The sequence below is a fragment of the Meleagris gallopavo genome, chromosome 1 (assembly GCF_905368555.1).
Source record: "Meleagris gallopavo chromosome 1, MGAL_WU_HG_1.1, whole genome shotgun sequence".
Lineage (NCBI taxonomy): Eukaryota > Metazoa > Chordata > Aves > Galliformes > Phasianidae > Meleagris > Meleagris gallopavo.
In genome coordinates this window covers 107,406,779-107,509,957 of record NC_139404.1, presented here as the reverse complement: position 1 = coordinate 107,509,957, position 103,179 = coordinate 107,406,779, and the positions used below count along the sequence as shown (strand labels likewise).

Sequence of the window (103,179 nt, the reverse complement as noted above, 5' to 3'; positions counted from 1 at the left end):
AAAAAAAAAATAATGCCAAATTACTCACTAAAAACAAACAATAGAAAAACTAATCAAACAACAAGAAGAGACAAATATCACTCACAGCAAAATCCAGGTGAAGATGCCTTGAGAGATGTGGACGGAATAAAATTTGAGAGAGAAGAAGATTCCAAAGATGCCGTAAACAGAGATGATGACATGATGGGGCTCACTGAAACAAAGCCAACACTGCCACTCGCTGTGGCAATGCTAGTGGAACCGGTGTCAGGCTGCAGTGTTGTGGAAGCGGCACTGGTGGCCTGGCTAGCGCCAGACAGCCCTGGTGAGCTCAGCGTCCCAGACAGCGTCACCGGGGGGTTGTGCTCCGTCGGCGCTCCTCTGCCGTCCGTCGTGGCCACGGACGCAGCCGTCAACGATGTTGTGAAGAGGAAACTGGATGTCTGGTCGAGCAGCTCAGCCGTCGTGCCACTCAGGTGGGTTGCAGTCGGAACTGCACCGGTGCTAGCATGAGTGGTGCCTCTGCTCAGAGCGGACGTCGGAGCTGGGGAAGACGACGGGCTCTCTGTCAACCGCGATGTGGACGTGATCTGAGCCGTGGCCTGCCCCTGTGACTGCGCTGTTGTGGGCTGCACAGTGCCAGCACCCGGAATCCCAGCAGAGGACGCTGGACCAGAGGATGTTTCTGGCCTTGAAGGCTGCGATGTCTTGGTCAACCCAGCTTCCGTGTTTTCACTGCTGCTGCTCGGCGTGCTGCTGGATGGCAGAGGTGGGGAGCCAGCAGGCGAAGAAGAGGCACTGGCAGCTGCCGAGCTGGGCACTGGAGATCCAGAGCCAACACTGCCACTCGCTGTGGCAATGCTAGTGGAACCGGTGTCAGGCTGCAGTGTTGTGGAAGCGGCACTGGTGGCCTGGCTAGCGCCAGACAGCCCTGGTGAGCTCAGCGTCCCAGACAGCGTCGCCGGGGGGTTGTGCTCCGTCGGCGCTCCTTTGCCGTCCGTCGTGGCCACGGACGCAGCCGTCAACGATGTTGTGAAGAGGAAACTGGATGTCTGGTCCTGCAGCTCAGCCGTCGTGCTACTCAGGTGGGTTGCAGTCGGAACTGCACCGGTGCTAGCATGAGTGGTGCCTCTGCTCAGAGCGGACGTCGGAGCTGGGGAAGACGACGGGCTCTCTGTCAACCGCGATGTGGACGTGATCTGAGCCGTGGCCTGCCCCTGTGACTGCGCTGTTGTGGGCTGCACAGTGCCAGCACCCGGAATCCCACAAGAGGACGCTGGACCAGAGGATGTTTCTGGCATTGAAGGCTGCGATGTCTTGTCCAGCCCAGCTTCCGTGTTTTCACTGCTGCTGCTCGGCGTGCTGCTGAATGGCAGAGGTGGGGAGCCAGCAGGCGAAGAAGAGGCACTGGCAGCTGCCGAGCTGGGCACTGGAGACCCAGAGCCAACACTGCCACTCGCTGTGGCAATGCTAGTGGAACCGGTGTCAGGCTGCAGTGTTGTGGAAGCGGCACTGGTGGCCTGGCTAGCGCCAGACAGCCCTGGTGAGCTCAGCGTCCCAGACAGCGTCGCCGGGGGGTTGTGCTCCGTCGGCGCTCCTCTGCCGTCCGTCGTGGCCACGGACGCAGCCGTCAACGATGTTGTGAAGAGGAAACTGGATGTCTGGTCCTGCAGCTCAGCCGTCGTGCCACTCAGGTGGGTTGCAGTCGGAACTGCACCGGTGCTAGCATGAGTGGTGCCTCTGCTCAGAGCGGACGTCGGAGCTGGGGAAGACGACGGGCTCTCTGTCAACCGCGATGTGGACGTGATCTGAGCCGTGGCCTGCCCCTGTGACTGCGCTGTTGTGGGCTGCACAGTGCCAGCACCCGGAATCCCAGCAGAGGACGCTGGACCAGAGGATGTTTCTGGCATTGAAGGCTGCGATGTCTTGGCCAGCCCAGCTTCCGTGTTTTCACTGCTGCTGCTCGGCGTGCTGCTGGATGGCAGAGGTGGGGAGCCAGCAGGCGAAGAAGAGGCACTGGCAGCTGCCGAGCTGGGCACTGGAGACCCAGAGCCAACGCTGCCACTCGCTGTGGCAATGCTAGTGGAACCGGTGTCAGGCTGCAGTGTTGTGGAAGCGGCACTGGTGGCCTGGCTAGCGCCAGACAGCCCTGGTGAGCTCAGCGTCCCAGACAGCGTCGCCGGGGGGTTGTGCTCCGTCGGCGCTCCTCTGCCGTCCGTCGTGGCCACGGACGCAGCCGTCAACGATGTTGTGAAGAGGAAACTGGATGTCTGGTCCTGCAGCTCAGCCGTCGTGCCACTCAGGTGGGTTGCAGTCGGAACTGCACCGGTGCTAGCATGAGTGGTGCCTCTGCTCAGAGCGGACGTCGGAGCTGGGGAAGACGACGGGCTCTCTGTCAACCGCGATGTGGACGTGATCTGAGCCGTGGCCTGCCCCTGTGACTGCGCTGTTGTGGGCTGCACAGTGCCAGCACCCGGAATCCCAGCAGAGGACGCTGGACCAGAGGATGTTTCTGGCCTTGAAGGCTGCGATGTCTTGGCCAGCCCAGCTTCCGTGTTTTCACTGCTGCTGCTCGGCGTGCTGCTGGATGGCAGAGGTGGGGAGCCAGCAGGCGAAGAAGAGGCACTGGCAGCTGCCGAGCTGGGCACTGGAGACCCAGAGCCAACGCTGCCACTCGCTGTGGCAATGCTAGTGGAACCGGTGTCAGGCTGCAGTGTTGTGGAAGCGGCACTGGTGGCCTGGCTAGCGCCAGACAGCCCTGGTGAGCTCAGCGTCCCAGACAGCGTCGCCGGGGGTTGTGCTCCGTCGGCGCTCCTCTGCCGTCCGTCGTGGCCACGGACGCAGCCGTCAACGATGTTGTGAAGAGGAAACTGGATGTGGTCCTGCAGCTCAGCCGTCCTGCAGCTCAGCCGTCTGCGCTCAGTGTTCAGTGGAAACCGGATGTCTGGTGGTGCAGCTCAGCCGTCGTGCCACTCAGGTGGGTTGCAGTCGGAACTGCACCGGTGCTAGCATGAGTGGTGCCTCTGCTCAGAGCGTACGTCGGAGCTGGGGAAGACGACGGGCTCTCTGCGCACCGCGATGAGGACGTGATCTGAGCCGTGGCCTGCCCCTGTGACTGCGCTGTTGTCGGCTGCACAGTGCTAGCACCCGGAATCCCAGCAGAGGACGCTGGACCAGAGGATGTTTCCGGCCTTGAAGGCTGCGATGTCTTGGCCACCCCAGCTTCCGTGTTTTCACTGCTGCTGCTCGGCGTGCTGCTGGATGGCAGAGGTGGGGAGCCAGCAGGCGAAGACTGGGCACTGGCAGCTGCCGAGCTGGGCACTGGAGTCCCAGAGCCAACGCTGCCACTCGCTGTGGCAATGCTAGTGGAACCGGTGTCAGGCTGCAGTGTTGTGGAAGCGGCACTGGTGGCCTGGCTAGCGCGGTACAGCACTGGTGAGCTCAGCGTCGCAGACAGCGTCGCCGGGGGGTTGGGCTGCGACGGGGCTCCTCTGCCGCCTGTCGTGGTCACGGACGCAGCCGTCAACGATGTTGTGAAGAGGAAACTGGATGTCTGGCCATGCAGCACAGCCGTCGTGCCACTCAGGTGGGTTGCAGTCGAGACTGCACCGGTGCTAGCATGAGTGGTGCCTCTGCTCAGAGCGTACGTCGGAGCTGGGGAAGACGACGGGCTGTCTGTCAACGGGGATGCGCACGTGAACTGAGACGTGGCCTGCCCCTGTGACTGCGCTGTTGTGGGCTGCACAGTGCCAGCACCCGGAATCCCAGCAGAGGACGCTGGACCAGAGGATGTTTGAGGCCTTGCAGGCTGCCATGTCTTGGCCTGCCTTACTTCCGTGTTCCAACTGCTGCTGCTCGGCGTCCTGCTGGATGGCAGAGGTGGGGAGCCAGCAGGCGAAGAAGAGGCACTGGCAGCTGCCGAGCTGGGCACTGGAGACCCAGAGCCAACGCTGCCACTCGCTGTGGCAATGCTAGTGGAACCGGTGTCAGGCTGCAGTGTTGTGGAAGCGGCACTGGTGGCCTGGCTAGCGCCAGACAGCCCTGGTGAGCTCAGCGTCCCAGACAGCGTCGCCGGGGTGTTGTGCTCCGTCGGCGCTCCTCTGCCGTCCGTCGTGGCCACGGACGCAGCCGTCAACGATGTTGTGAAGAGGAAACTGGATGTCTGGTCCTGCAGCTCAGCCGTCGTGCCACTCAGGTGGGTTGCAGTCGGAACTGCAACCGTGCTAGCATGAGTGGTGCCTCTGCTCAGAGCGGACGTCGGAGCTGGGGAAGACGACGGGCTCTCTGTCAACCGCGATGTGGACGTGATCTGAGCCGTGGCCTGCCCCTGTGACTGCGCTGTTGTGGGCTGCACAGTGCCAGCACCCGGAATCCCAGCAGAGGACGCTGGACCAGAGGATGTTTCTGGCCTTGAAGGCTGCGATGTCTTGGCCAGCCCAGCTTCCGTGTTTTCACTGCTGCTGCTCGGCGTGCTGCTGGATGGCAGAGGTGGGGAGCCAGCAGGCGAAGAAGAGGCACTGGCAGCTGCCGAGCTGGGCACTGGAGACCCAGAGCCAACGCTGCCACTCGCTGTGGCAATGCTAGTGGAACCGGTGTCAGGCTGCAGTGTTGTGGAAGCGGCACTGGTGGCCTGGCTAGCGCCAGACAGCCCTGGTGAGCTCAGCGTCCCAGACAGCGTCGCCGGGGGGTTGTGCTCCGTCGGCGCTCCTCGGCCGTCCGTCGTGGCCACGGACGCAGCCGTCAACGATGTTGTGAAGAGGAAACTGGATGTCTGGTCCTGCAGCTCAGCCGTCGTGCCACTCAGGTGGGTTGCAGTCGGAACTGCACCGGTGCTAGCATGAGTGGTGCCTCTGCTCAGAGCGACCGTCGGAGCTGGGGAAGACGACGGGCTCTCTGTCAACCGCGATGTGGACGTGATCTGAGCCGTGGCCTGCCCCTGTGACTGCGCTGTTGTGGGCTGCACAGTGCCAGCACCCGGAATCCCAGACGAGGACGCTGGACCAGAGGATGTTTCTGGCCTTGAAGGCTGCGATGTCTTGGCCAGCCCAGCTTCCGTGTTTTCACTGCTGCTGCTCGGCGTGCTGCTGGATGGCAGAGGTGGGGAGCCAGCAGGCGAAGAAGAGGCACTGGCAGCTGCCGAGCTGGGCACTGGAGACCCAGAGCCAACGCTGCCACTCGCTGTGGCAATGCTAGTGGAACCGGTGTCAGGCTGCAGTGTTGTGGAAGCGGCACTGGTGGCCTGGCTAGCGCCAGACAGCCCTGGTGAGCTCAGCGTCCCAGACAGCGTCGCCGGGGGGTTGTGCTCCGTCGGCGCTCCTCTGCCGTCCGTCGTGGCCACGGACGCAGCCGTCAACGATGTTGTGAAGAGGAAACTGGATGTCTGGTCGTGCAGCTCAGCCGTCGTGCCACTCAGGTGGGTTGCAGTCGGAACTGCACCGGTGCTAGCATGAGTGGTGCCTCTGCTCAGAGCGGACGTCGGAGCTGGGGAAGACGACGGGCTCTCTGTCAACCGCGATGTGGACGTGATCTGAGCCGTGGCCTGCCCCTGTGACTGCGCTGTTGTGGGCTGCACAGTGCCAGCACCCGGAATCCCAGCAGAGGACGCTGGACCAGAGGATGTTTCTGGCCTTGAAGGCTGCGATGTCTTGGCCAGCCCAGCTTCCGTGTTTTCACTGCTGCTGCTCGGCGTGCTGCTGGATGGCAGAGGTGGGGAGCCAGCAGGCGAAGAAGAGGCACTGGCAGCTGCCGAGCTGGGCACTGGAGACCCAGAGCCAACGCTGCCACTCGCTGTGGCAATGCTAGTGGAACCGGTGTCAGGCTGCAGTGTTGTGGAAGCGGCACTGGTGGCCTGGCTAGCGCCAGACAGCCCTGGTGAGCTCAGCGTCCCAGACAGCGTCGCCGGGGGGTTGTGCTCCGTCGGCGCTCCTCTGCCGTCCGTCGTGGCCACGGACGCAGCCGTCAACGATGTTGTGAAGAGGAAACTGGATGTCTGGTCCTGCAGCTCAGCCGTCGTGCCACTCAGGTGGGTTGCAGTCGGAACTGCACCGGTGCTAGCATGAGTGGTGCCTCTGCTCAGAGCGGACGTCGGAGCTGGGGAAGACGACGGGCTCTCTGTCAACCGCGATGTGGACGTGATCTGAGCCGTGGCCTGCCCCTGTGACTGCGCTGTTGTGGGCTGCACAGTGCCAGCACCCGGAATCCCAGCAGAGGACGCTGGACCAGAGGATGTTTCTGGCCTTGAAGGCTGCGATGTCTTGGCCAGCCCAGCTTCCGTGTTTTCACTGCTGCTGCTCGGCGTGCTGCTGGATGGCAGAGGTGGGGAGCCAGCAGGCGAAGAAGAGGCACTGGCAGCTGCCGAGCTGGGCACTGGAGACCCAGAGCCAACGCTGCCACTCGCTGTGGCAATGCTAGTGGAACCGGTGTCAGGCTGCAGTGTTGTGGAAGCGGCACTGGTGGCCTGGCTAGCGCCAGACAGCCCTGGTGAGCTCAGCGTCCCAGACAGCGTCGCCGGGGGGTTGTGCTCCGTCGGCGCTCCTCTGCCGTCCGTCGTGGCCACGGACGCAGCCGTCAACGATGTTGTGAAGAGGAAACTGGATGTCTGGTCCTGCAGCTCAGCCGTCGTGCCACTCAGGTGGGTTGCAGTCGGAACTGCACCGGTGCTAGCATGAGTGGTGCCTCTGCTCAGAGCGGACGTCGGAGCTGGGGAAGACGACGGGCTCTCTGTCAACCGCGATGTGGACGTGATCTGAGCCGTGGCCTGCCCCTGTGACTGCGCTGTTGTGGGCTGCACAGTGCCAGCACCCGGAATCCCAGCAGAGGACGCTGGACCAGAGGATGTTTCTGGCCTTGAAGGCTGCGATGTCTTGGCCAGCCCAGCTTCCGTGTTTTCACTGCTGCTGCTCGGCGTGCTGCTGGATGGCAGAGGTGGGGAGCCAGCAGGCGAAGAAGAGGCACTGGCAGCTGCCGAGCTGGGCACTGGAGACCCAGAGCCAACACTGCCACTCGCTGTGGCAATGCTAGTGGAACCGGTGTCAGGCTGCAGTGTTGTGGAAGCGGCACTGGTGGCCTGGCTAGCGCCAGACAGCCCTGGTGAGCTCACCGTCCCAGACAGCGTCGCCGGGGGGTTGTGCTCCGTCGGCGCTCCTCTGCCGTCCGTCGTGGCCACGGACGCAGCCGTCAACGATGTTGTGAAGAGGAAACTGGATGTCTGGTCCTGCAGCTCAGCCGTCGTGCCACTCAGGTGGGTTGCAGTCGGAACTGCACCGGTGCTAGCATGAGTGGTGCCTCTGCTCAGAGCGGACGTCGGAGCTGGGGAAGACGACGGGCTCTCTGTCAACCGCGATGTGGACGTGATCTGAGCCGTGGCCTGCCCCTGTGACTGCGCTGTTGTGGGCTGCACAGTGCCAGCACCCGGAATCCCAGCAGAGGACGCTGGACCAGAGGATGTTTCTGGCCTTGAAGGCTGCGATGTCTTGGCCAGCCCAGCTTCCGTGTTTTCACTGCTGCTGCTCGGCGTGCTGCTGGATGGCAGAGGTGGGGAGCCAGCAGGCGAAGAAGAGGCACTGGCAGCTGCCGAGCTGGGCACTGGAGACCCAGAGCCAACGCTGCCACTCGCTGTGGCAATGCTAGTGGAACCGGTGTCAGGCTGCAGTGTTGTGGAAGCGGCACTGGTGGCCTGGCTAGCGCCAGACAGCCCTGGTGAGCTCAGCGTCCCAGACAGCGTCGCCGGGGGGTTGTGCTCCGTCGGCGCTCCTCTGCCGTCCGTCGTGGCCACGGACGCAGCCGTCAACGATGTTGTGAAGAGGAAACTGGATGTCTGGTCGTGCAGCTCAGCCGTCGTGCCACTCAGGTGGGTTGCAGTCGGAACTGCACCGGTGCTAGCATGAGTGGTGCCTCTGCTCAGAGCGGACGTCGGAGCTGGGGAAGACGACGGGCTCTCTGTCAACCGCGATGTGGACGTGATCTGAGCCGTGGCCTGCCCCTGTGACTGCGCTGTTGTGGGCTGCACAGTGCCAGCACCCGGAATCCCAGCAGAGGACGCTGGACCAGAGGATGTTTCTGGCCTTGAAGGCTGCGATGTCTTGGTCAGCCCAGCTTCCGTGTTTTCACTGCTGCTGCTCGGCGTGCTGCTGGATGGCAGAGGTGGGGAGCCAGCAGGCGAAGAAGAGGCACTGGCAGCTGCCGAGCTGGGCACTGGAGACCCAGAGCCAACACTGCCACTCGCTGTGGCAATGCTAGTGGAACCGGTGTCAGGCTGCAGTGTTGTGGAAGCGGCACTGGTGGCCTGGCTAGCGCCAGACAGCCCTGGTGAGCTCACCGTCCCAGACAGCGTCGCCGGGGGGTTGTGCTCCGTCGGCGCTCCTCTGCCGTCCGTCGTGGCCACGGACGCAGCCGTCAACGATGTTGTGAAGAGGAAACTGGATGTCTGGTCCTGCAGCTCAGCCGTCGTGCCACTCAGGTGGGTTGCAGTCGGAACTGCACCGGTGCTAGCATGAGTGGTGCCTCTGCTCAGAGCGGACGTCGGAGCTGGGGAAGACGACGGGCTCTCTGTCAACCGCGATGTGGACGTGATCTGAGCCGTGGCCTGCCCCTGTGACTGCGCTGTTGTGGGCTGCACAGTGCCAGCACCCGGAATCCCAGCAGAGGACGCTGGACCAGAGGATGTTTCTGGCGTTGAAGGCTGCGATGTCTTGGTCAGCCCAGCTTCCGTGTTTTCACTGCTGCTGCTCGGCGTGCTGCTGGATGGCAGAGGTGGGGAGCCAGCAGGCGAAGAAGAGGCACTGGCAGCTGCCGAGCTGGGCACTGGAGACCCAGAGCCAACACTGCCACTCGCTGTGGCAATGCTAGTGGAACCGGTGTCAGGCTGCAGTGTTGTGGAAGCGGCACTGGTGGCCTGGCTAGCGCCAGACAGCCCTGGTGAGCTCAGCGTCCCAGACAGCGTCGCCGGGGGGTTGTGCTCCGTCGGCGCTCCTCTGCCGTCCGTCGTGGCCACGGACGCAGCCGTCAACGATGTTGTGAAGAGGAAACTGGATGTCTGGTCCTGCAGCTCAGCCGTCGTGCCACTCAGGTGGGTTGCAGTCGGAACTGCACCGGTGCTAGCATGAGTGGTGCCTCTGCTCAGAGCGGACGTCGGAGCTGGGGAAGACGACGGGCTCTCTGTCAACCGCGATGTGGACGTGATCTGAGCCGTGGCCTGCCCCTGTGACTGCGCTGTTGTGGGCTGCACAGTGCCAGCACCCGGAATCCCAGCAGAGGACGCTGGACCAGAGGATGTTTCTGGCCTTGAAGGCTGCGATGTCTTGGCCAGCCCAGCTTCCGTGTTTTCACTGCTGCTGCTCGGCGTGCTGCTGGATGGCAGAGGTGGGGAGCCAGCAGGCGAAGAAGAGGCACTGGCAGCTGCCGAGCTGGGCACTGGAGACCCAGAGCCAACGCTGCCACTCGCTGTGGCAATGCTAGTGGAACCGGTGTCAGGCTGCAGTGTTGTGGAAGCGGCACTGGTGGCCTGGCTAGCGCCAGACAGCCCTGGTGAGCTCAGCGTCCCAGACAGCGTCGCCGGGGGGTTGTGCTCCGTCGGCGCTCCTCTGCCGTCCGTCGTGGCCACGGACGCAGCCGTAAACGATGTTGTGAAGAGGAAACTGGATGTCTGGTCCTGCAGCTCAGCCGTCGTGCCACTCAGGTGGGTTGCAGTCGGAACTGCACCGGTGCTAGCATGAGTGGTGCCTCTGCTCAGAGCGGACGTCGGAGCTGGGGAAGACGACGGGCTCTCTGTCAACCGCGATGTGGACGTGATCTGAGCCGTGGCCTGCCCCTGTGACTGCGCTGTTGTGGGCTGCACAGTGCCAGCACCCGGAATCCCAGCAGAGGACGCTGGACCAGAGGATGTTTCTGGCCTTGAAGGCTGCGATGTCTTGGCCAGCCCAGCTTCCGTGTTTTCACTGCTGCTGCTCGGCGTGCTGCTGGATGGCAGAGGTGGGGAGCCAGCAGGCGAAGAAGAGGCACTGGCAGCTGCCGAGCTGGGCACTGGAGACCCAGAGCCAACGCTGCCACTCGCTGTGGCAATGCTAGTGGAACCGGTGTCAGGCTGCAGTGTTGTGGAAGCGGCACTGGTGGCCTGGCTAGCGCCAGACAGCCCTGGTGAGCTCAGCGTCCCAGACAGCGTCGCCGGGGGTTGTGCTCCGTCGGCGCTCCTCTGCCGTCCGTCGTGGCCACGGACGCAGCCGTCAACGATGTTGTGAAGAGGAAACTGGATGTCTGGTCCTGCAGCTCAGCCGTCGTGCCACTCAGGTGGGTTGCAGTCGGAACTGCACCGGTGCTAGCATGAGTGGTGCCTCTGCTCAGAGCGGACGTCGGAGCTGGGGAAGACGACGGGCTCTCTGTCAACCGCGATGTGGACGTGATCTGAGCCGTGGCCTGCCCCTGTGACTGCGCTGTTGTGGGCTGCACAGTGCCAGCACCCGGAATCCCAGCAGAGGACGCTGGACCAGAGGATGTTTCTGGCCTTGAAGGCTGCGATGTCTTGGCCAGCCCAGCTTCCGTGTTTTCACTGCTGCTGCTCGGCGTGCTGCTGGATGGCAGAGGTGGGGAGCCAGCAGGCGAAGAAGAGGCACTGGCAGCTGCCGAGCTGGGCACTGGAGACCCAGAGCCAACGCTGCCACTCGCTGTGGCAATGCTAGTGGAACCGGTGTCAGGCTGCAGTGTTGTGGAAGCGGCACTGGTGGCCTGGCTAGCGCCAGACAGCCCTGGTGAGCTCAGCGTCCCAGACAGCGTCGCCGGGGGGTTGTGCTCCGTCGGCGCTCCTCTGCCGTCCGTCGTGGCCACGGACGCAGCCGTCAACGATGTTGTGAAGAGGAAACTGGATGTCTGGTCCTGCAGCTCAGCCGTCGTGCCACTCAGGTGGGTTGCAGTCGGAACTGCACCGGTGCTAGCATGAGTGGTGCCTCTGCTCAGAGCGGACGTCGGAGCTGGGGAAGACGACGGGCTCTCTGTCAACCGCGATGTGGACGTGATCTGAGCCGTGGCCTGCCCCTGTGACTGCGCTGTTGTGGGCTGCACAGTGCCAGCACCCGGAATCCCAGCAGAGGACGCTGGACCAGAGGATGTTTCTGGCCTTGAAGGCTGCGATGTCTTGGCAGCCCAGCTTCCGTGTTTTCACTGCTGCTGCTCGGCGTGCTGCTGGATGGCAGAGGTGGGGAGCCAGCAGGCGAAGAAGAGGCACTGGCAGCTGCCGAGCTGGGCACTGGAGACCCAGAGCCAACGCTGCCACTCGCTGTGGCAATGCTAGTGGAACCGGTGTCAGGCTGCAGTGTTGTGGAAGCGGCACTGGTGGCCTGGCTAGCGCCAGACAGCCCTGGTGAGCTCAGCGTCCCAGACAGCGTCGCCGGGGGGTTGTGCTCCGTCGGCGCTCCTCTGCCGTCCGTCGTGGCCACGGACGCAGCCGTCAACGATGTTGTGAAGAGGAAACTGGATGTCTGGTCCTGCAGCTCAGCCGTCGTGCCACTCAGGTGGGTTGCAGTCGGAACTGCACCGGTGCTAGCATGAGTGGTGCCTCTGCTCAGAGCGGACGTCGGAGCTGGGGAAGACGACGGGCTCTCTGTCAACCGCGATGTGGACGTGATCTGAGCCGTGGCCTGCCCCTGTGACTGCGCTGTTGTGGGCTGCACAGTGCCAGCACCCGGAATCCCAGCAGAGGACGCTGGACCAGAGGATGTTTCTGGCCTTGAAGGCTGCGATGTCTTGGCCAGCCCAGCTTCCGTGTTTTCACTGCTGCTGCTCGGCGTGCTGCTGGATGGCAGAGGTGGGGAGCCAGCAGGCGAAGAAGAGGCACTGGCAGCTGCCGAGCTGGGCACTGGAGACCCAGAGCCAACGCTGCCACTCGCTGTGGCAATGCTAGTGGAACCGGTGTCAGGCTGCAGTGTTGTGGAAGCGGCACTGGTGGCCTGGCTAGCGCCAGACAGCCCTGGTGAGCTCAGCGTCCCAGACAGCGTCGCCGGGGGTTGTGCTCCGTCGGCGCTCCTCTGCCGTCCGTCGTGGCCACGGACGCAGCCGTCAACGATGTTGTGAAGAGGAAACTGGATGTCTGGTCCTGCAGCTCAGCCGTCGTGCCACTCAGGTGGGTTGCAGTCGGAACTGCACCGGTGCTAGCATGAGTGGTGCCTCTGCTCAGAGCGGACGTCGGAGCTGGGGAAGACGACGGGCTCTCTGTCAACCGCGATGTGGACGTGATCTGAGCCGTGGCCTGCCCCTGTGACTGCGCTGTTGTGGGCTGCACAGTGCCAGCACCCGGAATCCCAGCAGAGGACGCTGGACCAGAGGATGTTTCTGGCCTTGAAGGCTGCGATGTCTTGGCCAGCCCAGCTTCCGTGTTTTCACTGCTGCTGCTCGGCGTGCTGCTGGATGGCAGAGGTGGGGAGCCAGCAGGCGAAGAAGAGGCACTGGCAGCTGCCGAGCTGGGCACTGGAGACCCAGAGCCAACGCTGCCACTCGCTGTGGCAATGCTAGTGGAACCGGTGTCAGGCTGCAGTGTTGTGGAAGCGGCACTGGTGGCCTGGCTAGCGCCAGACAGCCCTGGTGAGCTCAGCGTCCCAGACAGCGTCGCCGGGGGGTTGTGCTCCGTCGGCGCTCCTCTGCCGTCCGTCGTGGCCACGGACGCAGCCGTCAACGATGTTGTGAAGAGGAAACTGGATGTCTGGTCCTGCAGCTCAGCCGTCGTGCCACTCAGGTGGGTTGCAGTCGGAACTGCACCGGTGCTAGCATGAGTGGTGCCTCTGCTCAGAGCGGACGTCGGAGCTGGGGAAGACGACGGGCTCTCTGTCAACCGCGATGTGGACGTGATCTGAGCCGTGGCCTGCCCCTGTGACTGCGCTGTTGTGGGCTGCACAGTGCCAGCACCCGGAATCCCAGCAGAGGACGCTGGACCAGAGGATGTTTCTGGCCTTGAAGGCTGCGATGTCTTGGCCAGCCCAGCTTCCGTGTTTTCACTGCTGCTGCTCGGCGTGCTGCTGGATGGCAGAGGTGGGGAGCCAGCAGGCGAAGAAGAGGCACTGGCAGCTGCCGAGCTGGGCACTGGAGACCCAGAGCCAACACTGCCACTCGCTGTGGCAATGCTAGTGGAACCGGTGTCAGGCTGCAGTGTTGTGGAAGCGGCACTGGTGGCCTGGCTAGCGCCAGACAGCCCTGGTGAGCTCACCGTCCCAGACAGCGTCGCCGGGGGGTTGTGCTCCGTCGGCGCTCCTCTGCCGTCCGTCGTGGCCACGGACGCAGCCGTCAACGATGTTGTGAAGAGGAAACTGGATGTCTGGTCCTGCAGCTCAGCCGTCGTGCCTCTCAGGTGGGTTGCAGTCGGAACTGCACCGGTGCTAGCATGAGTGGTGCCTCTGCTCAGAGCGGACGTCGGAGCTGGGGAAGACGACGGGCTCTCTGTCAACCGCGATGTGGACGTGATCTGAGCCGTGGCCTGCCCCTGTGACTGCGCTGTTGTGGGCTGCACAGTGCCAGCACCCGGAATCCCAGCAGAGGACGCTGGACCAGAGGATGTTTCTGGCGTTGAAGGCTGCGATGTCTTGGTCAGCCCAGCTTCCGTGTTTTCACTGCTGCTGCTCGGCGTGCTGCTGGATGGCAGAGGTGGGGAGCCAGCAGGCGAAGAAGAGGCACTGGCAGCTGCCGAGCTGGGCACTGGAGACCCAGAGCCAACACTGCCACTCGCTGTGGCAATGCTAGTGGAACCGGTGTCAGGCTGCAGTGTTGTGGAAGCGGCACTGGTGGCCTGGCTAGCGCCAGACAGCCCTGGTGAGCTCACCGTCCCAGACAGCGTCGCCGGGGGGTTGTGCTCCGTCGGCGCTCCTCTGCCGTCCGTCGTGGCCACGGACGCAGCCGTCAACGATGTTGTGAAGAGGAAACTGGATGTCTGGTCCTGCAGCTCAGCCGTCGTGCCTCTCAGGTGGGTTGCAGTCGGAACTGCACCGGTGCTAGCATGAGTGGTGCCTCTGCTCAGAGCGGACGTCGGAGCTGGGGAAGACGACGGGCTCTCTGTCAACCGCGATGTGGACGTGATCTGAGCCGTGGCCTGCCCCTGTGACTGCGCTGTTGTGGGCTGCACAGTGCCAGCACCCGGAATCCCAGCAGAGGACGCTGGACCAGAGGATGTTTCTGGCGTTGAAGGCTGCGATGTCTTGGTCAGCCCAGCTTCCGTGTTTTCACTGCTGCTGCTCGGCGTGCTGCTGGATGGCAGAGGTGGGGAGCCAGCAGGCGAAGAAGAGGCACTGGCAGCTGCCGAGCTGGGCACTGGAGACCCAGAGCCAACACTGCCACTCGCTGTGGCAATGCTAGTGGAACCGGTGTCAGGCTGCAGTGTTGTGGAAGCGGCACTGGTGGCCTGGCTAGCGCCAGACAGCCCTGGTGAGCTCACCGTCCCAGACAGCGTCGCCGGGGGGTTGTGCTCCGTCGGCGCTCCTCTGCCGTCCGTCGTGGCCACGGACGCAGCCGTCAACGATGTTGTGAAGAGGAAACTGGATGTCTGGTCCTGCAGCTCAGCCGTCGTGCCTCTCAGGTGGGTTGCAGTCGGAACTGCACCGGTGCTAGCATGAGTGGTGCCTCTGCTCAGAGCGGACGTCGGAGCTGGGGAAGACGACGGGCTCTCTGTCAACCGCGATGTGGACGTGATCTGAGCCGTGGCCTGCCCCTGTGACTGCGCTGTTGTGGGCTGCACAGTGCCAGCACCCGGAATCCCAGCAGAGGACGCTGGACCAGAGGATGTTTCTGGCGTTGAAGGCTGCGATGTCTTGGTCAGCCCAGCTTCCGTGTTTTCACTGCTGCTGCTCGGCGTGCTGCTGGATGGCAGAGGTGGGGAGCCAGCAGGCGAAGAAGAGGCACTGGCAGCTGCCGAGCTGGGCACTGGAGACCCAGAGCCAACACTGCCACTCGCTGTGGCAATGCTAGTGGAACCGGTGTCAGGCTGCAGTGTTGTGGAAGCGGCACTGGTGGCCTGGCTAGCGCCAGACAGCCCTGGTGAGCTCACCGTCCCAGACAGCGTCGCCGGGGGGTTGTGCTCCGTCGGCGCTCCTCTGCCGTCCGTCGTGGCCACGGACGCAGCCGTCAACGATGTTGTGAAGAGGAAACTGGATGTCTGGTCCTGCAGCTCAGCCGTCGTGCCTCTCAGGTGGGTTGCAGTCGGAACTGCACCGGTGCTAGCATGAGTGGTGCCTCTGCTCAGAGCGGACGTCGGAGCTGGGGAAGACGACGGGCTCTCTGTCAACCGCGATGTGGACGTGATCTGAGCCGTGGCCTGCCCCTGTGACTGCGCTGTTGTGGGCTGCACAGTGCCAGCACCCGGAATCCCAGCAGAGGACGCTGGACCAGAGGATGTTTCTGGCGTTGAAGGCTGCGATGTCTTGGTCAGCCCAGCTTCCGTGTTTTCACTGCTGCTGCTCGGCGTGCTGCTGGATGGCAGAGGTGGGGAGCCAGCAGGCGAAGAAGAGGCACTGGCAGCTGCCGAGCTGGGCACTGGAGACCCAGAGCCAACACTGCCACTCGCTGTGGCAATGCTAGTGGAACCGGTGTCAGGCTGCAGTGTTGTGGAAGCGGCACTGGTGGCCTGGCTAGCGCCAGACAGCCCTGGTGAGCTCACCGTCCCAGACAGCGTCGCCGGGGGGTTGTGCTCCGTCGGCGCTCCTCTGCCGTCCGTCGTGGCCACGGACGCAGCCGTCAACGATGTTGTGAAGAGGAAACTGGATGTCTGGTCCTGCAGCTCAGCCGTCGTGCCACTCAGGTGGGTTGCAGTCGGAACTGCACCGGTGCTAGCATGAGTGGTGCCTCTGCTCAGAGCGGACGTCGGAGCTGGGGAAGACGACGGGCTCTCTGTCAACCGCGATGTGGACGTGATCTGAGCCGTGGCCTGCCCCTGTGACTGCGCTGTTGTGGGCTGCACAGTGCCAGCACCCGGAATCCCAGCAGAGGACGCTGGACCAGAGGATGTTTCTGGCGTTGAAGGCTGCGATGTCTTGGTCAGCCCAGCTTCCGTGTTTTCACTGCTGCTGCTCGGCGTGCTGCTGGATGGCAGAGGTGGGGAGCCAGCAGGCGAAGAAGAGGCACTGGCAGCTGCCGAGCTGGGCACTGGAGACCCAGAGCCAACACTGCCACTCGCTGTGGCAATGCTAGTGGAAACGGTGTCAGGCTGCAGTGTTGTGGAAGCGGCACTGGTGGCCTGGCTAGCGCCAGACAGCCCTGGTGAGCTCACCGTCCCAGACAGCGTCGCGGGGGGTTGTGCTCCGTCGGCGCTCCTCTGCCGTCCGTCGTGGCCACGGACGCAGCCGTCAACGATGTTGTGAAGAGGAAACTGGATGTCTGGTCCTGCAGCTCAGCCGTCGTGCCACTCAGGTGGGTTGCAGTCGGAACTGCACCGGTGCTAGCATGAGTGGTGCCTCTGCTCAGAGCGGACGTCGGAGCTGGGGAAGACGACGGGCTCTCTGTCAACCGCGATGTGGACGTGATCTGAGCCGTGGCCTGCCCCTGTGACTGCGCTGTTGTGGGCTGCACAGTGCCAGCACCCGGAATCCCAGCAGAGGACGCTGGACCAGAGGATGTTTCTGGCGTTGAAGGCTGCGATGTCTTGGTCAGCCCAGCTTCCGTGTTTTCACTGCTGCTGCTCGGCGTGCTGCTGGATGGCAGAGGTGGGGAGCCAGCAGGCGAAGAAGAGGCACTGGCAGCTGCCGAGCTGGGCACTGGAGACCCAGAGCCAACACTGCCACTCGCTGTGGCAATGCTAGTGGAACCGGTGTCAGGCTGCAGTGTTGTGGAAGCGGCACTGGTGGCCTGGCTAGCGCCAGACAGCCCTGGTGAGCTCACCGTCCCAGACAGCGTCGCCGGGGGGTTGTGCTCCGTCGGCGCTCCTCTGCCGTCCGTCGTGGCCACGGACGCAGCCGTCAACGATGTTGTGAAGAGGAAACTGGATGTCTGGTCCTGCAGCTCAGCCGTCGTGCCACTCAGGTGGGTTGCAGTCGGAACTGCACCGGTGCTAGCATGAGTGGTGCCTCTGCTCAGAGCGGACGTCGGAGCTGGGGAAGACGACGGGCTCTCTGTCAACCGCGATGTGGACGTGATCTGAGCCGTGGCCTGCCCCTGTGACTGCGCTGTTGTGGGCTGCACAGTGCCAGCACCCGGAATCCCAGCAGAGGACGCTGGACCAGAGGATGTTTCTGGCGTTGAAGGCTGCGATGTCTGGTCAGCCCAGCTTCCGTGTTTTCACTGCTGCTGCTCGGCGTGCTGCTGGATGGCAGAGGTGGGGAGCCAGCAGGCGAAGAAGAGGCACTGGCAGCTGCCGAGCTGGGCACTGGAGATCCAGAGCCAACACTGCCACTCGCTGTGGCAATGCTAGTGGAACCGGTGTCAGGCTGCAGTGTTGTGGAAGCGGCACTGGTGGCCTGGCTAGCGCCAGACAGCCCTGGTGAGCTCACCGTCCCAGACAGCGTCGCCGGGGGGTTGTGCTCCGTCGGCGCTCCTCTGCCGTCCGTCGTGGCCACGGACGCAGCCGTCAACGATGTTGTGAAGAGGAAACTGGATGTCTGGTCGAGCAGCTCAGCCGTCGTGCCTCTCAGGTGGGTTGCAGTCGGAACTGCACCGGTGCTAGCATGAGTGGTGCCTCTGCTCAGAGCGGACGTCGGAGCTGGGGAAGACGACGGGCTCTCTGTCAACCGCGATGTGGACGTGATCTGAGCCGTGGCCTGCCCCTGTGACTGCGCTGTTGTGGGCTGCACAGTGCCAGCACCCGGAATCCCAGCAGAGGACGCTGGACCAGAGGATGTTTCTGGCGTTGAAGGCTGCGATGTCTTGGTCAGCCCAGCTTCCGTGTTTTCACTGCTGCTGCTCGGCGTGCTGCTGGATGGCAGAGGTGGGGAGCCAGCAGGCGAAGAAGAGGCACTGGCAGCTGCCGAGCTGGGCACTGGAGACCCAGAGCCAACACTGCCACTCGCTGTGGCAATGCTAGTGGAACCGGTGTCAGGCTGCAGTGTTGTGGAAGCGGCACTGGTGGCCTGGCTAGCGCCAGACAGCCCTGGTGAGCTCACCGTCCCAGACAGCGTCGCCGGGGGGTTGTGCTCCGTCGGCGCTCCTCTGCCGTCCGTCGTGGCCACGGACGCAGCCGTCAACGATGTTGTGAAGAGGAAACTGGATGTCTGGTCCTGCAGCTCAGCCGTCGTGCCACTCAGGTGGGTTGCAGTCGGAACTGCACCGGTGCTAGCATGAGTGGTGCCTCTGCTCAGAGCGGACGTCGGAGCTGGGGAAGACGACGGGCTCTCTGTCAACCGCGATGTGGACGTGATCTGAGCCGTGGCCTGCCCCTGTGACTGCGCTGTTGTGGGCTGCACAGTGCCAGCACCCGGAATCCCAGCAGAGGACGCTGGACCAGAGGATGTTTCTGGCGTTGAAGGCTGCGATGTCTTGGTCAGCCCAGCTTCCGTGTTTTCACTGCTGCTGCTCGGCGTGCTGCTGGATGGCAGAGGTGGGGAGCCAGCAGGCGAAGAAGAGGCACTGGCAGCTGCCGAGCTGGGCACTGGAGACCCAGAGCCAACACTGCCACTCGCTGTGGCAATGCTAGTGGAACCGGTGTCAGGCTGCAGTGTTGTGGAAGCGGCACTGGTGGCCTGGCTAGCGCCAGACAGCCCTGGTGAGCTCACCGTCCCAGACAGCGTCGCCGGGGGGTTGTGCTCCGTCGGCGCTCCTCTGCCGTCCGTCGTGGCCACGGACGCAGCCGTCAACGATGTTGTGAAGAGGAAACTGGATGTCTGGTCCTGCAGCTCAGCCGTCGTGCCACTCAGGTGGGTTGCAGTCGGAACTGCACCGGTGCTAGCATGAGTGGTGCCTCTGCTCAGAGCGGACGTCGGAGCTGGGGAAGACGACGGGCTCTCTGTCAACCGCGATGTGGACGTGATCTGAGCCGTGGCCTGCCCCTGTGACTGCGCTGTTGTGGGCTGCACAGTGCCAGCACCCGGAATCCCAGCAGAGGACGCTGGACCAGAGGATGTTTCTGGCGTTGAAGGCTGCGATGTCTTGGTCAGCCCAGCTTCCGTGTTTTCACTGCTGCTGCTCGGCGTGCTGCTGGATGGCAGAGGTGGGGAGCCAGCAGGCGAAGAAGAGGCACTGGCAGCTGCCGAGCTGGGCACTGGAGACCCAGAGCCAACACTGCCACTCGCTGTGGCAATGCTAGTGGAACCGGTGTCAGGCTGCAGTGTTGTGGAAGCGGCACTGGTGGCCTGGCTAGCGCCAGACAGCCCTGGTGAGCTCACCGTCCCAGACAGCGTCGCCGGGGGGTTGTGCTCCGTCGGCGCTCCTCTGCCGTCCGTCGTGGCCACGGACGCAGCCGTCAACGATGTTGTGAAGAGGAAACTGGATGTCTGGTCGTGCAGCTCAGCCGTCGTGCCACTCAGGTGGGTTGCAGTCGGAACTGCACCGGTGCTAGCATGAGTGGTGCCTCTGCTCAGAGCGGACGTCGGAGCTGGGGAAGACGACGGGCTCTCTGTCAACCGCGATGTGGACGTGATCTGAGCCGTGGCCTGCCCCTGTGACTGCGCTGTTGTGGGCTGCACAGTGCCAGCACCCGGAATCCCAGCAGAGGACGCTGGACCAGAGGATGTTTCTGGCGTTGAAGGCTGCGATGTCTTGGTCAGCCCAGCTTCCGTGTTTTCACTGCTGCTGCTCGGCGTGCTGCTGGATGGCAGAGGTGGGGAGCCAGCAGGCGAAGAAGAGGCACTGGCAGCTGCCGAGCTGGGCACTGGAGACCCAGAGCCAACACTGCCACTCGCTGTGGCAATGCTAGTGGAACCGGTGTCAGGCTGCAGTGTTGTGGAAGCGGCACTGGTGGCCTGGCTAGCGCCAGACAGCCCTGGTGAGCTCACCGTCCCAGACAGCGTCGCCGGGGGGTTGTGCTCCGTCGGCGCTCCTCTGCCGTCCGTCGTGGCCACGGACGCAGCCGTCAACGATGGTGTGAAGAGGAAACTGGATGTCTGGTCCTGCAGCTCAGCCGTCGTGCCACTCAGGTGGGTTGCAGTCGGAACTGCACCGGTGCTAGCATGAGTGGTGCCTCTGCTCAGAGCGGACGTCGGAGCTGGGGAAGACGACGGGCTCTCTGTCAACCGCGATGTGGACGTGATCTGAGCCGTGGCCTGCCCCTGTGACTGCGCTGTTGTGGGCTGCACAGTGCCAGCACCCGGAATCCCAGCAGAGGACGCTGGACCAGAGAGTGTTTCTGGCGTTGAAGGCTGCGATGTCTTGGTCAGCCCAGCTTCCGTGTTTTCACTGCTGCTGCTCGGCGTGCTGCTGGATGGCAGAGGTGGGGAGCCAGCAGGCGAAGAAGAGGCACTGGCAGCTGCCGAGCTGGGCACTGGAGACCCAGAGCCAACACTGCCACTCGCTGTGGCAATGCTAGTGGAACCGGTGTCAGGCTGCAGTGTTGTGGAAGCGGCACTGGTGGCCTGGCTAGCGCCAGACAGCCCTGGTGAGCTCACCGTCCCAGACAGCGTCGCCGGGGGGTTGTGCTCCGTCGGCGCTCCTCTGCCGTCCGTCGTGGCCACGGACGCAGCCGTCAACGATGTTGTGAAGAGGAAACTGGATGTCTGGTCGAGCAGCTCAGCCGTCGTGCCTCTCAGGTGGGTTGCAGTCGGAACTGCACCGGTGCTAGCATGAGTGGTGCCTCTGCTCAGAGCGGACGTCGGAGCTGGGGAAGACGACGGGCTCTCTGTCAACCGCGATGTGGACGTGATCTGAGCCGTGGCCTGCCCCTGTGACTGCGCTGTTGTGGGCTGCACAGTGCCAGCACCCGGAATCCCAGCAGAGGACGCTGGACCAGAGGATGTTTCTGGCGTTGAAGGCTGCGATGTCTTGGTCAGCCCAGCTTCCGTGTTTTCACTGCTGCTGCTCGGCGTGCTGCTGGATGGCAGAGGTGGGGAGCCAGCAGGCGAAGAAGAGGCACTGGCAGCTGCCGAGCTGGGCACTGGAGACCCAGAGCCAACACTGCCACTCGCTGTGGCAATGCTAGTGGAACCGGTGTCAGGCTGCAGTGTTGTGGAAGCGGCACTGGTGGCCTGGCTAGCGCCAGACAGCCCTGGTGAGCTCACCGTCCCAGACAGCGTCGCCGGGGGGTTGTGCTCCGTCGGCGCTCCTCTGCCGTCCGTCGTGGCCACGGACGCAGCCGTCAACGATGTTGTGAAGAGGAAACTGGATGTCTGGTCCTGCAGCTCAGCCGTCGTGCCACTCAGGTGGGTTGCAGTCGGAACTGCACCGGTGCTAGCATGAGTGGTGCCTCTGCTCAGAGCGGACGTCGGAGCTGGGGAAGACGACGGGCTCTCTGTCAACCGCGATGTGGACGTGATCTGAGCCGTGGCCTGCCCCTGTGACTGCGCTGTTGTGGGCTGCACAGTGCCAGCACCCGGAATCCCAGCAGAGGACGCTGGACCAGAGGATGTTTCTGGCGTTGAAGGCTGCGATGTCTTGGTCAGCCCAGCTTCCGTGTTTTCACTGCTGCTGCTCGGCGTGCTGCTGGATGGCAGAGGTGGGGAGCCAGCAGGCGAAGAAGAGGCACTGGCAGCTGCCGAGCTGGGCACTGGAGACCCAGAGCCAACACTGCCACTCGCTGTGGCAATGCTAGTGGAACCGGTGTCAGGCTGCAGTGTTGTGGAAGCGGCACTGGTGGCCTGGCTAGCGCCAGACAGCCCTGGTGAGCTCACCGTCCCAGACAGCGTCGCCGGGGGGTTGTGCTCCGTCGGCGCTCCTCTGCCGTCCGTCGTGGCCACGGACGCAGCCGTCAACGATGTTGTGAAGAGGAAACTGGATGTCTGGTCCTGCAGCTCAGCCGTCGTGCCTCTCAGGTGGGTTGCAGTCGGAACTGCACCGGTGCTAGCATGAGTGGTGCCTCTGCTCAGAGCGGACGTCGGAGCTGGGGAAGACGACGGGCTCTCTGTCAACCGCGATGTGGACGTGATCTGAGCCGTGGCCTGCCCCTGTGACTGCGCTGTTGTGGGCTGCACAGTGCCAGCACCCGGAATCCCAGCAGAGGACGCTGGACCAGAGGATGTTTCTGGCGTTGAAGGCTGCGATGTCTTGGTCAGCCCAGCTTCCGTGTTTTCACTGCTGCTGCTCGGCGTGCTGCTGGATGGCAGAGGTGGGGAGCCAGCAGGCGAAGAAGAGGCACTGGCAGCTGCCGAGCTGGGCACTGGAGACCCAGAGCCAACACTGCCACTCGCTGTGGCAATGCTAGTGGAACCGGTGTCAGGCTGCAGTGTTGTGGAAGCGGCACTGGTGGCCTGGCTAGCGCCAGACAGCCCTGGTGAGCTCACCGTCCCAGACAGCGTCGCCGGGGGGTTGTGCTCCGTCGGCGCTCCTCTGCCGTCCGTCGTGGCCACGGACGCAGCCGTCAACGATGTTGTGAAGAGGAAACTGGATGTCTGGTCCTGCAGCTCAGCCGTCGTGCCACTCAGGTGGGTTGCAGTCGGAACTGCACCGGTGCTAGCATGAGTGGTGCCTCTGCTCAGAGCGGACGTCGGAGCTGGGGAAGACGACGGGCTCTCTGTCAACCGCGATGTGGACGTGATCTGAGCCGTGGCCTGCCCCTGTGACTGCGCTGTTGTGGGCTGCACAGTGCCAGCACCCGGAATCCCAGCAGAGGACGCTGGACCAGAGGATGTTTCTGGCGTTGAAGGCTGCGATGTCTTGGTCAGCCCAGCTTCCGTGTTTTCACTGCTGCTGCTCGGCGTGCTGCTGGATGGCAGAGGTGGGGAGCCAGCAGGCGAAGAAGAGGCACTGGCAGCTGCCGAGCTGGGCACTGGAGACCCAGAGCCAACACTGCCACTCGCTGTGGCAATGCTAGTGGAACCGGTGTCAGGCTGCAGTGTTGTGGAAGCGGCACTGGTGGCCTGGCTAGCGCCAGACAGCCCTGGTGAGCTCACCGTCCCAGACAGCGTCGCCGGGGGGTTGTGCTCCGTCGGCGCTCCTCTGCCGTCCGTCGTGGCCACGGACGCAGCCGTCAACGATGTTGTGAAGAGGAAACTGGATGTCTGGTCCTGCAGCTCAGCCGTCGTGCCACTCAGGTGGGTTGCAGTCGGAACTGCACCGGTGCTAGCATGAGTGGTGCCTCTGCTCAGAGCGGACGTCGGAGCTGGGGAAGACGACGGGCTCTCTGTCAACCGCGATGTGGACGTGATCTGAGCCGTGGCCTGCCCCTGTGACTGCGCTGTTGTGGGCTGCACAGTGCCAGCACCCGGAATCCCAGCAGAGGACGCTGGACCAGAGGATGTTTCTGGCGTTGAAGGCTGCGATGTCTTGGTCAGCCCAGCTTCCGTGTTTTCACTGCTGCTGCTCGGCGTGCTGCTGGATGGCAGAGGTGGGAAGCCAGCAGGCGAAGAAGAGGCACTGGCAGCTGCCGAGCTGGGCACTGGAGACCCAGAGCCAACACTGCCACTCGCTGTGGCAATGCTAGTGGAACCGGTGTCAGGCTGCAGTGTTGTGGAAGCGGCACTGGTGGCCTGGCTAGCGCCAGACAGCCCTGGTGAGCTCACCGTCCCAGACAGCATCGCCGGGGGGTTGTGCTCCGTCGGCGCTCCTCTGCCGTCCGTCGTGGCCACGGACGCAGCCGTCAACGATGTTGTGAAGAGGAAACTGGATGTCTGGTCCTGCAGCTCAGCCGTCGTCCTCCTCAGGTGGGTTGCAGTCGGAACTGCACCGGTGCTAGCATGAGTGGTGCCTCTGCTCAGAGCGGACGTCGGAGCTGGGGAAGACGACGGGCTCTCTGTCAACCGCGATGTGGACATGATCTGAGCCGTGGCCTGCCCCTGTGACTGCGCTGTTGTGGGCTGCACAGTGCCAGCACCCGGAATCCCAGCAGAGGACGCTGGACCAGAGGATGTTTCTGGCGTTGAAGGCTGCGATGTCTTGGTCAGCCCAGCTTCCGTGTTTTCACTGCTGCTGCTCGGCGTGCTGCTGGATGGCAGAGGTGGGGAGCCAGCAGGCGAAGAAGAGGCACTGGCAGCTGCCGAGCTGGGCACTGGAGACCCAGAGCCAACACTGCCACTCGCTGTGGCAATGCTAGTGGAACCGGTGTCAGGCTGCAGTGTTGTGGAAGCGGCACTGGTGGCCTGGCTAGCGCCAGACAGCCCTGGTGAGCTCACCGTCCCAGACAGCGTCGCCGGGGGGTTGTGCTCCGTCGGCGCTCCTCTGCCGTCCGTCGTGGCCACGGACGCAGCCGTCAACGATGTTGTGAAGAGGAAACTGGATGTCTGGTCCTGCAGCTCAGCCGTCGTGCCACTCAGGTGGGTTGCAGTCGGAACTGCACCGGTGCTAGCATGAGTGGTGCCTCTGCTCAGAGCGGACGTCGGAGCTGGGGAATTGTCTCTTTCCGTGTTTATACTTTTGCTTGTTGCTTTTTTTATACCATCTGTTTTTGCTACTGACACTGGTGACAAAAATATTTGAATTAGAAAACAGTTCTTGCTTTTTTTTTTTTTTCGTTCCTTTGATTTCTTGTTTGTTTTATTCCTTTTATATTTGTAAAAATCCCTTTGTTCTCTTTATTTTTCATCTTAGATTACCATTTTTTCTTTATTTTTATTATAATCTGTTTCACTTCTTAAGCATTCTATATAAAGTCATTTTTTTGTTTTTCTTTTCGGTTCATGTGTCCCACCCAATTTCCACAGGCTACATGAGTCCCAGCACAGCCCATTGTGAAGCCATCTCGTGTCTCATGCCACTACAGCAGTGGCTCTTTGTCACTGTGTGTCTCAGACTCTGGCACCTGCTTGTCACTTAGCAGCAACTAACACCGTGTTGCTATGTTTTTTTAACACTCTCTGAGCTGAAATCCATAAAAGATCTTCTCATAGTGCCATTATAACTCAACTTTTCGCTAATAATTTTTTGCATTTTGGTTTCTTGGCTAAAAGCTTTCCTATGAACAGTGCAATATATTAAGTTTTTCTGTCCATTTTGATAAAGTATTTTGAGAATAGTTTTCAATATTTTCAAAAATATCTTCCATTTTATGGTAATCAGTGATTCCATTTTCTGTCAACATTCAGTATACATCAGCCTTGAATTTTCAATTTGAATACACAGAATTGTAATCGGATATTCAACTCAAAAATTTTCTCATGCCTTACTATTGGGCTTCTGAAAGCCCTATCTTACCAGGGAAAAATATCCCTTTCTTGATAATCATGCCTTATTCAAATCATATATTTTTCTTTGTATATACATTTGTGAACAATTATTTTCAGTGTTCAAGCACATAATGTGTAAAATTTCGTCAAAAATTTCTGAGAAGCACCTGAGGAATTTGCCAAGAATTACAACTACTTCCATCAAACCAGTCTGATGCATTAGTTTCACCAAAAAAATGTCAAATACCCCACAAGTTTCCAATTCTGGTTGCTTCCTTTTTTTTTTTTTTTCTTCATTTTTTAATACGTTTTTTATGTTAAAAGTAAAAGGGTTGTTACTTAGATACATCAACTATTTTATATATTTTATATGCAGCCCAGGACAGCTCCTCTTCACTCAATGCAGTGCTGGCAAACCAAAAGTTTGGACACTCATGTTTTAAGGTAATTTTTTTCTCCAGTTTTGTTCTATCTTTCTCCTTCATTTTCTTTTTTTTTTTCTTTAAACTCTATTAATTCTTCCTCAGTGACCTGGATTTCTCTTTTATTTCCCCTTGTATGTATCTAGTTTTGTTGTCTTTTAGCCTTCTACATATTTTTTCTTACATTCATACTGACACTTTATATTGATCTGCTTCCTGTTGTTTTTTTGTTTTAATTTCTTTAATCTCTCTAACTACAATTTTTGCATATGTCTTTTCACTGCAATTTTATAGCATTTTTATAGTTGTTTTCCAAATTATATTTGCAATTTTATTTGCAAAATTTTCTTTTCTTTAGTCTTCCGTAGTCTTTATCTAAATTCCCCTATTTTGTGAGATATATATATCTTCATTGCACACTTACTTTCAGGCAGGGCAGATGAGTATTTTTTTATAACCTAAATCATTGATTGTCTTGAGAGAAAATTCATTTATTTCCTGTGTTTTCTTGTATCTCTAATTATAAAACAATAATGACTGCTACTGATTGCAATCTGAAACATATTATATTTTTATACTCCTTAAAAAAAAAAATCCTGTTTCAGTTTTGATTGTGTTTAGACTAATTCAAATCCATTTCATTTACTTGCCCCACTAATTTTATTTTTGTTTTAAGTGTTGTTTGTGTTCCTTCTGGAAACACATCATCTGCTGTCTTGTTTTAATTCTGTTCTTTACAACACTGCGTTGTTATCCTAGCTCTTTATTTTCAGCTGTGTAAAGCTTGAGTATCCTCACACAGGTGTACTGTGTAGCTCTACCAAAAAGTTAAGTTGTTTTGGCTCTATGTATCTCTAAAACCAAGGTTGCATTCATCATATAATTTGGCATAGTCATAACAGCACATAATATATACACATTCTGCAAAAGTCCTCCTACAAATCCCTGCATCCCAACACAGCTCAAATTGTATGATTCTCTATATGTATCCTTTGGACTCTCAAGAGAAAATAGGAAAGAAAAAAAAAACCTGAAGGAATGTATACTCATCTGCACTGAATGTCACAGAACTAGACAGTAAGAATAAATAAGAGAACCCTTTGAATTTCTAGATATTATTTCAAGCTTCTTTTGCAGTAGAGTGGGAAAACAGCATAATTAATATAACCCAGACCATATTTTCTTATCTTTCTCTTTCTACAGAGTCTCTCAGGAGAGAATAATTGGCAAAATAGAGCATTCATTGATCTCATAGCTACAGAATACAAGATTCAAGGCCAAGAAACATCATAAAATCTGTTCATACACCACACATTCCATTTTTAGATCCACATATTTTTCTCTCACTCATGTATTCATTTGCAGCTTTATGTGCTACTAAAATGCCTACTGAAATATACACATTTAAGAGAAATAAATTTTAACTATAAACAGTGTATATTTATTTTATATTGTTTTTTAGCCAGCGCTCTCCCAAATTATTGTTTCAAATCTATCTCCAGGACATCCTCTAAAAAATATTGCAAATGCAAATAGTCAAGTAGATTTTCACTTACACAGAAAAAGAGAGAAAATGAAATGCCAGAGGTAATTCCAAATCTCCATGATGAGTTTTCACCTCCTTACAGTACTCTCCCCATTTGCGAAACTGACATTTTGGATTGAAGGCGTCAGTAATTCAAAGAGGGTGAGGCTTCATTGTTACGTCTCAGCCACAGTTAATCCTTCACACAGGCGGGATCACAGCCAATGTAATGAAATTCTCACACCTGACTTCTAGTATCATAAATTCCAAAGTTTTCAGTTGAAGTATACTTGTGTTTCTATAGTAGAACACAGTCAGAATGTGATTCAAAGTCCAGTGCATCTAAAGCAAAGACTTAAGGAATTCATGGGCATCACACCCAAACACTGTTCGATATTTGATTTGCAGGACACTTTAACAACCTTGGGCATGGGTCATGCATGACAAGATGACTCAGTTCTGTGTTGCCTTGAGCCCAAAAACCTAATTCTAATCTAGAGATACCCTCTACAAATATTTTCCATATTTTGAAATATTGTAGAAGTAGTTATTGAGGTAATAACTTGGATTTTTATTGGATACCAAATTACTACAAATGCACCAGCCTTTTGTTCTTCAACACTCTAGACAGGCTGGAGCAGCTGTGCATCTCTGCTAGTTCACGTCTTTGAGCTTGGTGGAAAATGCCAAGTAGCCTACCCATTCTTTCTTACCTGCATTTGTCCAAATTTTCCTCCTAATGATACACAGGTGCTACTGCTGGTCACCTGCCCTGAGCTCCGTCGTCATCCTGCTGAGACTGTACCCATCTCCCTTCACTTCAGTGACTATTAGTGATAGAAACCCCCCACTTTTCCATACCCAGAGACTCATCAAAGACTTAAACATTTATATTATCCAGTATTTTTAATACCTTTTCCTGGCTCATATTTGTTTTCAGCCTCAAAGTGCTTAGAGGAATGCTGCTAAACACTCAGAGCACTTGTGGCTCTTCGCAGTGTGGAAGGGTTCCCTCTTACTCTGCAGCTCAGAGGGAGTTAATACCTGTGTCTCTGGGGGATGCTGCCACTTTCACAGCCAGAGCTGTGAAACTGAAGTTCTGCTCTATCTGCCTAATACATGTATTACATGTATTCACATTAGTTGGCCTTTAATCTGCAATCTCCTCTGCCTCAATTGTAAACAGTATTATTCTGTGTTTTCCTTTTCTCCTACATCTCCCTGGGTGGTTTTCATTCTGTTTCTTTCTTTTGCTTCTTTAAAACTAAATAGGTCCTGTTTTCCTAGTCACACAAGTTAAGACACTAATTCTCCAACATATTCACCTATTTTTATATATATATATTTTTTTTTAAATATATATATATATATATATATATTTAAGGAAAGAATGAGGAAATGAAGGATATAATTGACAGAAGAATCTGTTTCACTGTTATCGGGACAGTCGCTCCAGCTTTCCGTCAAGAATACCCTATGTTATATAGTTAGTCACAGAACTGATGAAACGGGACCATTACCTATTTGAGGACTTCTCAAGTTTTCAAGTCCTAACACATCTGTAACAACATAAGTCTTAGATTTTTAGATTTTACTAAGCCTGTGTGTTTTCTTAACTTCATTTTGTTTTGATTTTCCTTTAACAAGGAAGTGAGACCAAGGCAAACAGTCCTTGAAATGAACCAAATAAATGGTACTGTTGTTCTTTCATGTGAGGTAGAGTAGCAGATTTCTGCTTCACGCTTTGTTTGTTGTAGGAACTCCTGACACAGTAAGATGTTTTCGAAGCAATCTCTAATTTAGAGCTAATCTTCTCCCACGGCATATGGGAGAAGACCGACATATGCAGGTCCTACTGATCTACTAACAATGTTTGAGCGTCAATTCCCTTGCCAACTAGAGTCCTCTGTCCCTATTGAAGGAAAAGCAAAATATACCCCTCATTAACTTGTTTGCCCAGTTATCATCTTCAGTGATATGAAACATATTTTCTACTGCTTACAAAAGCTATTTATGAGTTCTCAGGCCAGATTACGTCAAACTATGCTACCATTTCTGAAATGCTCAGAAGAAGGAAACACAGTGGGCCTTATGCAAAAGTGTATTTCTGGCTCCTGACTGTAAAATCACAACAAAAAACCCAGAAAAACCCTAATTCAGAGAAACAGTTCTCAAGAGTCCTGAATTCTTTTGACTTCCATCTTTCCATACCCAGCTATCCAAAATGCAGCACCATCAGGCTAAGAAAAATCATGGTCTTGGCTTGAAAGAAAAAAATCAAGATAGAAACAAAAAGGTAACAAACAAAGGCATGATACTTATTTTATTTGCTCCTGGATTTGCAAAACTGATGTTCGTGTGAAGATACTTTTTACTGTCATTCTAGTGATCAGAAATATAAAACGGAAGAAATATGAATACTGAAGACTTTCGTTTCTGTGGGATTTTGAGGCTTTAAAAAGCAGAACACTTGATAGTAGCTATATCAAAGGATATAATGTAGCTGTAACACGGTACTGCATAATGCTGTGTAGAAAAATTGTCTTTCAGTTTGACCAGGAAAAGGAAGAAAAGAAAATGATTCTAAGCAGGAAAGTCCAGTTCTCCACCATGCAGCATCACTCACACAGCATCTGCGTCAGAAATATATCCAATAGCCTACTGCCAGAGAACAAATATCCGTGTTAATCATAAACCACAGATGAGAATTAAGAAATTAGCTGTGGTTTCCAGAGTTGAATTCAAAAGACGTTGCTTAGCCAGGGATTATTGCCAATAATAACAATGTAAGTTCATTACAGAGAGCTGGCATGCAAAACTAAAACACCAACTTTCCAAGGAGGATCATACTGCCTTTGAGGCTTTCAGCAGGATATCTAGTTCTGTTCTCACAAACTAACAGGATTGTTAGACAGAGAGAGCAGGCTGCTGTCAACATGACTACTGATACTCAACATTTTGATGACCATTTCCCTCTACATATTTCAGGATTAGGAGAATGAGATATTTTCTTTTATTTATTTATTTATTTATTATAAATAGAACATCCTAGCAACACCAAGAATTTCCCTATGTGTAGGAAATGTACATTCTGTAGTATAACACTTGTGACTTTATAGAGTATGTTAAACCTCCTGTTTATGCAGATATATAACTGATGCCAGGGAGAACTGCAGGAGAACCTGACTGAAGCTCTGTGCAATTAATTCATTTCCCAGGTACATCACAACCATCTATTCACTGCAAAATGAAAATTCGCTTTCATAATGTGGGCTATTCATATTGCTATTCTTGGAAGAAAAGACTGCTGCACTTCCATGTAGGAGCATATAGATGTCCTAAGCTTACACGTCTCCTCTCACTGAGGGGCAGCTGTTTTATACTGCTAAGATTAGCATATAGAAGATTTCTTATGTTCAACATACGGTTTGTTATTATAGCTGAGCTGCTGAACTGCTGCTGAAAAGGGCTGTCTTGCTCCTTTGCTGTCTGGTTTTGCACCGTTTGAATAATATAGCCATAAAAGGGAGTTGGCTGAGTTGGTCGATGTATTAGAAAGTTCTTTTCAAAACTTTTTATCTTTTTTTAAGAATTCATTTTAACTGGACCTACACACGAGCTGACTCTACATGAGGCCAGGGAATCGTGGGATTTGAAACAAGAGATGGGCACCTAAGACAGAGTGGATCAAGCTCCCTTCTTGGCAGCTCCCAGGTACTAAGGAGTATAAGTGGCACAGGTATTCTTGGATTTTGTTCAGTTTCTTGATTTAATGTAATCAAAGATTTTGTTTCCTTATCATTGTTTTCCTCTGCAATCTCCAATGTGAAAACAAGAGCTCAGATTTGTCTCCTGATGTTATTTCTTTGCATTTCAGTTCTTCTGAGAATACTGTTTTCTTTCCTCAGTTTCTTTAACAGAGTCTGATTTGCCCTTTGGAGTGTTATTAATTGACTACATGTTTAGCCTTCCTTCTAAATTTTGGAGACCTTCTCCACCAACCTTACCTGGCCCTAACTTTCAAAATACATAAAGAATAAGCTAGCAAGGATTTTCCCAGAAACTATAGACATAGTAAAGTGATGTTATTTTGAGCAGATGCATCTATGCATTTTGCTACTTTTGGAATTGGTGGTCATTTAATAGAAATACTGAATACCCAGTGCTCATTGCAGTCACTGTGACTTTGAAAAGTCCTACCAGTTTGTTGACAATGCCAATCCTTTAAGGACCCAGACATCCTGCATGGCGACGCGCTGTTGATAGTGAGGATCACTGAAGTGTTTAAGCAAGAAGGAAAGGCCACATGCACACAGTTACAACCAAGCAGGTATGTAAGCGATGGCTGGATTATAGCTCCACAACACAAAGCTGAAAACAACTCAAGGGTAGCGAGCACAGAACAAGAGCACTCTCGGCAAATAAAACAATATTAAAATCATTAAAAATATTCAAAATAAGCAGAGCAAATTCCAAGCCTTCTAAGCCTTTTCTGACATGGACAAAGTTGCTTGACTTCAGTACCTAAGGATCTCCAAAGTAACTGCCATTAGGGATTTTCAGAACATTTTCTGAACATGATTTATACATGATTGTATATTTTACAGCGTATCTGCCTTGAGGGTTTTGCTGAGTATCATTTCCCTGATTTTATTAATAGAGAAACTGTGTGCTTACGTGCTTTGTTCAAAGTACTTACACAAAGGAGTCCCTTGAGGACTATGAATACTGCTGCTCAAAGTCTAGAAATCTGTCCTCTTCTCCCAGAGATACTGTTCAAGTGAATGGGTGCAGCAAAGAAACTGGTACGGCACAGAGGTGGAGGACTGGTATGCTGGAATTTCAAACACTTGGGACACTTTCTGTTCCCCTCAAGAAAAATTAAATCACTTAAATATATGTGGTTAAACAAAGTACGGATATATATCCCCTTGGTTTATTTCATCGACACGAATGCAAACAGGGTAAGTTGGTGAGAAGTGTATGTAGAAACTCTTACTGTTTGGTAAGTGAAGGGAGTCAGAGAAACTTTAGGAATAACATTTTAAGTCTCTTGCTAAGTTGTGATGTCTGTGTTACACTCATAGTGCGAAACGGCTGAATGACTTAAAATTTTGCGTATTTCTTTACATGACTGCCAGCATAAACATTCTATTACAAGAATCTGTTCCTCTCTGGCATGTAATGTAAGATCAGGCTGGCATTTCTGTTAGAACTGGTATGAACCTTGGCTCTTCAGGCATCCGGTTACACTAATAGAAGACAAGAATTCTTCACTGGACATTTCAGACCATTTCTTACTGATGCAATTATCAGATTATGCCAGATGACATCAGAACAAAGCTAGCAGCCACTATGCATGCTCTGCCCCTGCAGAGAGCCCATTCATCTACATGTCTGCCATCTGTGTGCTTTCAGCTGTCTTCTGAAAGGTAATGATAACATGGGATTAAAATAAGATCTCCTAGCCCTCAGAAAACACTTACTCAATCTTGGATTGCTATTATCTTTCTCTTCATTTAGCAACTTTCTGGTATTCTCCACCAAGGAAAGTAGAAAAAAAATACACAGATATCGATGGCAGACCCCTCTTACTTCTTTCCTGATTTTGTCTGGAAATAAAGCTTGGAAATTGTCTTTCCTGATTAGCTTTCCTTGAAGAACTACTTGAAGTTCCAAAATTATAACTGAGAATCATTTCACTGGTTTGTGCATCCTGAGCCAAGGCAACACCACAGGCCCTGGATGTTTGAGGAGCACTGTCCTTTGGTCACACAACAGAAACTCGCATGAGGATCTTCATGGCTGTTTGCATTCATGGTGACATTTATCTCTATATGCAAACTGTCAGTCTGGACAACATACTCCCTTGCTATGAACCCACTAAGCTGTACCAGTAAGCAGCAATGACAGCATATTGCAGAAGGCTCAGGATACTACTCTGGCCTTACTGTAGAAGTTTTCAGTGAAGTGCATTGCAGACACTTCAGCTCACCTTGCCCTGTAGCATGTCATTTCAAATCACTGTGACTATAATGCTTACTTCTTTCACTACAATTTTTACACTGAAACCTCTTCAGGGAAGGGACAGTCACATCCTACAGACGGTCAGCACCAAGCACAGTGACTCTACAGCCAACCCAGCCTCCCTGATCTTGATTAAGACAAATTAGTAAAAACGTTTGTTTAGCGTTTCCATCAACCCTTTCTTCTAGTTACGGTTGAAGAGATGAAAGGAAGTGTGAACTCAGCCTCAAGAATCGAAACCAAGCTGAGCAAACCAGATGATTCCGAATCAGCCTTGCCTCCGGCTGCTGGCTGAGAGCTCTGTTCAGCTCTGCTGGGTAACAAGGGGAAGGAAAGGCACACTGGTGGGTGAGGCGAAGGGAATGGGAAGCAGGCCAAGGAAGGGACCTTTCCTCTGTTGTGTAATCCAGAATGCACGCTGTGGTGCTAATAGTGAGATGAGAAGTGTCTTCCAGCCTCCAGTCATCCTGTTGGTGACTTAAACAGCGCGTGAGTAAGATTTATGGGGAAAGATTTATATACAAGTGTAAAGAAAAGTACACAGCCAGAATGCTTAAACAAATACAATAATACAAGTAACCTTGAAACATACAGCCTTATGGCTTTCTTGTTTAACTCTGTTTTCTGTTGGTTTAGTGAGAATATTTTTATAAACCTAGTTCCACCTACTCAACTATATAAAATTAACCTACAGTTGTTAGAATCTGCATTTGTTCAATAAGGAAAAAAAAGAAATTGCAAGTTCTCATCTTATCATTGTGGCTCTGTGTTTTTTTTTTCTTCAGAATATTCTTCTGTGCTTGCTCCTGGAGCTGAGGTGTGTGTAAGTGCCTAATAGCACAGCGTGACACCAGGATTGTTAAGGGCTTTTTTCATTATCCATCATTACTATGGTGGCATGCTGCAGCAAACTGCACTCTGCTGGCACCAGACACATGAGGAGAGGCCTGAGACTACACTGCCTAAGAGAAATTTTGAGAAGAAACCAAGGCTCGCTCACATCCCAGCTCCTCCAAGCACAAGGGGTAGATCTTCAGTAGGGTCAAAGCGTGTTCAGGATGACCTGTGCTCTCTAGTGAATGGAAGAGAGAGAGCAAAACAGTCTGCCTCCATCCCTTCCAAAGCACTACGAGAAACAAGTCAACAGGCTAAAAGCACTGTGATAGGAAAAGCACCCCAAAGCTATGCCGAGTGCTAAATGTCTTAGCTCTAGTTATATTATAAACACTTGTATTTGTACTCTTATCTTCAGACATTTAAAGACATCCTTCCCCTCTCGAAAAGTTTGCTTTGCAAAGCCACTTCTCATTGCTACACATGTAGGCAGGAAATTGTGCTCTAAGTCACTGTCACAGTTGGTTGCAGGAGTCAGGTAACCAGATCAGCCCCCAAAACCAGCAGGTCTCACGGAAAGCTGGGAAAAACCATTGGCTTAAGTAAGTAGCACAGCTGGCCTCCACAAGGCCAGGCTGAAAAAGGCACTCAGTGGGCTGAGCATTTAGAGTGAGCTCTGCAGCCCTCTGAAATGGAGGTCTGTAAGCCAGAAATACAGTGAACCTGAGCTGACACACTCATACGCAAGCTTCAGCACTTGCCTTATAAGTCTCAGACCTGTGTAGCAACCTCTTGTATTGAGCAAAAGCCTCACTGGAGACAGAGAAAGAGCAAAACTTCCACTACAGTTTGCTACAGTTTGAAGATACCTTTGCTGAACGCTCATCTAGCTTCAGTGTTCTGGAGCAATATTTCATCCCCTTCACTCTCATGTATCACCAATCTTTTAAATGTAGATTCTCTAGAAGAAGAGTCACCAGGTACTTCGTGCCTAGACTACACCTCTATCTTCTATAATATTGCTATTGAGAGCAGCGGATTGTAGTACGCTGTTGTTACTGCTGTACCTCAATGAATTACATACAGAAGGCGGGTAAAAAGGGAGTCTGGGCTGCCCCAGATAAACACCTTTGAGCTGCCAAAATTCCAAAACATATGTGTAAGGTTCCTCTTCAAAAACAGCAAGAAATAAGAGTCCAAGATCAGATGCACCTTAATCCTTGGGACATGAGGCCTCACCTCGAGTACTATGTTCAGTTTTGGGCACCTCAGTACAGAAAGGACAGTGAGGTGTTGGAGCTGGTCCAAAGAAGGGCAGCAAGGCTCATGAAGGAGAACTGGGACTGTTTAGTCTGGGGAAAAGGAGGCTGAGGGGAGACCTTATTGTTCTCTTCAAATACCTGAAAAGTGATTGCAGTGAGTGTGGGGTTGGTCTCTTCTCACTGGTGACAGGATGAGGGGAAAGGCCTCAAGTTGTGTCAGGGGAGGTTTAGATTGGATATCAGGAAACACTTCTTTACAGAAAGGGTTGCTAAGCACTAGAACAGGCTCCCCAGAGAGGTGGTTGAATCACCATCCCTGGATGTGTTTAAAAACCGTTCGGATGTGGTGCTCAGGGACATGATTTAGCAGAGGGTTGTTAGAGTTAGGTAGTATGGTTAGGTTGTGGTTGGACTCGATAATCTTTAAGGTCTTTTCCAACCTGAGCTATTCTATAATTCTATGATTAATAGAGAAAATTCCCCTGGATTAAAGTTGTCCAGGAATAACACATTCACACATGATTCCAGGTTGCTTTCCCCATAGCTCTGCAGGCAGTGCTTTGGCTTGGGTGCTATAGGTAAGGAGAGATGGAAACCATGTCATTCTGTTCTGCTAAAGATGTTGGCCTTATCTGTGCTTTGTGCTTGTACTGGCAAATGATGTCAGCTCAATGTATTCCTTTTTTAACCAAGAGAGATATACTCTTGGATAGTCTATAATGCAAGTGTGGTTAGATCAACATGAAGGTGTCTGAAGTTGGAAAAGCTACTGCCCTTTACTATGCAGCTCACTAATTCTGGTATGAATGCATCCTCTATAGGGGACGTCTACTATCACCACTTCAAAATAAACAAATGTAACAACATTAGTCTATAGAAAATGGCATTTTCATGTTTGGGGACAGCAGGGAGCCCTAGGAGGGGTATTGACTGTCAAAAGTTTTGGGAGATGTGATTGTTAGTCAGAAACGACTATCAGACCTCTACTGTTTCCCAGGCACCATCGCTCTCCGAAGTTTTTATGAGATTTGCACCCATGTCCTTCCTCTTTCCCTTTTCCCCCATGTTTACCCATTACCAGTATGGGACTGGAAGCCATGCCTATTTCCACAGAGAGCAAATAAGAAGAGGTATCAAGAGCACAAAGATTAGGTATGACCCAGCAAAAAAAAAAAAAAAAAAGTGGTATGTTTTTCTGAATTAATCAGTACATGCATGGATTGAATTTATAAATACATACTCATATTTCTTCATTTGTTCTGAAACTGTCTATTTGATTTGGTATTTTAAAATAGACAGATTAATCCACACTGACACTGCTTAGCCCACGACTATTTGTGTTTCTTCTTACAAATTTTTCCTTTACAGGATGATTATCTGCCCATAACTATAGACAGGCTTCTCATTTTAACTTGTTTCCTCTGTACTAGCACCAGGAAGCAACAATTTCCCAAACCATATTTGACTCATGCTGCTTGGAATTAGCTCTTACTAATCCTGCTGGTACTCCAGAAGTACAGAGAGGGGCATAAAAGCTTATTTTCTGTTTTGAAAAGCATGCTTTCTCTCTTAGGGTGGTTTTATCTCTGATAAATTATTCATTCAGTCACATGCTCTCCCAGGGTCCTATAAAGGACCCACTCTTCTGCCACAAAGACTAAGATTTGGCTCATTTTGGTTGGCTGCCCAAACATCTTAAACTCCCCAGAGCTGCTCCTCCTTCCTCCAGGTAAGGAAAGCCTTTGCTTCTCCGAGCTTCCTTCTGTGAAAGAACAGTACAACTGGGCATTTCTTGTGGAATTTACCACCCAAACTGTGGTCATTTGCCACCATAGGTGGGTCCATTTGGCAGGTGCAGCAAATTTACCTCAAAAACTCCAGCCTTGCCATAAGCTCAGTAGTGTAGTTTTTCAAGATATTTTCAGCCAAACTGTTGTTGGAAGATCTTTGAACCAGGAATTAGAAAAAAAACAAAAACATTTTTCAGTAGTGATGCAACCATCCTGCATGATACCTCAGAGAGATACAAGTATAAATGCAAGTTTTAATCAAGTGATATAGTTTCCTCCTCACCTTCTAGTTGAACAAAACTGGAAAAAAACAGCAGGTGTAGGACAGAGCTAACAACTCACCTAATCTTGATGCTGGCTGACTAATACTTCTGCTCCACTTGCTCTCTTAACCAGAGCAATTTCTTGTGAAAACATGGACAGTTACAGCTTTGCCACTTATTTATTTATCAGTGGAGAAGTGGAACTATAAAATTGACTCATTCTGTCATGTCTAAAGGTCAGTGACAAATAAATGTTTTCTTGTGTATAAATTATAATACATGCTCATATATATATGTGGATACCAAAATCCAGAGAAATAAAATATCACATGCATCAGACCTGAAACCCTCTTTAATCCAGGGCATGCTTTCCAAACAGAGAAGGCACAGGCAGATGAGCAGGAGATACATCTGACAGCACAGCAGATGCAAAGCTATCTGAAGGAAGGCCCACACCACCTATGCCCACCAAAATGCGGCTCTTTGTTTCTACTGGAGGTCATACTGTGTGCAACAGTAATGCATTCCCTCTCCAACACCATCCCAGATGACTATAGATGCTCAAATTGTGCTACTGGCTGCAGTAAGGGAAGAGTTATTTCGGTGGCTTAAAGATGTAGAACAGGATCTGTGTTACAGAAACTATGTAAGAAGAAGCATAGAAATGACTCAGTACCCAGCTCTGTGAAGAAGGCTTGGATCTGTATAGTATTATACAGAATCTGCTGTTGGCCAAAGGAAAAAAGCAACAGAAAGATGTAATAGGCATTGGGTATTTATAAGACAAAAGCACACAAGAGCAACAAATAGCAAACAACTAAACTATGATATCTGTTGCTACATGAAGAAGTCTAGAAAGGTGGGAAGGAATTACCTCCTTTCTGAAGTCTAAACCACCAGCACAGACCTTAAAGATGAGGCAGAAGAGGCAGCTGGGGAGAAAGCTCTTTATTTGATTTGTGTGCAACTCCTGTATTGCACATGGATAGTCTGTTGATGATATGGTTTCTGTGTATGGTTCCATAAATCCCTTTGACAGCTAAAGGCACATACCTAGAATACACATATATCTGTGACACAAGAGAATATGCCATATGCATTGCAGCAATAAACACATGCTGCCAAGATATGCCAAGTCATTAAGCTTTAAAATCTGCAAAAAACATACTCCTTTAAGTAGTTTATATTAGAAATATTAAATATGTTCACAGTACAAAAAAAACAATTTTTGTTCACTGGTAAAGAATGTGATGAAGAATAACCCATTTCTTAGTATCTATATCTAGCATCCATTGAGTGCTGTAAAAGCACCTATGAGTTATACAGGAATTTGTATGCAGGGGTTGAGCATTTCCTGGGGTCTGAGTTAATACAAAGCTTTTGAGAATGCTCACAGCATCCCTGTCAGCAACAGTGCTAAAGGCAATTGATGCTAGTATTGACAACCTTTTTCTGTATCCTTTAGGACTGATTAGCAAATTTCTCATTAGGAGTGAGCCCATTTTTCCAAGCCACACAAAGACACGGCAGACAGCCCCATTCTTAGCAGTATGAGAATTCTTCCCTACTCAGCTCCAGTGTGATGCTAAAGGTGACTGTTAGGAATGGGAAGATTAACTCTTCCTACAAAGATTTGGTTTTCAGTATTAAATATCAAAGTTTCAAAGTACTTTGGATATTTAATGGTTTGGCATCTTCAGTTTAGCAGATAACAGGAATACTGTGCCAAGCCACTAGAAAACTCTCACATCAGAACAAAATACATTTATTTTTTATTCTGAGCAATTTTCAGCTCCTGCTGGGGGGAAAAAAAAAAACAGTAGGACAAAATTACATGGAAGGGCAATAGCATAACAGCCCTTTCCCCACACATAATACATAGCTGGCTTATCTTATTGCACATGGTTTCATAATTACAGAACCCAGAAAAGAAAAGTATTACATAGTCAGATAGGAATTAAGTGTAACAAATAAAGTTTAGAGCTTGTTCCTGGTGATATGAAGCAGAAGTTTAGATGTCTTCCATACCCACCTATCCCAACTGAAAGTATTTATCCTGCTAATGCAAGGCTACTGCTTTAACAGCCCTACTAAGCTTTAACTGCAGGTTTGGGCCAATCGTAGAATCACTTGAGTTGGAAGGGATCCTCGAAGGCCATCTAGTCCAATTCCCCTGCAACAAACAGGGACATGTACAGCTCAATGTGGCCTTAAAGAGCCTAAGTAGAGTACCTTGCAAGTGGGATTAGACACAGTGATGAGAACCATCATCACTATCTCCTTTTCTTTTGGCTACTTTCTGCTAAAAGCAAAATGGCCAGATGAGGTGCTAGCCTCACATAAAGACTCCGGGGTCTGCATGCTGCATGGACAGAGGATCCTCATGCAAAGCAGTAACCCAGTCAAGCTGTAGAGAAGGGCGGGCATTCACATCAGTTTTCTCATACTGTTTGTCTGTGGGCTGAAGGCCCCACTCAGCAGATCAGCTTCTTGCAGTCTCCTCCAGAAGGGCTACAGAGGGGGCTTAAGACCCATCAAAGCAGTACGGCATGACTTATCCCATAGTATAAATCTCTCATATGGGCATGCACAGCCCTAACAACCTGCAGGGCTCATGGTGGAGCCTGCCCAGGGCTAGGACTCAGCAGGGAAACCAGCTCCTGATGCCATAGTGTCACGGCGAAGCCTCTGGGGCTGGGCTGTAGCCATGCCCAGTGGCATCAGAGCTTTGTAAGTCATCTGCCAGTGACAGCCTCAGCTTCCATCCAGGCACAGTAGTGGTGGGATGCAGCCATTTCACTTCCCTGGCCTGGGTGTGTCCCTGGCCCCTCTCCTCCTCCTCATGCTGCATGCCTGGACGTCAGCAACCAGCCCCAAAGCGCTGCCTCATAGAGCAAATTAAGGTTTTCTCCCTCCACCAGTTCCCTGGGCAGCCTGTTCCACTGCCTCACCACTCAGAAGAAATTGTTCTTAATATCCAACCTGAGCCTCCCCTGATGGAACTTGAGGCCATTACCTATCATTCTATTGCTGTTACGTGGGAGAAGAGGCAGACCCCTGCCTCGTCACAACCTACTTTTTCCAAGCTTTACCAGATATCCTATTTCATCTATGACCTGCCAGAGGCAGCAGAAACTCCAGCAGGAAGCTAATGTGCCGGCTGACCTCAAGCACCAGGAGCTGCCAAGACAGAAGGCTGTATTTTCAGCCAGCGTCTCACTTTCAAGTACCCCAGGCTCCATTGTGTTAAGTTCAACTTCTTTTCTAATTCTTACTTTCATACTGTTTCCTCCCATTAATAATGTATCTTCTCAGCTCTCAGTGAAGTAACAGAGCATAGGTGTGAATGAGGGTTTCTGAGAGGCAATGTGTGTCACACTTTGTAATTAGTGACAACTGGCCAAGATGGTCACATCAACCGGGTGAATACAAATGGCACTGGTGCTTTGCTGGGGAAGTGAAAGCAGTCAAAGCAGTGATGCCCTATACGAAGACCAGGTGCAAATATTAGGTCCTATTTTAGGTGGGGATTGAGTACCATGTCTGGCTTTACTCCACCAAAATGCTAATAGCAGTTGAAGAAACAAATTTTGGAGCACGTACTAAAAAAAAACAACCTAGAAATTACTAAATAGAAATCCTCCCAAAGAGGCCATGTAGCCTCCAGTGGTCAGTATTAAGGAGTTGCAAAAGAGGTATATTATATTATCTTCAGTAGTACTGTCTTGTAAAAGAAATCAAAGAATCATAGAATCACAGAATCATAGGGGTTAGAAGGGACATTTGGGGATCATCAAGTCCAGCTCTCTGCTCAAGCAGAATATTGGACCATGATCACAACCTGGACAAGCTGTCACACTGGCTTTGGCTTTCATAGAAATCAAAAGAGAGTTAGATATTATTTTCAGGGGAAAGACCAAACTTTACAATGTGGTACTTCCTGTACAACTGTAAGACAACAAATGTTTCTTCCTTCTGTTTAGGAATAAGATGTCACAGCTGAAGCCAAACTGAGGAGAGCGAAGTCAAATAGATGCTGGCAAACTCATGAAACAGGCAGTGCTATCTATAATCTCATGAGAAAAAATGATTTTTAAATGGGCTGCGCTGTGCAGCCTTGAACTATATTAGCTGAGCATCTTCTAGGACATAAGCGAAACAATTTAAGAAGGCAATCACGTCTTGCTCAATTGTTACTCCTGACTTTTGCCTTATTGAAAAAGATGAGAGCTGTGGGATTTGGTTTGCCTTTGTGCTGTGCAAAAGCTGTTCTGTAAAAGTTTAAGTCGGATAAGGCTATTCATATGTAACACTCAGTTGTGAGGGAGCCTCTCAGGGTTGGCACTAGAACAAACACAAGACCCTTCTATCTATATGTGCTAGTAATAGTATTTGTTGAAAATACTGCAGTGAAGCACCTCCTTCATCCTTTCAAATCCCCAGATGCCAAAGCAGCTAATAAATGCAAGCACCGTTTGGCCTCCCATTGAGCATTTCATATCAAGGCTCTAGGCAGCAGGAGGGGCAAAGCCAGACACTCCCCGAGTGGATTTGAAGAGTTTAAACACTACTGAGCATAAGCAGTGAGGAACTCACACTGCCAGTACTGCTGTGAGTTGCCAGCACATTACCAAGGATACGGTGATACTGGAAACGTTTGACCCGAGGGAAAATTTTTACCTAACTGTCTCTGTTAGAAAGGCATTTTTTTTCTTGGCATTTAGAGGGCACCATCAGAATTGTGAAATGAGCAAGATTTTTTGGTACTTTGAATAAACATTCTCTGTACAATTGCACTATTCCTAACCAGTCAAAATCCAGTCTGTCACACACCCGAACAAAAACAAAGGTGGGTCGATATGTTTACTACCTGTTTTTATTCCTTCTAGTTAACAAAACCAGTTACTAGGCAGCAGTGCACATTTACCCTAACTGTCCAATACTTTTATAGTTTTGGTTACAGGTAGGGCTGAGCACCAACAGTTTTAAAGAGAACAGTATGAGTGGGTATTTCTGGATTCACTACAAGCACTACAGCAGTGATTTATTACTGATGCTCTGTCACAGGAACTACATTGGAACTTCATTGTTTTGGCCCATTACTGCTTTTCTCCATGCCATCTCCAAATGTTCAAGTTTTTCTCATTTCGCCTTTTATAGTTGCATTTGTGATTGCTTACAGCATACATATCATTGTGACTCCATTTGTGTTAAGTCTCTAAAACTTTTCTTTCTGTGAGTTGCAGAGAAAAAAAATCCCTTTTGTTGTGGGGAAAAAAAAAAAAAAACCCTGAAACTCCTAGCCTAAAGTCATCTGCCAGCACTGGGAGAGAGCAAAGAGAGGAAAAGTCTGCCAAAAAAATTGAGCAGCTTTGAAAGGTAGCACCTCTATAATGAGGATACTACTCAGCTGTATGTTTGCTACAAGTAATTCAGGCCCCAAGACAGTGTTGAGCAGACCAAAGCAGCCATTAGGCGGCTCTGTGCTCTAGGCTTTTCCATTAGACTGTAGCTAACATCATATTTTTAGTCCAATTGCAATCAAAGATTGTCAGCTCCTCTAACTTGTTTCCTTCCTCAGCCTACAAGAAAATTTTCTGAACAAGCATTAAAAAGTCCTCTCTTTTATGTTTTAATGGACAAGGAAATTTTCCAGTTACCTCAGCTATTTCCCAAACCCAGCGGGACCAAAGTTTGGCAACTTTATAATATCAGAGAAAAGAATAATGATACATGTTTTGCATCAAGTGTCAGCATTATGGTGTTCTCAGGGAATAATGGGGACAGCAGGCACGCATATCACTGATCTAAAGTGGCCCTTAGGAAACAATGTAAGAGGTCAAAGCTAAATCTTCAGATTTTATTTTTTTACAGTTTTTTTAACCTCTGTCCCAAATAATTATCTAGGGAGATATTAACAGAACAAAAGGTGGGCAGCAGGAGACTGGAAAGGGGGGATGGTCAGTGCTACTCTACCAGAAGAGTTCTTTTTCGTTGCAGAGCTGCTTACGTGGTAAAACCACCCGATCACTGATGTGAAGGACTGACCACAGTGTCTAAAGTGAGCCCTCCAAAGCACTCAGGCCTTGTCTAAGCAGCAGATGAGATGAAATAAGTAGGGACAGAGGGATCAACACTGCACCTTGAATGTACTACCTCCACCCAACAACCTGTCCTGTGCCTCAGCATGAAAAGGAGACACAAGGGGACACAGCAAAAAGAAAATAATGACTGCTGGAAGAAAGCAGACAGAAAAAAATGAAGAATAAAGAAAATGGGCAGCAGCTGTTCAACACCTATGCACAGATGAGAGAGAAGTGCTGTGCTCTTCCCTGCTTTTCTAGAACCCTCAGAGACAGTAGTTTCAAACTGGATCAGCACATTTCTGTTACTGGGCTGTGAATGGTGAATACTCCTGGTCATCTTCATTGCAAAGCATGGAACTGAAAATATGTTTCTTCTTTGCAACCTTCAAGAAATAGACCCTTAATAAGCATAAGTGTTTGCATTTGGTTCTTGGTAGTTGCAGACCAATGGATAAGGACACTTGTGTTTTGAGTGGTCTGAATATTGTACTGACACTTGAATTGCTCTTCAGAAGATGCTCTATCCACACAATACATACCTTAATACCTGCGACTAATACATTAGAGGAAAAAATAACAGTACAAAACCCAACAATAAGGTATGAGAGTGCTTTTATTAAGACACTACAACACAGCTATTCAGATAGTCACAATATCAGTTTCTGCTGGGCCTGCATGGTATCGAGCAGAAGCAACTGCTCAGCTTCCATCAAAGGTATTGCTCTGCTGAAATAAATACGCAAATCTCTAGCCCTGCCACAAGAAGACGTTTAGGATTGTACACACCACAGACTATAAAAATAGGTTGAACTTTCACTGTGTACAGAAAACAAACCTATATTTGACAGCAAACAGCAAAAGTGAGGAGACACCTACATCATAAAAAGTTAATGATTGTGTTTATCAGACTTTAAACTTACAAAGGTAAGTTGCAGTTTCATTAATGAATTATAACCAAATTGATTTTTTTTTATCAGGATCTGAGAACTGATATTTCAGCATCAAAAAGACAAGTCAAAGATTTTTACTTCTTACAGGTCCACTTGAATCAAAACAGAATATAAAAGATATATCTAAAATTAATTGATGAATCTTTAAGCTGTGTATAACCTCTAAGATCAACCAGTCTGACCTTTTGCAAAACACAGGCCAAATCTTTTACCCAGCAGTCTTAGTACCTAACAGCAGTTGGATAGAGGGGCTAGAAAAGCAGATTTTCAGTGCTATTCCGTACCAGCACCTAAATGCTATGGCTGATATGAGTAGTCGTGAGCTCAAACTAACAGCCAACTTCCACTAGAGAGCTGTGTATAATAGTGTTCATTTCACTTAATAAGGAATTATCTTGTTCACTGCAAATGTCTGCATTACTGTGATGCCAACCCAGCAGCCTCCACCACTGGCCAGAAGGTGTGTGTGTAGCAATTGGAACCTGGCAGTGGTAGGGATGAGTTACCGCACTCTCCATCTTCCAAAACACTCACTGAAGAGTCCTGCAACGGCTGCATCGTGTGTCAAAAATGTTTTTGTTCCAGTTTATCCAGCTGAACAGATTGTTGTGGTATTCACTGAAGCACAAAAACTAAACCTCTGCTGCTGTAGTAATGGTAGGGTCTTGCAGTGCAGCCAAAATAAGGGTCAAATTCATACCTACTGTGTGCAGTTGGAGTGCTCTCACTTTGCTGGGCAGCACACTGTACCTCAACTGCAAAATCACTCTGGTCTTATTAAACAGAGCAGGTAGGTAGCAATGGAGTTATATGGAAAATTACGGATTAGTAGCAAAACTTCTTTTATTTTTTCACCAAGCCCTTCTCAATTAAAAAATTTACAGTTGAACCTCAAGACTCATGTCAAAGGATACGCCATGCAGGTTGAGTCACAGACTCATTGTGCATTTTCTTTATTTGGTGATAAATCAATTACTTGTTCTCCAGCTTCTGTATACTTAAGGCGTAGCACAATTAGGTCTTCTGTGTTGCTGCATCTCAAGGTTTCAACCTCACCTTAAGTATACAGTGAACAACAAAATGAAAATGAAATCTCTAACGTTTTCCTGATTTACTTCCTGAAATATTTAGAGAAACACGTAACTTGCGTAATAATACAAATTATGCTAAGAGGGGAAAACTGCAGTGTGGGATAGTGGGATAACCCAATCTCGAAACATGAACAGAGAACCACAAACCATGAAGTCTTTCCTTTTTCTCTTGTACTTTTTTCCATGTAAAACTGCCAAAGAAGTTGACTTCAACTTGGAGCTGCAGACACAAATAGCTCTTTGAACATTAGGAAAAAGCCAAACTGCTACCAAAACAAAACAAAACGAGGGATATGGAAGCCTTGTACTTGTGATGTTAAGAGCCAGTGTTGGAATCATTGGTGGTCACCATCATGAACCGTAATGAAAGCCTGTAATTCTCTGTGATGAGGCACAATCCAACAAGAAAAGAAAAAGAAAAAAATCGTAAGATATGCAATGAAAGCAAAATGTATAGGGAAGAAGAACTGAGTTGTTTCAGCAACTAAAAGGAGGCGTTGTCTGAGAACTCCAACATGCTTATTATTTATAAATATTGTGATCCTGAAAATATCCTTTATGCTACAATGTCATTGTACAACTCTGTAATTGCCATTAATATCAAGTGTTGCAATCACTCACGACCACTCAAGAGAGCAGAACGAGTAAAGCCTCAGAGTCTTTAAATGCACCTTTCAATTTAATAGGCCTAGATATGTTTTTATGCTGGGTTATGGGACCTGTATCATTGACGGAACTGCACAGCTGCTGAAAGAAAAGTTACCTTCCCAGTGAGCTCCAGACTAGACAGACTGCCCAGACTTTGGGAAGCAATCAGAGTATCACCATCACCTACAGAGGACTCACAGAAGCTGCCATATCTGACTATGGAAGGTGGACTTTGTAACGTAAGTCTAGGGGAAATTGAGCTTGTAGTGACTGTTCGAGATCCTACAAGCAGATAGCTGGGGTACAGTCTTCCTTTTTCTTTCTTTGTCTTCTAGGTGAGAAACTCTGCACTCAGTGAAGCAAATTATCTGCAAATACCATCATGATGAATCTAGTGAATTTGCTGTGGTCATGGCAGCTGCATTCTTGTGTATGAGGCCTCCACCAGGAAGGAGTTCCTAACTGTGGTAACAGTGCCAGATAAGCCCCTGCCCAAGAATAAAATGCAATCGGATCCACAGTAAACAGCCATGAATTATGAAGCAGCGTTGGGTATTATTTCTCAACACCTCTCTTTTCTGTTCTTAAAGGCACAAATATACAAACGAGCGTGAGCATCTAGATTTTACAGATAAAAAAGTGCTGAATCCTGTACTGAATCTGTTCCTGAATCTGGGAAAGCATTAAATTTCAAAATTGCAGAAGCAAAACTTGTTACAGTGATGAACGCTCCTCAGAGCTGTCTATACAGACTCTCTGCAGACTCTTGCAAGAACCACTTGAGTATTATCAACATTCCAGTTTTTTTTATGTCTAATATTCCACCATTTATTTTTTTTTTTAATAGATCCTACTGAGAAATAAAGTGAAACCCAAGCATTTTCAAAAAGGGATAACTTCTGAATCAAATTAGCTTCTGCAGTAGCTCTGCCTGTGGCAGGGGGGTTGGAACTTGATGATTCTTGAGGTCCCTTCTAACCCAAGCCATTCTATGGTTCTATGATTCTATGACTTAGAGGGGCAGTTTCCCTCTTTTATTATACTAATCCGTGGTCTAAAACTAAAAAAGGTATACTTTCTGTGGAAGTGGTCATTGGTACACTTTAAAAGTGACAAGTGGCTGAGACTGAAGATATGAAGGAAGATGAGGAAAAGGAAGCTATCATCTCCTCCACATTCTGCAGCATCTGAAAAAAGGCAAGAATTGTAAGAATTTCATATTTCTATGATCTTCACCCAAAGCAAAAAGGTTAGGAGATTTGATACCCTACACAGAGGATGTTCATCTGCAAGTATTTAACCATTTCGCGAAGAGCTAAACAGTTAAAGAAAGTAACTTATCATGATTCAGTACTTACATCTGGTAATGTGGAAGTCACTAATCATAGAACACTTGGTAGCTGAAGTTGTCAGACTTGATTCTGAGGTTGTATCTTCCCATCTTTCTCTTGCATTGGAAAATGACAAGGCTCACAACTGCCACCACAAAGCCAAACACAGCAATAACAATAAGGATGATATATCCAACTCCCACACCAGGCTCTTTCTTTCTCTTCGAATCAGATGCTAAAAAAAAAAAAAAAAAAAAAAAAAAAAAAAAAAAAAAAAAAAAAAAAAAAGGTGAAAGACAAGCTTTGAAATTCCTAAGTCTTTTTCTGGGGAACAAAGCCAGGCAAGCAGTATAACTTTGCCTACAGATTAGCCAATAGAACTGTGATACCACATTGATACAACATTTTAAGGAAGGTGATTCTCATGGAGAAGTCCAAGTTCTCTTTTTCATGTAAAGTGTAGTGTCCCTACAGACATTAGTCTGGTATGTGTTGGGAATTTGACTCTACAGTATTCTGAAAAAATAAGAGTTAAAGGATGAGGATTGGTGACTTTGAAATGCTATCTTACTTTTGTAATGCCCCCAGAGATGAAGTCTTCTTCCATCTTAATCCTGCCCCCATCCATCTATAGTTATTAAAAATGTTGATTTTCTTTTACCTCCTAAGTAATCCTTCTTTAAACACAAAGCATTTAAGGAAAAGTTATGCAGGTGTGCGGGGTCTCTAAGCAGCAGAGATCTGGCCACGACAGTCAATGGAGCCACACTGAAGGAGTCACTCAACTCTGTAGCCTGGACATTTAGTGCCACCTGAGAAGCCCGAGGGTCTCTTCAATATCTGCACGTTTACCTGGTTCACATATAGGCACTTCCTCATCATTGTCCAAATTTGCAAGCAGATTCCCCTCTCCTGTAACACTATACCTCTACGTATGTTTGTGTCTATACTCTTTTGCGCTTCTAATTCATTCTTGTAAGTGTTTGATGTATGTATAAAAAAACCTCTGTTTGCATATGCTTCCAGGATAACTCTCATCTACCCATGCTCCTGCACAGTACATAGGGTGTGCAGAAGACAAAGAGTGATACATACATGTCAGTAATTAGAAACAGGATCTAAGGCACAGAATAACAGTCCAAGTGACAGAATATCCAGGACATCATTCTAAGACAGGCCAAGTCAGTATTGCACAATACATTTATTTTTAGTTAGAATTTTGGTATGTAAAAAACATGAGGTCACTTCAGAGCCTTCTCCAGGCTGAACAGCCCCAGCTCTTTCAGCCTGTATGTCTAGCCTCATATTTAAAATGCAATGTGAATATCCAATATAGAAATATAAGACAATATCTTGTAGCACCAGATTGCAACAGCTTTGCCTAGAAACTGATAACATGCAAGCCAAACAAAGCTCCCATCTCCACAGGTCCTTTTGTGCAATGGCTGTTTTGCTATTAGAAGTGTTTCGGTGTCTCCAGTGCAAATGGGAGTGAGCCCTACATGATGCAAATGCTGTACAAAGGAAGCTGTATTCATTGATAAGTTTTAAAAGAAGAACTAATTGAGAAATGAACACTGAAGGCCCATTCTAACAGACTCCTACCTATACATAGAGGAAGAAAAATAAAATGTGCTGAATCAGAGTCTGTTTCAAATTCCAAACGAATATTGTGACCATCACAGTATAGGAGAAAAAAATATCCCAAATCAATTACCAGCCCATAGTCAGAAGAGCATGAAGCATTTTCAAAACAGGCAATCAGTGAGAATGAAGGATGACCTCTGTCTATTCCTAGTAGCCATGCATTAAAACTATGGTGTTGGTGTGTACAAATACTCTCAGTGAGTGCTTTATGCCAATACGTTATGAATACAAATGGCTGGAGGAGGCCAAATAACTGTAAATGTTAACAAGCAGCAGTTGCCCTTTAAAACAACTCAGGATAAATGCAGAAAAGGCAGAAGCATAGCATAACAAATTACTTGTATGCAGAGCTGGCATTGACCATCTGTTAACCTATGCTGCATCACTCTTCCAGGTTGACTACAGTGCCATGCATCGGCAAGGCTCTCCACCTTCCCTTGCAGTAATAATGAAGTCAACATCAGGACGTGTAAGGAAACACAGCAATGCAATCTCTGACATCCTTTGATTTAGAAATTCAGAACTCAATATAATTGTGACCAAAGTACAATGTAAACACTAGAAAAACTGATTGCAATCTAAGTCACAAACCACTTTTGCACTCTGCAATTTTAATTGCTGCTTGATTTCATGGCTGTTGTACTTGCTGCCCTGGGAAATAGCTACACTTTTTTCTTCTCCTTTTCATTCCCTTGACAATTTGATAGTTTCTTTGCCAGAAGGCACACACTATTTTATGCTGTCACACAGCTTCTGCGAGAACTGTTCCTCAGAAAAATATGTCGAGCATTTTGTTTCATAGATTTTCAGGTTCCTTTGCAGTGAAAAAGAGTCTTAAGACTCTCTGTCCCCCTTTTTGCAAACATCTATTCGTAACTCACCGGCAGATTTACACAGAGGACCCCAGGATGTTCTGTGGGTAGCGACGATTTCACCGGTTTTCAGGGATCGAGCTGTATGGCATCTCTGCAACAATCAATTCAGCAAGTCATATGGCTGACTAATGGATAACACAAAACCTTTTGGAGAGTATGTGAAAGCCCAGTGCTATTCTGACCCACAGAAGTTTGTGTTTCTTAATGTTATGATTTACTGGCTTCAGTGAAACAAAGCAAAGTTCAAAGGAAATGGCATTAGGGAAACTGGTTTAAAATCTGCAGTTAAATACACTGGAAGACATGGCTGTGAACAGATTTCTCATGGACAGTCTCTTTCTTTTTGTTAACTCTCTGTTTTAGAGAAACCTTACAGGGGAATAAAGCTTCTCACTCTGTCTATGTGTACAACACACAGCACACTCCTCTTCTGCACACCTTGGCAGCGCCATTCAGTTTGTTTGCTGTCCTGTAAGACACAATCTAAAGGCCTGTACTGGGAACAGTAAACTGCTGAAGTTATTCAGAAGATACTCTGGCTTTCCCAGAAGTACATATAAATACGGAGAAACATAAGAAAGCAAGGAAATGCAAGGGTGTCTCACCAAGCTTGACTGCACAAGAATGTCTCATCAGTGTTACCAGCCTAGTTACCCTGACACACCTCTATAATCCACTGCCCGCAAGTGTCCATAGCCAGGCCAGCCCACCAAAAAATACCCTTGTAGGTGTAACTTTGGTCTATCCTTGAACAGCTTTCCCATTCAGACAGATCCACAGCTAGACAATACGCTCATGCAGCTGTTCCCTGTGTCAGTGTTTCCTTGGTTCCTGCTGGTGGTGAAGCAGCCTTGTTCCACCAAGTGTATGGGTGGTGGTAGCACAGCTGTCTTCTTCCCAAAGTCATGTCTCCTACTCATTTCTTACTACTGTACTCCCTAATCTTTTAGAGCATCTTACTCTCTTCTCCAAGGAATAAAGTGTGAATAAGAAGATAACACAGAACAAGTAAGTCTGTTACGCAACTCAAACCCAAGCAGCTAAACTGCTCTATCAGTAAACCTACCAGCTCCTAGAAATGCAACTGTTTGATTCCTCACTGAAGCAATGCCAGCCCATTCATATCCTGTCCTGCCCATTCCTCTTCTTCCCCTGCCTCTCACCTTCTTCCACATTCTTCCTCAGCTCTGCAGATCACTGCTTGTGCAACCGTTCCGTGAACCTGGGGAGGGATCCAGCTCCCCAGAGTGGGGCATAGCCTGGGGGTTGCTCATGCACTGATACTTGATGCCCTAAATCATCTGGAGCCATCTTTCCATCTATCAGATTTCTCAACCCTACTTATTTTATTTTTATCTTTTTTTTTTAAATATTGGGAAAGCTTTATAGCTTGAGGAAGGAAACTAGTATCTTCAGCTTGCCTTTTTTAATCTTTTAGGAAGAGATCATTTATTTTATAATGAGCTTAAGCTGAGTTATTTAGAGTAGAGGAAGGTGTTAAACAATGGAGGAGTATCAAACTCTTAATGAAAACATCCTCAGTGGGAGAAAAAGAAAAAAAAAGAAACAGGAAAGTTGGCAGACAGGAGGGAAAACTCCTTTGTAAAGGGCATAAAGGGGAAGAAAAAAATAAAAAGGGAGGAAAAAAGCTATCAGCAAAGCCTGATTATTATTATTTCATTTTCATGGTAGCAACACATTTTTAGATTAAGCAGTGTGTAGTCTTCATGCAGAATTAAAAGGAAACAATGCTTTGAAGCACTGGAGGAAGACGATTAGCAAGTGAAATTTTTATGAAAACATTGTTTGATCTACTACTCATAAAAGCAGTAGAGTTTTTAAAAGCCCTGTTAAAACCTATTAGATTCACAGCCTTAGAAACTTAATGCCGTGGAGCTTCCTCTCCTGGCACCTAAACCCTGACCTGGAGGAACAAATCTCAAGGGGAAGAAGAAAGGACAGAAAGGCATTCCAAATCCATTTGCTTAGACATTCTCACTGAAACTGCCAATATGGGTGGTAACTTTTTGTGACATGCCTATGTGATCTGACACATTTTTGAACAGCCTCTCTCGCAGTAACTTCTGCTCATTGCCTTCCAGCCACCCTAGGATGAGGTGAAAGGTTCAGTCCCCAAGTCCCCCAGCCTTTTAACACCCATTGCTGTGCACAATCCACGCTTCTAACTACAAGGATTTGAAATAGAAAGAAAGGGAGACACTTCCATATGGCTGTAGTTCTTCCCCATTCCTCCCTGCTTTAGTGGAGGATGAAGGAGATATTTTAAACCCAGTTTGGAAACACGATTCCTTCAGCTACACAGAAGGACCACACAAGGCACACCAGAGAATAACAGCACATAGCAAAACCCTTACTGTCCTGCAGGTGCTTCCCCGGGTCTCCATGCAGATACGAATTTTGCAGTGTAAGTAAACTACAGAGTTGTTGACAAAGGAAAAAATCTTCATCTTAAACTGTGCTTTGCTTGAATTTCCATTCTCTAGAAGCGTGGTGTATGTATTTGGAATAGGACAGCTGAAAAGGAGGAGAAAATTACACATAGCAGCTATAGAAGTAACAGAATGGCCAGGGTTGGAAGGGACCTCAAGGATCATGAATCTCCAACACCCCTGCCACATGCAAGGCCACCAACCTCCCCATTTAATACTAGACCAGGCTGCCCAGGGCCCCATCCAACCTGGCCTTGAACACCTCCAGGGACGGGGCATCCACAGCCTCTCTGGGCAGCCTGTTCCAGCACCTCACCACTCTCTCTGTAAAGAACTTGAGTCATGTTGTGGATATAGTGTAGGAAGGATAAGGAACTATTGCTGCTTTACTATCACAGACAGCAAATAGAATAGGAGATACGAGAGGTAGTGTGGGGATGGAAAAGAAGAGAAAGAGTGCCAGAGAGCACTTAAGTTGGCTTCACCAAACACAAAGTGAAACCAACAACTTATTAATAGGAATACTTTTTGTTGCTAAGAAGAATGACTATCCTGAGTTTTCAGATGGAAAGTGAGCATAGGGAACATGATGTCAAGGTGAATTGAGGGATCCAGACTCGAACAAGCATTCTCCTTTACCAGAGGCTGCATTAATATTGTCTGTGTCAATCAACCTACACCTTCAGTGATGAGAGTTACATAAGATCTTGTTAATATCTCAATCATAGAGATATGGGTAAAGCACACATTTCAAATATTCCTTCACTGTTGCCCATGAAAATCACCTATTCCTTCTCGTCAAAGGTACAACGCCTTTACAAAACTATAGGGAAGATAACCAAACTCTAAAAATGACCACATTGCACTTTAAAAAAAGTTCTCTTCATACTTTGTTCTAATGTTTGACCAGTTGAACATTAAGGGATAGTGCATATGAATGAAGAAAACATGCAGAAAAGATATTTTAAATAAAACACATTTACAGTCAACGCCACTGGAAGATTCAAGGCAGGGCACATATTATTTCCAAGTGACATTTGCTGTACCTGTTCTTGATAAAAGCAAACGAGAGGGGATCCACTGAATTGTTGGTTGGAGTTGCCCAGCAGTCAGTGAGGACCACTTTCAGCTTGCTGTCATCTCTCTGAATCCCCACTTCAATCAGGACATCATCACTGGCAGAGATACTGAAATTTTTTGGTACTGGGGAGTTTCCAATAAATAACTGCATTTCTGTTCTGAAGCGTCCAGATCCATGTAAATCCTCAAAAATAGTGTAAATTCTGAAACAACAATTTGACTTTTTTTTGAAGACCACAAGTTTGACTGCTTCAGTGAGGCATAAAATGGTGTCTCAAACTCTTGTGCATTTAAGCAGTGAAAAGTTAACTGCAATCTAGGATACTAGGGAAATGTTCAAGAGAAAAGGGGAAAGATGCATCAAGTTTTCTGCTGGAGTGTTAGGAAGCACGGAAATGCAAGAGGAAGAACTGCAGGTGTAGAATGTCATGGCAATACAAATAGAGCAGATAGATATTTGAGTAGTCTTGGAGGGCTACAAGACTATGATCTGTCTTAAAGGCCCAAATAAGAACAGTAAAAGCTTAGCACAGAAGATAAGAGACGAAAAGAAACAAATTTGAACAGCATGTGAAAGACATCAGAAAATTAGACAGCTTAGAGAGAAGGGGCTGGAGAAGGATTTGCACAAAGGGAGAACATGGATCAGCAGAGCAAAGCTTGAACTTCTGCTTTTGCTGGGAGCATAAACAGTAGATTTGATTCCATGTTAGTATGCTACTACAACTTATAGCTACATGTGATTACCCAGGAAGGCAAAGGGCAGGAATCCTATCTCCCAGAGATGCACCAGTAGCTCCCAAAATTTTATTTTCATCTATGGTTTGGCCAGATAATGGTCATGAGCATACCAGCATTTCAAAGCACAGATACTCCTTACCCTTCTGCAGTGTATCCAGAGGAAGTCAAGAGATTGTTTTGAAACACACAGTGAATAGGACTAGCAACTTTTAAGTGGTGGATTACTCCCTGAGCAGAATCATCATTCCGTAGCATGGTTTTCACTATGGTGTTAGTCACATTCTGGAACACAGAAAAGAAGAAAGCATAACTTGATCACTGCTCCACAAGGCAATTTCTGTACATGCAATTTGGCATGGTCTGAGCAAAAAATTTGTTTTGGGATCTATAGAGGCATCTCCAGCTTCTAATTACTGGGAGGAACTGAGGTGTTTTCTAAGTATGATACTGAAATTTCTCTTAAGAAAGAAGAAGATTCTGGCAGCTGCAGAGGAAGCCCAGAGAGGTAGAAAAAGGGGATTTGGGTTGGAGAGGCTCTTGAGCTTTCCTGCTGAACCCCAGAGATGCTCTTCTCTTTCTTGCTTGCCCTCTGCCCCAATCACATGGGCAACTTTCTACTCACATTAAAGTGTTTTCTTTTTCCAAAGACATTTCTTTGCCCAACACTTCAGCAATGAACAGAGTGTACCCCTAGATGGGCAACTGCCATTGCCCGTTACAGAGAGGGAAAGTGAGTGCTCTGGGTCTTCTTGGCTTTCACAAGCTCAGGGGACTTACGGTCTCAACTTCAGTGCCACATTCGCTCCAGCCAGCCTGCAGCACAGCATGAGTGCCATTGCTGATGCTCACGTTGCAAAGAGGCTCCCCCAGGTACAGAGAGGATTCAGGGATGGATTCCTGAAGTAAAAATCCCTTTTGGATGGCAAGAATGGTCTTCTCAATTTCACAGAACACTGTCACTGCATCTTTGATGGAAACCTCCTGGGCAGGCTTAATGAGGGGGGCAGGAGATGCTCGAGGAGGAACATTGGAAGCTGACTCAGAACCCGTGGTAAGAAGAGGTAGCGTCACACTGGAGAATGGGGTGTCCTCCAGAGCTTTGTTTTGAGTAGCAGATAAGTTCAATGAAGCAATGGAGGAAATATAAGTTGAAGTCTCCAAAGATGCCACAGGTAAAACTGCACTGGGTACAGGCTTCCTGTCCACCACAATTCCCTCCTGGCTTGTAGGAAATGCTGAAGAGTAACAAAAATAAAGGTACTAAAGTAATTTACAGATTCAGATTGATTTGATAACATAAAAGCAAACCTATTTGAGGAAATTCGTAGTTACTGGCAGAAAGATAGGAAATACAGAAGTAGCTATATTTTTAACCAGCTATACATACTGCCACAGCTATGGCTTTTTTTTTTTTTTTTTTTTTTTTTTTTTTAAAGAAATAACCCGTGAAATACGTAAAGCACTTGTGAGAAAAGCCAAAGTGTTTTATCTCACGAGAGCTACAATAACTGGTATGCTTGAGCAAAGCACATATACACAGTTTTTGGATGATCAGGACTTGCAGGAGATCCTCAATTGCAAGCGTCTGAGCAAGTGTTCGAATCTTTTTGCCTAGTTCCATGGCACACCTCTGGCTGTAGAGTATAAAAAGGAGCAGAATTTGTTTAAAATTCTGGTCCCCTTTTGAGCAGTTTTATCCAATAAATATTATACTGAGTGCTTTGGAAACACCATTTATGAGGGACATGCAGGACAAACTTTATGCAGCAGGTCCATCTTGCATACATTTGCCTGGAGAGATACAGTTGGCAGTTAACGAAGACACTAGTTGGAATCTGTTAGGATTCTAGGAAGAGGGCAAGTAGGGGAAAAGGAAAAGCAGAGATTAAGATCAGCATGTATGTCAAACACACTGCTTTTAGCACAGACTCTGGGGTTACCCCGTGGCATTTTGCTACCAGAAACAAACTTTGTGTCTGACTTAGAATCAGAGAATGGTATGAGTTGGAAGGGACCCTTAAAGGCCATCTGGTCCAACTCACCTGCAATGAACAGGGACACCTACAGCTACATCAGGTTGCTCAGAACCCTGTCCAGCCTGACCTTGGATGTCTTTCAGGATGAGGCATCCACCACCTTTCAGGGCAACCTGTGCCAGTACTGCACCAAAAGACTTAGAGATCACCTATATAATAAACTTAGTTTGCAGTGGAACAGGATGTGTCTTGTTGCACAAAAATTCTCTTAAGCAGTTTTTAATTGGCTGCAAATGCAAATAACATTTTTTTTCCCAAACAACATAGATGTACATATATGCACACATCCTCTGGAGCTTTCCAGTTTTCAGGGTGCCCCAAATTGAAAAGTTGTGGATTTGAATGTAGCTGAATTTGAAGTTTGTGCTCTTTCCAAGCTGAATTTCCCAAAAGCTCGTTATCATAATAAATGTGATGGTTAAACAAAACAGAGCAAAAGTTGGTATCAGCTCACAGATCCTTGTGACTTCTTCAGCCAATGAGTAGCTTATCACTTTGGTTACAAAAACAAGCACAAATTACGGAAGAAGCCTAAAAGGATTTAGAAGCTCAAAAACTGATTATATGTCAGCTAACAAATGATTCAAGGAAAGATAGAAGAAGCTAGATGAATCAACTAATACAAAACAGTCATTTGTCATACTGTACTAACTTTTCATCCCTGAGGCAATACAGAGGTCACACTGTGCAACTTCTTTCTACTACCTTTTCTGCCCTTCTCTGTTACTGCCAATGGAAATAACATACTTCTAATGGCAAAAATGAGAAAACAGAACTAATAGAAGACTCTCACAAAGATAGCATTAAAAATTAATATAATCAAATAAGAGATTATTGCAGTCAGAAATACATAAACTCCACTTCAAGTCTTTCCTCATTAGCATGCATACAACAAATCAAATTCAACCTTGGCAAAAGTTCAGGGCCTGTGACAAGAATAACCTTGATCCAACAGACAGTGCTCAGAGTTCAGTTAGCCATTAGATAATAAGAAAAAATTGCCTGCACAGTTTCTTCCGGGTCTTTCTGGATGCACATCAGCAAATCCATCATTGCAACTGCAGTGGTAAAATCCAAGTGTGTTATAACATGATGCATCTGGGGAGCAGTCATCTTCTTTGCTCTTGCACTCATCATAATCTGTTGGGTATATTTAAGCAAAAGGCAAAGGTGAAGAGTGTATAAATGGAAACGTGGTATTTCTGAAGCAGGTTCAAGGGGTAGGCACCCCACAAAGCACTACAATGAGTTAGCCACAATCTTAGAAATTAACCTGAGGTGCAACTTCCCAGATTCACCGTTGCAAGGATAACAGGCAACAGGAGTATACAGAACAGGCCATGTACTTGCTTTTGATGTCATTTTGCCTGAGATTTTAATTGGCAGCGTGTAACAATAACATTTGGACAAACTTGTCACATTCAGGATATATAATTTGATATTGTTTTCAGAGATGACACATCAGTTTGTGGAACAGGATTCAACAGTAGTTAGTCAGGAGACTACTGCTTATTGTTACTTAGATCTCAAAGAAAAAAAGATTCAACAATAAGCCATTGTACTCATCTTGACAAACTGTTTACTTTTGTCTGAACTCTGGCCCGCAGGTGAGCAAAGGAAATGCATACTCCCAGTCCAGGAATTTTCCTTTTCATTTATTTGTGCCTTGGATTTAAAATTATCAGTGCAAGGCAGAGAGTAATGTGTTTCCTAATAATTTTAAATTAAGTTAACTATGTCTGTGTACAATGACACGTTTCCATGGTGGCTAATAAAACCCTCAGTTTGTTACAGTTTCTAATAACTCCGTATCTTCTTCTCTATAAAATTTATTGCTAGCTAGAGACAAAGAGACGAGTTTGTTCTGATCAGGTGAACCTCTCTTCTTATCTTTTGATGTTTTCTGATAAAGCTTATTGGATGGATAAGTAGAAGCAATATAAAACAGAGAATGGTTTCTCATCCATTTGTTTTACAGATATTTTCACCTAAAAAAAAAACCAACATAATAATAATAGGCTTTACGATCTTTCTAGTTCTGAAGAACAATTGGGCTATAAGCAGCTCCTTACCATTTATGAAGAGACTGTTCTTGTCAACTTTGAAATAGGAGCTGTGTTCAATTGCATCATGAAAAGCGGTGATGATGTAGTAGATATCCACATCTTCTGCAATCAGTAAATGGAAACTTACCACAGTGCTCCCATTAGTAATATCAGTTATCAACACTTTAATCAGACCAGCATCCATCTGCTGAAGGACATCAAGGGGCAGTGATTTATGTACCTAGAATGAAAACCAAGTACACAATTTTAATGTGTAGATAGAATTTTAATGAGTAGATAGAAGCAATTATATGTTAGGCATTGTACATTTCCCAGAAAAGAATATTACGCATTATGAGTGCTTCATACTCTGGAGGGAAACAGCATCAAAAATTACTTTTTGCTTTATAATATTTTCACTCTATAGTAGCTGAAGGATAGGGCATATATTTAACTGTGAGCATTAAAGAAGTGATTAAGATACTTCATCTGTCATTTGGCATGACTCCTTGCAAAGGCCTCTGATAACAGCAGGGGAGAGAAGAAATTGCAGGAATGCAGAATCATAAAATCACTTAGGTTGGAAAAACCTGTAAGATCAAGTCCAGTCATCACAAAACACTACCTACCCCACCACTAAACCACATTCCTAAGCAACATATCTACATATATCTTAAGTACCTTCAGGAATGGGAACTCCATCACTTCACTGGGCAGCTCTTTCCAATGCCTCACCACTCTTTCTGTGAAGACATTCTTCCTGACATCCAATTTAAGCCTCTCCTGATACAACTTGAGGCCATTTACTCAGGTGACAGGTGATAGGATGCAAGAATAGAAACTGACAGCCAGCTCGCTACCATCTCCTTGCAGATGATTGTAGAGAGTGGTGAGGTCTCTGCTCAAAATCCTCCACGCTGAAAAGCCACAGTTCCCTCAGCCATTTCTCATATGTCATTTTCTCATCCCTTTACCAGATTCACTGCTCTTCTCTGAACATGTTCCAACAAATCAGTGGCCTTCTTGTAGTGATGGGTCCAAAAGTGAGCACACTGTTTGAGGTGCAGTGTCAGTGGTGCTGCACAAGGGGACAATCATTTCCCTAGTCCTGCTGGCCACACAATTTCTGATACAGTGCAGGATGCCATTGGCCTTCTTGGCCACCTGGGCTCACTGCTGACTCATGTTCAGATGGCTGTTGACCAGTGCCCTGGGACATTTGCTGTCAGGCAGCTTCCCCAAGGCCATGCTTCAAGGGGTTTTCATGACCCAAGTGTAGCACACAACATTTAGCCTTCTTGAACACCATACAAGGTGGATCACAAATCCTCCCTGAGCATCCAAGAGCCAGGCTAAGGAATGGCTCCACAACACTTTGAATGGGAACAGTCTCCCTCAAAGCATCACAGTGCTAAGCCTTGGCTGAGCTGAGGGCATCCTGGAGAAGTCAGTGAAGTTTACGGTATTGTATACAGTCAGCTTGCAACTCACTAGCAGCCAAAGAGAGAAAACATCACCTGTGCCAAAACACACTGAGCCTCAGCTGTGGGCAGCCTGGAAGCAGCCTTGAGAGTATGCTAGAGAGCAGGACAGTCAGCTTTCTGCAGGACAGTACCACATAGCTCTGCTTGAAGTTTTACATCTGTTGGGCTACTCAGCTTCTCCATCTCCCGTTCAGAGAATAGAAATTAGAGAGTTGAAGAGACTGGAGATGTAGATTTGACCTCCTTTTCCAGTCTTCATAGAATCGTCAAGGTTGGAAAAGGCCTCTCAATCATCTAGTCCACCAATGTCTCCACCATGCCCACTAACCATGTCCCTCAGTGACAGATCCACATGATCCTTGAATACTTCCACCACTCCCTGGGCAGCCTGTTTCAGTGCCTCACCATTTTTTCTGAAAAGAAATTCTTCCTAATATCCAACCTGAACTGCCCCTTTAGGTACCTATGCAGGGCAGCCATCCACAGGAACATCTCCTGCATTAGAGTGGCAATAGGACAAGTCTGTCAGGCACGCATAGGAGCCCAGGGACACACAGCAATTTTGGCATTTGCAGCACCATTGCCCTCCATCTCCAGGCTCAGCACCAGTCAGAGGAAGAGCAGACACAGGCCAGATGGCATTGTCTAGCAGGACCAACCCAAGATGAGACAGAAGGCTGATAATAAGAGTACAGCTGTAAAGAGCACATGGAGAAAACATTTTACACAGAAGGACAAACTTGTCTCAGAGAAACTGGAAAACATCCACAAGTTCTCCCTTAATTGTTTTAATCTGATTGCCCATGCACACGAGACTGAACAGGACTCCCTACCTGCAGAGGTCCTCCAAGGGGACACAGAGAACACGCACACAGAGGCTTGCACACCTGTCTGGCATCCAACCACATCACACACGGAGTGCAGTGCACACCTGAAGGCCAGGTGCCAGGGTAGGCACAGGCTGCGCGGTACCACCCATCAACACTGTGACTTTTCCATTAGGTCTAGGAGATGCTCACTGATCCCCTCTGTTTCATAACATCTTTTCCCCACACGTCTGGAAAGTCTTACTGCATCCTTTCACACTTACAACTAAAAGATGCAGCAAAAGAAAGAGTGGGCCATCAATTCCAAGCCTGAATCAGGTGATCCTGAGCTGTCAGTATTATAATCACGCTTAGAAACTGCCAACAGAAGTGTAACAGTAAACTGGCAGCTCACATCCCTGCTCTACTTTAAGACCATCTCTTCAGGATATAACAGGCACTTCCTTCCCTTGCTCAGCTTCCTAGAGCATTAAGGAGGTGGGTGGGGACTGTGCTGTGATCACCTCCAACCCCTTCTTCCTCTATACATCTCCTGCAGGAAATATCTGCAGCAGAAGGGCTGGAGCTCAGCCACGAGGTCAGACAAAGCTGGTGTCAACGGAGCAATGCTCAGGGCATAGGCCGTGACTGTTGCCAGAGAAAGCCTAGGGAGAGTCAACGGGGCAGCTGTGGGAGCTGACAAGAGAACTGTCAGAATCCTCATTTCTCTCACACCTGTGCACATAGCCCATGTGTGGGTTTTTTGTTTGTTTGTTTGTTTGTTTCCTGGATTGTCCCAGGTGACAACTCCATGTATCAAGGCAGATGTATCTGTCCACTATGTATTATCCAGCCAAGCAGACCAGGCTCTGCAGCCCTTTTTTGAGTTGCTGGAATTAATTGCATTGTATGGAGCAAACCCTCTGCTTGCACCCACAAAATGGTTCCCACATACCAATTAGCCCTATGCAACAAAGTTTGCAGTGCCCCATAGGGGGTGTGCAGTTAGAGCTGGGAGAAAGCAAGGGGCAACCTCACTGGGAAAGCCTGGGGAGCCCCAAAACCCCTGTTCTCCTAGGCCACAGGGCTTCAGGACATAGTCCCTTCTCCCTTTCTGCCCTTTCACAACAATTTCATAGAATCATTAAGGTTGGAAAGAACTCTAAGATCTCCCAGCCCAACCACCAGCTTACCTCCACCATGCCCACTGCCCATATCCCTCGGTGCCACATCCACACAGCTCTTGAACACCTCCAGGGACGGTGATTCCACCACCTCCCTGGGAAGCCTGTGCCACTGCCTCACCTCTTTCTGAGGAGAAATTGCTGCCAATATCCATGCTGAATGGTTGGTGGTAAGCTCTAAGTTTTTGTCTTTTAATCTTTTTTTTTTTTTTTTTTTTCCCTGAGCTTCTGGACACTTGCTGATTTCAGAGAGAACTCTTAATTCATTCACAATTTCACCTCTATTTCCTTCTCAGCTTTCTCCTCAAGTTTTCGGGTTTTTTTGGTGCTTCCCTGTGACTTAGGTTTGGGATGTTTGGTTGGTTGCTTGCTTTTTGTTCGTTTGTTTGTTTGTTTCTGCCCTTATCCACATTTTTCGTTACTGAGGACTCAGAGCTCAAAAAGCATCACTGTGATATTCATCTGTACTTATATTTTGCCACTAGGTGACACTGCAAAACCCTTTATTCAGAAGACTGCAGGACTTCACTACAGGTACCACACCCTGGGCTACCAACATAATGGTTGATGAAGCAGGGCTTGAAAAGACTGAAAAGACAGAACTTTTTAGAAGAAACCTCCATTTTTCTCACTAGAAAAACGAAATATCTTGTATCTGTTGTTGCTACTATTTCTGTAGCACACACAAAACACAGCAGCACCATAGGTGTGCCAGAAGAGACCCCCAGGAGAGCAAGGCAACACCAGTAGAACAAATGCCAGCACCAAGGGAAGGAAATGACCCTAATAAAATAAGACAACTACACTCTAATTGTGTAGATGCCTTAATCCCTGTATCAAATTTCATGCCACACTCAGATAGCTTTGAATGCAATTATTTTAAGTGCATTAAGCTACATAAAATGAAGGCTGTGTCAGTTCCAAATGAGAGGTCACCTTCACAAGGCATTGCCAGTTATTAGTTTCCCACTGTGTGTCAGACAGTATTTAAGACACTAGAATTCAAACCAAGCTTTTGCATTCAGGATTTAATACACATCAGTGAGCGCATTCTCAATTCAGACTTTTTGTATTCCTCATTCATTTTCTTGAGGGCAAGCCCTAGTTCTCATGATTTTCCTCCTGGCTGTAGCAAAGAAGACTAAAGCACTTTCTTACCCTTAGCTATATTGTTCTTCAGGTGCAGTACAAGTAGGATTATGGAGCTGGTCTGGACAATGACAGTGCAAATTGTCACATCGAGTTATTACCTTGCTTTCATCTACACATTATTTAAGGAACAGCATTTCTTTTCGCTGTGCTGCCAGTTTAACCACGTGGCATTTAAGTGCTAGGGCAGCTCTACGCAGAAGACCATTACACACATTAAGGCTTATAAATCCTCTCAATTGTAGATGGTAACTCCAAAGAGGTTTAAGTAAAATCTTCAGCAAAATTTATTTAACTGGGATTTGAGAATGCTTTCAAATCTCTGAAACTTTCCCTTCCTACTTTAAAAGAATCTATTTCTGGCCCTTGTAATCTGGACAAGAAATATGCTGACCTTTTTTTTCCTGAACTTCTCTTACTTTGATGTCAAACAACATTTGTAATAAAACACTCATGGCAGGTTTTGACAAAGTTCATAGAATCATAGAATCACAGCATCACTAAGGTTGGAAAAGACCACTAAGATCACCTAGTTCAATCATCAGCCCATCTCCACTATGCCCACTAACCTTGTCCCTCAGTGTCACATCCACACAGTTCTTGAACTCCACCACCTCTCTGGGCAGCCTTTTCAGTATCTTACCACTCCTTCTGAGAAGAAATCCTTCCTAATATCCAACCTGAATCTCCTCTGAGGTTGTTAGAGCTATAGACAGTGGCTCAGGGGTAGATGGAATCATCACTAACGTAGCTCACCTGTGGTTGGTCCACAGAATTGGAGTGCTAGAAAAAGGAGAGGGTGCCTTATAATCACAAGTATTCTTTTTCCAACTGGAACTTTGAGAACTGGGTAAAACCCACACAAAACCTACTCTGTTTCCTTTATATAATCACGTTACAAATTCTCTCCATACCAACTTGGATCCATGACTTGCTGAGTTAAGGAATGTGAATGAGCAGCTCACAAAGAAAATACATTCATTTTAGCCCTTTTTAATAACGTGCTATTGCAAAATAGCCTCAGGCAGCGAGTGATGCTAAATGGAAGTGAGGTTAGCGGCGAGCTGCTCCCTCTTCACTTTGCTAATCACATCCCTTTCGCTCTGTGGCTGCTTTTCTGATGTGACAGCTTGGAGCTGAAACAACACAGAGAAAGCTGTGATGTGCTAACACATCCAGAAAAGTGCAAACCAGTAACAACCAGTGGGAAACCTATATGATATCTGAGAAAACACCATGCACAAATAAACAGAGCGCACATTTTCCTTCTTAGAGTGTTCTCCAACTTCGTGTTGGCCTGACCTCTGCCTGACTACCAAGAGTTGCCAGTGAGTGTCCTGCAGACAGCTATGTTTGCTGTCAGACTGTAGCTCTGACCACAGCGAGAGGCTGAGGAGACCTTTGCAGTGTTTGAAGAGGCAAACAATGGTCAGTATCTATCATCTATCTATCATCACAGCTTCAGCCCTCTGAAAAAAGGAGAAAGAAGGCAATAAAGCAGCCCAGCATAACCAGAGGTTTTCCAAGCAGATGTGTTTGAGCAAACATCAGCAGGAACACACTTCTGATAAAATTAACCAAGAAATGATAAGAGCAGTGCTGTCAGAGGCAATACCCAGGCATTAAGAGTGTGCTGAAGGAGGAACTGACATGGCTGTGTGCTTTGATGTCCTGTGCTCTAATTAGAGGCAAGGGCAGAGGTGACTTCACAAGAAACCACACCCTTTGCAGATACAGGGCTACAACAAAGGATGATTGGAAGGAATGTCAGCCTGTGACAAAGGGTAATAATGATCACAACGTTCATTAATACAGTAATGCACATGGCAAGGTTAATGCAGCACTGTGCAAATATTCATTAACATTTCAGTGTATCCCTGGAGGAAATAAATAAACCTGTATAACCAGACACAGGAAGCAGAGGAAACAGAGTCTCCAGAGAATCCCAATTCCTTGTCTCAGCCTAAAACACTGCTGCAGGCTCACTCAATGGGAGTCAGATCTCATAGGTGCATTGAGGGATGCTTATGTGGCATATACCCTTCATGAGAAAAAGATTACGCACGTGGTGACCAATAGAAGGTCACATTCTTCTTAGCCACTTACTTCATCAACAAAGAGCTGTGCAAAGTTTTGATATTCCTCACTGCTTGCATTGCTAAAGCCCGGTGAGTATTTCACATTTGTTATCCGCACCACTCCATTAAGTTTCTGAACAGCTGCAGAGTAAAAAAGAAGACAATTGTATTACATATTCCATGGTTTGTTGACAGTCCCAAGCCTGGCCACATGAGTACACACAACTGCCAAAGACCAGCTATCTAAAACATAGCCTTAACACAGGTGTCTAGTAGCAGGGTCTACTTTTTCTGGCTTCTGGATGCCTCTCAAGAAGGACAGACTTCCCATATGAGCTGGAGCTGTCAGCTCTACCTGACATGCTCTGGGCCTTCTGGAATGTTTCTCTATGGCAGTGCTTGGGCACTGAACTTCTCTTCCAACCTCAGTTCCTATCTCAACTCTCTCTATTTGTAACGGGAACACACCAGCCCCTCTAGAGGGCAAACCTTTCCAAGTCCTTTCCTCCAGCCTCACAGGAAGGCTTGCCAGCTGCCTGGGATTAGACTTCGACGTTTTAGACAGTGTAAAATAAAATTAATCCAACAGAGTAAACATTTCTCTGAAGCTGTGTGTGCTGAATCACATTAAAACTGTCTCAAATATTTTAAGTCATTTTTTGATATCACTGGTTTTGGCATTGTTAGCACAGACACTGAAGGTGATCACAGGCAGAAGAGAAAGCATTTCTGAAGACATGATTCATAACTCTAGCATCCTTTTATTAGCTGACCAGACAAGCTGACTGATATCACCCAATCCCATGACCATTGCCACCCAATTACCTTCACAGTGCCTTCAATCTGCTAACAAATCACTCTTAGATTTAGTAAGTTCTAACACAATAATGTCATTTATGAATATGGGATAGTTTTCACCAAAGACTCCAAAAATGCAACCATCTAGCTAAGGATTCACCTTAAAATTCTTTCTGAATCAAGTTACCAGTTTTACTTTCTTTTGTACCATCTTGCTTTCCTCCCTACATATTTCTGTCCTGATTTCAAGAGTGCATATGACATTAATTTCCAACCCTGATACTGTCAGACTCCTACAATGAGCTTTACTCTCCATATTAACTGATTTTTCTGAAGGAACAATAATGGAAAAGCAGGGCTCTGCATAGACTGTATGGATCACACTGCATCAAAGTCAGTCCTAGTCCTACTGGATACAATCTTTTGAGCTGGGACAAGCGCTGGAAGAAAATAAATTGTCATCAAGTGAAGTATTACAGAGGAGAGGAAAGGCATGCCTCCTTAAAGAAGCCACAAAAATAGGGTTCCTTTGTCCCAATATACTGCTGATCCCCAAGGGAACCCTTACAACCACCACCACCACCACAAGCAAGATCAAAGACTTGGGGTTTGCCTTCTGCTGTGGATTGTGCTGCACTGTAAGCATAGGTATTTCATAGGTATTTAGGAGATAAACCACTTTTATCTGGTAGAGAGAAGGAAGAATGTTCTGAACAATTTTCAAATGGCTATATACAGATGTATATACATATATGTATACATATACATATATATATAGGTGTTTAAAGGACATGAACAGACTATCAAAGGTTGGCTATTAATCTTCCAGGTCAGAGACATTGCCACAAGGAGGAGCTCTATGTTAAACTTCATCAAATGTGGGGCTTTGCCCTGTCAATTTCCCACCTCCAGCTGGTGAGACACCCCTGTGTTGTTCCTCTTGTTCCCCAGGAACAAGAAAGAAAGAAAAACTAAAAGGCTTAAGCAGTAAATGGAGCTTTTCAATTGAGGTCAATATGTTGAATTCAAAATTATTCTTTCCCCCATTTGTCCAGCAAGCTCCCAAACAAGTTACATGCCTGGCTCTGTTCCTTGGTCTTGCCGATTCTGGGCAACAAAGGATACAACATGAGTGAAGGCAAGAGAAGAAAAGAGACACTGGCATGGCTGCTATGGCTGCTGTCCAGGACAGCAGGATGGGGTATGTGGACTCTGTGGCACCTGTGATCAGGACTGATGATGTGCTGGTGGCACAAGAGAAGTTAGAGAAGTAGCAGAGCTGGCTCCGCATGGCCAAAAAACAGAGTTTCCAAGGAGAAAAGAACACAGAGAAACCAGAAGTGGGTCTGGGTCAATGGAGGCCTTCAGGAACAGGAAATTGTAGGGAAGGGAAAAGAACAGAGGAGTGTGGTTTGGGGTCAGGGAGATGTGGAAGGCATGATGGAAAGAACAAGGATAAGCTGAAACAAAACATAAATAGGTACCAGTAGCTAATGCACTAAAAAAAAAAATATTTTCAGTGACAAGTAGCATCCCCTTGGAAAAAAAAAAAAAAAAAAAAAAAGCCTAATTTAAGGATCAAATCTGACTTCTAACTTTGAAATATGATTCAGCTCCAGTCAGCAGAAAACCCCTCTAAAAAGAGGCACTACATCTACCCAAAGCCAAGCAGATGAGGCCCTCCCTACAAGTCCAGTTACTCTCAATTACAGCTTTTGAAAAAATGGTTCATAGGTTGTCACACAGCTCCTGGAAATCCCATGGAAGATTTGCAGAGCTCTGCTTAGTCTATGCTCCATGAAGGGTAACAGGAGGGCAGTGCTGTGCCAGCCTAGGTCTCTGAGATAACTGTGGGCTGCTGCTATAGAGCAAGTAGTGGCAGAGGAAGTAGTATATATTTCCATGAGCCACACTTAGAACACTGTGTGATTTGCTCCATCTGCTTTGGGAAGAGGAAGTGTAACATCGATAAAGCTATCACTTGAAAGTGAAATTATTATGACATATCAATTTAGAAAAGAAGTGCCAGTTCCTGCAAGGAAATAATTCTGACATAGACAAACTAATTTCAGCCACCTTCACCCCAGATCACTGAGACAGTTGTGCATCTTTCTGGACTCTGGGTGAAGTTTTCCTTCTCATGCAGTCATACTGCCATGCATGCATGCCCAGCTGAATGCATACTCACTGTGGTCCATGGCTGGGCTTGGCATTGATCTGGGAGGCAAGGAGAAGCCTGGCAGAGCTGGTGACCCCAGGACTGTGGTGTGATTCTCAGCCCAAGAGCTGTTTTTTCTTCCTGTCTGTGTGTGTGTATTGAGAGTGGCACTGAGAATGGAAGCTCCTGCATCCCCTGTGGCTGACAGAGCTGTGATGGGGCCATCTTGAGAGTGGACTTGAGGCTCTTCAAAAGCTGCATGACTTCCAGAGATACCCAAGACTGTTTGGTTTGATAACATTGGCAATGGAGAACTACGTTGCTCTTGCTCGTCTGTGCCAATGGATGCATTTGTGAGAGTGGCCACTTGCTGCGATGTACAAGCGGAAGACTCAGCCAATGAGCTCTGCTGTGATGGACTCGTGGTGGTCTGCTGCTCTGCCGTCACAGATGTGGGGTTATTGTCTCTGGCCATGTGTGGAGTCAGGCTTTTATTCCAAGAGGCTGGAGGAGTGCTGGTGGTAGAATGGTGAGGGGGTGTTTGCCTCTCACCCAGTGGCAGTACAGCAAGGTGGTGTGCGATGTTGCTCATCTCAGAGCCTGCAGTGATGGTGGGGAAGGCAGAGGTTGCAGAGCTTGCTTCAGGAGCAAGCTGTGTGCTGCTTGCTACTTCGAGGGCTGTTCTTTCAGTCAGAGGGCTCACTATCTCACCTGCAACACAACAGATGTAGCATTGGAACCTCAAACCAGACAAGGAGGCATCAGAGCATGCTGTGTCTGACCTGGAAATTGGGCTGAAACCACACAGCCACATGCAATAGCTTTACAGAAACATTGGATATTTCATAAATGCATTGTAGCCCATGTGATTTTTGTGGCATTGAGCCTGTTTACCTGCATACAAAAAAAAAAGCAGATATGAGTCCTGAATCTCCTCTGGTTAGTAGGCCATGGGTCAATGCAAGGGAAGAAATTAGCCACAGATATACCAAAATAATATTTATCTGCAGTCGGTCTTTAGGCTAATCAAGGAAAAGTTGAGAGAGACTACATGCAAAGATGCAAGATGCAAAGGCAGCTCCAAAACAAATACCTCGTATTTTATTATGGTGGCCCATGCAGAGGAGGATGTTGTGGAAAAGGCAGTACAGGCTGAACCTTCCTGCCAATATCCCATTACATGTTGTTGCCATGTGACAGATAGCAGCAAGAGTCTGACATGGAAGGGCATATGAAGCAAAGGTGTGTCACTAAATTCCTCTATGCAGAAAAAATGGCACCCACCGGCATTCATTGATGCTTACTGACCAAACAGTAAATGTGAGCACAGTGAGGGTCGGTGGTGAGTTTCAGCAGTAGTGACAGTGACAGTGCGTCATCTCTGCTGGTTCACACTGTTATGAGTGCAACATGTGGGCTCTTGTTAATTGCTGGCAAAAATGAGAGCTAATGTCAATGACTGTGTTGACAAATAGTGTTCTGTAGCTGAGAATTTGCTCTATCAAATAGTGTTATTGTGCTCTTTGTGTATGTTGTAATTTCTTGGAAATAAATAGGAGGCATTACTTTCAGAACAACCAATGTGTGAGGCCTACTTTCACGTATAGGGAGGTTCTTCTTTGGCCAGAGACTCCAAAGGTGCATCTCTATATATTTTGTGAGCTATATAAACAGTTGCAATAAAAGCACAGGTAGAAAATTATAACTTATTTCAACTTTCCATGGCAAAGGGAAATGACATGGTCGTCTTTTGCTCACCCTCACAGTTTCTTCCAGGCCGGGATGGATTGGTGTCCATGGTTGTCTTGCATTTGCAGAGGTATGAGCCCATCAGATTGATACAATGTGCAAACATGGAGCAGTCATTGTCCGTGGGAGAAGCACATTCATCCCAGTCTGTAAGATAAAAATGAGAAGATCAGTCAGACAGCCCCCTATCTGCATTGAGCTAGAAATCATCACAAGAAGTCCTTTATTCAGTATTTGAACTTAAGAATGTGATCTGTCATTTGCCTCACAGACAAGCTCTAAGTGATGCAGAACACTAACGGCGTTGTTGTCCTGTCACATAAAAATCAACCTTTGTCCTTGTACACTTAAAAATATTTTCTCCAGGTACTGATTTTTTTCAGACTTTTTTTGTTGTTCTGGAATTAACACTTACTTGTAGTGAGAAAAATTCTGTGTGTTTGTACCAGGGCTATCTCATAAATACACAGTACTGTGTAGCATGCCTCCATTAGTAATGGATAGTTCTGTTACCACTAGCTATCATGAGCTAGAATAGTAAATAGGGACTGAATCCAAATAATTTTCTGCTTCAAATAAAAGGTAAATGCAAATAATAAGCACTCTTCATCTCTTAACAGAGGAAGTGCTAGGGGAAAAAAACTCTTTTTATAAATAATTTATTTTCACAGGTAACACTAAACAGATGTGATTCCCTCTGGGACAGTCTCAGAAAAAAACATCCTAGCTCATCAAGGCATCCATATGCTATAAGGGTGTTCCTTAAGTCTAATTTCCACCACTGTGAATGCATTAAAGATGCTTCTTCCATAGGGTCACAGATCAGTTTTATGGCTGAGTGTCTTCACTCCTGAAGAATTTTGCTCTGGAGTCTCATACTACCACTTGCACACTGTTCCAGTACACAGGCAAAGGATGAGTTAACGCTTTGCATATGAACAATCCCAATGAATTCCATGTGAACACTCCCTGTGTGCACTCACTTGTGCATATACATTCACTGCCTTTGAGCAGAGAGTGAAGGAGAGCAGAAAACTAGTCTGAGTGCTGTGTCTTGGGTTAAATAATTTTGATCAGAGGCTCGAAAATTGTTCTGAACAATGTGTTATTGTAAGTGCTTGTTCTGCAAACATGCAGAGATTAGTAACTGCGATTAATTCTCAGAAACAAAGGAAAGCCCCAGTTTAGAAAGAGAAAGCACAGAGCATGTGTGCATGCACATACAGGCATGCATCTCTTTGCTTGCACGCAGGCTTCCCCTTTCCTCCCAGTTAATATTTCAGTTCTTTTCCCCTTCTTCCTCATTAGATAATTGGTATATCCATGATTGTTTCCATTAGGTAATTCCATGTGACTGTGGTCAGCATCTGGCTATTAATTTACAGCCTGAGCCACTCAGGGGGAATGCAAGAGCATGCAGGACTGACTCAAATACCAGCAGTAGAAGTGCTCTCCCTCATGACTTATTGTGCCATGAGGTAAATGTGACTCCTGATGGCTTCAGACACCACCAGACAGATGCTCAAATGCTAATGCCAAGTAAGTCACATTCACTGGCTCCACTGGCGCTAGAGTTTTCTTTCCTATTACCTAGTAGGGCTTTTTAAGCAAACTTCACTTCTGAAACCACATTCAATTATACATCAGGCCAAACACTGATATTGTCTCCTCTGTCCTCCACAGTGCTAGCACATGCACTTGTACACACACACACACACACACACACACACACAACACACACAGATTTCCTGCACCTGCCATATTGTTTCACTTCTCTGGGAATTGGCTCCTGGTGCTACCCAGGACATGATACTGCTATATTGACCTTGGGCCTGACTCCACACGTCCCTTCTCTTTCCTTGTCATGCCTCATGCAACAGACAGCCTCTTCAGTGTTTCAATTAATCTTGGCAGGAAGTTTCATAATTATATGAGACTACAAAGAGGGATGCAACTGCTCCACTCCCTGAAGTTGTGCTGTCCCTCCTGACTTTTCATCTTTGCGGCTCCAAAGCAAACTACCTGTTCTGCCACTGTCGCTAAGCCAAGCACACTAGCCTACTGGTGGCCAGGCTCCACAGAGGTCCAGGTGGCATTGCTCTACATATGTAAGAGGAACTGTGTGGTCTTACTACCAGAGGGCACACTCCAGTATTCTCAGGGGTAAGGAAATGATACAGCCGTGAGATCTTCCAATATCTCCTTGGAGATCTTCAGCAGCCGCTTGGACATGGCACAGGGCACCCTGCTCTGGGTATCCCTGTTGGAGCAGGGGATGGGCCAGGTAGACCCAGAGGTCCTTTCCAACCTCAGCCATAGTGTGATTCTATGTTTTCTTCAAGCACTGCACTTTTTGGTCTTATTTTCCACATTTGACTTTAAGAAACTCATGTCAAACAAGTGCTTCTTTGGGCAGAGCTAGGAAATAGACACCTTTACTGTAGTTCTAGGGAGGATAAAGGAGGAGTGGAGAATTTGGCTGCACTCATGGATTAGAGTGCTGCTACTGGAAGCCATCTAGCTTTCTGCAGTTAAAAAACATCCCCAAAATATTGCCTTCTTCTTCACTCTTGCACGCTCCCCAGGACACACAGACTCTGTGTGCAGCCAGGAGAATATCAATAATATTTGTAAGGGATGTTGGCACACATTGCATCTTGCAATTCAGTTCCTGCTGGTGCTGTGGTATTTGTAGGCTTCAGGTGCAGTTTCTCTTCTGTTTTTTCCTGTCATCCATATGCTCTGCAACTCCAAAGGGAGTTTTCCCTAATCACAGCAAATAAGCTTTTAAGTGCTCAGTGCACCAAGAGAGAAGAATAGCCCATTCTGTTGACTTTGGCAACTCTTTGAGCTCTGGCTGGCTCTGCCAGCTGGGAAACCTAAAGCCAGAAATGAGTCCTTTGTAGATAAAAATGGTGATTACTGAAGATCAAACAAAGGCCCAATTTAACTAAATTCCGTATGTGTTTCTTCAGTCCTATTCACTGAGAGGACATTTGGGAATTTCTTCAGCTAGATTTCCTAAACCCTGGCCCAAGTTCAGCTCCACAGCCTTGAAGTGCGAAACTGTCTAGGGGGCATGAGTATCTAAAGGCTACAAATACTCCAAGTAATCCTGTCCTCACTTCAGAGCAAGGAAGATATGGCAAACTTCCCACAGCTGACAGAAGGGAGAGGAGAGGAAAATCAGTGGGGAAACAATGGAATCCTCTGCTCCTTAAGGACTGTGGAGGGCAGTGGTGCCTACAGGTACCTGAGGACAGCCCATGCTCCCTCTTGTCTTCCCCTCCAACAAACCATGATTAGCTCTGTACACTTTGTCTCCCTATTTTTCAGGAAGAATGCTGATGATGCTGCACACAATCAAAATATCAAACACTGTTCTGCTATTAAAACAATAATAATTTAAAAATTACCTTCTACTGTAGAGTTCTGCTGATCCACCAAAAGTACGGAGCCATTGTACAAGTATGAAAGCATTGGGGCAAAGGTGGAGGCATTAACTGGAAACCCAGGATCCTGCACTGCAATTCTGAGTCTCACAATGATGCTCCCAGCTCGCAGGGATTCAATCTGCACTTTCAGTTTCCCAGATTCGTATAAAGCAGAAATGTTGGGTGGAAAGGAATTCCCAATCTGAATTGAGTTAGAGAAGCATTGGCAATTAGAAACTCAGCAGCAATAGCTGCTTTTTAAAACTGAGCTATGGTGGTACCATTTCTAAAGACTTACATTCCTAAACATTAGTAGAAAGTGTGGTAAAAAGAAAAGTTTCAAAGTGTTTCAGTTATTATTTAGGTGCATAGGAGTGTGTCTCTCCTTGATGCACTCTTGAAAATGAAATACATCTTACCTCTTATCTTACAAACCAAACTCTTTTCTGGTTCACATAAGCAGAATTCCTTCTGCCCCAAGTAATCATGCTTTACAAGGTAAGCTTGCATGCATTACACCCTTCAAATTAGCTCTGCAGGTCACACAAGCTCTCGTGTCCCAAGACTCTCCTATATCCAGCTACATAGGAAATGAGAGAGAGCTCCTAGGAGCTGGAATTTGGTGATTTTGGCATCTGGCAGCTACAGTCCCTCAGGCAATATTCAGGTAGACTTTGGCACTTAGCACAGGCCAGGGGCTGTTCCCAGTAAGCAGTCTAAATGTGACCACCGTATACTAGAAGACCCAACTGCAAGATGTAGGCTGAGTGTGTGCTTGAGCTTTTTATTCCTATCTCCAGCTCAAAGCATGCCTTTGAATGTGCAAAGTAGCACTATAAATCAACCCAGCTTCAGGCCCATTCAGCCAGTTTGCTCAAAAAAAAATCCTACAAACAAGCTATTTAAGTGATCCTCATTCAAATCTGGGCAAAGATACAAAAAAAAAAAAAAAAAAAAAGAGGAGAGAGGAAAGAGAGAAGGGGATACCGTGCTCCCAGTGGAGAAAAAACAACACAGACAGACATTATTGCCTTTCCTTCCCAACTGTGCAATTCCGATTATGTGATTATGTCTGAGTCAGCCTCAGAAGAGATGCACTAAAAAAAAATGCTCCTGTGCAACAAAAACGAGCACTATGGAAAATAAAACTACATCAAGAGGTTAGACTTGAAATTTCTCATGAGTAAACAACTCTTCTGGATCTTCTGGACTGTCTTTGGAAATACAGCTCCACTGTTGATGCTCCTTTTTTTCCCCTCAGATTTATATTGACATATGTTTATGGTTTCAGAAGCTGAGCACTGGAAACAGAGCTGATGACTGAGGCCTCCTTGGTGGCTTACTATACCTGAGCATTGATAATGGCTGCATGTACACATACAGTGAATGGGGCTGGAGAAGAAAGCCTGACTCAGTCACTTTTCCTTAAAGAAAACTTTGCAAGCAGCCCAACACTTACTGAGAAGACAGCACTGAAACAAATGCCAGCATTGTCATTTCAATAATCCATTAAAAGCCTCAAGTCAATTTAGTGAGAGTTTACTGCTAAATATCCAAGAAAAGGAGTCCTTGTGGTATGCCTGGATTTTTAATTCCTTTACTCTTCTGTAAGGGAAAATTCTTGTCTCCACTGCTAATAAGACCAAGGATTTGATCTCTTTCGTCAGTTGGATTTTGTGTTAATTACAAAGAAAGGTCATAGGAAACAATATTATGGTTTCCAAGGGTTATTTCAGCTGGGCACAAAATCCTTCATTATCTTAAATAAATTCTAAATTGAAAAAATATATTTTACCCGGAGATATTTTAACATTACCTCCGCAAGCAGCAGCCTTGAAAATTCTTCATATGCTGAGCTGCTGGGATCATGGAGATCTTCGGTGAAGTTGTAGTTGAGAATCCTCATAGTAACACCAAATATCTTAGCCTCTGTCGTACACAACATGAAAACGCAAAACGACAAATCAGAGGAGAAGATGATTCAGGCAAAATGGATGCACTCAGACCAAAATATGAAATGCAGAGAGTCCACAAGAACATGGTGTCAGTCAGCAAACCTAATTTGGGCATGGACTGGGTAAATTGATTAAATCTGGAAATGAATTTCAGGTGGTTTTTAAGCCCAAATATATACCTGAGTGTGCAGGTATTAAGAGAAATATAGCTGGATAAAAAATACTGGTATTCAAAAGAAGTTCATTCACCTCCTTATATTTTGTTTGCTTTTGTTGGAAAGTGAGAGTTTGGGATTGAACCAAGAAAATAAAGCCAGTATTCTGCTATAGCCTCCCATGCACTTACATTAGGCCCATAAAGATATATTTAAGGATCTATTCACCTGTTTTAACATTTTGATGGGAGAGGATGGATTTTCCACAACTTTTGTAGCTGATCTCTATGAATACATCACACCTGCTTCCAGTCCAGATACACTCATTTTCACTTCATCTGCTTTCATGTTTTTTACAATCTTTTTGTCCCTGAATACTTGGACTTGGAAAGTATGGTTTAGAGTAGATGCGACACTCCAGGACATTTCAAAGCTGTTGCTGGTAACACTGAAGATTCGATGGTTTGTAATTGCAGAGGGATCTATCCCAGGAAGAGACAACACATCAAAAACGACATTTAATCATTAAAACGCTACTATCCTAAATCCATTATACACAAGCACTTTTACAGTCAATAGGGGAAGCTCCTCTTTACATCATGTTAAGACAGTACCTTTCACAGTACAAAGTTCACTCATCCATGAACCATCCCACTAGAGTGATTAATTGCTGGATGTTTATTGTTTTTATTTCCCTTCACCATACATATTTGTGTTGAATCAATAGTAACACTAATAATCAGGCAGACTGCTACAGGTTCCAGCAGAAGAAACAAGTTTGTAAGAGTGAATCTGTGTACTCTACGTGAGTTTACATCTGCTTTGCTTGTCACTTAAATCATCAAATTGCACCTCCTCAGGCAAAGGTTGTCTTGATTTATGCCTGGAAAAACATCACTGTCTGCAGCTTTTACAAGCTGGGAGTGAAGCAGGAACATGTATTTTACCTGTTTATGTCATGCTAGTCCAATGCCATCACCATCATGTCAAGGGGAAAGGACAGGGCCCTTCAGAGGTGATTCCTCTCCTTCAAGTAGTAGGAGGTATCTAAATGAGGCAGGGTGAACTGCCCTCTAGCAGAGCCCTTCTGCCTCCACTAACTAGAGGGAGAGCTGAGATGACAGTGTTAGACTGGACACATTTCCCATAAACAGACAGGGTCAAGTTGGTCAAATATCAGCCCACACGCTAAACTGGAGACTACAGTATGCTGCTGCCACAGCATCTGTTCCTTCATGCTAATGGTTATCTTAAGGAAAATAGGTTGTTTTCTTCAGCTATTATAGTGGGACATCATTGTTGTCAGGTCTCTGAGTCAGGGGGCTGCCAAAAATCCACAAGGTGATGCCTCCCTCCTCTAGAGGGACTTCAGTCAAACTTCTTTAGCTACATCTCAGATCATCTAGAAGCTGCAGAGATGAAGATCAAGAAAACCTGGCCTGTCTCTGTGAACAAGGCAAAGAACCACTGACAGCTATTTCCTCCCGCAAGAAGAACAGGATGTTGTTAAAAAAAGATTGTGACCACTCTCATTTGAAAGGACCCAAGTCACTGATATAAAGATAAATCTTTCAGGCTTTGTTTTCATCATAGTCCCCCAGACAGCCTTAATGTATAGCGGGGAGTGTTCACAAACACTAACTCCAGTGTGGATGTGGAAAGCTTCCCTGACCCATTTCCATGGACTGTGTCCCAAGGTCTTTGGCCAGGAGGAACTCCTGCACTGGTAGCAGGACAAGCACCTCCATCCTCCACCTCTATACAGTATAAGCTCAGGACATGTATTCAGTAGGGCCCAGCGATAAGTGTGCCAGCCTTCCACTGCCTTTGCTGGTATGCTTCCTCATGCTGCAGGATTTGGATTATCCAGACCAAGTCCCATGATGGGTCCTGCCAGTGGACAGCTTGCCAAGCGTCAGTGGCTCAGTGAGCTCAGCGTAGTCACCTCCTCTTTCCAGGAGGCCAATCCCCCTAATCAGTCAGGAGGTTAATAGTGGGGCTACTCCAGGGGTCAGTTCATAGCACCACAGCTCCTGCTCTGTATCTCCCACTGAGAGATCCTTTCTCATTTCTACTCTGTAGGAAGAGATTCACTCCAAAACTACCACTATTTTTGTGAACGCCCTCCTGTAACCAGCTCCAGAAAAAAGGGATCACAGAGTGCCTGAGTTAAAGCAAGGCAATGTTCATTCAAATCCAAAATCACTTACAGCATCCAGCATCGGTAGATTGGTTAGTCATGGATAAGAGACTTGAATTACTTATCGATGAAGAGCTACTGGTGATGTTAAGGGGACCCAACTCTGAGCTTGGAGAGGATGCTGCCATGCCTACGGGGGAAACAGCATTATCAAAGGGTTAAAGCATTCCTAACAAAGGAAATCTAAAGTAATATCATTTGCACTTCCAGCAGCTGAAAAACAGCAATAGAAATATTATAAATAGAAATTAAAATAAACAGATTTTCATATCACATAAGGATAAATCAATACATTATCTTAATTTTTAAAAGGATTGCAAAATTGTCTTCTAACTAAATCATTGAATCTGCAAATGCTTACTTATTCCATTATCTTTAAGCCTGTTAGCAGGCCTATTGGTGTCTGTGCATGCCTATGTATTTTTCTGGAAAGAATTATTTCTCACATTGCCCAACTCCAGCTGCTTCCAGCAAAGGACTCAGGAACAAAGCAGCAGCTGAAGATGGGGTTGTATCATGCCAGAGTCCAGGCTGCAGTCACATAAAATGGGAAGGAGACTTCAAGTGCAAGTAAAGTCACTAAACGTAGCTGCCGATGGCGCTGGGGAGGTGTACTGACAATGAATGACACATTGTCAGGGCCTGAAGCCAGACACTTTGTCAGGTGAGAAAGGATAGCTGAGGGTGAGGTATGAGAAACAGCCTGGATCTTGGAACTAAGTACACTGCATTTCATCAGACACAGCCAGCAAGATGGCTCATGCAGCACCTCCTGCCAACAGTAGTGGCCCTGTGTGATCCAGAAGCAGGTGGTTCCTGCAGAAAGCATTCTCAGTATTTCCCAAGGTGAGACCTATTTTTCTTACCATCTTTTCTTGTGCTCAGCTGGAGAGGGCTGGCATATGCTTCTTGGTGCTCAGGGCTGCAGCTGTAATAACCCTCCAGATTTATACAGGAATTTTGCTCAGGGCAAGCATTGAATTCTGCATAGGAACATTCATCAACATCTAGGAAGAAGAATACAGCTTACACAGATACTGATAGCAGCATCAAGGCTGATCTCCTCTGAATACAACAAATTCAGTGTAAATCTGTAGTAACTCCTGATACAATTTCAGATTTATATCTATGCAATTAAATGTGAATTTGAGGGACATAGTCCATGGGCATGTTGGAGATGGGCTGATGATTGGACTAAATGATCTTCATGGTCTTTTCCAACCTTAATGATTCTATGAAATCAGAATGCTGTCTTTTCCTGAAATTAGCCCCCCATTCACTTATAAGCCCACCACTTCTTACTCAGCGTGTTTGGATTAAGATAATAGTTAGTGCCAGTTCTTTCTCATAGTTTCAGGGTGTCATTCAAACCGGAGTGAAGTCAGTGATAGAGGAAGAAAATCTGCCCAGAGATCACACTGAAAGCTGGACTGAGTCGGTACAGAATAAGAACTAATGACAAACAGTATTTATGGATGCGATGTCAGGGGTGAAGATGTTCAGATAATTATGCAATAATAAAACACATCTAAATACTTATGTAATGCTCAAAGGAGTAGATTAATCAACAGCAGTAATTAGCAGACCACAAATACTCCTTATTTAATGGAGTGTATCTGCTTCCCAAGAACAATGCAAACACTTAAGAGACTGCTTAATACAATTAATGTTTGTGCTACAAACATGAGTACTTGAATACCTATTAAGAGGAAAAAAAAAAAAATGATCATGCCCTCCAAACTATTCACTCCAAAATTAACTACAAGTCTATCTTCACCCTATAATATGTGGTTTCAGTAATCTTTGCAAAGTTTACAAGATTCACTATGACTGTAAAGCCATGGATTCAGGTTGGATATTAGGAAAAATTTCTTCTCAGAAAGAATGGTGAGGCAGTGGCACGGGCTGCCGAGGGAGCTGGTGGAATCACTGTCCCTGGAGGTGTTCAAGAGCCGTGTGGATGTGGCACTGAGGGACATGAGCACTGGGCATGGTGAGGATGAGCTGATGGTTGGACTAGGTGATCTTAGTGATCTTTTCCAACCTTAATAATTCTGTGATTCTATAACTGATAGTAATACAGTCAAAATCCCAAGTGGAATGAAACTCCTTGAAAAGGCTTCCCCCAGGGCCAGGATTATAATAAATAACCTTTCACATCTGTGTCAATCACTTCATACACGCGCTTAACCATGTTCTTCAAGGAAGAAGAAACCTCTGCTAGTGGAGCTGGTTGATGCAGTCCAATCAGAACTTGAGAGGCCACTGTCCCAGCATACATTTCTGCATAGTTACTCTGGATATGGTGCACAGAGGTATTCAAGGGTTGTAATGCACCAGTAATCTGGAAAATACGTGAACAAACCTTCATCAGTACAAATGTGTGCCAGTGAGGCACAACCTATGCAATGATCATCATCAGAAACTGAGTGTAAAGCACCAATTCAGTAAATTCAGGACAGCAGCAATATTTAGGTCTGTATTTGAGCAACGTGAGCTCTTCTAATTGTCACATTTTACAAAAGCATCATGCCCCTGCAGATCACGAAATCCAGACCCAGTCTGTCATAAACCCAAAGCTAAGCTGAGCTGGAGCTGCAGCACAGACTGCTTAGACAGGAAGAAAACTGTTTCAGAACACGAAAGCTTTCTCTGCTCCTTGGCAAAGACCTGAAAAATTTACTTAAGGAGCTACTAGATCAATTTTACTTAAGCTCCACGAAGATGAGGCTGACATCTTGGCCCAAACTATAGGGGGAGCAGCTGGCAAGGTGGTGTCCAGCTCGTGGGACCATGGGCTCCTTCCTGGACTGAAGTAAGTGGTTATCAGCAAGTAACAAATGCGTGGACACGATGAGCAATGCTTGTGTTCATACATACCATGGAATGCAAAAGGCGTGAATGATTCAGAAGGTGGAAATCCACTCTAATTAATTCATTAAAATCCATTTTCACCAGGACTGTCACGTTGTACCAGAACATCCTTTCTGAAGTGTACAGAACAAAACAGCCAAGTCATCCGAGATGTGATGCCATAGAAAGCTACAGAGCTGTAGGAAGGCTCTGAGAAACCAAAGCAAGCTTTAACTTTGAGATTACCAAGGGTCCACATGCAGCCATCGACTTCTGCTCCAAGTATGCTGCAGGCAACAGTGCCAGCTGAGGAGGAGAAGCCATGCAAGGTCCAATAGACCCATAGCACACCCTGTTCAGCCCCACAGGCACGAGCACAGAAACCAAATTTCCTGGAGTTGACCCAAGGCAGATTCCCATGTTTGCTTTATGAAGAGCTATGGTAACAGTTGTTCTGCCCACTCCCACCCTCAGAAGGAAAAATTAAGCACATTTCTATTACAAGTAGTCTTGAATTTATCAGTAACATACCCTCTGGCTTTGGATTCACACAGACTGCTCCCTTGGATGAGTTGCAGCATTTTTTCAGCCCTGGACATTCAGCATCGAACGTGCAAGAATAATCAGATGTTTCCATATTCTCCATTGGACAAATACCAGGTCTTGAGGCAAATACACTGGACCTGTTGAGCACTAAGGAACAAAAACACTTCTGAGGACAAAAATATAGAAAATTGTTTCCATAAAACTGCTGTTTAAATTATAGCAAACATGTCCTCTCACATTTTAGAAATGTGTCTGTCTGTTAAGAGATTTTCATGAGGAAAAAACACCAGTCTAAATGCCATTATTTCCTTTAAAGGATGTAAAAATATTCAGAATTTTTGAATTGATAATTTTCCATTAATGATAATGTATAGACAGACAGACAGAAAGAAAGATAGATTCTAATTGTAGAGAAATTGGAGCACTACAGGACAGAAAACACACTCAGTGCCAGCTATGACTAATCCAAATAATACATAATGATCAAAGCGAACAGGTAGTGTCTATGCTAGAAATCTGGAGTTTTCATTTAACCATTTCCATTCATTTGGCTCTAACAAATTTTTGATCCTACAAACTCTTGATTAATTTATCAGGTAATTAAAATCAGCTTGGAGAAAAATGAGAACTATTCTCCCAGTAGGAGAAGGCTGCAGTTCAGCAAAACCACTTTTGACATAGTAAAGTCCATAGTAAATGAAAGGTCTGTAGCAAATTACAGATCCATCATGGATGCCATTTCTGTGGGTTTTCAATTTGTTATCTGGATGCTCTGAATAAAAGTAAATCTGAGGTTTCCAAGAAGTAGAAGGGAATACTGAACTATGCCTTATGGCCTCAGCAAAGTAAGCTTCTTAAATAAGCAAATGATGTTGATTAGTCAAGTTTTAGACTAAATCTCTGATACTTGCTGCTATGTGCCCGTGCCAGGTTCCCTTCTCAGCAAATCGTGGTAGACTGAAGCCTATTGCATACGGAGAGCTTCGACTTTGCAGTCCACTCCAGAACAGATCTCATTTTTAGCACTCGAAATCCCCAGTTCAATCTCCAGTCAAGGGATAAAGCTCAAAATACACCACACAAAACTCAACATGTATAATTTTCAGCCATTTCTGCAACGGGGCTTATAGTTGTATTTGCATAAATAGTCCATTACAACCAATGATTTGAATCTGTGTTTTTTTGGGGTCCCATAATACACTTCTCAAGGATAATTAAGAAAAACAAACATCATTTAATGACAAGAATCCACACTCTGAGGAAAAACCTGCCAAAGCCCACAAGCTGAGAAGAGTGTAGGCACTGAGCAGAGATCTTTTGGAAGTTCAGAGGCTAAGTGAATGTGTATTTTAAAGATTTGTATGCAGCATATATGGGAAAGCACCTTTCCACACCTTTATATTGCACGTGTACACTTTGCATGCACACCATCAGTGAACACAGACTTTACTGGGGCTGTGAGTAGCATTTAAGTAGAGCCGGTGTTTGATCCCCAACATCTTTGGGCAGCAGTTAAGGAAATTCTATCCTGTGCAATCTGACCCAAGTTTCTTCTGTGTCCGGCAAGTCTACTAGTCCTATTCTACTTCCCAGAATGGACCAGGACCCTCTGCTGACTCTGGGTCACAAGCTTTTCCCCCAAGAGGATCCTACTGCTAGAAAGCCTCCGCCTGATTTCAGCTGTAGTTTGAACAGGTTTGAGGTTCAAAGCAGCATCTTCCACCGAGGTCCTCTTCTGCAATATTGAATCGTGATATAAACCATGGGTATCCAATTGTTTGGCTTGCTTGGGCTGCAATGAGTGAAGGGAATTATCTTGGGCCACATGTAAAATATATAATATAGTTAATTTTTATTTTTTAAATATATATTCTATATATTTCTTAAAACATAAAAAAAAAAAAAAGACAATAAACACCTAAAACTAATGGGTTGGACATGTATGATGTAAGCAATCTAGTGGGTCACATGCAATTTCAGAAATCATTGCTGAGTTCTGGCTGGGTGCCACTCAAGCCATTTACCTAAAAACTAAAGGCCATCATTTTCTCATCAGCGAAAACAAGGATGGATTCACATCACATTTCCACCTAATTGCAACTGACTCACTTTGCAAATTTGATTTGCACTTTCCCTTCAATCAGCTCAGGGATGGTAACCCAGAGATATGCCATCCACTAAGCTGGGGAGTAACCTGGCCAAATGGTCCATCAGTCAGAAAACAGATAGGCTTTCCTCCCTCATTTTCTGCATAAACATGCATCCAAGGTTTAGCAACTGAAATCACCAGCCTGTGCCCAGGAGAGCTGCAGGCATGTCCCAGGCAGTGTGGGTGCTGCGCAACACTGCTGGCTCAGCCATAGCCTCCATCTAGCCCTCTTTCCACACAGATGTCACACAGAAGCTGGGGACCAAAACACTGCATTCCTCTCAGGCATCAAAGGGGGGAGACAGATATATGATGCTCCAGAAGAAGCTCCTGACAAAGTCTGCTGCAAAGATACCTCTGTACCTGTCACTAGTGAGGCTGCACCTTGAGTACTATGTTCAGTTTTGGGCCCCTCACTGTAAGAAAAGTATTAAGGGCCTGGAACGTGTCCAGAGAAGGGCAATGAAGCTGTGAGGGGTTTGGAGGGGCTGATGGAGAGCAGCTGAAGGAACTGGGATTGTTCAGTCTGGAGAAGAGGAGGCTCGGGGGAGACTTATCGCTCTCTATAACCACCTGAATGAAAGGAGGTCATGGTGAGGTGGAGGTCAGCCTCTTCTCACAGGTAACAGTGACAGGACAAGAGGGAATGGCCTCGAGTTGTGCCAGAGGAGGTTCAGGTTGGATATCAGGAAATGTTTATTCTCTGAAAGAGTGGTGAGGCATTGGCTCAGGCTGCCCAGGGAGGTGGTGGAATCACCATCCCTGGAAGTTTTAAATATGAGATGTGGTACTGAGGGATGTGGTTAGTGACCATGGAGGTGATGGGCCAGTGGTTGGATGAGGTGATCTTAGTGATCTTTTCCAACCTTAATGATTCTATGACAGATAGACCAATGGTTCTCATCATGCAACCTTGTTTTGGGCATCTTTGAACCTTGCTAGGCTTTACCTGCTCAGATGGATGTTGTCCATCCTGATTGCCTATCCAGGGCTTAAGTAGGGCAGCATCTGAGCATGCAATACGCCAGCTCAGAATCTGATAAATGCCCTTTCCTATGAAAAACTACAACATATTTACCAGAACACACTCATGATGGAGGAAATTTGGCCAGGACACAACTGTGGGATAATGTGAGAGTATGCCCTTGAAGCTCAGTGCTTTGGCACCTTCCCACCCTGGGGGTATGTTGCAGCATTGCCTGCATGCAGTGACACTCCTGTCCCATAGTTTCTGGTGGCAGTACAGGGCAGGGCCACGCCACAGCTCTCTCTGCCCAAGTGACACCCAGCATGCAGACGTGCATACAGGTCTGAAAGATCCAAGCCCCACAGGAGAAGCTACCTGGATGCCTGAAATGAATGGGTTTTTGGCTTTACAGCTGTTTCCTGAAAGTTTGGGAACCTCGAGATCTACTTGGTGACTGGGCACCACTCACTGTCACCATCAAGGGCAGCAGGCTTCATATTCCATACTGTGCTGAAGGCAGCACTGAGTGCTCTGGGATAAAAATAATTAAGTGAAAAACAGGAATCACATACTGAGTGTCTCAGTGTGGGAACTCAATGATGAGATCCAAGCCTTGCTGCAGCTGCAAAAGGCAGCTAGCGTCCTTCCCCTCCTACTGCAGGGTGAAAATAATGTGCTGTCTGGGCATCACCCTGGGATTCACCTCAGGAGGTGATAAATAATTCTCTGCTCAGAAAGATGCTTAGCTGAGCACTGAACCACACGATGAACCAAGAGCTCTGCTGAGATACTCTTTAGGGGGATTCTGCTGCCCTTGGAAATATGGTCCTCGGGGCAAGGCAGCAGGTCAGGGAACGAAGAGGGTTATTTGTCTGCATGCACAGGCAAAAGGAGAGGAAACAATGGCTGTTTTCATCTAATTCTAATTTTAGAATTCTAGCACTTCCTCACTTTTAGACACTTGGTTTTAGAAATAAATGAAGCAGTTTCTGTGCATGCATGCCAATGTCTAATACTATCCTAACAGACTGATGGGCAATTAAAGAGAATTACCAGACTGACTTGAGTAGTGATTAAGTTATTTTTGCCCGAACAGTAAAGAAATAAGAAAGCAGAGCCTGCCATATCCCAGGCAGGAGTAAATGTTTCCTTCTGGAAAGAAAATGCTGGGGGCAGCCAGAATCAGATGACTATGAAAGGTGGTGCAGCCTCTTCAGCTCCTGGTAGGATGAGGAGCATGCCAGTGTGGATAACATCAAGAAGAAAGTGACAGAAGTTCAGCAGAATGCTGTGCGGTAATTTCAGTAGTCACAGTTTCTCTTTTCATCATTTATTTAAGACTATGTCTAGACAGTGCATTACCATTCACTGAATATATATATGACTAATGCCCTGAAAAGCAAAGATACTGGAATAATTTAAACAGAGAAATCACCTAGAGGCCAGACAAATCCTTTTATGTTCTAAAATATTCCAAAATTAACTTTGACAGGAAAAGAGTCAAGGTGACCACAGTGCTTCACAGGCAAACCTGCCCAGAGCGTATATCCACAATGTGGCAGGGGCAGATTGGAAATCTTGCAGCTAAACTTTACAGATTTACAGATTTGTTAAAGTTACAGGAAATAAACTCGCTGACACCTCTCAGGCCTACAGTTTCTGAGGACATGCTTTTAAAGGGCATGTAATTATAGGGGGGAAAATATTCACAGTGTTAACCGGGATGACTTTTTATCCAACCAGGAAGATTTCCAGAAGTTCTGAAACACTTTGAAAATCACAGTTCCTCAAGGGGTTTCTTGTGTGAATAGAGACAACCAAAACTAGCCAGTCACTCTCCAACATCTGGCTGACACAGATATTTCCTTGCGCTAGAGAATTAGGAAGCAGTTTTCTCCAACTGCTTCTCAACCTTGTCGTTGGGTTAATTTCTTTACTCTACACATGTGCACACACGCATGCACATGTGTATATAGAAAGGATCTCACTGAAATGATTATTCAACATTAATTAGACATACTAGAGACTTCCTCAAGCCTGGAACTGCTGTTTGGAAAATACGCATTATTTTGGGTGAGTCCTTTGCTTGTCAAACAAGACTGTCTGGAAATACCATAACTCGCAGGTTACATTTTGCCCTGGCTGATACTCCACCACAGTCACTGAGACAAAAAAAAAAAAAAAAAAAAAAAAAAAAAAAAAGGATACAGGATACAATAGCGAGGGGTGATGTATGCCTCATTATGATTTTCTTCTTCTCTAGCAAACTGTTTAAAGAATAAAACACAATGACCACTTCTGGGTTCTGATCTTTCTGTTGAAAGCTTTTTCCTGCTAGATAAAATATTTGTCTACCAACTGTTGAGAGAATCTTGTAAAAAAAATGTTTGGAGGTTCATTTTCAAATGCTCTGAAGTAATTTTAAGGTAGGATGAACACGTTCCTCTTGACACATCCCATGACAAGACATACGGCTCATAGCTTTTTGTGTCATTATATGATCCAATGCAGGGACAAGTTCAGGGGCATTCCTATAGAACTCAATCACTTAAATTTGTGACCAAAAAGGAAAGCCAGGGCTGCAATAGGACCTTTCCTTTTTGATCTTTTGTCACAGTGATGACATTATGTAAATTCCCATGAAAAGGGGAAACAAAGAAAAAACAATGTCAGAGACAAAATTAAGTCTTGTAGAAGTTTTCTGGGTGTTGGGACAGTCTAATGCTATCCTATTTAATCCAAAATACCTGTTCAGGTTAAAATCATACAACTTTTAAGAAAAAGCTGCATTTAATTAAAATATATATATAAATATGATTGTAATTTGAGTCTTCTCAAACAAATACATACAATCCAGTGCAAAATGCTACCTGAACAAATTTTTACAAGCATAACGTCAGCTGAAACAGAAGTTCTTAAAGAACTTAATATAAATAAAGTAAATCCCTGTTTTACCAAAAAGGATTAACAAAACATTTTGCTCCATTTTAATGCTATTGGAAACATGTCAAGTTACACAAACTTATTTTGGTAGACCAACAAATACTGGAACTTTGTCAGAGGAACCCATTGGAGATTCTCTAGAAACCTATTTTAATCAAAAAATCCCTTCTAACTCTGAGTCAATTCCTGTTAAAGTAAAGAATTTCCTGTTGAAATATGGTAATAGTCATGTGGGAAGTGGGAAAAGCTTCCATCTTCAGTCAAAGATGTTTAAGTCCTCTAGAGTAGAGTCTTACTATAACTCAGAAGTTAGATCAGATCCGCTAAAATGGTCACTATTTTCAACAACAGTCTTAACTAACCAAGGCAGTACCTGAGAGAATGGATCCTAATATACTTTTGGTAGGAAAGCAGGTGGTAACATCTTGTCCAAAGCCTCAGGTTGTTTTAAATTAACACCAAAATTGAGTTAGCAGCCAGGAAAGTGATAGTGCTCCAAATCAAAGGAAATGCTATTCTAACTGCATCCTAAATTACTTTTAAGATAAAAAGTTCCTACAGTAAATGCAAGCACATTGAGAGCAGATAAAGCACACTGCAAGCATACATGAGCTACCCCAATTGGCTGCAGATATTGGCCTGAACCAGGACAAATAATGAGCATTTGAGTGATGACAAGAAAGTACCTTCTTCTTGCTCACCTGGAATTTTAGTGAATTTGTGAATAAGTGTGGCATATAGGAAGAACCATGAGCATTAGTGTTTCAGCTCTACTCCTTATCGCATTGGACTAATTTTACTGTGGATTTTTGCAGACTTACTTCTTTCAGTGAACCTATTGCCCAGAACTGACTTAAGTATTTACATGTTTCAGTTTAAGTGAATTCTCTTTCAGAAAAAGCATTTATTTCAACAATTAATCTGACTAAAACTTACCTAGAGAGCAGTAGAGCCCAACTTGCTCATATCCTTCACAGCAATCTGTAAAGTTGATGGTCTCAGGGACTTCAACTGTACGATACTGTGTTTTGTAGTACATTCGAGGACATACCATCCATGGTATCCATCCACCACAGGAAGTGTTTTTCTCAAAGGACTTTTGGTAGGCAACCATTTTAAAAACGTTTTTGGTCAGGCTATAGTTGCACAGATGATAGCCAAGCAAAGAGAGGCCTCTTTCTAGGAGAAAACAAAACAGGAAAGAGAGGGATCAGACCTAACTTTTCACATCATAGCACATGTTCTCGGCAAATAAATTTTAAAATGGTTAAAAAGCAGTTAAACAGTTAAAAATAAGTTAAAAATATCAAGAATTATGAGAAAACATTAAAAGAATCAACATAGATGAATGATTTCCAGGAAGGCTGACGTTAGGAGGAATGTCACCTCAGAAAATGGACAGAAGAAAGAATTAATAGTGACTGCTTGTCACAGCAACCATTTCAGTCACAAAAGGATGCATACTGGCAGAGAATTCAAAGTGTTCTCAGTACCTTCAGGAACAACGCAGAAAAAGGGCAATTTAACTCGAATAAGTGTAAATTAATATCCATTAATAGAAATGAATTGTGGAACAGAATAGGCAGTTCCAGAGCAGAGTCATCCAAGTACTTCAGATGTCCAGTTGAGGCTCACACTGCCCAAGTGTTCATCTAGCTCTGCTGACTATTAATGGAACGAAGCGTGAGCAGCTCATGGGCAGATGAGTCACAGGAGATGTCTGGAAAAGACATCCTTCAGACACTGCCCTAGGCTAAAACTGGGTACTCATACATCAGTGGGAAGGACTTTCAGGTATCTGGCACAAAAGGTATTCCTGGAGCTTCTTTGCTGCCTTTCTGCACTTGTTGTAAACAATATTAGACCAGGTCCTTTGAGAGATGTTGCGATTCATTGGCTTCAGCATAAATGAAAATTGTGCTAAGTTCATTAACTACATAATGTCACAAAGATCTGAGTATGGAACTCCATTTTTGGTGTTCTGAAGCCAGTGGTTGATGAGAACTGAAGTTAGTTTTGTTGCGTGTCCTGCTTAAAACTCAAGTACTTGATCGGGAGCAGTAAAAGGAAAAACAAACAGCTGAATTAGCTGAATTAGCAGTGAGCAACCTACAGCCATATTACAGACACCAGGCTGTATTTTAATGAGATATTATACAAGCCTTATACTTAGGGCTGACTCACCCTGTGTCCGGTTTGGGAAAGAGATGGGATAGAATTAAAAAGGCCTGCATCAGTCTTTAGTCAAAGCAAAAGAAGCTTTAATAAGGATAAACATGAAGAGTATGGTAGGATTGTTTCTGAGAACTCTTAGGGGACCAGAGCCAGACAACAGACTGAAGTTAACACAGTGGGCATAAGCATAAAATTAAAATATTTAGGCCTTATCTTATTTGTACAGCTTACCTTTTTCCAGAGAAGATGACAAATGTAAAAAGAAGAAACCAAAGAGGACTCCTCTGCTTTTATCACATCTAGCTTTCCAGCTAAACAAACTAATATATGTACAATCTGAATAGCAATGGTAAAAGAAGATGATCCAGTTGTCGTGCAAGGACAGTTCAGAACAATGCATGGGATAGACACCATAGGTCACAATATGTCTCTCAAGCTGGCTTACTCCACCAAGTGACTTAGACTTCCTCCAGGAAGAGGCTGGAAAGATCATGAAAGCCCATGTCCATCCATGGACTCTCTACTTGGTTAAAATTAGGATATCAATCAGGGAGAGGGGAAAAGAGAAAAAAAATATTGGTTGTGGATATATTGTCATGGTTAAAGCAATGCAGGAACACAAAGCAAACAATCAAGTAAGGAGAACAGTGGAGATCGTTATTTTCAGTGCAGAGCTGAGGCTGCAGCAAGGACATAGCACTGGAAAGCTAGAAATTCCAGAGTCAGCTGAGCTGGCTTAGGCTTTACAGCAATGTGCAACATAAATACAGGTATGAAACTGAGAACAAAATGGTATAGAATTAGACACAGTCTATAATTAGAAGCTACAGCTGTCAGTGCAGATATGAAATCATATTTCATACTTAAACACTGATCCTAGGTATGGAATGAGGCTGCTAAAGCCAAGAGAGAAGGTCTGAGACATGGCTATGATGGTACAGAAAGAGACTAGACTAGAAGGCAGCACCACTAACCTTACCATCACCTGTCATTTTGATCCAGTTTAAAGTAATTTTGGCACTCATAGTGTTCAATTATTTGCTGACAGTGGTTTCCTGCTGAGCAATGTGACTTAGATCAATTTGTACTCCTTAGCGAGTTGGCTGTCAGATCTCATTACCCCCCATCTATGGGATTAAAGCACAGCAGAATCGAGTAGCATTGGCTATTTTTTTTTCCAGCAGCACAGAGCCGAAGTCAATAGCAAAGTGGAAAGGAATCAGCTAGCTTTGACTTGTCATCTTTGGGTTTCAAGTTTTTATTTTAGCAATCACCAGTTTTCTGCACTGGCAGAGAAAGTATTAATTTTATTATTTAAACAAGAGGAAAAACCATTAAAGCTATTAGAAACCAATATTTAGAAGCTGAAAGGAAAGTCAACGTTAGGATTAGGCTGCTCAGAACTGGAAACCAAATCTGGAACAGAGTCAGTACCTGAGAGCATGATCAAAAAAACAGCAAAAAAAACAAAACAAAACAAAACAAAACAAATGAAGTTTGATAATATTTGTGCCACAGACTTAGTCACAGTTCTGGAAGCCTCGCAAGAGCTGCTCCAGGGCCAGAAATGCCACCGTGACCTGGAATCTGCCAAACCTCTAGCTGGAGGACAGCAAGAGCCAGGGACAAGTCTCGCTCCTGCCTTGATGTAACCTCAGAAATAATCTGTTGGAACAGGTTCACAGGGGGCAGAGCCAAATGCAGCATTGTTAAGAAGCAAAGGCTCCAAGACACGGGGAAAAAATGGGTTGAGAAAATTTTTCTGGGTATTCCAAACTGTAATTTTCTAAAGTCTGTGCCAATGACTTTTAACAGCAGCAAACAGGGTTTTGCTAACCCTTGATCTCTTGCAACAGCTTTTTTAAAAGTGGCTTTGGCAGAATAGCAGAAAAGCCAGCAAGGCATTAAAAATATGGCTTGGATTTTAACTGAGACTTACGAAACCACTTAATTAAAAAAATGTAACAAAACACAGCCGAAAATCACAGTATTTCTCGTTGAAATAAATCAACCTAGAAATTAAGAACACATTAGGATTTAAATAAGCAGTTAAAACCTAGCAATTGGACTCAGTTCTTCCAAATTGCAGCCTACAACATATGTGAAAGTTAAGCATATCACCTACCGTCTCATTTTAGGCATCTCTCAGAACTTGCCAGATACATACCATATATAATTTCCTACAAAAATTTATTTTAATGACAATTTTCATAAAAATTCACACATTTCTGCACATAAGGCAACAATCCTACTCCTTCATCTATGGCACAGAGGAATGACAAGGCCTGGGGACCAGGAGCTGGGGACAAAGCTCTATTTTGGCTTGGTGAAGTTTCGTTCGGTTAATTGTCTACAGCGTTTTCTTAAGTGTTCACTGTGACCTTCCCCATTCTCCAGACAGTTTTATTTATTTCACACAAAAACATATCCTACACCCAACATATATTGTCCTACATAAAGGCTGTGGTTCTCTGTGCAGCTTTGCATCACTCACCTGTGATTTCATTCCCCTTTCCCTGCTGCATGGCTGCCCAGAGCATAAGAACAGACACAGAGGAGGGATTCTGACCATCTTATTGCCCGTCCCGGATGGGCCCTTCTTACTGTTTTGTTTGTATAGCAGTTGAACTCAATCTTCCTCACTTCCAGATGTTAGGATTAGGGGAAGAAGCACAGTTTCTATGCTTGCTGCAGGTGGATGTTAGCTACTGGCAACAGAAACAAAGGGACTCCAATGGGAATTCTGCTGTTTCTCTCTCCTCCATGCTCTCTCCAGGGAATCTACCTCTTCTGCCTGCCCAACTTCACACCTTCTGCATCACTCTGAAAGCTGAGCATTTAAAAATTCCTGGTTTAGTCCATATTTATGCTTCCCAGCACTTATTCTTTCTTTACCCTGAATACCTGACACCTGGAGGCAGGTTTATGTACCTCAGCTGTCAGGTAGATTTAACATGAATTTTTGTTTCTGTTCACATGTCAGGTAATACTGGTTTTAGGTCTTATGACTCTGTACCTTGAATACAAACCCACTTAGAGTACGTCTGTCCATGATTTTTACTGGACATGTGCTCTTTTACTGGCTGCTCTCACAGTGCTCCTCATTTCATCACAAGTTCAGCATCATATAAACTAGAGCAATACCAGGCAAACAGGAATCCCTAGTAGCCAGATCATGAATCAGTACATCTGAGACACTAAAATCCCTTTCTTTTCATCACACAAATCATGACGGCAGGTTCCCAGGAGAAATGTGCCTGCGGCTTTACAATGCAGGACAACAAACTTCAATACAACATCACTTGGCGTATACAATGTAAAGGACTGAACAAAACATGGTATTTTATGAGGAGCTGACAGTGAAGTGTGGAAAATCACAGATTCAATTCTTTGAGCTGTTGTAATGTGTTCAGACCTGTGCTTAAACACAAATAACAGTGTCTTAGGCAGTTTTGTGTTTAAGACAGAAACAGATGTAAGGGTGCTGGAACACAAAGTCTTTCATTTTTCTACATGCAGAATATCACTTCCAGGCATACACCTTTCCAATACTCACAAGGTCATGGCCTTCAAATGAAAAATGCCTTCGGTGAAAATTAGAAAATGGGTATAGAACACTTCAACCAAGTAAATAGATATATACTGGCTAAATAGATATATAGTGGCTTGGAAACATTACAGCTGTGTCTAAGGAGAACGTACACCATAGCACCCCTTCTCCTGCCTGTACCAAGCTTCCTGATTGGTCTGCATGTCCCAGGTGCACCATTTGTATCTCTTAATAGCACGAGGAAGCAGCAGGGAGACTCTGCTTTTAGACTTTACAGAGCATGTAATTTGACTCAATAAATAAATAAATGGTAAAATTTTAAACAAACAACAAAAAAGAAGACTTGCAAAAAGAAATATTTTACTTCATGGCTTTTTATTTATTTTTTTTCAATGATCAATCTGAATTTTTTTGAAAAAAAAATCCTGATTGAAAATTTACAGGTAGCACTATCCAAAAATACCTATAGTTCCTAAAAACAACTTCTCAGTTTCTGCAAGAAGCATATGTCCTGGTCAAATTCAAATACAGATAGTCCCAAACTGATATCTGAATTGGATTGCATTTCACAGAATCATACAATCATAGAATCAAATAATCATTTCAGCTGGGATGGACCCTTAAAAGTTATCTGGTCCAACTCCCCTGCAATAGACAAGGACACCTATAGCTATATCAGGTTGCTCAGAGCCCTCTCCAGCCCAACCCTGAATGTTTCCAAAGATGGGGCATCCACCACCTCTCCGGGCAACTTGTTCCAGTGCCTCACAATCATTATTGTAAAAAAAACTTCTTCCTTTTATCCAGTATAAAACTCCCCTCAGTTTGAAACCATTTCCCCTTGTCCTATCACAACAGACCTTGCTAAAGAATCTGTCGCCTTCTTTTGTACAGCTTTAGATACAGAAAGGCCACTCTCAGGTCTCCCCGGAGACTTCTCTTCTCCAGGCTGAACAGCCCCAGCTCTCTCAGCCCATTCTTGTAGAGGTGGTGTTCTGTGCCGTGGACCATTTTTGTGGCTGTCCTCTGGACACACTCCACACTCCATGTCTCTCCTGTACTGAGGACTCCCCATCTGGATGCAGTACTCCAGGTGAGGTCTCACCAATGCAGAGCAGAGGGGCAGCATCACCTCCCTCACACTGCTGGCCATGCTTCTTTGGATGCAGCCCAGGACACAGTTGGCATTCTGGGCTGCAAGGGCACATTGCTGGCTCGTGTCCAGCTTGCCGTCCACCATTACCCCCATGTCCTTTGGGTTCTCCATCTTAGAATCTAAATTACTGTATAGGGCTGCCATGTGTCTTAAACAGCTGTTGCTTTCCAGAGTTAGCTATGAAACAAATGTCACCCCCTTCACTGCTGAGTACTTCCATGGCTGAAGACAATCCTCCAAAGAGTTATAAACAGCTTTGTTCTAAAAAATTAAGGTACACACTCAGATTTAGGATTATTAAAAAGCATGTATACAACTTTGCATAACAACTGTTCAGTCTTATGACCATCACCTGTAGCAGGCTTATACTCAGGGTAAGACAAACAATAGTGAGTTGCCATTTCATTGCGGGGGTGAATGAAATGATTCCTAAAAACATATAAAGAAACTCTTTTTCAAACAAAACTGGTGACTGTTTAATCACAGGTTCATAATAAAATCTCAGAAGCGTTTAGATTGGAAGGGACTTCAAAGCCCATCCGCCCCAACCCCTGCCACGGACAGGGCTGCCCCCCCCCCCGCTCAGGCTGCCCAGGGCCCCATCCAACCTGGCCTTGAGAGCCTCCAGGGATGGGGCACCACAGCTTCTCTGGGCAGCTGTGCCACTCTCTTGATAAAGAATTTCTTCCTAATATCTAACCTAAATCTCCTTTATTTTAGTTTAAAACCATTCTCCCTTTGTCCCATCACTGTAAGACTGTGGAAAAAGTCAGTCCCTCCTCTGTTTATAAGCTCCGTTTAAGTACCAGAAAGCCACAATGATGTCTCCCTGAAGCCTTCTCTTCTCCAGGCTGAATAAGAGCATTTCCCTTGGCCTTTCTTCATAGGAGAGATGCTTCAGCCCTCTGAGCACCTTCATGCCATCCTCTGGACCCACTCCAGCAGCTCCACTACTTGAGTGGAGTGCCCCAGGCCTGGACGCAGTACTACAGGTGGGGCCTCAAAAGGGCAGAGCAGAAGGGGACAATGCCCTCTCTCTCCCTGCTGGCAACCCCTCTTTTGATGCCCAGGAATCTGTTGTCCTTTCAGGCCGCAAGTGCACACTAATGGCTCATGTCCAGCTTTTCATTCCCCAGAATCCCCAATTCTATCTCCACAGGGCTGCCCTCAAGTTCTTCTCCCAGTCTGTACACATACTTGGGATTGCCCTGACTCGATTGCTGTACCTCACACTTGACCTTGTTGAATCTCATTAGGTTCACACAGACCCACTTTTCAAGATTGTCCAGATCCCTCTGGATAGAGTCTCTTCCTTCTCTTCTATCAACCGCACCACTCAACTTGGTGACACCCACACAGTTACAGAGGGTGCTCTCAAACTCATTATCTAGGTTGTTGATAAAGATGTTAAAGAGCTCTGATCCCAAGATACAGTCCTGAGAGGGCTAGGAAAGGCTAGGCCAATAAAAGCCAGGTAAAATCCATGTGAGAAGCAGACATTCAAAGATGGAATGTATAGGATTTGACTCTCCTAGACAGTACTATCAGTAATTACAACATTGTGTCTAAGGGCAGGCTTTGTCATCATCACACCTCTTATACATTTATTTCTTTAGAGATATACACTTTTGATTTACTTAGTTATTTAGAAGATCCTGATCACAAAAAAGTCACTTGCTCTGACATTATTCTTCACTTTACATTATTTTGCCTATGAAGTAATCTCAATATCACATGCCCAAAGTGGTTATGATGTTTCAAGACAGATTGGTTTGTGTGCAGGATATAAGACTATGAATTTGGACTCCATGGGAATACAACAAAAGCTGCTCCATGCTCCAGAAGCCATCATGTCTACCCATATGTATTCAAAACCTAAAGCTTGAGAACAGTTCAGTCATTCAATCTGACCTCTCAACATCAGTTGGCAGTAAATTTCTCTGAACCTTTTTCAGTCTCCCATCATTTCAGTCTGACTACATTCTGTAAGCCTGAGAAAGCCCAGACTATGACCACAGCAGATGGCCAGAATAGATGGAGGTGTCACCACTTCTGAGGACCACATAGTTCAGCTCTCAGAGTCAAAATGCTGCTCTGGGATTTGAGTTGAGCTCCCTGTCAACAACGTTGCGTGTGGCCACAAGCATGACCCAAAGGCTGAATTTGCCAGTGCAGTGATGCCATAGGGAGGCAGAAATTTCAGATTCTGTGGAAGCCATGCCTACAATACATTACATATACTTTTGCTTCTGTCATCTGAAAAAAAGAAAAAGAAAAAAAAAAAGTTGGGAAAGTACTATTTTGCCAGCATATGCTAGGTCTATGTGACAATGGATGATAGCTAACATGGAAGATTTTTGAAGGAGTACTTGTTTCTGTGAGCTTCAAAAAAAAAAAAAAAAAATTATAAAGTGGAATATTAACACTTGCATATTTTACAGATATATTTTGAAGACAAATACATTACACACAACTGGATATTCACAAATAATATTAAAAAAATACTCAATGGAACTCCAAGAGTTAATTAGCTCATCTGTGCTAGAAGTCTCTAACTGCATTCAATGATTTGTTCTGCCTTACCAGCAAACTGTTCCTCGGGAAAATCTTTGGGTTTTGTTTTTCCCTGAACACACACAAACTGTATTAAAGTGACTCACGAGGAAAAAGTTCTTATTGGTAACAGTGGGAAAAACTATGAGTCAGGCGGAAGTCATGCTGAACCTCTGCCTGTCATTGCTCCTCTGACTGAGCAGTGATTGTGCAACCTCAGCACAGAGGAGGTCTTGTTTTCTCCTGTGCTTTGATGACATGGTCCCATTGCCAACATTGAGTCTGGTATCAGATGCAAGGGCTGGTCACACCCCCTACATGGTTTAGCAGTGCTGCAGTGAAGTACATCCCATACGAGACATTTCATAGCGTACTTGTGTATAACTCTAGAAGCCGGTGTTTTGAAGTCCTGGTGGTGGGAGTCCCTTTTCTACGGAAGGCCTACTTGGAAGAAAAGTCAGAAGGTCTCATCTGCTCAGTGCAATCCATGGATTACATTGGCCAAGTCTAGAATTATACAATCACAGAATACTCTGACTTGCAAGGTACCCACAAGGATAATGCAGCCTAGCTCCTGACTCTACACAGGACCACATAACATTCAAACCCTATGTCTGAGAGCATTGTCCAAATGCTTCTTGAACTCCGGCAGCTTCTGGCCATGACCGCTGCCCCAGGGCGCCTGTTTCCAGGGCCCAGTCATCCTTTGGTGAAGAACCTTTTCCTGACACTCAAACTGACCCTCCCCTGGAGCAGCTCCATGCCATTCCCTTCAGTCCTATCAGCCCTGGGTATATGTACAGACTCAAAGACAAGAAGCTGGAGGACAGCCCTGCGTAAGGCGATCTGGAAGGTCTAAATGATGTCAAGTTGAATCTGAGCCAGCAGTGTACCGTGGAGCCAGAAGGGCCAGCTGTACCCAGGGTGCACCAGACCTAGCACTGCTGCTGGGCAAGGTAAAGGGCTGCCTCCTCTGCTCTGTGCAGCCTCACCTCCAGCACTGAGTGCTGGTTTGGGTGCCACAGTACAAAAAGGCCATAAAGCTATTAGAGAGCATCCAATGGAGGGCTACAAAGATGGTGAAGGTCTGGAGCAAGGTGTGTGAGAAGCAGCTGAGGTCCTTTGGTCTGTTCAGCCCAGAGCAGAGGAGCTGAAGGCAGGCCTCATGGTGGCTGCAGCTCCTCAAGAAGAGAACAAGGGGCAGCGCTGAGCTCTGCTCTCTGGTGAAGTCAACCTGGAGGCCCAGTGCAGTCAAGACTACTGTGGCTGGTATCATACAACCAGAGGCTCTCCACTCTATCTCACTGGCTGGACCATTGGCTCACTGCAGCCAGAAACAAGATCACAATACCAATCTCATGCTTTCTTGCTGATCCAATGCCACAGGGCTCAAGAACAGCAATGACTGCAAATATACAGCTGCCTCTACTCTTCTTTTGAATGAAAGTACCTGCCGGTCCTCTTGAAAGAAGGTTAACTTCCCAATTCTTACATCTCCCAAGCATGTCTGACTTGCAGCCCCAATATGGATGGGAATGACAGAAGACCGTGTACTCCACTGACAGTTACACTCATGAATCCATCTCTTGTACACATACTTGCACACACATGCATACACACACTACCTGCCTGTTAAACAGGTCTGAAACACAGAATAAAACAAAGTATACGATCTCTCATTTCTAGTCAACAAAAGACCTGATCCTTACAGTACACAGAGAACCTTGTGTGTTTCCAATGAGAGATCTATCTAAATTTTTCCAGATTCTGATCTATCATCCAAATCCTAGAAAATCTTTTATATTTGTACAGATCAATAAATGATCTTATATTTAAACACTTACGGGAAACAACTCACATTGAAGGACCTAAAGAAAAACTGTTTCTGTGTGGTCCTGAGCCAGTTCAGTTAAAAGCAAAGAAGCTCATGAAGGACAGGGGGCCTTTTCAAGCAGAAATGCTGGACTAAGGGAAACTATTGTATACAGACAGGGCAAACTATGGCACCCCACTCCTGCTGTGTGAATACTGAGGAAGGACTTCAAGAAAGGTTTGAAAAAAAGCTCCACATTTTAAGCTGGTTAGAAGGTATGAACCCTTGAGTAGGTTTCTTTAGAAGAAGGAATGCAGTGAGTTGTTTGGAGGACGTATATTGTTTCTTTTTTTTTCTGCTAATTCTTGTAACTGTGACCAATGCAGACAAATTGGATTACTAATTATAAAGGAGATAGCATGGATAGGCTTTTTGGACACGCAGAAAAAAACACAAAGTTATTTAAAACAGTATGGAATAGAAGCTTCAGTTGCAAGGAAAGGAATAAGAGATTTAATCTTTGTGCCAAAATGTCCAGACAAGCTATGAATCCAAATCAGTGTCCCTGTGGGAATCTGAACAAATACAAAATTCCCCAGTAGTTTCACACATCACACCATATCCAGTGAGGAAATGCTTTTCTCTCTTCTCTATCTTTTTTTTTCGCCCTTAGAAATTCCTGGAGTTCTGTTAAGTGTAGTTGTTATTTTTGAAATGACTTCTGTATGGTGATTAAAACTAAAGGATCTATAGGTTTTCCATGCCGTTGATCATCTCCTTTCCCCAAAAGCACACTATGAACTGTTGGTAAGAACCACTTCTCAGGGTGCCTGTTAGAACAAACCCAGGATTGAACAACTATCCAGGGTTGCCTAGAAGGTACTGACTGGCTAAAACTCCCTCTGAGTTACTCAGCAGGAGGCAACTGGCATCCTGCTCTGACTCCACATTTTGTTGCAGATATATTTGCCGTGGGTTTGCCCACCAGATGACTTCTATCATCTGAAACGTCTGTTGAGTTTGAGCTTCTACTTAAACAGAGCAGCACAAAGTTCCAGCTGGCACTGTGTTTTCCTGAATGTTAATGAGACTTATTCTGTCAATACTTGTGAATTAGGTAACAGAAGAAGGGAAGCCTAATATTGGTCTCCAGCCCCGGGGCAGGGGGTGCAATTTGCAGGATTCTGTGCAGGCAGGAGGAAAGCTCTTTCTTCAGTAGGAATTTCCCATCATGCTGGGGAAGATTCACATTCCCTCACAGCACATTTTTTTCACACTGAGCTTTCCACTTCTGATGCCAGGAAAACTGTTTCTGTTCCTTTACCCTCTCCTCCAGGCAGCCCCCGCCTCAGTATGCTTTGTCTGCTTCTCCAAGCACTCGGAAAGGAAAATTATCCCTATCTCCTAACAGCAAGAATTGCTGCCACAAACATTTACAGTTTCTCTACTATACAACAGTGCCGAAAGGGGAAGAAAAATCAAAATGCTTGGAAAAAAATAACAGTGCATCATAGGTTTAGTAATTCATAAAAGACAAAAAACAATCAACCACCTTCTCTGCAAATCTAATCAAGGAAAAGGAGGGATATCTTGCAAGGAGGTGATCTGAAGTTCAATCTTCAGAGCACAAAGGAACTTCCAGACAACTTTTGGCATCCTCAAGTGAAGAGAAAAATGTAGTTACATACTGTAAGAATAGGAGAAAAACTACTTTCTTGGTTAAAAAAACAAAAACAAAACAAAACAAACAAAAAAAAAACCCAAACTACAGAAAGTATTCAGGTCTATTAAGCTAAAAATAAATAAATCACATTTTACTAGATATTGAGAGCTGATATTTAAAGTTCAAAGGGAGATGCTTTTCAAAATGTTTATTGGCTTGTGAAAACAGTGAGTTATCTACTGAATCTGCTCTACACCCTTAATTAGCACAAATGCCAGTAGGGAAACTTCCTGTGTGCTTTCTCCCATGCTGACCTTCAGCTTGAGAAAAATTCTCTAGTGAAAATAAATTTTAATTCCCTTCCTGAAATCGAACATCTGGCTTTGGTTAAGGAGGCACATAACCCTGTCCTTTGTGATATCTAGATTTCAAGTGCTCTGGGACAGGGAGTATTTTCTTCATTATTTACTGCTGAAAATGATAAGGTCTTTGTTTTATAGATACAGTAATGACAACACTACCACTGAAGGATGATAAATGATTGTCATCATGATTAACACTGGTTTATTATTCAAATGCCAACTATAAATACCAGTGCACATCATATTCCATCACTCTTCATCTTTGTAACTAAATTCTGACATATTATAAACTGAATATTGTCCTGCTCAAGAGCTCATAAACAGATCCTGTTTCTAAAGCTGTCATTGAAATGTGGAAGCCGAGGGTATATCAATCTCCTCAAAAGCATTATACTGCTGATAACATTATGTGTATCACTTTAACGAGAGACACAAACCTGCACATTCACTTCTTTAAAAGTGGGAGGCAAATGAAATAAGATTTCATCTATCACATTTTCATTTATTTTGCTGTTCTTGCCTTCTCAGAGATCTAGTGGAATGGATGAACCAGGACCCCTGGCAAAGTCAGAAAACGCCTTATAAGAGTCTACAAGATTTCTATGTCTTATATGCAAGGGGTTTAAGGAAATAAGAGGTAGGCTGACTGCAACAGTAAATGCATGCTTTGCCTGTATGCCCCTGATTCTAATCATGCAGCAAAGAGAAAACCATTGGAGAAGTCTGATTCCCTGCTTACTAAAGATTCATTTTTGATGGATCTTATTCTTCCAGAAGCAAGAGGAGCAAGAATTCTTAACATAACTTTGGGGACTGAGAAAGCTCATGTGATGAGTCCCAAGGGCCTATAAACAACAGCAGATGGGCAGACCTTCAATCAGCAGCCTGAGAAAATCACCCAGATGTCAGCACTGAAATGTTATGCTTCTCCCAGGAAGTGGTGAATATGTATCCTTAACAGCAAGGTGGAAAAATTATGCCGTGGAGAGACAGGAAAGGACCCTCATAATAACAAGTATATATTTATGACAACAAGGATTTGGTAGAAAAGCATTTATCACATGATCCACAATTAAAACAATATTTTAAAATTGGCATGACTGAAGTAGTTTTGCATTCTGAAGAGCTGCAGTGAAAGCAGCCAAAATCTTAATTAATTACCTGGACTTCTGTTTGACCCAAGGGTGATGCAGACCAAGAATAATGGTCTGTGTAATTCTCTTTTCCTTGGTGCAGAAAAAAAAGGAAGAATAATCAGATCATTCACACCTTTAAGAAGAGGCTGAAACACCCTCCAAGGGAGATACCATCCAGAGGGAGTAAAGGCAATTTTCAACAAAACTGGTATCTCCTTTCTTTTTTTTTAAGTGTGAAGTGCAAAAATGGGAAGTTTACTTCTAGAAAAAGCAGCTAGGCATCTGAATTTTGAAGTCATGTGCCTACATTAAGCAACCACCTAGTCCCTAACCAAATGGGCTGATTTTCAATCTAGAGTTGTGTAAAAATAACTCTGGAGGACTGCTTTCCCAGAAGGGTAAGGGTTATACACATAACGCAGTGTCCACTTAAGAAAATCTTCTACAAGCAGCAGTAATAATTATCCAGGCAGAAAGGTTTATTTCAAACTAATTTGCATTTAGATCCCCTTCTGTCTTTTGCATTCTTATCAGTCTGAATAGTAAAAACAGATGAATATTTTGCTTTATTTTTTTTCTTATCTTCACCAAAATATAGGTTTGTATATCTGTATCTGTTTACGTTAAATCAGAAATACACATACATGTATATATAACACATGCATACAAGTACATGCATGTATATGTGCATACACACAGACAAACATTGCAAGGGGAATTATATTTAATAGGGTTAATATTTAAATTTAAAAGATGAAACTGTCTCAGCCTGTTGAAATATTTTTCAACCAGGACTGCACTCTTCATACATTACAATTTATACAGAAAGGAATTGTGACAAAAAAGGACCAGTTCTGATGCAGATAGATAAGACAAGGGAGAAAAAAAAGTAGAAACCATGGCATGCATTACAGTCTCAGGCAATTGTGTGCAATCAGTGGATAGGGAAATGGCTCCCTTCATGTTGGATTGATTAGAGGATGTTGTAAACACCCTCTAGAAGCCTTTATCTATCAGTTTAGTCCCAGTCTCTGTCCCTAACAAGTCTTTACATGCACACCATAAAGGCAAGTCCCATAGCACCTTATTAACTTGTTTATCCTTTCCAGCTCTCTGTATTCAAACTAAATCACATTACGCAATGAGCTGCTATGAAAGCAAATGAAATGTATTCTGTTTTTGCGTGCTCGAGCATCTGTTCAAAATCTCTTCAAAGACTATTTGACCAATTTAGGATCAATATAATGTCCTGATTATTTTCCTGTTCAGTAAAAAGCAGCTTCTGCTGAGGTTATGTTTAAAACTATTGAGATGCTGCAAAAATCTGTGGCTCAAACAGTAGATTTCTATGCTTTGGGCAACCTGATCATCTTCTCTACAGAATTCATTATTTTTAGAAGGCAGGTGTAACAAGGTGGCCTTGACATCTGACAGATCTTGTCCTCTAGGGTATTACAATATTTTCTGTTGAAAAGTTTTGCTTCCAAACTGCAGCATTCAAATGATTCAATCATTAGTAACTTTTTCTGGGGGAAAAAAAAAAAAAAAAACAGCACATCTCAACTATGCTGCATGACACGTATTTGTATGGGAAAAGGAAAGATACAGTTACTATGTAAACAAAAGAAAAACAAGAAAATCTCACTTGCTCATCTGAGCTCATCACCAGCTAAACACAATTTTGATCAGTTCTCCCATCAACAGCAAGATCTGCTCTGATAGAATTTACCATAAAAGGAGATTTGGGGGTTTACTGTTATCGAGGGATTGACCAAATGTTACAATAACAACAATGAATAGAAACACAAACTATTTGAAACTGTTGAATTCAGCAAGCATTTGTTTGCTAAATGTATAATAAGTCCTCTGTGGCTGTCATCAGAATGGCTCCAAATGATTTATTTCATGACTTAGTTCATAGAGTCAGTTCATATAAACCTATTTC

General features: G+C 46.4%; 1 protein-coding gene and 1 long non-coding RNA gene across 3 annotated transcripts; one reads left to right on the top strand and one right to left on the bottom strand.

The window, feature by feature from the left end:
- The first annotated feature begins 24,272 nt into the window (after positions 1-24,272).
- On the top strand, positions 24,273-32,345 carry LOC146545556 (uncharacterized). Of its 2 annotated transcripts, none has more exons than XR_014879646.1 (3): positions 24,273-25,559; positions 30,653-30,776; positions 31,292-32,345. It is a non-coding gene; the product is annotated as an uncharacterized LOC146545556 (long non-coding RNA). The 2 variants fall into 2 exon arrangements; XR_014879643.1 differs by having other exon boundaries at positions 30,653-30,801.
- An 11,574-nt stretch (positions 32,346-43,919) lies between these two features.
- Positions 43,920-92,069, bottom strand: UMODL1 (uromodulin like 1). The gene is given in 24 exon segments (XM_085222790.1): positions 43,920-45,746; positions 47,372-47,579; positions 49,873-49,957; positions 52,242-52,401; positions 53,363-53,599; positions 54,277-54,419; positions 54,915-55,372; positions 57,176-57,313; positions 58,246-58,459; positions 64,948-65,060; positions 67,906-68,586; positions 69,634-69,771; positions 73,041-73,260; positions 74,875-74,987; positions 75,397-75,456; positions 75,459-75,650; positions 77,379-77,498; positions 78,235-78,375; positions 79,520-79,712; positions 80,249-80,355; positions 80,753-80,914; positions 87,763-88,005; positions 91,496-91,573; positions 92,018-92,069. Coding segments are annotated over 23 exon segments (4,236 nt in total). The 3' UTR covers positions 43,920-45,746; positions 47,372-47,391.
- Positions 92,070-103,179: the final 11,110 nt, after the last annotated feature.